The sequence below is a fragment of the Lemur catta genome, chromosome 1 (assembly GCF_020740605.2).
Source record: "Lemur catta isolate mLemCat1 chromosome 1, mLemCat1.pri, whole genome shotgun sequence".
Taxonomy (NCBI): Eukaryota; Metazoa; Chordata; class Mammalia; order Primates; family Lemuridae; genus Lemur; species Lemur catta.
In genome coordinates, this window is record NC_059128.1 from 241,301,920 (window position 1) to 241,446,098 (window position 144,179).

The following is a 144,179-nucleotide window of genomic DNA, read 5'->3' on the forward strand; positions in this document are numbered from 1 at the left end:
TACATGAAGATGACAAACCCAGGTCCTATAACAATGCACATGACCACTGAATTGGAAGGCTCTGCTTGTCACTACAGTGACCCAGACTCTGAGCCTAGGATGTCTACTGATTCTGGCTGCTCTTAAACTCTGAGAAGCCTATCTTCACAATACTTTCCTTACCCAACTCTGTCCCAAACTAGTGAAGTTTCATATCAAAGGCAGACTTATTTTTTTCTTATTTTGCCAGAGTGGGTCAACTGGGAAAAGTGCTCTTTTGCCTTGCCTTTTGCCCCAGAACCTCCCAAATCAATGTAGTGAAATGGTATAGACAAACTGAAGTGAAGAAAGCAAGCCCCCCGAGCCTGTCCCAGCTAGGCTTTAGCCACATCCTCTTAGGTATCTATCTCACCTCTGTCACACTAGAATGTTGTGGGATTCAACCACATGGCTTGGAATATGAGAGAATTTTTCATTATAAAACTCCCAGGCTGAATAATCGCTCTTTGCTGATGATATGATCCTACGTCTAGAAAACCCCAAAGATTCTGCCATGAGACTACTGGAGTTGATAAACAAATTCAGCAGAGTCTTGGGTTCTAAAATCAATGTACACAAATCAGTAGCATTCCTATGCACCAACAGCCTAACTGAGAACTAAACCAAATACTCGATACCCTTCACAATAGCAACAAAGAAAATAAAATACCTAGGAATATATTTAACTAAGGAGGGGAAAGACCTCTACAGGAAAAACTATGAAATACTGAGCAAAGAAATAGCAGAGGACATAAACAGGTGGAAAACCATATCATGCTCGTGGATTGGCAGAATCAACATTGTTTAAATGTCTATACTACCCACAGTGATCTACAGATTCAATGCAATCCCTATTAAAATACCAATATCATTTTTCACAGACCTAGAAAAAATAATTCTATGCTTTGTATGGAACCAGAGAAGACCCCATATAGCAAAAGCAATGTTAAACAAAAAGAATAAATTGGGAGGTATCAATTTACCAGACTTCAAGCCATCCTACAAGGCTATAGTAACCAAAACAGCATGGTACTGGCACAAGAACAGAGACGTAGACCAATGGAACAGAACTGAGAACCCAGATATAAAACCATCCTCATATAGCCATCTCATCTTTGACAAAGCAGACAAAAACATATACTGGGAAAAACAATCCCTATTCAATAAAGGGTGCTTGGAAAATTGGATAGCCCCGTGTAGAAGACTGAAGCAGGATCCACACCTCTCACCTGTCACAAAAATCAGCTCACAGTGGATAACAGACTTTTAAACCTAAGGCATAAAACTATAAGAACTCTAGAAGAAAGTGTTGGAAAAACTCTTATAGATACCAGCTGAGGCAAAGAATTTATGAATAAGACCCCAAAGGCAATCACAGCAACAACAAAAATAAATAAATGAGACCTGATCAAACTAAAAAGCTTATGCACAGCCAAGGAAACTAGAGCAAATAGACAACCTACAGAATGGGAGAAAATATATACATGCTACACATCTGATAAAGAGCCGATAACTAGTATCTATCTAGAACTCAGGAAAATTGCAAGAAAAAATCAAACAACCCCATTAAAAAGTGGCCAAAGGATATGAACCGGAACTTTTCAAAAGAAGACAGACTAATGGCCAAAAACATATGAAAAAATGTTCAACATCTCTAATGATTAGGGAAATGCAAATCAAAACCACAATGAGATATCACTTAACTCTAGTGAGAATGGCTTTTACCAAAAAGTCACAAAACAATAAATGTTGGCATGGATGCGGAGAGCTAGGAACACTCATATATTGCTGGTGGGACTGCAACTAGTACCATCTCTATGGAAAGTAGTATGAAGATACCTCAAAGAGCTAAAAGTAGAACTACTATTTGATCCAGCAATCCCATTATTGGGCATCTACCCAAAGGAAAAAAAAGACATTCTATAAAATAAACATCTGCACTCAAATGTTTATAGCAGCACAATTCACAATTGCAAAGATGTGGAAACAACCCAAGTGCCCATCAATACATGAGTGGATTAATAAAATGTGGTATATGTATACCATGGAGTTCTGTTCAGCCACAAAAACAATGGTGATCTAGCACCTCTTGTATTATCCTGGATAGAGCTGGAGCCCATTCTACTATGTGAAGTATCACAAGAATGGAAAAAACAAGCACCACATGTACTCACCATCAAATTGGTATTAATTGATTGACACTTATGTGCACATATAGTAGTAACATTCACGGGCTGTTGGGCAGGTGGGAGTGGGGAGGAAGGGATGGGTATATTCACATCTAACATGTGCAGTGCAAATCATCTGGGGGATGGACACACTTGAAGCTCTGACTTGGATGGAGCAAAGGCAATATATGTAACCTAAACATTTGTACCCCTGTAATATGCGAAAATAAAAAACGAAGAAATAAATAAAAATTTAAAAAAAATAAAACTCCCAATCTGGCCATAAACCACCTTTAAAACTGGAGGTAAGAGGAGATAGCATGTATCACTGCTATGGTTTGGGAGATGATTTCCTGTGAGACCCTTATGCTCCGCGTCCTTCAAGCCAGTTGCATGGGCTTTGTGTGTATTGTGTATTCAGATCCCCTGGTGTGAGGGGGTGGAAAGTGGAGGCAGCATCTCCAAGTGAGTCAGGAGCAGCAGTGACATGACACTCCAGCAGAAGCTGTGTCAAGTCCTCACAGAAAAGGGAAACAAGCTAGGACCCCCGCCCCCAGATTTCTCCTCTCTCTTAAAACAGGGGTTTGTGATCTTACAAATGTACAGAGCTCCTACCTTCCTTTCCCAGGAACAAAACACTGGGTGCCTCTTGTAACAGTCCACTCATCTGTCCTATTGCACTGTCAGATCTGAAGGGGAAAAACGGAATAGGGTGTTTCGGGAACTGGCAAGGGCAGACCCGCAGCAGAGGCCACAGCACATCACAAAGGACGGAAGGGGCTGAGGCGGGGGCAATGTTGGGCAGAACCATGTTACACATCAGCCCTCCAGCCCTGATGGGCCTCCACTGCTTCTGGTACCACCAGCAGGAGTTCACAGTTCTCTCCACGCAAATGTTTTAGAAATTTCCCGAGCTCACTCTCGCCTCCAATCCACTCGGGCATCTTGGGTTTGGAGTCGAGGTTGTCGTAAGCCCCTCCCACCTCTCGGAGCAGATCCAGTGCTGCATTTGAGAGGCAACTTCAGCGGCCCCCAGCACAGGCTGAGGGCAGATTCATGATGAAGCTCCTGACGTTAACGAGCAATGACACTGACGTCCCTGCGCTTGTCCCACCAACCAGCTTGGTAGCCTTTGGTTTGAAGTGCTGCTGTAATGGCATTTACCTCGTAGTTTCTATTTCCCAGCATGCTCTTCTTGAGAGGTGTCACCATGGTGTTTGGAGACAACCTCTGCAAAATCTCGTGAAGTGTTTCCTGGTAAGGGCATTGCTGTCCTGGAAGACGTTATGGAGGGCGTGGCGGGCACAAAGCTCCCTGCGCTGTTTCTCCTGGTAGAGTCACAGGGAGGCTGCCTGGGGCCGCTCCAAGGATTCAGATTTGGCCTTATCTCCCTTCCATGGCACACAACTCATGTTTTTTGTTTTAGGTTCCAGAGAGGGCTAAAAACACCCCACTCTTCCCTCCTGAGGAAGAATGTAAGCTTCTCAGTCTTTCCAAAATTCCTGAGGTCCACCTTATTTTCTGGTGTCCATAATTTAAGCTTTGTCACTGGGAGAAAATGTTGGAATCAAAAGAGGGAACAACCCACCTCTTCTCTCCTCTCAGTAGAAAAATAACTTTTAGTTTGGCTTATTTCACCCTGACAAAGTGCAGAGTTTTTAAAAAAAAATCATAAAATGTTAGAATTTGTTTCCCTTTTCCCACCCTTCCCTCCCCCCCAAAAAACCCCACGATTTTCCTGCTGTATTTTCCTCTTTGCAAATGCCAACCAGGCCTCTACGCAGGGGGACGGAACGGAATCGGTCACATCGTTCCTTTGTACTTTTTCTTCCATTTCTTTGAAACCACATCGCCACGGACTCAGGAAACAAGGCCCAGGACGGTAGTGGACACAATGCACAGCCCGAGCAGGGCCGGCCAGCGTGGGATCGCGTGCTGTGGGGGGCCGAGGGGGCAGCCCTCCATCCGCTCGGGTGCGGGGCTGGGGAGGGCTCCACAGGGCTCCAGCCAAATCGGGCACCGTTCCCTGGAAGGTGCGGACTCTCGCCCTCTCTCCACAGCCCGCGGCCAGCCCCCACCTGGAGCTGTGGGCCGCCACCTGGGCCACGCAAGGGCCGTCCGCCGTGCCGTTGACACTGAACTGCAGCATCAACTCTTGCCAGCCTGCTGCCCTAACCCTGCGGATTTTGGACTTGCCAGCCTCCACAATCATGTGTGCCAATTCCTTAATATCTCCTCCATATGTATATATACTTACATTGATATATGATAAATATATATATTTGTGAGTGTTTATGTATTAATATGTAAGTATGTATATTTCTTGTTGCTTCTGTTTCTCTGGAGAACCAATATAGTGGCCATTTTGCAACAAGCACTGTGCATTTTATAGGGTAGGGAGGCCCATAATCCCCCAAAAGCTTAACAATAATAGTGTATGATATTTGAGGATGCTCAGGGAGTTTGTGATCTAGAGAAGAGGTACATAAAACATTAGAGGACGCCAAAGATAACAATGCAGAAGTCACTAGTTGATAAATGATTTACTGTACAAGTGTAAACACTATCTACCAGAGGAACGTTAGAATGATCAAAAGACTAGTGAAAGAAACTTGCCAATCTAGTGGAGCTGTAAAACAGTATAAATGTATAACCAAGGCAGATCGTCAGCAAGTTCCCCAAGAAAAATAACACATTTTATGGTTGGTAATAAAACATGGGAGAGATAATATCTTCATCCCTGGCATTTGCCATATTGCTTTCAGCATGCCATTTGCAAGCTCAAATATGTGCCTTATTCTGAAGTCTAAAACATTATGTTTAAAACTAAAGTTAAAGTAATGGGACTGTATGGGTTTGCTAAGGCTGCTATAACAAAGTGCCACAAGCTGAGCGGTTGAAAAAAAAGAAATTTATTGCCTCACAGTTCTGGAGGCCAGAAATTCAAGATCAAGGTACTGGCAGAGCCTCCCTATGAAGGTGCTGGGGAAGGCTCTCATGCTTCTCTCCTGGCTTCTGATGGTTTCCTGCCAATCTTTGGTGTTCCTTGACTTGCAAATGCATCATCCTGATCGCTGCCTTTATGTTGATATAGTGATTTGCCTGTTTATATGTCTGTGTCCAAATTTCCAAGATATATCATATTAAATTGTGACCTACCCTCCTCCAGTACGGCCTCATCTTAACTAATTACATCTGGAACAATCCTATTTCCAAGTAAATTCACATTCATATGAATTTGGTGGGGAGAGGTACACAATTCGACCCATAACAATGGATTACAATAGTAGTACATTAAAAGCTGAGGTATTTGTTAAATAACCCAAACTCTACCTGTAACTATTTTTGTGGTCTCACTTGCTGTTTGCATTAATGAAAATTCTGTTGCAACATGAATCTGGTCTGTTTGCTTGTGAGTTGCGATTCTACGCTCTGCCACTAGAGAGCAGCAGCATCATTATTGTCTTTTCTGCTGGTAGGCCTGTTCTACAGGAGCTTCAGTCCTCAGCCAATCAGCCCTAATGAGGCACATCAGATATGGAATACATTTTAGGCGGGTGTAGGGAAGCTGACAGGTGGAGGGAAGAGGGGTGGGAAGTGGAGAAGGTATCATATTCTGGGAAAACTCATGTGTCTTTGCCATCTCAGTCCCAGCAAGCCATTCCTGTCCTGAATCTCTGATCAGAATCAAATCATCAGACTGATTTGAACAGGAGCTGGCACCGTTTCCTCTGAATGGGGCATGGCAGATGGGGGTGGGAGGTTGGAAATGGATGGTCTTTAGAGTAAGGCGGGCCCATCTCAGACGGCACTGAGTCATTCGCCATGCAGTAGTGTAAGCTCTGAAGTGGAAAGAGCCCTCACTTCTGTGTCTGGAGACTTACATCTCATCGTGGGCTCAACCACTAACTGACTGCATGATCTTCGACAAGTCACTAACTTTCTGGTCTCAGTGTCTTCACCTACAGACCTCTTAGCACCTATTTTCTCTAAACAATATCTTCCCTAGATTTTCACTTTTCTTTCTGCATCCATAGCTCACTATCCAATGCTACAGGTTGAGAAAGATTGCTTAGGTGCTACAATACAGACAAAAGATATATGGTCTTCTTTAGGGAATCGGAATATAGTGAGAAGGAAGAACTTAAGTATAGTGATAATTAGAAGACTGAACAGCATAAGATCCAATGCAACTGTAGCCTCTGTGCTATAGGAATTTATAGACAGAAGAGAGCAGTATGAAACAGTAAGAGGGAAAGGTTTGGAACTTGGTCTTAAGGAATCTTTGGAATTAAGCTGACAAGTGGAGGGAAGAGTGGTTAATACAACATAGATATGGAAATGAAAACACAATGTTTTGGAGAACAGAGAACAAGTCAGTCTGATTGGCGGTACAGTGGGTGTATTGAAAGCCCAATATGACAGCAGAACTATGCATTGAATTATATTAAACTGAAGCAACTTGATTTGCTTTGATACTCAAAGAATGTAAGCATTGAGTATAGTGTTAATCAATTTAGACTTGATCCAGAGGCAAAGGAAACCTTGGTCAGTTTCTAAGCAGATGAGACAGGGTTGTTTCATCCTAAATTGCTAAGCCCCTTGATTACTTGGGTAAGCTTATTCCTGTGTTTTAAAGGCTATATGTAGTTGGACTTCAAGCACAAATGAGCAAGTGGGGGGTTATTTGGGCTACACTTCCAGATTTTCACTTAAAATCTTTAATTCTCCCTTCAGCACATTTGAAAACAGGCAGAACGACCCAAGACCATGAGAGGACCCAGAGAAGAGGCACTTTCTCTCCTTCATTTTAACATTTCCTTAATCATAGTCATTCCTCCCACAACTCATGCATGCACTCAATAAATATATGTGGTCCCTGCTTTAAGGCATTAAAGGTTAAGAAATACTGACGCCCTAACTCAGAGCTGGGGGTTGAATTACCTTTAAAAGAGCATGACCTAGAATTCATTAGGCTATCACATTAATATCTGTAAAAATTAAATAGTCCTATCAGATAGGAAACGTGGAAAAATTACAAGATTACATCAAGTTCACAAGTCTTTACATGTATGAGGAAATCTATTTAAATTTCTTAAGACCTAGAGAGTAAAGAAATCTCATCAAGTGACATGACATCCCAGGTGGGAGTTGCAGATTTTCACCAGTAGGCATAAAAGACAAGCAATTATGACTCAAGAAGGTGCACTCCCTGTGCATGGAAGCCTGGCACCCAACCCGTGTGTAGGGTTTGATATGTGACTATAAATAGGATTCAGGTGTGTCATTAGAGTCACTGTGAAGAATTCTGTCCCATTTGACATCCCTGGGTTTCATACCTCATCAGCTGAGTAGGTATTCACTAACATTGCCTGCCAGAAATAAATCACTTCCTTTATAACAAGCCTATTTTAACACGAAAAGGTTAAGAATTAAGTACAGAATCATTTAAGAGATTCAAGATCACAATACTAATATTTTGTGTTAGGGAATTGTGCGTGTTTGGTATTTTAAGTATTTATAATTTTCAAAATTATTTTGTCTTTTCTTGTAAGCCTAATTTATAAATGTGCAATTGAGTAACAAATCTAGGCTTATGATTTAATTTTATTTTCACTAAATTTATACACGGTATTGGAATATGTAAGAAAACTTAAGTTGCACCACATTGATAAGTTTAATAAATTAATGTATTTATAAGTTTAATAAATAAGATTTGTAAGAATAACTTAAGAACTTGGGAATTAATTAACTTCAGCTAATTTGAGTACTTATGGAGGATATTAAAAATATTTAACTCATAAATACAATTTAACACATTAACTGCTGTGAGAGTTGCATTTAACTCACTCTAGTTTTCACCCCAGGGCTGCGTGAAGCATATATAAAATCTTACTTGTTGGTGTTCATATTGTTATAATTAATATTGACAATTTAATTCTAAAAATGTGGATTAAATGAATAGAAGTCAATAAATTTTGTTTTTCTATTTATGTTTACCTTTAAATTGCACTCAAAGTTTTTATTCTATTTTTGTAATAAAACACTCTGGCCCCATAGAAAAGTTTCTGGTTTTTCTGTGTGGTAGCCAATGTGTTAAAATGTTTAAAGGGAAATCTACTTGCGTAAATTTAAGATTGTGCCCAAACACTAAATACTCCTTAAAATTGGGTGTTTATATGTATTCTGTAATAACTGGGAACTAATCTATGGGCACACATGGGCACAGAGAGATACGACGCTCAGTGGAAATCAAGAAGAGGGTGTGATGGAGGGGAGGGGTAAAAACCTACCTATGGAGTACAATGAACACTATTCAGGTGATGGGCACACCAAAGACCCTGATTTAAGCATTATACAAAAAACTTTTGGACCCCCTTAATATTTTGAAATTTTTTAAAAAATTGGGTGTTAAAATTTGCTAGACTTAAAAATAGGATAAAATATTCATAAATTGAATTTAAAAGTATAATAAAGAACTAAGTTCTTAAATTTTTACTGACCTAGTCCAGAAATCCAATCACTTTCTCCACTGCATATCTCTTGAAAGTCCCCCTCCAAGCTTAAAGCAAAAATCCCCCTTCATTGCCATTTATTTAGGGAACTTCTTTTATATTATTTCGTGCCTGTCCTCTCTTCTATCAATTTTCTTTCTCTGGCATTCACATGAGACCGAATATAAAATTTCTGGATATATTCTTCATGTGTATTAACTTTTCCTTCATACTTATTTAAAAATTTTTTTTGTAGAGATGGGGTCTTGCTATTACCCGGGCTGGTCTGGAACTCCTGGCCTCAAGCGATCCTCCTGCCTACGCCTCCCAAAGTGCTAGGATTGCAGGCATGAGCCATTGCACCTGGACTTTCATAAGTTTTATTTATTGTTTCCTTGTGTTTTGGAAGAATTCCCCACTTCTCAGCTTTTATTTTCATTGTTCTCCTAGCACCTAGTGACTCCTACTTCACCTTATTAATCCACATCCAAGATACAATCAATACAGCCTCGGTTAATGAGCTCCTATAGTGAAGAAATCATGAGAAAGGGTACACCAATGTGGTCATGGCCTAGCCTCGCATTTCAACAATGTGCTGGGAATTTGTGCAATCAGAGATTGCAGTTTCCCAAGCAAAGGAGATTGGAGATTATAGAAATCACTGAGGAATTGGTATCACAGCAACACCCACGGTTGATATTGCTTAATAATCAGCCCCCACCCCTCATGTTCCTATGTACGTGACCACGGAGCCTTTCCATCCACAGGCTTTGTCTTTTGTAAAACGTCACTCAGTCCTGCCTACACTGACAACTGCACTAGAAATCATGCACTGACTTATTTAAAGGGTTTCTCCACTTCGGCTGTGACAAATGAAGCATGGGGTACTCACAAAGAAAGTTTGGCAAAGTTCAAGAATTGAAACCCTATGTTTTTGGATCACTTGAGACAAAATCAAATATAAAGAAAGGGAGTAAACACCCATCCCCATTCCTTCTTTATTTTTTTTTTTAATTTTATTTCAGAGCACTATGGGGGTACAAACATTATGGTTTCATAAATTGCTTCAGTACAGCTTGAGTCAAAGTTATAAGTATGCTCATCATCCAGGTAGTGTGCATTGTACCTGTGAGGTGTGAATTTACTCAAGCCCTTCCTCCCCTTCCCACCTGCTTGACTTACAATGAGTTTTATTTCGATATGTGCACATAAGTGTTGTTTGATGAGTTCCAATTTAATGGTAGGTACACGTGGTGTCTGCTTTTCCATCCTTGTGATACTTCTTTAATAAAAGTTTCTTCTTCAGAGCTAAAGGCTTTAGAAACAAGTAAACACTGTAATTTCAAATAATGAGAGAAAGGGTTGGGCAGTGGGGCTGTTTTCCCAAGGTGGTCAGAGAAGCACCTCCAGGAAAGAACCACCCTAGGAAAAGCGGCCCTACCCCACCCCACTGTTCTTTATTCTCCTTCCCAGCTTTGTTTTTCTTCGTATCACCTATTACTGCCTCAAATCATAGAACTTACCTGTTGACTTTGTTACTGTCTGTTTCTCCAGTGGGAATGTGAGTGTGATGAGGACAAACTTTGCCTTGGGTAACACTGTATTCCCAGGCACATGGTAACTTCTGAATCAACAGTCATTAAATGAAACATTCCATTGATTCCGACAGATTGACAACCATAGCCTGGGACTAGTTTTCCTCACCCTATGTTCTAGACTTGAAATCTTTTTATATTTTTGTTATAAAATATATTTCATGGCTTAAGAAAATTTAATGAGATATAATTCTTTATAAATCAAAACACTTGAAAATTCAACTTACCTCCTTAAGATTTCCCAGTACAATGTAAAGAAAATACAAGACTCCCCCATTTTGGCTCAAGCTCACAATTTGCTAATTTTTATGTCATTTCATAAAAATGGTAGTCATCAAACATAAATCCAAAAACATAACCATAAAGTTACAATAATGATGTTCAAATTTATTGCTCATTTCAGGAACTAGAGGCAGTTAGCTCCAGACTGTGGACTTAGACCTGAACCAAACGGTCCTCCTCTGAGAACTCACCAGGTTGCATCTCACTTGCAGAAGCAGAGACTAGAAGAGTGGACACTTCTTCTCTCTCATAAACAGTGTAGAATATTTGTACTTATCAGTTTTCAAAATTCCAGGCTTAATCCAGTTCATGCTAATTATCTGATGCTATGAGTCCCTGCTCAGGCCTACATACCAGTAATGCCAGTTTCAAGTAACAGCAGCTGACCACTTGCTCACACCTTTGAAACCCAAACTTGCCGAAGTCATAGAATCTTGCAGGTTTAGAAAACAGCCCTGAGAAATGGGACACACATAGGACAGAATGCCATGATGCCCTGAGGACTGTGGCATGTGGGCTTTTTCATATGCTAGGAATGTTCAAAGTTAATTGCCTTATTCAAGACAAACCTTTAGGCACCCCCATCTGCTCTTTTCATATTTCTGTAACAAGATCAATGTGTCTAGTTCTGGGGCCTGAAGAATCCACTCACCTGACTCTTCAGTGTCACTGTGACATGCATCAGAGTGGGCATCTTCTGGACTTGTCAGTGCTTCGGGAATGCCAGGAGCCTCCAGGATGTGGTTGTCCGTGTCTCAGCTCCAGCTGCCCATGAGGCTGCCTCCTTTCCTCCATATCTGGGTCATCCCTCAAGGATTCCTGCAGTCCTCCTTCCTTTTCTCTCGCAGCAGAGACTGGCCTTTCTGACTAGCATTGTACTGCATTAGCTGTCCACATGCTTCCATTTCTAGGTTCATGTACTATGACAGCCAACAGGGACCCATGATTCATTCAATTCAATTCCTTTACTTTAGAGAGAAGGACATGGCGAATACCAGAGACCTAAGGCTGGTTAATGGTAGAGCCAGAATTAGAAACAAGAGTTTTTAACTCTCCACTAGGGGCTGCCTAGCCCACAGACTAGGTAAGGGTCCTGAATTCTTACCCAGCTACTCCATAAAAGGCTTTTCCTCATTTTACCCCTTGACCTGTTTTAACAGAGTGGATGGCATGGTGGCCATGTTATGGTGAGTGGTGACTTTTTACTCTTACAGGTAACACTACAACTCTCCTTTCCAGGCCTCAAATGGCTTTGCAGCCACATGTCCTGGGGATCATCCTTTTATCTTCTCTGAAAGATCACACACCTTAGGAGGACTCCCCTGGCCTACTTTTCCCAGGGAGCACTCAGGTGCTACAGAGAGAAATGTCTCACAAAGAGGATTTTCTGTGTCCTGCAGCTTTTTCTGCATGATGTAAGGGTGGGGTGTAGTTAAATAACAAAAACAAAGATTTGAGGTGTCTGCACCAAAGTGCATGTATTCATTTATTTCTCATTGTAGCAACAAGACAAACAAGTGTAACTCCGTGTTCAAAACAAGTTACAGAAGGTAGCAAGCCCAGGAACCTCAAGAACATCTACCTATAGGGCAAATAAAACAAATATTTTCTATAGTGTGGGCATCAAACTGTAGATGACCTGGAAAAAGTCACATTAGGCCCTAATACTATGATGTGCATCATGTGCAAAATGAACTTATTACCCAAAGTATTTTCAGAACTAAAAATAAAACATTTAAATTCAAATACTCAATAAAATTGGAAATACAAACAGTACACTGAGAGTCATCCTTAGCCAGTTCTCCAAACAAAAGGTCAAGAAACAAAACCATGAACAACAATGCAAAAAAGAAGAGGTTTATCTAGGAAGACTGGAAACCTGTCCAAATCACATCTCTTCTTCTGATTCTTGTTCTCGTTCAACATTTTTCAGGAGTCCAGCTTCTGAGGGGCAGAGCCTCTTAAGTCTAGATTTAACCAACCTGAGGAAAAAGAAAAGCATCCCTTTAGATGGTGTTTAAAATAGAAACCCAGAGCAATATGCATCTGTAATACAACAAACTCCAGATTACTCAGATTATTTGGGCAAATGAGGCGGGCAACTCTAAAAGGAAAATCACTTGTATTTGGCTTTGGAGCCACCTGAAATTTTTTGTAGATGAAAGCAGGGTATAAGTAAACAGATACATGGTGGCTTTTGCATACACTGCATGATTGTTTAGTTAGGCATCAGAAGATAACTGCAATCATTTCTAAAACAAAACCAGGTCCAGATGAAACCAAGCTCAGTTGACCTTCTCCATCAAAGCCACACCTGGCTGTGTATTGCAAAAAGGTGCCCTTGCCGGTAAAGGAAGTACATGAAGTCCTCTCCTTCCCCTAGGGTTGGGAGTCTAAGTCAAGCCCCAGGTCAAGTCTGGGCTAAACTTCAGCCCCCTACTGGCCTCTTCAAAGGGGAGCTCTTATACAGAGCCCAGGATGTCCCGCTGCATGTGATTGGCCCTGTCCCTGATAAACTAAGTGCAAAGAGGTGACCTCCATCCTTGTGACTTTTCATAGCTTAAAAGAATGTGTAGGTTTGGGAAAAGCAGCAATTATAATTTTTGAAATTGGAAGGTGTGATGTTCTTAGTAACAGACGCTCAGCTGGCGCTCCACTTCTCTGATGTGAGAAAAAGAGTGTGTCATAAGAACTGGGCAAAGATTTTCTTATAAATGAAGACATTATATTATAAAGACATTATTATTATTAGACATTATTATAAAGACATTATACTGTGATCATGTCAAGAAAACATAGTTAACTTCCAGAAATACATAGGAATCTGCAAACAAACTTGATAAACCAAATCACCAATATCACATTCCTCTTATGAAAAACTTCATCAGCCACCTGCATCTTCACCCTTATTTCTAACATACTCCTTCTGATGAAGGACTAGCCTGTAACAATCAATATGTAATGCCTTTACTTGTGCTCTGGATCTCACTAGAATATAAACTTTATAAGTCTCACTAGAATATAAGCTTTATAAGTTTATATTCTATATAAGCAGGGACCTCACCTTATTAACTGCCCTGACCCTAGCCAGAGTGTGGAACAATGTCTGGAAATAACAGTAGGTCAATACACATTTGATAAATAAATGACCTCTGGAGCAATCTGCCAGGAGTTCACATCACTCACCTATTCATAGAGGCTAATTCTTCAGTCACTTCCAACTCAGCATTAAATCCTCCAGTAAACAACAACAACTGAGCAGTATCAGTAACATCTGTTGACTTGAGAGCCAAGGAAAACTACCGGGAATCATTTGCCTTGATTATCTTAGTTGACTCTTGGTGTTGTTCCCAATGTCCTCAACCCTGCCAGTCACTGTTCTTGAGAAAGACTAATACTCTTAAGCAAGTTAAAGGCCAGACAGTGTTTGTGTCATTTTTTTAAAACCACACATTATTTCCACATTGCACAACTTCAATACATGCTCAATGAAATGGGCTAATTGATTGATCAGTTTCATTCCTCATGACTTTTGTGGAAAATAAAACAAAGACATGGCTGCTTACTACAAATTAATTTTTAACATCTACGCTAGTCACGACTCCTGATCCTCATTTCTCCTCTCTGGGTTGTGTGTGTTGTTGCTACAAGCCACCAAGCTTGGACATGTTCAGACACCTTAACCAGGCTCTATCTGCCACCTGTAGCTATAGGTATGTACACATGCAGAAATGACCACATGGGGCAGATGGACCAATGCGGTCATTAAGAAGATGCGCAAATAATTGCCAGTTACTGGAATGGCACAAATCCAGGAAACTAGTGTCAGAGTATGCCTATGCTTTTACTCCCATATGTTCTCTTCAATCTATATGGGAAAATGCATAACTGAGATAATAGGTGTACTTCCATGAAATTATCACGTCTTAAATTTGGGCACCTCTGTTTTGTTTTTCAAAACGACTCACATGAATCATTGCTTGGAAAACCAACCTGCAGTTGGGTAATATTTCCCTACTCATAGAGAGAGGTTTTTGAAATAGTTCTGCGCAACAGTGGGGTTTACATGAGAGATATAGTAAAATATACAATAAGATTTCCAAACAGATAGTTCTCACCTATCAGCTATCATAATCAAGGCTGCAGGCATGGAATTGGATGCGGCAATCTTTAAATCATTATTCTGGAAAGTTGGGAAGTACAGCTTCATTTTTCAGAGTTATTAGGTCATTAAATGTGAAATGTCCTATTTCAAATCAAAAGTTTAGTTTATTATATCTGAAACAAGAATCAGTAGAATTAATCAAAGTGTGTACCTAAACTATCGACTCAGTTTTGCCATCTTAATGGTAGCTTGTTTATGCCAGCAGCAAAGAAGCCTGGCGAGCAATTGGTGATGAAATCGCAAAAGGTGTTTTCCAAAGCTTGTTGAAAATTGAATATTTTTCCTCGCAAGAAGTGGGTCAAAGCCTGGAAGAAGTGTTAGTCAGTTGGCACAAGGTCTGGTGAATATGGTAGATGACACAAAGTTTCAAAGTCCAGCCTCTGTAGTTGGAGCATTGTTGTTTTTTTGCAACATGTTGTCTTGCAAGAGGATTAGCCTGTCTCTATTGACCAGTCTCAGCTGTTTAATCACAAGCATCTCAGCATTTCATCCAACTGGTTGCAGTAGACACCTGCTGTAATCAACCAACCAGGTTTCATGAAGCTGTGGTAGATAATACGAGCACTGGACCACCAAATAGAAACCATTAGCTATTTTTGATAAAATTTTGGTTTTGGACTGTGTTTTGGCACATCATCTTTATCCAGCCATTGTGCTGAATGCTTACAATTGTCAAAAAGAATCTATTTTTCATCGCAGTAGCAATACAGTGTAGAAATGGTTCGCCTTTATGTTGTGACAGCAAAGAAAGGCAAGCTTCGAGACGATTTCTCTTCTGGATGCTCATTTAATTCATGTGGTACCCATCTTTCCTTGGCTACCACATGTCCAAGCTCCTTTACCTTGCCAATGTGTTTCCAATGGTCCAATATTGTTAGAACAGTAATGTCAAACCTTGCTGCTAATTCACGCATAGGTTGAGATAGATTCACTTCAACTATAGCTTTCAGCTCATCATTATCCACCTTGGTCTCAGGTCACCCACATGGCTCATTTTGAAACTTGAAATCCCCAGAACGAAACTTCTCAAACCATCAATGTACTATACATTCATTAGCCACATCCTTCTCAAACACTTCAATGATATTTCAAGCTGTTTGCACTGCATTGGTTCCATGATGGAACTCACATTCAAAAATAACACAAATTTTTGACTTATCCATGGGTTCATAAAAATCACTCTAAGAAATGTGAAAGATAATCACAAGCCAAAATGTGTGTTTGAAAGACTGAGGATGTACCTTCACAATAGGGGGGCAAAAAAAACCCAAGAAGTGTCAAAGTGAAATGTCAGAGATATAAACTGTCAAACTTTGCACTTAAGGAAATCAGACAATTCATACTTAATGACCTCATACTTAACCCAGTTGTGCTTCCAGGGTGATCTCTGTGCTATGTCCGGCAAATTATGATACAATGTTCTGACAATACATCCCTTGTGGATAAGTTGCAAATCATTCTGCAGTAAAATCCTGACCAACACATTCTTGAAGGCTCCTTATGATTACAGGACTGGATTAGCCTGCCATGTGACCTCATCGAAACGCAGTATTGAATCTCCATGATATTTTTAGGATTTTCCTTAACTTTATATTAAAATATGTCAGAAAAATTGAACTCTTGGTCTTATCTTTCTAATAGCAATATGAGAACAAAACAGAAAAGCATGTAAAACATGATTTCCAAACAAATGAAGCCTATATTATGTAGGCTACATAGGTCTTTTAAAACAGCAAACAAGAGTTTATTTATTGAGAACCTACTATATGTTTGGCAATGTTCCAAAAGGTGTGGGACATATGAAAAGAGTCTTTGTCTCAAGGAGACACAATCTAGCCACCAAATAAGACTAAGACACATGAACTAATAGTAAATACCACGAAAGAGATCACAATTGTTAAAATGTATGGTGGAGACTAAGTGCTGTAAAACTCTCGAAGGGAAATGAGCAAGAGCTACAGGAATCACAGAAGGTTTCATAGAAATGTGCATTTAATGTTGATATGTCATGTAGAGGGGACTACATGGTCAAAAATATTAGAATAACACATGGGGGGTGGGGAGGATGAAAAATAAAAATGGAGCTTCCAGTCTCTAGAGAACTATAAGTGGATAAGAGGTTCATTAGGGGTCGGAAGGTTTTTGGAATAGGAAGAGACAGTAGTCTTCTTTGGGCCCTAGAGGGGAGCTGACATGAAGGAGACCATTTCCTTGAATGCTGGCTCTGTTCTCAGAGGCTGCCCAGCCCATAAGGAGATAACGCTGAGATGTCAACCTAGAACAACATGGGAAGAAGCCAAGTTTCACACAATGGCAGAGCCAGGCTTGACAATGAGCTCATGCACATGCTTTCAGGGAATGGAATAGGACTAACAGAAATCTGTCAATGAGAAGGTAGAATTTCCTAGCACCCAAAGCATTTGTACCTCTAGAAGGAAGCAACTACAAATCAAAGTGGGCTGACACGAACCAAACAGAGACAAGAAAGCAGTTTCTTCACTCGGAGCCTTACCACCAGAGTTGCTTTAGCAGGTAAGCACAAAGAAGCACAGGCAGGAGGAGTGACCTGGGACCCATGTCTGGAGAGAAGAGTGAACAGTTAGTTCCCACAGAGGCTGAGACCCCACTGGGCCTGGAAGCAGCTACTGCACTTTAAGAATATGAAGAACCTGCTAGGTGGGTAGTGTCCAATACGGTATCCACTATTCACATATGGATATTTAAATTAATTAAAATTGAGGAAAACCCATCAGACTAACTACAGACTTCTCTACTGAGACCTTACAAGGCAGAAGGGACTGGGCCCCCCTTTCTCAGTTTTCCCAAACAGAATAAGGCCCAACCTAGAATTTTGTATCCTGCAAAACTAAGTTTCTTACCCAAAGGATAAATAAATACTTCTCAGGCAAGCAAACACTGAGAGAATTCATCAAGATAAGGCTGCCCTCCAGGAAGTACTCAGAACAGTGTTGCACAAGGAACAGCACAATAGACACTCACCAGTGTAAAATCATCGAAAAGCTAAAGGTCCAAGGCCAGATACCACAATGGCTCAAGAGAGAAAACAAAGCAACAAAGTTCTACTCAATAAGATGAGCAGAAATCTGCCCCACTTATCAATTTTTTCAATAAATGTGAATGGCTTTGATGTGATCTGCCCACTGAAGAGACATAGGCTGGCCAAATGCATAAATATACACAGGCCAGTTACCTGCTGCCTTCAGGAAACACATCTAACCCACAAGGGTGCATTCAGACTCAACATGAAGAGATGGAAAACAATATTCCATGCAAAAGGAAAACCAAAGAAAGCTGGTATAGCAGTTCTGATTTCAGATAATTTGGTCTTCAAATCAACAACAGTAATGACAGACAAATATGGTCACTATATAATGGTAAAGACATAAATTCAACAAGAAGATAATAATTAAATACTTATGCACCTAACTCAGGTGCACCCAGATTCCTACAGCAAATCCTACTTGATCTAAACAAAATGATAAACAGCACCACCATAATAGCCAGGGACTTCAACACCCCTCCGGCAGAACAGGATAGATCCTCCAAACATAAAATAAACAAAGGAAAAATGGACTGAAACAGAAGTCTAGAAAAAACAGGTCTGACAGACATTTACAGAACATTATATCCTGAATGACTGAATATACATTCTTCTCATCAGCTCATGGGACATTCTCTAAGATTGACCATATCCTAGGCCACGAAACATGTCTCAGTGAAATTTAAAAAAATAGAAATTATATAATGCATCTTAGACCAGTGCAATCAAATTAGAAATCAACTCCAACAGAAATACTCACTCTACACAAACTCATGGAAACTAAAAAAACTACTGCTGGACAATTACTGGGTCAAGGATGAAATTAAGATGGAAATCAAAAGATTCTTTGAACTAAATGATACAGAAGACACAAGTTATCAAAATCTGTGGGACACAGCTAAAGCAGTCCTGACAGGAAAATTTATAGGCATAAATGCCTACATGCAAAAGACAGAAAGATCACAATTCAGGAATCTAATGAATTGACTCAAAAAACTGGAAAAGGGGCTGGGCATGGTGGCTCACGCCTGTAATCCTAGCCCTCTGGGAGGCCGAGGCGGGTGGATCACTCAAGGTCAGGAGTTCGAGACCAGCCTGAGCAAGACCCCGTCTCTACTAAAAATAGAAAGAAATTATCTGGCCAACTAAAAATATATATAGAAAAAAATGAGCTGGGCATGGTGGTGTGTGCCTGTAGTCCCAGCTATTCAGGAGGCTGAGGCAGTAGGATAGCTTGAGCCCAGGAGTTTGAGGTTGCTGTGAGCTAGGCTGATGCCACGGCACTCACTTTAGCCCAGGCAACAAAGTGAGACTCTGTCTCAAAAAAAAAAAAAAAAAAAAAACTGGAAAAGGAAGAGCAAACCAATCCCAAAGAGATAAGAAGATAAGATAAGAAATAACCAAGATCAGATCAGAATTAAAGGAAATCTAAACAAAAAACTATACAGAAGACTAATAAAACAAAAAGTTGGTTCTTTGAAAAGATAAACAACATTGACATGCCTCTTACTAGATTAACCAGAAGCAGAAAAGAATGGACTCTAATAAGCTCCATCAGGAATGAAAAATGGGAAATTATAACTGATACCACTGAAATACAAAAAATCATCTATGAATACCATAAAAATATCTGCACGCATAAACTTGAAAATGTGGAGGAAATAGACAAATTCTTAGAAACACAGCCTCCCTAGGCTCCATCAGGAAGAAATAGAATTCCTGAACAGACCAATATATCAAGTACCAAAATCAAAGCAGCAATAAAAAACCTTACTAAAAAAAAAAAAAAAAAAAAAAAAACAAGAAGTCCCAGACCAGATGGTTTCACACCTGAATTTTACCAGACCTACAAAGAAGAACTGGTGTCTATACTGCAGGAATTATTCCACAACATCGAGAAGGTAGGAATCTTCCCCAACACGTTTTACAAAGTCAACATCACCCAATACCAAAGCGAGGAAAGGACTCAACAAAAAAAGAAAACTGTAGACACCAATATCCCTTATGAATATAGATGCAAAAATTCTCACCAAAATCTTAGCAAACCTCATTCATGTGCTTATAAAAAAAATAATTCATCATGACCAAATGGGCTTCATCCCAGAGATGCAGGGATGGTTCAACATATGCAGATCTATAAGTGTAATTTACCACATATGGAAGTAAAAGCAAAAACTATATGGTCTCCTCAATAAACAAAGAAAAATCATTTTAAAAAAATCCACACACTTTTATAATAAGAACACTTAACAAAATAGGCATAGAGAGGATTTATCTCTAAATGATAAAAGCTATATATGACAAACCCACATTCATCACCATTCTGAACAGGGAAAAATTGAAAACATTCCCACTAAGAACTGGAACCAGAAGGTGTTGCCCTCTATCACCACTTCTATTAAACATAGTGCTAGAAGTCCTAGCCAGAGCAATCAGACAAGAGAAGGAAATCAAGAGCATCCAAATAGGGGCAGAAGAGGTTAAACTATTGCTCCTTGCTGATGATATGATCTTATACCTAGAAAACCCCAAAGAGTCTGCCATGAGACTGCTAGAATTCATAAACAAATTCAGCAAAGTCTTAGGTCACAAATTCAATGTACACAAATCAGTAGCATTCATATTCACCAATGACAGTCAAACTGAGAACCAAATCAAAGACAGAACACCTTTTACAATACCAACAAACAAAATAAAATACCTAGGAATATATTTAACTAAGCAGGTAAAGACATCTACAGAGAGACCTACAAAACATTGAGAAAGCAAATAGCAGAGGACATAAACAGATGGAAAACCATACCATGATTATAAATTGGCAGAATCAACATTGTTAAAATGTCTATATTACCCAAAGTGATCTACAGATTCAATGCAATCCCTATTAAAATACCAACATCATTTTTCACAGATCTAGAAAAAATAATTCTACAACTCATATGGAACCAGAGAAGACCCCATATAGCAAAAGCAATCTTAAGCAAAAAGAACAAATTCAGAGGCATCAATTTACCAGACTTCAAGCTATTCTACAAGGCTAGAGTAACCAAAACAGCATGGTACTGGCCCAAGAACAAAGACATAGACCAAGAGAACAGGACAGAGAATCTAGAAATAAAATTATTTTCAGATAGCCATCTGATCTTTGACAAAGGAAACAAAAACACACTGGGGAAAAGAATCCGTATTTGATAAATGGTGCTAGGAAAATTGGATACCCACATGTAGAAGACTGAAACAGGATCACACTTCTCACCAATCACAAAAATCAATTCACGATGGATAACAGACTTAAACCTAAGGCATGAAACTATAAGAATTCTAGAAGAAAATGTTGAAAAAAACTCTTATAGACATCGGCATAGGCAAAGAATTTATGAAGAAGACCCCATAGGCAATCACAGCAACAGCAAAAATAAATAAATGAGATATGATCAAATGAACACATTTCTGCGTAGCCAAGGAAACTATCATCAGAGCAAATAGACAACCTACAGAATGGGAAAATATTTGCATGCTACACATTCGATAAAGGACACATAACTAGAATCTATATAGAGCTCAGGAAAATCAGAAAGAAAAATTAAACAACCCCATTAAAAAGTGGGCAAAGGACATGAGCAGAAACTTTTCAAAAGAAGATGGACTAAGAATGGCCAACAAACATATTAAAAAATGTGCAACATCTCTAATCATCACAGAAACGTGAATCAACACCACAATGATATATCACCTAACTCCAGTAAGAATGGCTTTTATCAAAAAGTCCCAAAACAACAAATGCTGGCGAGGATGCGGAGAAATAGGAAAACTCATACACTGCTGGTGGGACTACAAACTAGTACAAGCTCTAGGAAAGTTATATGGCGATACCTCAAATAGCTAAAAGTAGAACTACCATTTGATCCAGGAATCCCATTACTGGGCACTACCCAAAGGTAAAAAAGACATTCTATAATAAAGATATCTACACTTGAGTGTTTATAGCAGCACAATTCACAATTGCAAAGATGTGGAAACAACCCAAGTGTCCATCAATACATGAGTGGATTAATACAATGTGGCATATGTATACCATGGACTTCTACTCAGCCACAAAAAACAATGGTGATCTAGTACTTCTTGTATTATCCTGGATGGAGCTGGAGCCCATTCTACTATGTGAAGTATTACAAGAATGGAAAAAACAAGCACCACATGTACTCACCATCAAATTGGTACTAACTATTTAACACTTATGTGCACATATAGTAGTAACATTCATCAGGTGTCGGGCAGGTGGGATGGAGAGGAGGGGATGGGTATATTCATACCTAATGGGTGTGGTGTGCACTGTCTGGGTGATGGGCATGCTTGTAGCTCTGACTCAGGCAGGGCAAAGGCAATATATGTAACCTAAATGTTTGTACTCCTGTAATATTCTGAATTTTTTTAAAAAAACAAGAAAATAAAAAAATTAAAAATTAATTAAAATTATTATAGCACTAGCCATATTTTCATTGTCCACTGCCTGGTGGCTACCATATTGAACACTGTAGATAGAGAACACTGCAGAAGTCTGAGGGATTAGGCGCTAAAGCCTTTCTGCCTTGTAAGTGGGATCAGCCAAGCCCATTGTGGTTTGGCATTAACCTCCTTAGAGAGGAACTGTGGCCACCCCTTACTATTCCTGCTCATTCTTCAAAATGCAGCTTCATTCTCAGTTGTGGAAATGCCTTCCCTGAGCTTCAATAGTGGTTTATTCTTCTATTATTTCCATTTATTTCACTATATTTTGATTGCCTATCTCTATAATTTAGTCCTAATTACAGGACTAAAAATTTCTCATGGGCAGGGTCTATACTTCATTCATTTTTTGATACTGCAAAGGAAGAAGAGGAAGAGAAGAATAAGAACAAGAACAAAAGCAAAAAAAACAACAAGAAGACAATAACATTTAGGGAGCTCCCATTAGGTCCTAAGCAGTTTAAATACTTGATCTCCTTTACATACTATTATTACCTTCATTAGCAAAAACAAAACTGAGATTTAACATGGTTAAATAACTAACCCAAAGTCATACAGATGATAGACAGAGGAGCTAAGAATATGTGTTCTTATCAATCTATTATATTGCTCCTCACCCACTCATGAAACATTATATTATGGTCCTTGCAAAAAATGTATTATTCAACTGAATCTTATTTTTAGACATATTACAGTAAATGTCAAATTAATCAGGCACTTGAATTTAATGAGACACACACAAGTTGGTCAAAAACTGACTCCAAGCTTAAGAACTGCTATAATTGAAGTGTGCACACCTGGGTAACTGGAGGCCTCACTGCAGGTGGTGGGTGGAGAGACCATTCAGAAGAGCAAGTAGCACATACAAAGACAGCCAGGCATAGAACACTGCATTGATGGGTAATGCAGAGATCAGAGGCACAGCATAGATACTGTTGAGCTATTCCAACATTAAACCAGCATTTATTCTTTTTACTGCGAATTTCTGTTTACAGATAATTTTCTGCTATGTTACCTGTCTGGTGGGATGTTAAGGAATGAAATCCCCTTTTGAATTTTAAATTCAACATTATTGAGTCTTGATGATCATATACCAAGGAACAGAACTTCCATCAACAGAAGTAACTAACTTACCTGGTGACAAAAGCATAATTCACTCCAATGATGATAAAGCTTAATGCATAATGCCAGCAAAAGCATATGGTGAGAAACATAGTGTTGTCATGATCCATCAGATTCCATGCAGGAGCCCCACTTGGGGGATACAGGACAAAACCAATCTGTAATTTAAAACAAAAAGCCCATATTAAAATAACCAATCACATTCCCAAAAATGGTACCTTTCAAAATGCTTCATTCCAAGCTAAAAATTTGTAATAACTAAGATAAATCCCATTATCCAAAATGTAACATGAAACATCAGATTTTGCTGCCTGTTTTAGAAATAAGAACAGTAACAACTAGGTTATACTTTAAAAAAATTTAAGGGACATTTAACAATCAATTTGCAAAATATGAACAGTGACCATCTGTGAGAATGGATGGACTTTCAGAGAATGTCCTAGGTGTCTACCTGTGCAGCTTAACTTCTTATTTCAAATTTAGAGTACAAAAAGATTTTAAAATAAATAAATGCCCACATAAACATTATGTTCAATATTGAAAGCTTTCCTCCTAAGGAAGAAGACACGGATGTCTGCTTTCACCACTTCTATTCAACATTATACTGGAAATATTAGCTATAGCAATTAAGCTAGAAAAATAAATAAAAGGCAACCATATTGAAAAGAAAGAAGTAAAACTACCTATATTCACAGATGACCTGATATTATATGTAGAATTTCCTAAAGAATCCACCAAAAAAACTATTACAGCTAATAAATGAGTTCAGCAAAGTTGAAGGACACAAAATTAACACACAAATATCAGTTGTATTTCTAAAAGCAAGCAATTAACAACCCCCTAAAATTAAGAAAACAACTCGACTTACAATAGCATTGATAAGAATAAAATCTTAGGAATAAATTTAATCAAGAGGATTCAAGACTTTGATACCAAAATCTGCACATTATTGTTGAAAGACATTGAAGAAAACCTCAAAACATAGAAAGCAATCTCATTTTCATAGGCTGGAAGGCTTAACATTGTTGTGATGGCAATACCACCCAAAGCAATCTACAAATTCAATGCAATTCCTATCAAAATCCCAATGTCCTTTTTTGCAGAAATGAAAAAAGCTGATTATAAAATTCACATGGAATTGCAAGGGATACAGAATAACCAAAATAAACTTGAAAAAGAAAAACAAAGTTAGAGGACTCAGACCTCCTGATCGAAATATTTACTACAAAACTATAGGAACCAAATAAGTGTGATATTGGCATAATGACAAACATATAGATCAATGAAATAAAACTGAGAGTCCAAAAATAAACTCATATATCTATGGTCAACTGGTTTTTGACAAGGATGCCAAAGCTATTCAACAGGAATAAGAGTAGTCTCTCCAACAAATGGTGCTGGCAGTTTCTTAGACATGTGTTTACTGACTACTGACTGTGTCTTTGGTTATCCTGTTAAAAGAAATGGAAAAATAAAGCATGACAAAAAATTGTTTAAAAAAAACACAAATGGTGCTGGGATAACTGGATATTCACGTGTGAAAAAATGAATTTAGACCCCTACCTCATGTTCTATGTAAAACTAACTCAAAATGGATCAAAGACCTAATATGAAAGCTAAAATCATAAAATTCCTAGAAGAAAACATAGGGAGAAAGCTTCATGACCTGGGATTTGGTGATGGTTTCTTAATAGATAAACTGGACTTCATCAAAAGTAAAACCTTTGATGTTTCAAAGTACAATATCAAGAAAATAATAAGACAAGTCATAGCAAGAGAGAAAAATATTTGCAAATCATATATCTCATAAGGGATTAATATCTAGAATATTTATAAACAATTCCTAAAATTCAACAAAAAAATTCTTTAAATGGGAAAAGGACTTCAAAAAGTATGCAAATGGTCAATAAGCACCTGAAAAGATGATCAACATCATTAGCCATTAGGGAAATGCAAATCAAAACCACAATGAGATATCACCTAACCCCAGTAAGATTGGCCCTTATCAAAAAGTCCCAAAGCAACAAATGCTGGCAAGGATGTGGAGAGATAAGAACACTCTTACACTGCTGGTGGGACTGCAAATCAGTGCAACCTCTGTGGAGAAGAATTTGGAGATACCTCAAAGAACTAAAAATAGAAATACCATTTGATCCAGCAATAGCACTATTAGACATCTACCCAAAGGAACAAAAGTCATCTATAATAAAGACATCTGCACTTGAATGTTTCTTGCAGCACAAGTCACTATTGCAAGGTTGTGGAAAAAACCCAAGTGCCTGTCAATCCATGAGTGGATTAATAAAATATGGTATATGTATACAATCGAATACTAGTCAACTATAAAAAACAACGGTGATCTAGCACCTCCTGTATTTTCCTGGATACAGCTTTAGCCCATTCTCCAAAGTGAGGTATCACGAGAATGGAAGAATAGTCACCAATGTACTTGCCATCAAATTGGCACTAACTTATCAACACTAAGGCGCTCACACAGTAGTAATATTCTTTGGGGGTTGAGGGTTGGAAGTAGGTAAACTCACAACTAATGGACCTGGTGAGCATTGTAGGGGAAAAAGTGCACTCATCAAATCATGACTTTTGTGTGGAAAAGTTATAACATGTAACCAAAATGTTTGTACCCCCATAATATCCTGAAATAAAAAAAAAAACGCAATGATACTACTTTGCATCCACTAGTATAGCAATAATAATAACAAAAAATAGCAAATGTTGGCAAGGATATGGAGAAATTGGACTCCTTATACATTGCTGATGGTGTAAAATGGTGCAGCCACTGTAGAAAACAATTTGGCAAGTCCTAAGAAAGTGAAATATAGAATTACCATATGACCTGCCAATTCCACTCCTAGATATACACCCAAAAGAAGTGAAAATAGGCATTCAAACAAAAACTGGTACACAAATGTTTGTAGCACCATTATTCTCAACAGCCAAAAGATGAAAACAACCCAAATATCCATCAGGAGATGACAGATCAGCAAAACGTGGCATATCCATACAATGGAATATCATTCAACCATGAAAAGGAATGAAGTCCCAGGTGCATGCTATGACATGTATGAAATTTGAAAATATACTAAGTGCAAGAAGACAGACACAAAAGTTCACATATGGTATGACTCTGTTTACATAAAATATTCAGAATAAGTAAATATTCAGAGACAGAAAACAGATTAGTGGTTGCCAGGGGCTGGGAAGACAGATGAAAGGCGAGTGACTGCTTAATGAGTCCAAGGTTTACCTTTGTGGGTGATGAAAGTATTCTGGAACTAGACAGAGGTGTTGGGTGCACAACACTGTGAATATACTAAATACCACTAAATTGTATGCTTTAAAATGGTTAATTTTACATTATGTAAATGCTACCCCAATAAAAAATAATTAAATTATATATAGATAGATAAATGTATTTATTTCAGGTCTCTAGAACTAAATGAGATTTAAAACCAAGATTTTATTATGGATAATTGTACCAATATCTACCATATATTGGTTGACTATGGCAGTTACAGTGCTTAGAAGTTTCCTAACAAAGGCCCATCAGGGATGTATTGTTACCCTCATTTTAATGTATTATTATCCTCATTATCCAGATAAGAAAATTGGGTACTTTAGTGACTTGTCCATGATCACACATCTAATGAATGAAATCTTACAGGAAATAAAACACTTAGTCTATAGTATTGAATGAAACATTAATTCCATTTCTGTTTTGAAATTTCAAATCTGAAAAAATCAGGGAAAACTAAGTAAGATTTGTGCCTTAATTATGTGTTCCCATGTCTGGATTCCCTTTAGTTGGAAAGAGAATTACCATCTGCACAATCTGACAGATGTAGCACCATGTGTCAGGCACTTTATCCTTACTCGTGCACATAGACTTCACAATAATCCTTAGTCCTCAAAGCAACCTCAGGAAGAAGACATCATTATCCCTTATTACAGAGGGAAAGATTGGAACTCAGAGACTTCAGTAACTTCCCCAATATTACAAAATGTCAAGATGAATAAAGTCGGATTCTAAACCAGGAGTGTCTGGCTCCAAAAACTTTTTGTTCTTTCTTCTACAGTCTCTTTCACCATACAGCCTTTCCATATGGGGCACTGTGAAGACAGTGTCCCGGATAACAAGGTCGGTTTGAGTCATCTCAGCAGCTCTGATGTGGTTTGAACAATCTGTTACTGAGATAGAAGTTGTTCCCATGAAGACAGGGTCCTATGTTACCCTCGAAACACACATCACAGACTGGCAGCCCCTGAGCCACCTCTAATTCGCAGACATATCTTGTCTGGCCTGCACATCTTTTTTTTTTTTTTTTGAGACAGAGTCTCACTCTGTTGCCTGGGCTAGAGTGAGTGCCATGGCGTCAGCCTAGCTCACAGCAACCTCAGACTCCTGGGCTTAAGCAATCCTACTGCCTCAGCCTCCCGAGTAGCTAGGACTACAGGCATGTGCCACCATGCCCGGCTAATTTTTTCTATATATATTTTAGTTGGCCAGATAATTTCATTCTAATTTTAGTAGAGACGGGGTCTCGCTCTTGCTCAGGCTGGTCTCGAACTCCTGAGCTCAAGCGATCCACCCGCCTCGGCCTCCCAGAGTGCTAGGATTACAGGCGTGAGCCACCACGCCCGGCCTGGCCTGCACATTTTTAAGAATAACTTAAATTAGTTGCCAACACTTAAAAAATTAAGGAATGTCACACAACAGTTTTCATTCTCGACTTTTTTGTAAAAATAGAACTATCTAGCAAGAGTAGGCCTGTATTCCCAGGTGGCAGACATGAGTGGAAGCATGCACTCTACATTGATTCTCCATTCACGTTACCTTCCTGACCAAGTGGAGCAATGTAAACCAAGGCTTTCTACTTTTGTGCTGGCCCTGTGCATTTTATTCGTCAACCAATGCCAGAATCATAATTTTCCCTAAAATATCATATTAGTTGAACTAATATGGTACTTTATAATAAATTCTTCCTGCCCTTCTCTACTTCCCCAAGAGACAGAATGCATTTGTTGTCTATGGTAGAGATAGGAAAATTAAATAATGCATGGCCCTGTCCCTCCATCCCCAAACACTTGCAAAGATGTTTGCATAACTGCTGCTGTGCCTCACCCACCAAGGGCTGGGGCCTCTGCCTTAGAACAGGGCTACATTCTAAAGGGATGAGGTGTCAACACCTCTGGCAGAAGACACATCTGTCATTAAGTTAAAGAGTCTGCTCAGAAACTGCAGGTAGAGAATGCCACCCAGCTGGTTTGCCTGCTGCTTTGGATATGTAAGTGTTTTGCAATATGCCTTTGTATACTGCTAGGAAAGCTCACTGTGGAGGCCAAAGTGGTCAGAGCTCAGGTCCCTGAAGCCTCTGGAAGGCAGTAAAAATTTCTAGGTCCTCTGCATTCACTGTTTGGAAAGACAAGAAGGAAACTCCAGTCATATAGTCAACTTCCAGTTGAAGGGCCTAGCTGTTTCAGCTGGGGTGTCAGGACCACCAGAATGTTCTTCTCACATCCTTCTCTCACAGCAAATTCATGGAAGTTTACAGAAAAATTCTGTGTCAAGAAAGGGCCCCAGCCACCGCTGCTTGGGAAGTGATGTGCTCCAGTTGCCAGAGGTAGGAGTTAGCAGTTGTAGGGGGGGTAAACTGGGTCCTCCCACATGTTGCAGTCCTAACCCTCAGTACCTCTAAATGTGACCTTATTGGAAATAGGGTCTTTGCAGATGTGATCAAGTGAAGGTGAGGTCCTACTGGGTTAGAGCTGGCTTTAAATCCAATGAGTAGTGTCCTTACAGGAAGGCCATGTGAAGACAAAGGAGCACAAAGACACACAGGGAGAACATCATGTGATAGCAGAGGCTGAGACTGCACTTAGCTGCCACAGCAGGAATGCCCAGGATTGCCGGCAACCATGTAGGAGAGCAGCGTGGGACAGATTCTCCCTCTGGACCCCTGAGAAGAAGTCAACACTGCCAACACCTTGATTTTGGATTTTTGTCCTTCAGAAGAGTAAAAGAATAAATTTCTGTTGTTTAAGTCATCCAATTTGTTATTACAGCCCAAGAAACTAATATAACGGTCAAGACCAAAATTAGCAAAAGAATATCACTCACCCTAAACCTCAAGCCTGGACACATCCCACAGGGGTGGGGAACCTTCAGCCTTCTGATATCAAGATTGTTCTTTTTTAAGCACCAAAGAGGCAAGAAAAGTTCATCTTTCTCTGCTGCATCTGTTTCATTGAAAGGATTTGTTGTGTAAAATTTGGATTCAGTCCAAAGGCCTCACTTAAGGACCTAGAAGTCCACATGTGACCGTAAGGCTACAGGTTCCCCACTCATCTTTCAAATCCCAACTTGACTTCACCTTTTCCTAGAAGATTTCCTTGCCCTCTTTCTCTGGATTTACCAGCCAGCTCCTCAGGGCAGCATGTGCTTTCAAATTATAATGTCTAATTCTCCCAATAATCCCATGTGATATTATTTCTGTTTTCCTAACAGCACAGAATATTTTGTCTACCATGATTCATGTGACTAATATGGTAAAACTAGCATTCAGATCCAGGTCGGCCTGACCTGTATGCTGAGGGACTTGTCACTAAATGCCATATTCGCAATGGCTTTTTGGAGCTTCCAAAATAAAATCTCTTTCATATCACCTCCATTGGTCATCATCAATTCTATCAGTCAAACTTTGCACTGTTTTATATCAGGAGACAAAGACTTTGAGTACCTCTTGCTGCCAATCTCATTGGGACCTTCAGTGCCTGATATTGAAAGCTAAAGATTTGACTGAAGTCTCCCTGAAGCCTCTGAACAGTGTTAGCTGGTGTGACTACACTGCAAGCCACAGAAACATTCCATAGGCATTTTAGGCTAAAAGTAAATAAATTAGGAAAACTGAAACCCCAAACTTAGGGCCAGAAACTGCCACAACTCATTAAATCCTCCTTTAAATACAAAGACCAGCCACTGCTGGTCCTAATTTGCTTCCTATCATAAAAAGACCTGCAAATGAAATTATTTTCTTGCTAATATCTTGTATGCCGCTCCTGAACATCTGTTTTGGACTAGTTTCAGCTTCATTAGCATCACATTTCAAATGTAAATAATTATCTTCTCTAATGGGCAACCAGCCTGGCATCCATTTCCTATAATTTAGAATCTGAATTTCCTATTGTTTTATATCTGGATCACCCAATCATTTATTTCAACACCATAAGCCTAAGCAGGTGTTTGATCTATCATTTCAGATCTCAGACCACTACTACCTAATAGGGACTTTTTGTCATTTTAGGATGAACTTTTGTCCTTCTTAAAGGTAAGACAAGGCTGAGTTTTAGCGTAGGCTCAGAATCTGGCAGTCCTAGGAGGAGTGCCTGGGAGGATTCAGTGAGCTGGGAAATGCCGTGGAAGCAACTGTGCTAAGTAACGAGAAACAAGACGTCAGGAGCATCTTCTTCATCCTGGGACTATCCCTGTGCCTGGGCTCTAACAGTGATGGGAGGGAGCTTAGTGAGAAAGGGCAAAGAGAGCTTTTGCAATACTTTCCCACATAGTCACAAGGAAAACATGATTCATGGAATAAAGGGACATGAAGGATTTTTGCTTCTTTTTTAAATTGCACAATGTGGCTAGGTTATTGAGAAAACATTTTTGACTGTAATGTGGATCAGGAAATAAACTATTTTTTTTTTACTATTGTTTTTTAATTTCAGAATACTACGGGAGTACAAACGTTTAGGTTGCATATATTGCCTTTTCAACCACCCAAGTCAGAGCTATTGATACAAGTGCACCATCCCCCAGACAGTGCGCTTCGCACCCATTAGGTGTGAATGGATCCATCCCCTCCCACCCCCTCCCACCTGCCCAACACCTGATAAATGTTACTTCCATAGGTGCACATAAAAGTGTTGATCATTTAGTAGCAATTTGATGGTGAGTACATGTGGTGCTTGTTTTTCCATTCTTGTGATACTTCACTTAGTAGAATGGGCTCCAGCTCCATCAAAGATAATACAAGAGGTGCTAGATCACCATTGTTTTTTGTGGCTGAGTAGAACTCCATGGTATACATACACCACATTTTATTAATCCACTCATGTATTGATGGGCACTTGGGTTGTTTCCACATCTTTGCAATTGAAACTATTTTTTAATAGGTTGGGAGGGAAATTCCCCCTCTGTTTGCATATTAACCAATCATTTATATACCACTTATTAAAAAGTGGCTAATCTCAGCATTTGCTTCATTCAGTTCACATCTCCATACATATGGTTCCAAAAGTCTAGGTGGTTGCTTTCTCCATTTGTCTATACATAGTTTTTGGACTAGTATTAACCATATATGAACAAGTAGTAAGAGAAAAAATATGGTGAAAAACAAATCATGATGTAATTTTGTTAGCTTAAGACAGTTTGGGCCATAAGCATTCGCATGCCACACACATCAACAAAACATGGAAGCGTAATAGATTCACCTAAGTTCTAGACATTTTTGTTTCAGAGGAATGCAAGAGTGAGAGAGTTGCTATGGCTAAACCTTCATTTCCTGCCAGTGTGTATGTTTGCATTGGTATGAAATGTTCATTTTAATTTAAGGCTGCAGACATTATGTAGACTGGTCACCAGGTAAAAAAGGAAACTAGTCTAGACATACCGGTAGATGAAAAAATTTCTAAATAATCACAGATTTTTGCCCAAAGATTTTAACCTCTTCCTTAGAAAAACATTTGGGGAAATATGAAAACACTATTTCAAAAAGGGCAACATTAAGACAACCTATCCCCAGTAAGATATAGCCCACAGCTTCCTCCTTCAAATCCTAAATGTTAACTAATCATTAATTATTGACTGAATGCTAATAACTTTCATTAATTCTGCTCTTATCTTTATAATTCCTTTCGTCAACTCTCGTTGGGTTTCCCCTCTTGTTGTTACTGTCCAACTTTCTTTATCTGAATATTTAGCTCTGTAACAAACTTGATTTAGTAAATATTTGTAAAATCCTGAACCAACAAAGAAAGGATATACTTTCTTTCCAAATCCACGAAACATTTACAATCACTAACATTGGGCTATGTCCAGGGAAGTTTCAATACATTTTAAAGAGAACACATTCTGTGACTATAAAGCAATTAAATTAGTTATAAATAACAATAAAAGGAATATTTTTGGAAACTTAAAAGTGTACTCCTAAATAACTCATAAATTAAAGAGAAAAGCACAAGGAAATGGCAACATTCAAAACTGCTCAACAGTGAAAATCACTATGTATTAAATCTTATGGGAGGCAGCTATAGTAGTGTGTAGAGATATGTATTTATTTAAATATACTTATTTTAAAACAAGAGAGATTGAAAATAAATGAGAGCAGCATCCAACTCAAAAAAACTAGAAAAAGAGAGGCAGATTATAATTTGCTTATAATGAAGCAAAAACTGAAAATAAGGAGAAATTGACAAATTCATAACTATAATATAAACTTTAAAAGACTTCTATTAGAAAGTGAGAGATCAATCAGATGAAAACCAATTAGGAATACAGAATATATTCTTTAAAACACACACACACACATACACACTTAAAGGGTTCCAAGTTGACATTTTGGTATCATTCATCGGACCATCCATATCAAATGTTCTCATTCAGACATTACCCAGCATCATGGTTTATAAACAGAAACTCTGGTCCTTATGTCTAGTGGCACTAAACATAAAGGACTATAACGTCCTTTATGCCATGATACTGCTGCAGTATTAAGAGAGTATTTTGTGGGAAATTGGGATAGTCTCCACGACCACAACTAAATAAAGGACAAGTAATTTGCCTTGTGAGTTCTGAAAAGGTTATTGCACTTTTTAACAATCTTCCCCCACCACCATCACCAGGGACTTCCTATCAGTATGAAAAGCAGAACTCAAATGGTTTATTCTACATAGATTCACATTAACCAACATAATATTTCAGGTTCCTTAGAGAGTTAGTCTGAGTTCCTAAGTCAACCTCTACTTCTGTTACATCTCCCTTGCATATGAATGTAAAAGCTGAGTATAATGGCCGACATATAGTTGTTTCTCAATAAATAATAATTTCCTGTCTTCCCCGCCTTCCATGTATTTCTCCAACTTATCACCCATTAGTCTGTAAGCTGCTTTAGCAACAGGAACTGCTTCTAACTAAAAGCATCAGCTCAGAGTTCCTACGTAATGGCTATTCAGGTGTGAGATGAAGATGTGCACCTTCCACTTCCTTCCCAGCTGCTCTGACAATGCTCCCACTAGGGCCACCAGGCTACTCTACGAAACATCACCTCTCAGAGGCCCATGTTCTCATGACAGGCAGCACGTTGGAGGGAAGTCTCTGGTGTCCAGAGCAAAATGCCCCATCAGATAAAGAGCAATTACAGGCAGAGACACGAGATACATTTACTGGAGGATCCAACTCACCTGCCAGAACCAGCTCCCCTGAAGCAGGATGAGGCTTGAACGCAGAAGTTCCAGAAGTACATTGTTCCGTAAGAGGAACTCCATGAAGGTGACCAGGCCTGTCAAAAAGACGACCAAAACCAGCAGCCGGTGCACAAAGATGTCCAGCATTTCCCGGCCATGAGTGTGGTTGTAGAAGATAAAAGCTGATAGAGGGGGAAAAAAGTTTGTCTTTTTCAATGAAACAAAGGCCACCCACTGTTTCTCTCTCTCCCTCTCTCTTCCCACAGAATTGTACACACACAAAGCACAGGTGTCGCTGATTCCCACAGACTGCAACTCTGCCTCGTTTCTGAAGTCATCACTGCCTCTTTGATGGAATCGTTGAAATATAACCCTTCTTTTCCCTTCCCCAACCTTTATTCTCTCCTCTAACACATCTTGACATTTTCAACTAACTATTTTGCAAAGCATCTTCTATGCAAGATGAGGAATGATAAGCACAAAGAAGCAGGGGAGCAAGAATTAAGATGATACACAGATCGATAAGCTAAAGCCTCGCCTTAAGGAATTCAGTCCACTCATAAATCATAAGGGTGGACTTTGACAGTATGCCAAGACGTTCTGAGAAACTCCCAAGAAGTAGAAACTAACTACATTTTTTCCTTCCATAGACGATTCCACCTTCATCTTAATCCTTTTCATTTGTATAAAGAAAAAAGGATGTTCATTCAAAATATAGCAACACCCTGAGATAACAAGAATCAGGCTATTAGTTGTTGGCACCCATCTTTTATCTAGCCCTTATTCCCAAAGAGGAATGGGCAACAGTTCTTATTTTCCAGATGCCAGAAGGAACGTGAGTCGGGAATGACTCCCTCTGATTAATTTGGGCCTCTGTTAGTTTCATGATCAATCTATTTCTTATGCATGTAATAAATGAAAACAAATCATTAAACATTTATTTTCTTTCACGCCCCCTACAGTAACTGGGAGACCAATTGAACTAAAAGTATTCTTTTTTTTTTTTTCTTTTTTTTTTTTTTGAGACAGAGTGTCACTTTGTTGCCCTGGCTAGAGTGAGTGCCGTGGCGTCAGCCTAGCTCACAGCAACCTCAAACTCCTGGGCTTAAGCGATCCTACTGCCTCAGCCTCCCGAGTAGCTGGGACTACAGGCATGTGCCACCATGCCCGGCTAATTTTTTCTATATATATTTTAGTTGGCCAGATAATTTCTTTCTATTTTTAGTAGAGATGGAGTCGGGGTCTTGCTCTTGCTCAGGCTGGTCTCGAGCTCCTGACCTCGAGCAATCCACCCACCTCGGCCTCCCAGAGTGCTAGGATTACAGGCGGGAGCCACCGCACCCGGCCTAAAAGTATTCTTTTAATTAACCTCTCAAAATTAGGACCTTATATTTTTATGTGGCTGAATTTTTTGAACCCTACTTATTACATACTGACAGGGTTTTGCTATATCAATATGAAAAGGGCTAGTTAGTAGATGGTGGAAGCTGTTCTGTTGTGGGTGGTTGCCTCATTTCAGGATATTCATGCTTCATTAACTGAGTTCAGTTTTCATTTGTTGAAAGTGGAAAGAATGATAATCTTCAGGACAACATAGACATAAGTAACTATCGAAAATGGGTCTGTAATACAAATGTGAAGTATGAATAAAGCACTTTGAATGAGTGTGCTTGCCCAGTTCTACTAAATGAGTCAGTAAGCAGGGAAGAACTTTGTCATCCTGCCTAGGACACCCATTATGGCCCAGAAAAATGGCGCTATCAATCAAGACTGCACTAAGACAACAAAGGTATGTTATAAACGCCTACACAAATGCCCACTAATAAAGAAAGGTACAGGAAAATACTCATTCATACTTACCCTCCACCAATAAGGCATTTGAAAACATTAACTTGGGTAATGAGGAGGGAAGTGAACGGATGGTGAAACATAAGATGTCTGCCACGCCCACCAGCCCAAAGAAGAAATACATAGTGGAATGATGCCAGCTCATCAGTTCGTTCCACTGGCCCTCCTTATATAAGGTCAGGTGGGGCCCTCCAGGAATAAACTGCTCCCCAGCCATGCCTGTAGAAGAACATGTCACAGTATTAGCAACCCTTTCCATAACTTTACCTAGAATGCAAGAAGATGCAGGAAGATCAGTTCATTACTCATTTCAATCTACTGTCATCTTGGGACATCAATTCCTCTATCTAGGCTGCTCCCCAACAGCTGAGCACTGGTGCTTTAGGGTTGTTTTAGAGGTTTAGATGCTGGTTCAAATAACCAGTTTTAGTCAAAGGTAACCAATTGAGACAAACAGCTCTTTCAGATCTTCAATACTGATGATCTTAGTTCCACTAAGTTCCACTGACTAGTCCAACCTAATGACTAAGATAATTCCTGAATAATTTGGGGGCATGGATTTGCGAGATTAGTCCTATGGAGGCTGCTTACTTCCTTCGTAGATACTATTATGCGTGTCTGGGTAGCTGCCATGAAGTAGGGGGTTGCGCTTGGTCCCAGACAAAAACGCTAAAGAGTTCAGCTTTTCCTCAGTTAAGGATAACTGAGAAAGCCCAGACGGATAAGCATATGATCTAGTCAGTTATGCAAACAGTTACACTTTCTTAGTGATGCTGCTTTCTTTGTTACTCTACAGAATTTGGCAAGGAAATTTCTCTCTTTGGAAACACTACTCTGTAATTTGATGATTATAGCAAAAACATATTGCCATGAATAAAGCACAAAGAAATCTAATGGGAAAATGGGAAGTTTTACCTTTTATAAAGGAGAGGCTGCAGTGGAACTCTTAAAAACAAAGCACATTTTCATGGAATCGTCATAGTCAGTGGAAAGGCCTTAGTAAGTCATGTGGCCTAACCTCTTTCTCCAATTTAGGAACCAAGGAAGGATGAATACAGGAGTCAAGATCTTCTATAGCCTATCAGCAATGATTTCTTATTGAAGCTTTTCCATAATCACTTCATTATTTTGCTGTTGTTTACAAAATGATTTTTGATCTTGAATGGGGTTGTTGTTTCAGGGATCACAACAATAGATATAAAATAATTTCAGAAGCTCCAACTAATTCTATAAAAGAAATTTACCTTAACTGCATAAGCAAGTTAAGTACTATGACTAATTCATAAATAGGCCTTTGTATAAACATGAGTATCACCTTCCTAACAAATTATTAATATATCAGAGAGAAATTGCAATTAGAATGTGTTACGAGATTTTTTTATTAAAAAATCCATTTTAGCAATTTCTTGACTTTATATTGGATCTTTTCTTTATATGTGAAAATACCCAAAAGGAGAAAAATGGTCCACTCACCAGTTAAAGCCATGCCAACCATTACAGATCCTTCCAAAATTTCTAGTCGACGGAATAATGCTTTGGAACCAAGGTAGCAGGTCCGCTTTTGGTTTTTGCAGACATATTTCAGAATACTCTTTATACTCCACCAAAGACCCATAACAAAAAAGAAGGTTCCAGGGAGGGCATGACCTTTGAAACTTCCCATGATCTAGAAAAATAAGAACATACAGAAGTTAAAAACATTTTATTTCTGGAACCTGAACAAAACATCACTTGTCCCCATAAACTATCTTCCAATGATTATGGATATATCACTAATTCAGAAGACCCTATATTGCTGCAAACTGTAGTAGATCCCACTACAATATCAAAAATACCAATAAAAAGAAAATAAAAATTCACATTTGATAAACACTTAACCATGCTCTGGTCACTATGTGAAGTGTTTTACATACGATCTCCAACCTAATTTTTGCAACATACCCATGAATGAGGGATTATTATGCGATTTTCTATAGGCATACAGCTTTTAAAAAGTTAAATGCTTACCCAAATCTCACAACTATTAAGCAAAATTCTGTTGTTTTTAACACAGAGATCAAAAGGATTTCTTTAAATGACAGTATGCACTTCACTATACAGTTGCCTTTCAAGCATATTTAAAGGAAAGTAACAAGAAAGTATTACCTTTATGTTTAAAACTTGAAATGATGTGAAATGGCCTACAAAATTTTTAAAGTAGATAATTTCAGAGTATCAAGCATCAAGTGCATTAGTGTTCATCCAATATCTGTGAGCTGCTCCCCACTTTTCCCAGCCTCTCCTCCAGTTGGATTGGAACCATGTTTTAATTCTGGCTAACGGACTGTGAGCAGAATTGGCACGTGTCACTTCCAGGGTAGGTCAGTTAAGAGTCTACATGACTCCTTTGTCTCTCTCTCCCCCTGCCTGGGCAACTGTGGCATGGCATACCTATAACACAGAGGATAACCAACCAGCTTCCTTCCCATTTTGCAAGAAAGAACATTTATTGCGCTACCCCACTGAAACTTTGTGGTTTGTTGAGAACACAACTTAGCCCCACCATGCCAGATACCAAGCCAAATCAAACTGCAAATTTTGTCTACACTATTGCTATATGGTGGAGTCACCTCTGGCTTATAAACAGAAATACTCTCCATTTTTGGTCAGTGCTATAAAAAATTAGTCTTGAATTACATGAATTTTTAATAATGTGAGCAGCCTGTTGTTCAAATATTTCATACCATCAACAGAATAATGAAGAGAGAATCTAGATCATCCTTGTGGATCTGACACCAGGCCAGATCTAAGAAAACTCGTAAGAGGGGATTTCAGAGTTGCTCCTGGCCCAGCAGACGTCTTTATCTCTGTGGGTGAATACAGGGCTTCTCAGTTCAGGACAGACCCCTTTGGATTACTTCCCTACCCCTCTGACACAAACTGTGAAGCTTAGGGGGAAACAGTGAAGCTGACCCAAACACTAAAAGTCTCTTAAACCTCCATTGAAGATCCCAGATGGACATTTCAGGACACCCTTGAATCATCCAAATTGTCTAAGTGATTCAGACTCAATATATCACATAGTGCTAAGCTCAGGTTCTTGTCCTAACTGACTTCAGTGTTGTAGTTTGAGGCATGTCCCCTAAGCTCTCTAACCTTAGTTCTTAATTAATAAAAGGAGGAGTTGGGCCTAGATGGTACCTGGAGTTCCTTCCTCCTCTGACAGCCTCTGATTTATTATTCTAACCACCACCTGACCAGTGTTATTGAGTTCTCTTGTTTGTTTTGGTTTAGGCAACCATTTAGGATTGTAAAACACTTCTACATGGGATTAAAAGATACATCCAAACTGTAAAATTTTTTAACTTTCATGGAAAAGAATTTTAACAATTTAAAGAGTCTTAAATATTTTTTATTTCTTAGTACAGGAAGCCTACTTGCAGGATTTATCCTGAAGACACAACTGGAAATACAGGTATCAGGGGAATGATTAAATAAATTATGCAACCCCTATATATAAGATTTCCAAATAACTTAAATGATGGGGGATATATTTAGTGACAAAAATTAGGTTAACAAAATGAGAGGAAGTATCTTTATCATTATCATTTATCATTTATATGACTCTAGGAAAGTTATTTAACCTCTCAGTGCCACAGTTTCCTCTTCTGTAAAATGGGACAAATAACAGTCCCTACCCTAACAAAATTATTAATAAAATTGTTACTCTAAAGCAAATACCAATAATTCACAGTGCTATTAAATAAGCTCATGCCATCCTCAACCCACCTCAAACTACCAGAGTAAAACAAGTAAAACCAAAAGAACAATCCTACTTGGACAGTAACTACAGAAAAGCAAGACACATCTATACAATTCATTTGGCAATCGTCCCTGTACTGCCTATAACATTTCTCTTGCTGTTGTCTGGAGGGTTAATGGGATCTTCTGTGGTCATCAATAGCTTGACTCCAATTAGACAATAAACTTGAAATGAGGAGCCATAAAATCTGTTCTTCTTTCTATTCCCTATTGGGCCTGGGTAGTGCCTTATATACCATGAGGTTCTAAATTGACAAGAGTAACTAAGCATTTCTTATAATACAAGATCATATATTTACAAAACATCTCTACTCTGATGTCTCAAAGGCCATTCATACTCAACATGCCCCCAAATCAAATTCATCATCTTATCTACCCACCCACTGTTAGAAAATACATTTTCCCAGTTACCTATTTTGGTTGACAACACTGCCATTCACCACTTGCACAACCTTAAAATATGAAAATCATCCTAGAGTTTGGCTACTTCCCTAACAAATAGTTGGTTATTAAGAAATATCATGTCTGCTGCCTAACATCAACCCTGCCCGACCCCCTTGTCCCCTAGGAGAAGGGGCTGATCTCCGCAGCCCCTTCAATTTCACCTGCTTGGGAGGGCCCTGTTACACCTTCTCAAGGCACTCAGTCCTCACTTATTGAATTCTTCATGTTTTTAATTCTTGAGGTCTGTCCTCCTCGTTAGCCTCCATGACCATTACTGTGTTGTGAGAGCCTTTGTAGCAGGCAGTTGAGGCCTCACAGAGATTAGGGGCCTGGGCTCTTTCCATTTTTTTTTTCCCCCGAAGATCCTGGTATATTAAAAAAAAGGGAGAAAATGCCAAAATAGAGTATGCAAAAATTGTGTTTGCTTTTAAATGTTTAGAATTGCCTAATAAATACTTTTACTATACATGTCAACATATTGCCTACGTTGTAGACAACATGAAATTTTAAAATCTGGGCCCTCCCTGAACGTTCAGGTCTGGGCCAAATAGTCTTTCTGCCCCAACCCCATGACCAGCAAAGAGGCTCCTGCTGCCCCAAAAGCTGAAAGGATCAGTATCTCTCTGCACTGGGATGTAATAAGGTGGCAACAGGGAGTAGTTCAAGAAGGATATCAGTTGATCAGAGTTGGGGAAGAAATGAGTCCTTCCTCCTTCAGTTATTGAACTTCTGTGTCTTCAACCTTTTAATCAGAAACAATCTTATCGTTCCAATCTTTCTGTGTTTAAAGATCCAAACAACACAAAGTCAAAGCAGGCTTGCTATATTTGCCTGTGTAAGGGAGCAAACAGACCCGGTTATCCCTGGTAATGAAAATGGCAGTCATTTTACCTCACTTTCATTGCCAGAGAAAAAAACTGCCCACTTCCTCAAACATCACTTCACTCTTGTCTCCTAGAGCCATTATCCATACATCTACCCTCATTTCCCTGCTTTACTATTGCCTGCAGAGGCAGCTCACTGCTTAGAAAAGACAAGGACAGTAGCACAGAGTTTGATTAGAGCTAAACCCAAAGAGCAGACACATTCTCCTCTGAGGGAGAACACAGGGCTTTTCTCACCCACAAAGTAGAACGTACTTGTGGGCAGTCCATGGAAACCCCAGGGAAAGCCCGGGTCACGAAACAAGAAGGCCCTTCCTGAGCACCCTCCCTGCCTGATGCACCACTTGAAACTTCCTGAGGAAAGTGGCTCACCCAGACCTAACATGATTGACTACAAGATTGAATCACTGGCTTCTGGATGTGGTTCATCCTAAAAATTCTTACTCCGACCCCATCCAAAGAATCCCTCCACTCATAATGACACCACACATTATCCTCTGGAGTGAAGACAAGAAAACATACACTCATTTACCACCCAAAAGGGAAATATTTTAAAACTCTAGGTATTAGAGATAATATTGGGCAAAGCTCAAGATCTAACACAGATGCTAGGTATCAATTCCCAAGCGTTACAGCCATGCAAACTAGAGATCAGGTCTATACACAGAAAGTGGAGAGAATTCAAAGCACCCCAGATAGAGGGTTTCAACAATTTTCTTGGTTGAATCTCAACCAAATACCTAACTTCAATATAAAATTAACAACACTATTATAAAAAAAATCTAAACTAAAATTTCATCTAGAGCCACCACCAAAATAAAATAGTCATAAGTCTTATTTAGTGACACATATTTTAAGACATGTGTGCAAATTCTAATACACTAACCAAATTTGAAATATTTCTTGAGCTTCACTTTACAATTTGCCTTAGCACTCAAAGCATAGCTACACAAGCATATATATGTAGCCTTCATATTTCTTGGTTCCCCATCATTCTGTACCAGCACTTTCTCTCCCCAAATTCAACTGTTTTGAATGGGTTTTCTTAGTTAAACTATCCTTACCTTCACACTTCCCTCAATGTGAAGTCCAATTCAATTGTCTTCTCTCAATAATTTATAATGTTCCAGACTCCAGAGGGAAAAGCAGATGCTGAATAGCCCTAGATCTAAAACTTCCTACTCTTCCTCCTTTCAGACTAAAACACTGAGTCCATCTTTCCAGCATGAGCAGATAAACCTTCAGACTATGTCACAATGCATTTAACTCGAGGGCATATACCCTTTTAACCTCCTGCCTCCCTGTCAAAACATTGCATCACAGAGTAGTTCCAGGTAAGACTCACCTTGCCATCCCACCTACCAGGCGACCAGCCTCAGTCATGTGCCACCTGCTTTGAGACCCAAAGCCAGAGAAGCACATTACCTCTTCTGTCCATCAGCACAGAAGATGAAGGGAATGATTACAGCAGCACTAACATAATAGATCATGGTCTCTAAGTCTTAAGAAGATAAGCCATTTTCTAACATGCTGTGTCTCGAGCAAGAGATTGCTAAAGGTGCTGGGGTTGAAGGCATGGCCAAAGCCAAAGTCATAGGAATAAGAAAAGATGGTGAAAAAACACTGCTGTAGGTCTGCAATGCAGCGCAAAGAATCTGGAAGGCCAGCCTCGTCTAGTGCATTGCGTGCATTGCGCAACAGCCCTCAGGTGCCTGAGGCACCCATTGCAGAATAAATACAGCCCTTGCTTACAACAGAAAGCTTAAAATTGATTGAAGAAACCCAAAAAATGGAAATCTATACTAGGTCCCTAACTAACTAGTTACAATTCTACGAGAGTTGTTAAGATGACTGGCATGCCTAAGAATGGGAGGGGGCACCATCTGAGAAGGGTGCATGGTGGAGGGGTCATTCTAAAGCAGTGTAGTGGACGAGGGCCCACTGTGACCAGGGGCAGTGGGAAGGAAGCATCTCAACAGCAGAGAGTGGCTTAAGTGGAAGCAAGAAAGCAGAAATGAGAGCTTTGGTCTGCCAGAGGGTTTCTCGTTCACTCTCAGCCCGGCCAGCCCAGCCCTCCAACAATAAGAGGATGAGTGTTCCTTCTTTTTGTAGACAATACTTCCAAGATGCAAGAATCCTATCTGAATGGGTATGTAGAGACAAGTAGAGTGGTGCAAGGACCCTGAGATTTAAATATGATTTCCCTAACTCCAGACCCCAGAGGCCATTTCTCCTCTTGTCAATGTAATAATCCTTGATGTGATTGATCACTTATGCTGGACCCACTATGTGGGCAGAGAGGGATAGATTAGCAACTGCTGCTGCCAAGGCCAGCATGACCATCTGGCTCTGTCAGAAGAAAAGAACCACTCTAGAGTGCTGTGACTCTACATATTAATGTTTTATTTTATCTTCTTTTGATCTAGTCCACACCTCTGCCTCTTGTTCCCAGCAGCAACCCCTCTCAATCTTTAAATAGCTAAAACCATCCATGGCACATAGGCCATTCTTAACCCAACATCTAAAATGACAAACACAACTCTAAACTTGAAAATATAAGACAGGATGAGGCAATCCAAAGACTTATATCTTTAAGAATAAAACTGACAAAAAGTAAGAACAAAATGTGTGTTGCATCACCTGCCTGTAAGGAGCTTTTCAAAATAAGTAGAATTCTCAACTGTTTCTGTTAGTAGTGATCCTAACGTGGGAAGGAAGGCATTCATTGAATACTTACTGTGTGCTAATAACTTTTCAGATATCTGTTTATTTTGTCATTGAGACAACTCAAGAAAGTAAAGCTGACCCTTGAACAATATGGGTTCAAACTGCATGGGTCCACTTATACACAAACTTTCTTCCACCTCTGCCACCCCTGAGACAGCAAAACCAACAACTTCTCTCCTTCCTCCTCCTCAGCCTGCTCAACATGATGATTTTCTTAGTAACATTTTCTTTTCTGTAGCTTACTTTATTGTAAGAATACAGTATATAACGTACAAAATATATGTTAATCAACTGTTTATGTTACAGGTAAGCCTTCCAGTCAACATATAGTAGTTCAGTTTGGGGGAAGTCAAAAGTTATTGGATTTTCAACTGCATGACAGGGTCAGCACCCCAACTCTCCCATTTTCAAGAGTCAGCTGTATTATTGTCTCCACCATAACTATGAGGAAACTGAGGCCCCAAGAGATTTAATGACCTACTCTAAGTCCAAGTTAATAAAGACCAGAGCCGGGATTCCAGACTCCAAATCCCACACTGTTCCCCTAGATAAGCGCAAAGACTAGAAAAGGTTTCCCAGTGGTCCTATTGAACAGTCTCAATCAAGTATCTTTGAGTAGGTTAAACACCATAGGGAAAAGGCATCTCTTTCTAGTCCTTTCTACCCTTGAGCTGTCAGCACATATGTAAAATAGGTGAAGTTTTGCACATCACCAAGACTATTTATTAATATAATGCAGTCAAAGTTGTAGTACACATGGCTGCCAACAACAAGGAAGGCTGGGCTGAGTAGCTACAATGACTTCATTTGCTGCAGATTGACAAATGTCTAGATGTTAGTGATGAGCATCAGATTGAATATGAGTGACCTGGTAGAAACTTAAAGATGTCGTTCCATAGGTCCAAGCTTCATGCTGTTTCACAATACAAGTCAATGAACAATGACTGAGTACCATAGTGACCAAATACATGGGTGTTCTATTGCTACTGTAACAAATTACTGCAAAGTGAGTACATTAAAACAACACAAATTTATTCTCTTGCAGTTCTGTAGGTTCTCCAATTGTAAGGACCCATGTGATTAGATGGGGCCTGCCCGGATATTCCAGGATGATCTCTTTATCTGGAGGCTGTTGATTTAATCACATCTGCAAAGGCTCTTTTACCTTGTAAGCTAATATATTCACAAGGGCTTACAGTCTGACAGAACAAAGAAGACAGACACAGTAGTGACTATGATCCCAAAAAGATGAGTTAAGGTTCACAGTAAAGGAATAAAATGCTATAAGTGCACTGAACCTCTTCATTTAATTCAAGAGAGGGATAGGGGTATACGATAGGATCCTGGACGATTTTAAAGACCATTTGAGCTGGACTTTGACAAATGAGTAGGATTTTGAAAGGTGGAACTAAAAGGGAGAACAAATTAACAATCCATGGAAAAAACAATAGTGTTACTACAATTGAGTTTCTATGCATGAATAAAAATTAAATGAGATTCCCTATTCAAAAATAAATTCCAGGTGGATTAAAGATCTAATTGTGAAAATCCAATTTTAAAACATTTTAGAAGAAAATATTTGAAAATGCCCTTATGACCTTGAGATAAGAAATATTTAAACAAGATACAAAATGCAAAATAATGAAGACTGAGAAATTTGACCACATCAAAACTTAAAACTTACATATACAAATGGCAAATAATCATGTGAAAAGATGCTTAATATCATTAGTCATTTAGGAACTAGTAAGTAAAATAATAAATACCAATACATACTCACTAGAATGGCTAAATTTAAAAGGCTGACAATACCAAGTATCAGTAAGGATGTGGACCAACTAGAACTCTTATACACTGCATGTGGGAACACAAAATGGTACAGCCCTGTTGTAAAGCAACTTGTCATTTTTCATACATTAAACATACACTCACCATTTGACCTAGTAACTTCACTCCTAAGTATCTACCCAAGAGAAATGAAAACTATGTCCACACAAAGATTTGTACATGGATACTCACAGTAGCTTTTATTCATAATAACCCAAACCTGGAAGTAACCCAAACACCCATCAACTGGCGAATGAATGAACAAACTGTGTGATACATCTCTGCAATAAAAAGGAACAAACTACCCATACATGCAAAAATCTGGAAGAATCTGAAAGGCATTATGCTAAGTGAAACAAACCAGTACATATCGCATAGTTCCACGTATATTAAATCCTAGAAAAGACAAAACTGTAGTAACAGAAAGCAGATCAGTGGTTGCCTGAGAGTAAAGGGAAGGGATTGACTGCAAAGGTTATTAGGTGATGGGAATACTCTATATATTGATTGTGACAAAAATTACACATCAAATTAGACAGTTAAAAGGGGTAAGTTTTATTGCACGTAAATTACACTTCAATAAACCTGATCTAAAAAGAAGGGAACAGAGTTAAGCGGACCCCAGAGAGCCCTGTGCGGCCCCACCGCCGCCGCCGGCCTAGTTACCATCACACATCGGGACGAGCCGCAGCTGCCGCAGCCGGCCCCGGTCACCACCGCCGCCACCGCGGGCTAAGGCTCCGGCCGCGCTGCACGCGGAGCCCCCGGGGGCGGCGGCCACGGCATCCCAACCTCCTGCGCAGGGAGAAGCGATGGAGGGAGGGGCTGACAACCAGGGTGCAGGAGAGCACGGTAGGCCACCAGTAAGACAGAGTATGTGCCGGGGTTATAGCCCACGATTCTGCAGGGGCCCTCCTCGCCAAAGGCAGCCCAGAGAGGACGGCAATGAAGAGGATACAGAGAATCAAGGAGACGAGACCCAAGGTCAGCAGCCGCCTCAACGTCGGTACCGCAGCAACTTCAATGACCGACGCAGACGCCCAGAAAACCATAAACCACAAGACGGCAAAGAGACAAAGGCAGCCGATCCACCGGCTGAGAGTTCCTCGGCCGGAGGCTGAGCAGGGCGGTGCTGAGTAAACGCCGGCTACCATCTCCACCATCGTCCGGTTCAGTCAATCCAACAAGAAGAAACGAATATGAAATTCCAGCAATAAGAAATGAACAAGATTGGAGCTGAAGACCTTAAGTGCTTGCTTTTTGCCCGTTGACTAGATAACTAGAACTATCTGCATTGTCTATGCAGCATGGGGTTTTTATTATTTTTACCTAAAGACGTCTTTTTTGGTAATAACAGACCGTGTTTTTTTTAAAAAAGCCTGGTTTTTCTCAATACACCTTTAAAGGTTTTTAAATTATTTCATATCTGGTCAAGTTGAGATTTTTAAGAACTTCATTTTTAATTTGGAATAAAAGTTTACAACTTGATTTTTTCAAAAAAGTCAACAAACTGCAAGCACCTGTTAATAAAGGTCTTAAATAATTTAAAAAAATAATAATAAAAAGAAGGGAACAGACACTACTTCTGCCCTTCCTTCTCTCCTGAAGCCTGGAACGTGGTTGTGATGGTTAATGCTTTGGCAACTATCTCAGATTACAAGGATAAGGCCCATATCCAAGGGATAGGAGCAGTGAACTTGAAAGAGGCTTATTTCTGAAGACTTTGCAGATCCACCATTCAAACCCTGAATATCTCATTTCATGTGAGATGGAATCAAAATATTATCATGTATGAAAGCAAAAACTATTCAAATCTACCTTGAATAACAGCCAAAAAAAACCCCTTAAAACTTCTATATGTCAAAATATTATCTAGCTTTCTGTGTACCACTCTTCACCCATGTAACTTTCTGCATTTTAACTCATTTAGTCCTCACAACAAACCTCTGAAATAGATACTGTTATCTCCCCTATTTTACAGATGAAGAGACTGAGATGCAATCAGAGATTAAGTAATATATTCAAGGTCATCCTCGTGATAAATATTGGAACTGGGCTTCATACCCATTCTTGAGCCTATACCTCTCCCACAGTGGTACCATAGAGTTAAAAAACACATGATAGACAGAAATGGTATTTGAAATAAATATAACTGACAAAGGATGAGTGGCCAGAATGTAACTTTTTAATTAGGAATCAGTTTAGAAAAGAACAACTAGGATTAGGATCACGATGGCCAACCAGATGCAAGTAGCGTGTGCCTCCTTCACAGACAGGACACAGAATAGTAAGCAGACTCTCAAATTTCAAACCGATTGTCGAGGAGACGATGCTAGGATTCACCAGGGAAGTAATGGGAAGCACCAAAAGTGGGCAAGGAGAGGGATCAGGGCAACTTGCCCAGCTGGGAGAAGCTCCTGGATGCTGTGAAATAGTAAGAGAGGAGCCACCAGGACTCCACTTTCCGACAGGAGCTTTTACAGTCTTGGCTACAAGAGAACCCCTGACACACACAGGTCTTGGACTTACACAGGGAGATGCCTGGAGATTATACAGAGACACTGTTCCCTAAAGGGAAGTCACGAGGAACTCCACAGGCATCTGAACCTAGAGCAGCTTGAGCCAGGTGCCGTTCTGAGACCTAGACACCAGGGAACCAGGGGCATGCCTGTAGCCACTGCAAGCCTCTGAGGAGGGATAGAGGAGCCCAGGTGCTCCCACACACCCCTGGGAAGGTCTCCACTGCCCCACTGTGGGCTGCAGTCAAGACAGACATGAGTGGGCAGCATTCTCCACAGTTTCTCACCCATTCTGCCTGTCTGGGTGCGGCCTCAGCCGTTCTGGTTGCAGGTCCAAGGTGCCATTTTGTGAGTTTGACACTGGACAGTGTCGTGCCCTTGGGCTGAGTTTGGGCTTGACACAGCTGCAGCCCCGGCCTGCTTGGGGAGAGTCAGGGAGACGAACCTTTCCAGCACACATCTTGCTGTTGTCTGCCCAGCCTTGAACAGACAACATAGTTTCCTGTCCAAACAGCCTGCCTGAGAAGGGACCCACCCTCTCTGGCCACAGGGTGCCATTTCAGGAGTTTGAAGCCAGACAGCAACCTGCCCTTGACCTAAATTCAGGCTGACACAGCCCTGCCCAGCTGAGAAGGGACAACGGAGGCCAAGCTCTCCTACCCATACCTAGAACAATTCCCACCGCCCTGCTACAGCTGCAATAAGATCAAGACACAAGTGGATAGTATGCCCCTAGCATCTCGCCCGCACTGTTTACCTGGAAGTGGCCTTACCCACTCTGGTCACAGACCTAAGGAGCCAGTTTGGGAGTTTAAAGCTGGGCAACACCTCACCCTCAGGCTGAGTTCAGGCTGATGCAATGCAGCCTTTCCCAGCTGAAGAGGAACAGGGGAGCCCAAGCTCTCCTACCTATTCTTAGGACAATTGCCACCACCCTGCTACAAGCTGCAGTGAGACTGAGATGCAAGCAGACGGCACTCCCTGTGTATTGTTTGCCTGGAGGAGGCTCTACTCTCTCCGGTCACAGGCCTAAGGTGCAATTTTGGGAGCTTAAAGCTGGTTATCCCACGGGGGACCTGGGAACAGGGACCTCTCCATCTCAAACCACCCAGTGCTGCAGACATAGCCACCTCTACTACCAAGCTATAAGCTACTGGCACCAGTATGTTGCAGGATGGCCAGATCTAGGTTTGCATGGGGGTACACTTCCACTAGTACTATGATCACTGTGCCCTGCCTCTAACACAACACCTGTTACACCCAGGATTCCATGGAGCTTGAGGTGCACTCCCTTCCCTCTAAAAAGCCATAGCGATCACTTTGGCATTCCCCAAAGACTAAAGCTACCAGCTCCCCTGAGGGAGGTCAGGGCTAGCAGTCCTCTCTCCAAGCTGCCTGTCTCTTCCGGAAGGAGCCTACCCTCCCTGGAGGCAAGTCCCTGCCACAACCACACCTCCCCTGCAGGAGCATTTCAGCTACAGCCCACAGCTAGTCTGGTAGCTTTGCACACAGTGGATTGAGCTGCCCCGACCACCTCTGCTGTAGCTGGGTCAGGGTGGGTACTGGGAATCTGGACACTTTTGTGCCTCTGAAGGATAGAGACCACTATCATGGCTGACAGAGGGAGATGTGAACAGCATGTGCACCACAGCTGCCTGCTTTTACTAATCTCATCATGAGGGGCCCCTCCTGTTGTAGGCTCACAGTGTATACACCCTTCTCCTGCCCAAACATTCTTTCAGAGCAGGAAGTCACCCCACCCATCACTACCACAGTCAGCCACTGATCTCAGGGAAGCCTGAGGGCAAGTTTTCCAGCTTGGTTTCCATCTGGTCCCCTCCAGGACACAAGGCAATCCAGGGGCCTGGGATCTGGGGATTACCTAACACAGTCCACCAACGCTGGCACCTGAACACCCTCCCAGGGTTCTGAGGTCCAAATGACCGAAATCACCTACACAAGCTGAAAGGCAGTGTACCTACCTCTCCCTCTCTACATTGATCAGCAGAGTTCCCAGCAGAGAAGAACAGGTGAACCACAACACTATCTGTTTTGAGCTGAGGGAAGAGGTTTCAGATGATAAGGAATCAGCATAAGATCTCTAGCAATATGAAAAAATCAGGCTCTCTCGACACCCCCAAAGGATCACACTAACTCTCTAGCTATAGACTTCAATGAAAAGGAAATTTTGAAATGTCAGATATGGAATTCAAAATATGTATCACAAGTAAGCTCAATGGGGTTCAATTAAAATATGGATCACAAGTAAGTCAATGGGATCAAGCTTGGTTGAAAACCAAGACAAACAAAAAATAATTCAGGATATGAATGAAAAATTCACTAAAAAGATAGATAATTTAAAATATTAAGAATCAAATCAAGAACTCAATCCTATTTATAATAGCTGCAAAAAAAATGAAATATTCTGGAATATACTTAACTAATGAGGGAAAAGATCTCTAACAACAGAACTAGAAAATACTGATTAAAGAAATTGTAGATTGTTGCCTCATAGACATTTTGCAGGGACTGTCCCTTGGGCTAATAATTAGTTTTAGCCACAGGTGTCTCTCTGTCAGGTGGGCACTCTGATCAGCTCTCATCCTGTGGCTCCATGCAAGCTTGCTTTGTCTTACAAAGCAGGCAAAAGCCACAGGTTTGAGATTGCAGCATCACCTTGGAAAGCAGCTGCCACTGACCTTTGAGATGCCCTCCTGAGGCGAGGCAGCTTTTGATATGGGAACTAACACATTCACATATCCCTTCAGGGCAAAGCTCTTGCAAAACTCCTGAAATCATTTCTGTCCCTATATAGCAATATCTCTATGGAGCAATATTTCTATGGGGCAACATCTATATCTCAATATTAATCTATGGATCAACATATCTGTGGGGCAAAAGCAGATGACAGAAACAAATGGAAAAGCATTCCATGTTCATGGATTGGAAGAATCAATATTGTTAAAATGTCCATACTGTCCAAAGTAATCTACAGATTCAATGCAATTCCTATCAAAATAGCAATGTCATTTTTCACAGATTTAGAAAAAACAACCCTAAAATTCATATGGAACCAAAAAAGAGCATGAATAGGCAAAGCAATCCTGAGCAAAAAGAACAAATCTAGAGGCGTAAGATTATGTGACTTCAAATTATACTACAAGGTTACAGTAACTAAAACAGCACAGTACTAGTGTAAAAGTAGACACACAGACCAATGGAATAGAGATAAAGCCAAATACCTAAACTGACAAAAGTATACACTGGGGAAAGTACACCCTATTCAGTAAATGGTGCTGAGAGAATAGCATAGCCTCATGCAGAAGAATGAAACTGGATCCCTATCTCTCACTATATACTAAAATTAAGTCAAGACGGATTAAAGACTTCAATGTAAGACCTGAAACTATAAAAATATTAGAAGAAAATTTAGGAAACACTATCCTTGGCATTGGCCTAGCTAAAGAATTTATGACTAATACCATGAAAGCAAGTACAACAAAAACAAAAATAAATAAATGGGGCTTAATTACAAAAAGCTTCTGCACAGCATAAGAAATAATAAACAGGGTAAACAGATAACCTACAGATTGGTAGGAAATATTCACAAGCTATACATTGGACAAAGGCCTAATATCCAGAATCTATAAGGAACTTAAACAAATCAGCAAGGAAAAAATAAATAACCCCATTAAAAAGTGGGAAAAGAAATGAACAGACATTTTTCAAAAGAAGAGAAACAAATGGCCAAGAAACATATGAAAAAATGCTGAACCTCACTAATCATTAGGGGAATGCAAATTAAAACCACCATGAGAAATCACGTTACCCCTGTCAGAATGGCCATTATATAAAAGTCAAAAAACAATAGATGCTGGCCTGGATGCTGCGAAAAGTGAACACTAATACACTGTTGGTGGGAATGTAAATTAGTACAACGTCTACGGAAAACAGTATGTAGATTTCTCAAAGAACTAAAAGTAGATCTACTATTCAATCAAGCAAGCCCACTATTAGAAATCTACCCAAAGGAAAAGAAGTCATTTTATAAAAAAGACACTTGCACCCATATGTTTATCGTAGCAGAATTCACAATTGCAAAGATATGGAACGAGCATAAGTGCCCACCCACTGAGGAGTGGATAAAGGCAATGCGGTATATATATATATATATATATATATATATATATATATATATATATATATACACCATGGACTACTACTAAGCCATCAAAAAGGATGAAATAATGTCTTTTGCAGCAAGGTGGATAGAATTGGAGGCCATTATTCTAAGTGAAGTATCCCAGGCACAAAAAACAAAATACCACATGTTCTCACTTAGAAGTGGGAGCTAAGCAATGGGTATGCGTGGTCATACAGAGTGATTTAGTGGACACTGGAGACTCAGAGGTTAGGAGGGGGTGCAGGATGAAAAATTACCTATTGGGTAGAATGTACGCTATTCAGGTGACGGGTATATTAAATGCATAGATTTCTCCACTATGCAATTCAGCCATGTAACAAAAAAACCACTTGTACTCCCTAAATCTATTTAAATAAAAAGAAAAAGAAAAAATAAAAATTGCTCCACCTAGTAATAGGGAGAGTATAATACAAAACTCAACACAAGGCAAAACCCTATGAAAAGATGCTAAATTCACTAGAAATCAAAGAAAACTAAATTAAAAACAGATAATTGTCATTTTCCTCTCGGAAGCACAGGAGACAGAAGAGCATAGCGTTGTCCGGTTCTCAAGCCTGGCTGCACATCAGAATCCCTCCAAGAGCCCATGACAACTACCAGGGTCTGGGCCTGACCCCTCCAGATCCTGCTGCAATTAGTATGGGTGGGCCAGGTATCATTTTTAAATTACTCCTAGGGGATTGTTAAGAGCCCAGATTCTAGAATCAGACAACTCGAATACAAAGACCATTATGGGTTTGACCTGGGGCATTTTATTTAACTTTGCCTCAGTTTCTTCTAAAAATGGGAATGATGGCATTATTAATAATAAAACTACCTTATAGAGCTAAAGAAAGCAGACATAATACAAGGTTCTTGCCACATAGTAGGCATTGCCTAATGTCACAGATTGTCTTTGCTTCACATGCCACAAAGGTCCCCAGAGAGGTGTCTTATTCGTCCCCAGGCAGGACCCAAAGGAGCCCTGTGTCCAGGGCGTGAGGGAGGGAGGAGCCCCACTGAGCTCGGCCTCCCCACCCCGCCCTGCTGCGAGGGCTCCGAGGTGCTCCCTGCAACATGCCAGGAGAAGGGGAGCAGTCGGGTCAGAGTCGCACGTCTCCTCGCGCTGGGGTGTACAGACAGGGCAGGGTGTGAGAGGAAATGATCAGAAAGGCTGGAGCTGGAGCTGGAGCTGGAGCTGGGGGTGGAAAAGGTGTGGTGTGCGATGCGGACGTGAGGAATGCTAAGAGCCATCTGATAGTGATCAAGCCTTCCCTGTCTCTAGAGCAGCGATTCTCAGCCGGGCTGCCTATGTGAAACACCTGGGGAAGCATGAAATACAACCGCGCTGTCTGCTCCCCAGACCTATCAAATCGGAATCTCTGGGTGTGAGGCCTGGGAATATTTCTGTGTCTCTCGTAAGCCCTCCGGGTGATTCTAGTCAACTGGAACTGAAAGCTCTGGGCCCGATCTCGCAGCTGGTGCCTGAGCTTGGCTGGCCTTGCCAACTGCCCCAGTAAGTGAAGGGAGGGAGGGGAGAGAGAGCCCATAATGACCTGGTTCCTAGTATGTGCCAAGACATTTTACGTGCACCAATTAATTTCATCCTCATAATTATTATCCCCATTTCAAATACAATAATAAAGAGCTGCATTTCACAGGGATTATAATGAGACTCACGATAGTGGTGTGACAGAACCAAGACTCAACCCTAAGTCTACATCCAAAAGGGACAAAGGAAGAAAAATGACATTTATTGAGCACCCAGTTCTCGAAGAGCTGTCTAGAATGCTCTCAATTCCATGAGGAGTGTTTTTCTCCCCATTTTACATTGAAAGGATCCAGAGACTTAGAAAGGTTAAAAACCTTGCCCAGGTCAAATAGCTTATAATTGGCAAAGCTGGGTCTGAACTCAGGCCTGTCCGTCTCCAAAGCTCCGTCTTCTTTCTTGTCATTTCCACCCTTACCCATGCCCCAAAAACTAACAGTAAGAACCCTAACAAGAACAATGAACAATACCAAATGTGGACTCTGTATCAAACACTGTACTGACAGTTTTCTATGCATTATCCAAGGAAAAATCAAGAAAAAGGATTGTGGCTAAAGACAAAACAGTGAGTTGTTTAGACACAGGTTACTCAGCGTATGGTGTCCGGGTCAGCAGCTTCACCTGGGAGGGTTAGATCTCAGAATCTGTATTTTAAAAGATTCCAGGTAACTCCTAAGCACCCTAAAGTTGGAGAAGCCTGCTGTAGGTGATGTTTGGTTTGCTTTTTATCTTTCCAAAGAGTTGTTTTGGTAATGTGTAGGGATGGCCTAAGAGTCTCCACTTACCAGACCTTACAAGGCACCAGTAAAAGATACACAAGGAGGCAGCTGCCTCTGTTCTGTCGTTTGAGATGATGTCAGGGAGGGGAGGAGGCCCCCAAATACCCTTTCATGAATACTTTTTTTCTTTGAGTGTTCCAGGGTGTTGGTTTCTAGGCACAAGTTTTAGACTCTAAATACACTGAGTGGGAGTCACTCCTTAGTAAGACAAATTATGCTGAAAACAAGCATGAGATAAGCAATATTTCCCAAATTCGAGCAACATGCAGAACTTTTAAAGAGCAAAAAAGAATTCTTTCAGAGCCAGTATGTTGACTTAAATTGCTTCTGTTATAAACTTTCTTTTTTATATATATTTTTTAATCAGAATCAGACATTTAATGGCATAAAAACATTCCACATATGGCTTTGCTGCTCCGAAATTCATGAACTTAAACCCAAATATGACACACGCAGTGTTAAGAGTTGTTTGGCCAGCCTCCCCACTCCCCAAAGAGATTAAAAAGTAATAATGCAAAAAAGTTAAGGTCAAGGTGTTTTAAAATCACATCGCAGCAATGACTAACCATTTGTTTACTGGTGACTTCTACTCCACCCTGAAAGCTGCTGAGCTTAACTTGCTGTTGAACAAGTGGTTATTAGTTCCCTGGGTGATTGCCCCTGAAGTTAAGCCATACTCTGGGGACACATTAGGCACTTTAAGGGGGGTAGTTGCCTTTTACAGGTTGGGTCCCAAGTTTGGCTCTCAATGCAAGGTAAAGAGTTTCTAGCGGAGCAGAACGCTCTGTGGAACGAAGCCCTGGGCTCTCAGAGCATTCTCACGAACCTCCTACCAGGTGTTCTGGAGAGCTTTGAGGGCTGGCAAGCAGGTTGCTTAATTTCTGCATTTGCCGTGGACGTGGGCACAGTGGCTCATTCAGATTTTTATTCTAGCGTCCCGAATGACAGCCCATCCACACACAGTGATGCTCGCAATATTTAGCAAGCGGTGTGGCACAGGTACCGACGATTGGAACAGATGCGATGTAAACATTGGTAAGGCCGCACGGTGCGCGCTGGCGCAATCGCCAGCTCTGCGTCTAGGGAGCAAACGCGTCTCCGCGCCCAGCGTGACACCAGAGCACCTGCTGCGCAGACCCCTTCCCTACTCCGCCTCGTCCCCGTCTCCTGCAGTAGCGGCCTCTAAAGCCGCGAGGGCTTCTGCCACCGCTGCATCCTCGTCCACGGCCTCGGCATCCTCGTCTCTGTCGGAGAGGGGGGCGTCCTCCTGCCTGTTCCCTGAGTCACCCACAGGCATGGCACGAGCAGGACCCGCCTGTTTTTGGAACTTCTGTTGCCACGGCCTCGTCTAATGAATCCCAGCTTCTCTTTAGCGAGAAGGGCATATTCCAACCGCGCTCCTCCGCCCCAGGGGGAGTTCCCTGCAGGGGCGCATCCTCCGCGTGGGTCTGGAAAAGGTGATCCTTTTCTTCACGAACAACACTGTCTACAGCCGGCCCCCAAAGCCGAGGGTAATCTGGGGCTGGTATCTGGAGGACTTGGTCCTGTGCTTCCGAGGCAGGACTCTGTGCCCTGGAAGGAGCTCTGGAGTCTCCGCCGCACGTGACCTGGGTCTCCTCCCGGGCCGGCAGCGCGCAGTCCTGTGTCCCGGCGCCGCCTCCTTCCGGGAGGGGCTGAGTCGGGTGGATGCCGCCTGCAGCGCTGGCCCAGGAACCGCTGTCATCCTGGGGGGCCGGGAGTCCCGCGGGGCTGTGCAGCCGAGGCCGGGCCGACGCCACTGACAGCGCCGTCGCACGGTGTCCCCCTCCAGAGTCCGCCTGCGGGAGCCACCCCAGGTGGGACCGGCTGGACTCCTGCGGACCCGTCCCTCTGCCTCTGCCCTGCGTGCTCTCAAGCCCTCCCGCGGGGGTCATTTTTCTGTACTAGGAATTCGCTGCTCTGTTTGCCTTTTAATTTAACAGTGTCGTCTTCATCTAACTTGCAGCTGTTCACGTCGTTGACGTAGCCAGGGGAGGGCGCTCGCTCCGGATCAAAGAGACAGCTTTGTATCATTTTACAGCACCTGCACCGCATCTGGATTATTTTTTGCTAACATCTGTTACAGAGATTGTCCCTTAGGTTTCTCTAGAAGTTTAATTTCTCTTCCCGCGGCCGCCGGCGGCGTCGCGGCGCCCATGGCTTCGCCAGCCTCGGCGGCCGCGCCCATAAACTTTCTTAAACAGTAAAAACATTTATTTAGACAACTATAAAAATGAAACAAATTTACAAATTTATTATAAGCAAAACTATAAACCAACACAAATCAAATAAACTAATGCAAATCAAATATAATATTAATAGATGATTTTTGCTAAAATAAATTGCCTTTCACAGCATGACTATGGCACTGAAGGCTACAGTGTATTTTCTGTTTGTCCAAAATATGTATATTGTTGTGTGACTCAAATTGATTAAATTCTCTGTTCAAACTAAAATCCACTAAAAGGTCGTTTGGCATATTAAGACTATATTTATTAACCCTTGATAATTATTAATAAAGCAATGCTACTGGCCACCATCATGATCCTAAATACAGATGCAAACTCCAGCCCTGAGATCATTGGTTGAACCTTGATATAAGATGCTCATCTAGATGATCCAGATATGCTTATAATATTTCTCAATCATTGTTGAGGTAAATTCAGAATTAGACTATTAGAAAGCTTACAGACCTCTCTCTTTCTTTCACATACACACACACACACACACACACACACACACACAACCATGTCAGCAGACTCCCGGGAGTTTATCAACCCCAATTTGGGAAAAACTAGGATAATGAACAAGGAAGAACTGTACCCAAATGATTGACAGGGGGAAATTCCTCTTTATACATATATTCCAACTAATAAATGCAAGAAGAAATGACAGAATTTAGAATTTTACAAAATGAATTAATAAAGTCAGGCAATGTTAATCAAGGACTGCTAACATCCCAAAAAGAGACAACCCACCAAGATATGCCCAAAGTTTTCTTGCAGAAAAAAAATTGAACCTGGATGTGATCTAATCTATCTATGTAATTACCAATTTATGGTAAATACAGGTGAACATGTTAAATGACATCATGAGGATGTAATCAGTAAAATTCATATGATGCAAAGTTCTAAAGGACAAAATAGTTTCTGCAACAGACAAATTGTGAGAAAAACAAAAAGGAGATAAAGAAAGAACCTATGGATCCCAAAAGACTTCAGAGTGATATCTATAATTGCAAGGTATAGGCCTTATCTGGATCCTAATTCCAACAAAAATAATTCAGGATTTTTAAAATTTCATTAAGGTGATGGTAATACTGTGCTTCAGTTTTTAAAAAGAATTTCTGCTTTGTAGAGATACATACTAAAATATTAGGGATCAAATAATGTGATGACTTTGATTAGCTTCAAAATTGTGACCATTTATTTTATGTGTCAACTTGGCTAAATCATGACCCAGTTTTTTCTCAAAGACCAGATTAGATGTTACCATGAAGGTATTTTTTAGATGTGATTCACATTTAAATCAGTAGATTTTGAGTGAGGCAGACCACCCTCCATACAGGCAGATGGAGGTGGAAGGAGCAAGAATCACTGAATCAGTTGAAGGCCTTGAGAGAAAAGACTGAGGTCTCCTCAAGGAGGAAAGAATCCTCCCTCTACTCTGCCTGCACACTTGAGATTGCAACAACTCCTCCCTGGGTCAACATGCCAGCCTGCAGATTCCAGACTTGCCAGCCCCCAGTATCACATGAGCTAATTCCTTATCTCTCTCTCTCTCTCTCTCTATATATATATATATATATATATATACATATATATACACACACACAAACACACACAAACACACACACGCACAATCATTTGTGTGTGTGTGTGTGTGAGAAAAAGAAAACGACACTGAGACAGGCATCTAAACTCCAGTCTCCTTTAAATTCAAATTCAGATAAGAAAAGGTGGAGAGTTTTATAGCCCACCATGCTCCATGGAAAATGCTCTGACTCCTGTACCGGAAAATGAGGGGTCTAAGTGAATTACAGTCTCCTTCCCTTCTGCCTCTCCCATGTCCCATGATTTGACCCTTCAAGTCATTACTTCAGCCAATGAAATCCACCCTTTTGATTCTGCCCCCACTTCACAGAAGGTCAGGTATACAAGTTCATGACAAAACTTCAAGGTAAATGAAAATGAACAAAGGGAATAAATGAGTAACTGCCTCTGGGCTGCCACTGCCCAAGTTGGGTTGCACACCCATGAAAAAGACCAAGACTCCTGGAGAAAACCAAACACCCAGCCTTACAGCCTTAAACAGAGATCTGAAAGGTCCCGAGAAAAACATGTCAGTAATCTGTGTAAACAGCTGTGTAGAACTGTCACCTATGTTTTCAGTTCCTATCCTTTAGCACTAGGCACCAGCATGGACATCTAAAGGTACAGTGTACACAGTTAGGCAATAACAACGAAAGTTCAGAACACTTCAGTAAAACTTAAATTTCACATAAGCAACTAGTAAATTTTTAGCATCAAGGTACAGTGTGCACAGTTAGGCAATAACAACAAAAGTTCAGAACACACAGTGGAACTTAAATTTCACATAAGCAACTAGTAAATTTTTAGCATCAAGGTACAGTGTGCACAGTTAGACAATAACAACAAAAGTTCAGAACACTCAGTGGAACTTAAATTTCACATAAGCAACTAGTAAATTTTTAGCATCAATATGTTCCACATATTGCACAGGTTGTTTATTTGAGATTTAAATTTCACTAAGCATTCTGTATTTTATCTGGCAATCTGTGAAGGGATTTCCATGGGATAATGAACATTGCAACAGCTCAGGGTGGAGATTTCTCAAGCAGTTCCCAGTGTCTCTAACTCAGTGTCATGAGTTGACTTGGTTGTGACTTCTGAATATTTTCAAATCTCTATTTGAACATCCTCTGCTTTTCTGAATTATACCCAGGCTATTTTTTAACCAAAAGTGTTCCTATGCCTTATTTATACAATTAAAAATTTGGTCTAATATGCTGGTGGTTCCATCAGCTGAGCTGAGGATTTTTGGGCAAGGTTCGATTGCAAGAGGCCACATGAGTCGGTATGGGTATATCTTTTTTCTCAGTCAACAAATACTAAAAGTACAGCCACAATCAAATTGCAGGATGAGATGGACAGGGATCCTAGAAATCTTCTGATACTAAATATGAGTCTACTTCATATTTGATAAGCTTGGAACCATTGCTCAAGGATGATTTCCAATGCTTCTTCCAACTCCATCATAATTCCCAGCATTCTGACACTACACCAGAGCTACTGAATCATCAGTTCTTTTTTTATTTATTTCAAAGTATTAAGGGGGTACAAATGTTTTGGTTACGTGGATCACTTTTGTAATGCTTGAGTCATGGCTATAAGCGTGTCCATCACCTAAATAGTGTTCGTTTTACCCATTAAGTAGGTTTCTGCCCCTCCCCTCTCCCACCTCCCCCTGCTTGATTTCCACTAAGTTTTACATTCTTCTGTGCACATGTGTGCTCATCGGTTAGTTTCAGTTTAATAGCAATTACATGTGATGTTTGTTTTCCCATTCTTGTGATACTTCACTTAGGATAATGGTCTCCAGCTCCATCCAAATTGTTGCAAAAGGCATTAATTCATCCTTTATTATGGCTGAGTAGTACTCCATGGTATACATATACCACATTTTGTTAATCCACTCATGACTTGATGGGCACTTGGGTTGATTCCACATCTTTGCAATTGTGAATTGTGCTGCAATAAATATTTGAGCACAGGTGTCCTTTTGATAAAATGACTTCTTTTCTTTTGGGTAGATATCCACTAGTGGGATTGCTGGATCTAATGGTATGTCTACTTTCAGATCTTCAAGGAATCTCCATACTGTTTTCCATATAGGTTGTACTAATTTGCAGTCCCACTGACAGTGTAGAAGTGTTCCTTTCTCTCTGCATCAATACCACTATCTATTGTTTTTGGACTTCTTAAAAGCAATTCTAACAGGGGTAAGCTGATATCTCATTGTGGTTTTAATGTGCATTTCCCTGATGATTAGGGATGTTGAGCATTTTTTCATATGTTTATTGGCCATTTGTCTATCTTCTTTTGGAATCTACTGTTCATGCTTTTGCCCACTTTTTAATGGGGTTGTTTTGTTTTTTTCTTGCTGATTTGTTTGGGTGCTTTGTAGATTCTGGATATTACAACCCTTTATCAGATATGTAGCTTGTGAATATTTGTGAATATTTCTTGTTGCTTTGATTGCCATTGGGGTCATAGTCATAAATTCTTGGCCTAGGCCAATATTTATAAGAGCTTTTTACTGGTTATGAGCAAATGTAATAAGAGACCAAAGTCTTGGGGCCCAGAGTAAGAAGGACTGTCATAAGGGTGGTCAAAAGCGATGGCACTATATTAACATTGTTCCTTTCAACAGATTTTTAAAATATAGATTGAGGACCTAGTATACAAGATACCTTCTGAATTCCTGTTTGTGTTTTGTTTCTTTTCCGATCATCAAATACTACAGTAATTTATAGACATTTCTGTCTCCCTAAAGGAGTTGTCAAAACATTACTTTTTTATTGACATTCATTTACCCTCACTTTATAAATGCCTCTTGTGCACTAACTCAGAACCAGGTATTATATTCTTGTCTTGTCAACTAACTGCTGTCGTCCCCAGAGATAAATGGAAGGAAAGATGCCCTCTTGCTCTTGATTCCTGATTTAGATGGTGCCCCCAAAAGCATATATATCATGGTTTTAAATTATATTTATGTATTTTAAATACCTATTTTAAAATACTTACATAAATAGATGATGTAAGATTTATATGTCTTGGTTTTAAGAAAATGTAGAAAAATTATTATGGCCACATTAACTCACTTTCTGCCTGTGACTGCAAATATAAAAGTTAACCTTGAACAAAAGCCTTGCTTCCACTTAATGCTTCTCAGTTTGAAAAAGACCTTGCTTAATTACTTAGGGAACTCTGAAACACAGTCTGTTCTTTGTAGCTTAATTTTTTGGAGTTGTGACTAGTCTGTTGCAATCCAAAACTAATGGACTTCTTATTTTTGAAAAACAAAATAAAAATCTAGAATTTTTGGCAGATGGTTTCTTTATTTTTTTCCATTGAAAATAACAGAGTTCTTGATGGCTAACTTGCCTTAAGTCTACCAGCAGGACTGTCTAAAAGACTGTTCCCTATGAGAAGAGCTCCTTATTCTAACAAATCTTAGCAAAACACTGAGGAGAAACTGGCTAATAATAGCACCTTAAACCTGTGTGAGATTTTTAACACTTGAAGTCCATGACCTGTTTAGTCTTATGAGGTGTGATTAGGAAGGAACATGGGAAGAGAAGCTAAGGCATGACTAGATCCCCAGTCTCCTGTATCCCTGGCTTCAAGACTTTTTCACTGTTTCTCACAGATAGAAGTAAAGCAAAAAACACATTTAATTAAGAGTGGTAAAAGCAAGTGATAAACCAGCAATAATATGACTTTGGAGTGGGAAGCAGGGAGCTAACTAGGGACTGCCGTGCAGGAAAAATAACAGATTCCACATGGGTCCACAGGGGCTTTTCAACTAACTCTTTTGGATCTCCTTTGGATCCTCCAAGGGCCCTCAGCATCCTACACTGGATGGTCTCTTGAGGTCCCATCCAGCTCTGTGATACCACAATTCAGTACCCCTGTCCAGTGTTTCCAGCCAGCATCACCACTACACAAAAGTCAGACCACAGCCCTTTACCAGATATAAGAAGTTGCTAATTGATACTAGGAATGCAAAAAGAAAGCAGGGCCAGAGGTCCCTGGAGGCAACTCTGTTAATCAATACACTAGGGCTTACCATCATTTGAACAATGGCCATGGATTAAGGACTTCATGGCCCTTTGGGTGAGTCCCTAGTACACAGCACTTATGATTTATGGCCTAGGCACTTATTAAATGCTTTATATAGAGTGTATTATCTTATCCACCCTACCCCAAGGGGTACAAATTATGATTAGCATCCTGGTATTAAATAATTGGGAAACTAAGTTTAGAAAAGATAAATAACTTATGGAATAGGTTCCCACAGCTAGTTTAATGGCAGAGCTTGGATTGAAGCTGCCAGAATGACTCCAGAATTTATGCTCCTGCTAATGTGCTCTCACTCTTCCCTGGGAAACGGTGCCCTTCAGCATTTGAAGGACAATAGAACTCGAGCATGCCTGGCCCACAGGACAATGCAGGAAAGGAGTAGAAATATGGGAAGATGGCTGGAGATGAGGCTTTAGAGCATCCTCAGTCTCAGCAAAAGAGGTTGGCTGTAGGCCATGCTCCTTTGCAAACTGCCTCATTACCTGTAGAAGGAAAAGGTGAGGGGGAAAAATAAGAGAGGCGCAGCAGCTCCCAGCAAACTGCTCCTCTGCCAGGAGCAGGGTGCTAATAAAAGCTTTGAGGTAAGTAAGTTACCATGGGCTAAATGGTATTTCAGAAAGATCAATTTGGCAACCATGCACAGAATATATGAAAGGGAGAAAGAGGCTGGGGGCAAGGAAACTAGTTAAGAGGTTATTGCAGACACTCTTTTCTGAGATGATGAGTGTGAGTCAGAGCAGGGTGCTGGAAACAGGGAATAAAGGGAAAAGTGTGAGTGTTACTCACTACCCACCATGAAGGAACAACAGATCTTCCCTGGGGACCTGCATGGTCAAGGCTGTGGTCAATGATGGTTCTAAGACAGGAAGAAGAAAGGAGAAAGGCACTTCTGGATCCAGCACTTGTCACATCCCTGCACCTTCAGGTCTTGCTTATCTTGCCTGTCCCCCTACACCACAACCTCCAAGAAGTTAGGGACCCTTCTTGGGTGTGTCATACCCACAGTTTTCCCCAGTTTTCCAGAGCATGGAACTTGTGTTTGGAAGACTCAATAAATATTCACCAGCAGGCTGTTTTCTTTGCCTAGAATGCTATGTCCCCACCTTTGGCTGGAAAATTGTGTAGGAAGAGCCTCCCTCAGGGATCAGCACAAATGTCCCTTCTTTGGAGAGGCCTTTCTTGGCCAGCTGATCTAATTAGGCTGTCCTATTGTCCTCTGCATAGCAACTTGTCTTCACAATATATATTAGATTGTGTAATTTTATATTTGTTGTTTTTAAATTTACTTTTTAAATTTCCTTCTGTTGTTGCTGTTTTTCTATCTTCCCCCACTTCCACAAAGTGCTGCCTAACAAAAATAGAAGGCAAACCATCTATTTAATCTTAAATGTACAGTAGTCACAGTTTTGAAAGTTAAGAAGAAAAAAATAAAATTAACCTTAATAATATGTTTTTTAACCAAATATATACTCAAACTATTATTTAAACATGGGCTCAATGGCAAAAAATTATTAATGAAATAATTTGGGTTCTCTGTCTTTTTTTTCATTTGGTTCTGAATCAACATTTCCAAACTTCTATGGAAAATAAAAGAAAACAGACTAGGAATTTCAAAGCAAGACTTCATCATTTACAAGACATTGCAGGAAGGGAGGGGAGCTCACTAGTCAGCAACTGAAGACCACCTCAGAAACCCATCAAAGACTGCCTTTCTATAAGAAAATCCTTCACAGACTCAAATAGCCTCTAATCTCCTACCTCATGCCCTGGAAGTAATGGTGTGGGGAAAAGGCAGAGTGTTAACTACCCCAACTTCTGTGTGTATTTTACACTCATAACACAACTCAGTTAGAACTAGCCACATTTCAAGTGTTCAATGGCCACAAGTGGTTGGTGGCTACCATATTGGATAAAGTAGATCTTTCAGGATACCTGACATATATCACTTACCTAATAAAAAGCTGATGAAAGAAAAAAGAATGGGGGAAGGGACAAAAGAAGGAAAAGGGAAAGAGAAAAAAGACGGATGGGGAGGAAAGACTAATATCTGCTGAGTACTTACTATGTTAGACTCTTCAATCTATCAATATATTATGTAATTGAATTCTCATATCCACCCAGGGGAGGTAGGTATTATTGGAACCACCTTTATAAATGAGGACACTGGTTTGAAGATGTCACGTCAGTTGCCCAAGATCACACTGATTTCCAAATGCAAAACATAGGATTCAGGATGCGATCTCCTCCACCATCCTCCTGCACTCACAAAAGGTATACATAACAAGCTTAGTCAAGCCAGACTGCCATTGAGATTTCGCTCACCTCCAGGTAAACTCTCCAGGGCTCCTATAATATATTGTTTTGAATCCCACAGACACTCTCCTCGCAAAAGTATGCTCTGACCATTATATGCTATTGTGAAAGTCTCCTCTTCTCCGGTGATCCTCATCTCATCTGCTTCTGCTGCCTAATAGGGCTCTGCTATGACCAAACTAAATGGAAGCAGTTGAAGTTCCCCTAACATCCCAAGCTTTCTAACATGCCTCCCTAACTCTGTACAGTTTTCCTACTGCCTGGAACCCTTCTGTCATTCATTCAATTAATACACATCACAGATAACTCAGTTTAAAAAAAAAAGAATCGTTATCATACTGGCCAAAATAAACACAAAAGAGGCCCCCCTATGAGCCATAAGGCAAAAGCTGCAGGTAACCTCCACAGGAAAACTCATCAGACTAGCTGCAGACTTCTCAACTGAGATCTTACAAGCCAGAAGGCACTGGGGCCCCATTCTCAGTCTTTTGAAACAGAATAATACCCAGCCTAGAATTTTGTATCCTGAAAAACTAAGTTTCTTCTATCAAGGAGAAATAAAGATCTTCTCAGAGAAGCAAACACTGAGGGAATTCCTCAAGACAAAACCTGCCTTCTAGGAAGTACTCAGAACAGCATTACACACACATAAGCACAATAGACACTCACCAGTGTAAAGTCATCCAAAAGCTAAAGGTCAAAGGCCAAATACCATAACAGCTCAAGAGAGAAAACAAGGCAACAAACTTCAGCCCCACAAGATGAACAGAAATCCACCCCACTTATCTATTCCTTAAATAAATATGAATGGCTTGAACTGCCAATTGAAGAGACGTAAGCTGGCTGAATGCATAAATATACACAAGCCAAGTATCTGCTGTCTTTAAGAAACACATCAAACCCACAAAGATTCATTCAGACTCAAGATGTAGGAATGGAGGATAATTTTCTACACAAAAGGAAACCAAAAGAAAGCTGGTGTAGCAGTTCTCATTTGAGATAACATAGACAGCAAATAACCAAAAGTAATAAAAGACAAAGATGGTCATTATATATTGGTAAAGGGAACAATTCAACAAGAAGACATAAAAATTCTAAATATTTATACACCTAACTCAGGTGCACCCAGATTCATAAAGCAAAGTCTACTTGATCTAAACAAAATAATAAACAGCACCACCGTAATAGCCAGAAATTTTAACCCCTCTCTGACAGAACAGAACAGATCCTTCAATCAGAAAATAAACAAAGAAACAATGGACATAAACAGAACTCTAGAACAAATGAGCCTGACTGACATTTATAGAACATTATGCCCCAAAACCATTGAATATATGTTTTCCTCATCAGCTCATGGGACAGTCTCTAAGATTGAACATACCAAAGGCCACAAAAACATATCTCAAAAAATTTTAAAAAATAGAAATTATACAACACATCTTCTCAGCCCACAGTATAATAAAATTAGAAATCAACTCCAACAGAAACACTCATCTCTACACAAAGCCATGGATACTACACAAGGTACTGCTGAGCGATTATTGGGTCAAGGAGAAAATTAAGATGGAAATCACAAGTTTCTTTGAGCTAAATGATAAAGAGGACACAAGTTATCAGAATCTGTGGGACACAGCTAAAGCAGTCCTGAGAGGAAAATATAGCCATAAAAGCCTACATCCAAAAGACAGAGACATCACAAATCAACAATCTAATGAATTGTCTCAAAGAACTGGAAAAAGATGAGCAAATCAAGTCCAAACTCAGCAGAAGAAAAGAAATAACCAAGATCAAAACAGAACTAAATGAAATCAATAACAAAAAAATATATACGGAGAAACAAAAATGGCAGAGTAAAGGTAACTCCCTGGATTCCTGATCTCGGTCTGCTACACATGAGTGGATCGCTCCCCCACAAGAACAGCGAAGTGAATCGGCAGAGAATCAGCATGGGACACACAAAACAGGAAAAAAGAAAAAATGGTGAACAGGAGGTAGGATTCCGAAATCTAGAGAGTGCGAGACAAACAATAGAGAATAGAGCGTGGGACACTTGCACCCACCTGGCCAGCGAGTGAAGTGGGATCAGACCCACAGGAGAACGTCTTGCTTCGCCACAGACCTCCACACTCACGCAGACAGGGACCTGCCTGAAGTCGGTGCAAAATTGTGGCAGGAGTCGTGGGGCTCTGTGGAGAGGAGACAATAGTGGGAAGCACCTTGAACTCCCCCAAGCTCTGTGCCAGGACTGCACTGGGCGGGGGAGGGACTGGTCTGAGCTACCACTGGAGGTAGTTAGGAGACAGGTAACTTGCCTCTGGCACTCAGCAGGTCCAGATCAACAGAGATGAACACTAAGTAGCGGACTCTAACCTGGAAACCACCGCGGGTGAATAGGCCCGCTCAGGGTGAGTCAGAAAGAGCAAGAGCTCCTGTTGGACAGGTGTGAGATTGTGGGAGGGCGACATAAAAGAGACAACAGGGCATCCTGATGACTCAGCTCCCTGATCCAGCACCTGCCACCTCCTGAGCAGTCGCCCCCAGTGCTAGCGCTCTGTGGGCAGGCAGTCGCCAATTTTGGGGGTTCACAACCCAGCCACTGCAGAGTGATACAGTGTTGGGCAACTCCCTTCCTCCAGCCCGGGAACTCTCACGATAAGCTCTGCCCTTACATAACCTATAGTCAACTAGCCAGGCCCTGTTTTGATGGATGAATTCTGAATACTTCCCTAGTAATGGGAGGCTAACGTCTGCGGGACTTACAGGCACTGTGGCCCTGGGCAGACTGGGGCGCCACCCTCTCCCCCTAGCCAACATATTTTGCACTGAAAGTGGTAGGCTCCACCCCTAGAGGTAGGGTGAGACAAGAAAAGCCACTTTCCCTCTGCAACTAGTGTGAATCCGCAGGTCCTTGGCGTAGATCAATAGTTGACAGCCCAGTGACTTTGCTTGTCAGTCTGATTTAGGTCATCCAGTAGGATCATGACTCTGGGGCTGGATTTCTGCCTCTGGTCAGCCACCAACAGTGGGGTCTGTGGTCAGGGAACAAAAATCCTGGCAAGAGGCCAAAACAGGCTCCCCAAGTAACCCCTCCCATCAGAAGCAGCCTCCCAACTGTGGTAGAAGAACCCTGAACAACATATTAGCAACTCCCCCTAGTGGCAGATCAACCATAGAAGTGCACATATGCTGCTAGGCAGCAGCTGTGATCTGCCTTGCTCCTACAGCATCTACTGGAACAGAGCCTACACAGGGCGTGTTACTTTCCAAACGAAACCTGAAAGGTAGGAAGCAACGCTGGTCCAGATGGGAAGGACTCTAGAAGTATGAAGAATCAAGCAGAAAGCACACCCTCAAAGATGAACACCAGCTCTCTAGCAATGGACATTAACCAAATTCAGAACACTAAAATGACAGAAGAAGAATTTAAAACACAGATTATAAGAAAACTCGGATTACAAGAAAAAATGGATAAGCAACACAAAGAAACCACAAAAAAAATCCAGGGCTTAGAAAAAAATTCACTAAAGAAATTGAAATATTAAAGAAAAATCAAACCGAATTCCTGGAAATGAAGAATTTATTCAGGGAACTAAAAAACACAGTGGAAAGCCTCAAGAACAGGGTAGATCAAACAGAAGAAAGGATCTTAGGGATTGAAGATAACACCTTCCAATTAAATAAGTCAGTCACAGAGATAGAGCAGAGAAATAAGAGAAAAGAGCAAAGCCTACAAGAAATGTGGGATTATGTGAAGAAGTCTAACGTGAGAGTTATAGGCATCCCTGAGGGTGAAGAAGAAAATACGCAAGGGTTTGAGAAGCTATTTGAAGATATAATAGAGGAAAATTTCCCAGACCTTGCTAAAAATCTAGATATCCAGGTACAAGAAGCTCAAAGGACCTCTGGGAGATTCATTGCAAACAGGAAGACACCATGACATACAGTCATCAGACTGAGCAAAATATCCATTAAAGAGGCCCTTCTATGAGCTGTAAGGCAAAAGAAACAAGTAACATACAAAGGAAAGTCCATCTGAATAATGCCAGACTTTTCAACTGAAACCTTACAAGCAAGAAGAGACTAGGGCCCCATTCTCACTCTTCTGAAACAAAATAATGCCCAGCCTAGAATCTCGTACCCTGCAAAACTAAGGTTTGTATACAAAGGAGAAAAAAAGACATTCTCAGAGAAGCAAAGACTGAGGGAATTCACCAAGACAAGACCAGCCCTCCAAGAAGTACTCAAAACAGAGTTACACACGGATCAGCACCATAAACACTCACAAATGTAAAACCACTCAAAAGCAAAAGATCAAAGGCCAGATATCACAATGGCTCAAGAGAGAAAACAAAGCAACAAAGTTCAAGCCAACAGGATGAACAGAAATTTGCCCCACCTATCAGTTCTCTCAATAAATGAGAATGGCTTGAACTCCCCACTCAAGAGACACCCTGGCCCAATGGATAAAAAAAATACAATCCAAGTATCTTCTGTCTTCAGTAAACATATCTAACCTGCAAGTATGCATTTAGACTCAAGGTAAAGGGGTGGAAAACAATATTTCAAGCAAACGGAAGCCAACAGAAGGATGGCATGGCATTTTTGATTTCCGATAACTTAGTCTTTAAATCAGCAAAAGTAATGAAAGACAAAAGATGGTCACTATATAATGGTAAAGGGTAAAGTTCAACAGGAAGACACAACAATTCTAAATATGTATGCACCCAACTTAGGTGCACCCAGATTCATAAAGCAAACCCTACCTGAGCTAAGCAAATAGATAAATAGCAACAACATAATAACTGGAAACTTCAACACCCCACTGACAGCACACGATAGATCCTTCAAACAGAAAATTAACAAAGAAATAATGGACTTAAACAGAACTCTAGAACAAATGGGCCTGACTGACATTTACAGGACATTCTACCCAAAAACCACTGAATATACGTTCTTATCATCTCATGGGACATTCTCTAAGATTGACCATATCCTAGGACACAAAGCATGTCTCAAAAAATTTTAAAAAATAGAAATTATACCATGTATCTTCTCAGATTACAGTGGAATAAAAGTAGAAATCAACCCTAACAGAAACTCTCATTTCTACAAAAAAGTTGTGGAAAATAAACCTTCTACTGAATGATTACTTCATAAATGAGGAAATCACAAGATGGAAATCAAAAGATTCCTTGAACTAAATGACAAAGGAGACACAAGTTATCTAAATCTGTGGGACACAGCTAAAGCAGTCCTGAGAGGAAAGTTTATTTCCATAAATGCCTATATCCAAAAGACAGAAAGATCACAAACAGATAACCTAAAGAATTGACTCCAAGAGCTAGAAAAAGAAGAACAGACCAACCCCAAACCCAGCAGAGGAAGTGAAATTAATAAGATCAGAACTAAATGAAATGGACAACAAGAAAACTATACAGAAGATTAATAAAATAAAAAGTTGGTTCTTTGAAAAAATAAACAAAATTGGCACAGCTTTGGCTAGATAAATGAAAAGCAGAACAGAAATAACTCTAATAATCTCCATCAGGAATGAAAAAGGAGAAATTACAACTGATGCCATGGAGATACAAAATATCATCTATGAATACTACAAAACCCTTTATGCACACAAACTGGAAAATGTGGAGGAAATGGACAAATTTTTAGAAACACACAGTCTCCCTAGGCTCAACCAGGAAGAAATAGAATTCCTGAACAGACCAATATCAAGTACTGAAATTGAAACAGCAATGAAAAACCTTCCTAAAAACAAAAGTCCCAGACCAGATGGTTTCACACCCGAATTTTACCACACCTACAAAGAAGAATTGATGCCTGTCCTGCAGAAATTGTTCCACAACATCAAGATGGACAGAATCCTCCCCAACACATTTTATGAAGTCAACATAACCTTGATACCAAAAGCAGGAAAGGACACAACAAAAAAAGAAAACTACAGACCAATATCCCTTATGAATATAGATGCAAAAATTCTAAACAAACTCCTAGCAAACTGAATCCAGGTGCTTATCAAGAAAATAATCCATCACCACCAAGTGGGCTTCATCCCAGAGATGCAAGGATGGTTCAACATACACAAATCTATAAATGTAATTCCCCACAAAAACAGAAGCAAAAACAAAGACCATAAGATCCTCTCAATAGACGCAGAAAAAGCATTTGACAAAATTCAACACCCTTTTATGATAAGAATGCTTAACAAAATAGGCATGGTTGGGGCATACCTAAAAATGATACAAGCCATATACGACAAACCTACAGCCAACATTATACTGAATGGGAAAAATTGAAAGCATTCCCACTTAGAACTGGAACCAGACAAGGTTGCCCACTATCTCCACTTCTATTCAACATAGCGCTGGAAGTCCTTGCTAGAGCAATTAGACAAGAGACCAGAATTAAGGGCATCCAAATGGGAACAGAAGAGATCAAACTCTCACTCTTTGCTGATGATATGATATTATATCTAGAAAACCCCAAGGATTCAACCAAGAGACTCCTGGAATTGATAAATGAATTCAGTAAAGTCTCAGGATACAAAATCAATACACACAAATCAGAGGCATTCATATATGCCAATAACAGTCAAACTGAGAACCAAATCAAAGACTCAATATCCTTCACAATAGCAACAAATAAAATAAAGTACCTAGGAATATATTTAACTAAGGAGGTAAAAGACCTCTATAGGGGGAACTATGAAACACAGAGGAAGGAAATAGCAGAGGACATAAACAGGTGGAAACCTATACCATCCTCATGCGTCAGCAGAATCAACATGATCTCTGTGTGCACTGAAGATAAATTACTCTAAATGATATGGGGAAGATAAATTTTAGGGGCATATAAATAAATTGAGGGAGATGAATTAGAAGGCAATATTGTAAAATAAAGGCAAAGCATGCTTGAAATGAAGGATTTTTCCAGAAATATTTTGGATATAAAATATCAGTACCCAGTATACAATGAATTTTTATGCCACAAATAAATGTATAAATTGGGATTTTATAATTTAAATTTTTCAATTTTCATTTACAATATAGTAAATATGTATGGACACAGAACACTTAAAAAAAAGTCTTTAAATCTCCAATCATTTTTACTTACATTTGTTTATTTTTATTAGTTAAATGCAGTAAATTCATTTGATGGAATAGTATAAAGAACAGGCAGAGGTCCCTGTGGGCTGGGCAGGGCAGGGCTAGAGATGTTATGCAAAAAAGCTCTGGAGGTAGAAGCCCAATGTGTAAGGCCACACAGCTAACAGAGCAGAAGGTATCACTCTCCCGAACCCAGTAGGGGCAGCAAAGTGGGGGCCCACCAATATATCCTTCATCTGGCATCTACTAGCATATTAACACAGTCCTAAAGGAAAACCCTTAAGGTCGTATTCTGTGCCCCCCAAAATTTATTGTTTTCATGAACCAAAAATGCTGAGGCCTCAGTGAATAAACATGAGGGAGGACAAGGGGGCAACAGGCACTGCTGGTTGGTAGTAACAAGAAGACACTGTTTGCCACTTGTGTTCAGAATACTTCAGGGGAGCTCGTTCTCAATGAGACTTTCTCTCATCACCTATTTAAAACTGCCTCAATACCCCACCCCCTTTTCCTGATTCATTTTTCCCTATATCTTCTTTTAATATACTACATGCTTTACTGACTTATTTTGTTTATTGCACTTCCTCCTTTCACTAGAATGAAAGCTCCATAAATGCAGGAATTTTTTTTTCTATTTTTCTTCACTGCTTAAGCCCTAGCTCTTAGAACTGTACGCTGTATATAGTGAGTGGTTTAGTATCTAAGTGATGGATGAATAAGTGGATGGATGGATGGATGGATGAACAGATGGATGGATGGATGGATGGATGGAAAGGATGGATAGAAAGAGTCGATGGCAGGCCTCATGCTTTAGTTTCCATATTTCTGAAGGTCCCAGAGGGGGAAAATGCTACAGAAATCAAGTAAAGCTTTTAGGACACATACCTTCAACATCTACTCTGCCTATCCAACCACAATGCTAGATCCTAACACAAAATGAAATGAAATTTCCACAGAATCATTAGAATTAGGCTAGGCTTGGCTTTGCCCCAATCAGTTACAACCCACAGTAAGTTACTTGCACAATGTCACAAATACACAATAGAGGTCTGTACGAACTTAGGTCTGTATGAACCAAAAGTTCTTGTAATGTTGTTCCACATTATCATATCAAAGGTTACTTCAGAAATGGGTAAACTACTCTTTGGCTGTTTCAGTCCAATTCTTCCTTCTGAGTCATCATCATCCTTGGTCTCAGTAGATCAAGCACCTTCGAATTGTGGCAGAAGGGATAAGAAAGAAGCAGCCAAAATTGGGTCTTTGTTTCTTAGGTAATGCTGAAAAAATTCTAGAATAAAAAAATCAGTAGGCTGAAACTTGACACCTTACAGTCAGTTTTACACACACATACACACACACACACCTATGCATGTCAAAATCAACTAGTAAGAAAACACAGTATGAAACTTACCACACTTTTACTTTTGCCCAAGTCCCCCAAGGATCATGAGTACTGAAAAGCTAACAATCGCAGCAGACGCTGCTTAACGCTAGAGGAAGACAAGTATATTTCGCCAGTATCAACCTTGCAACAGCTCCAAAGAAATCTCTTTTCTTCCTCCCACTCACATGCTTCCCCCTGGGCGTTGTACTCACTGCCAGTGGCCTCCACCTCCACCCAACTTACAGAAACCTGGCCCTTAGTACCCTGCAATTAATGACATCAGACAAGCGAGTGTCTTCTCTCTCCTTCCATGCCTCAGAGGCTTCCTGTCACTGCCCTGCTGAATTCCAGTGGTGTCTCTTGGACACTCTATTCAGGCTGTGATTATCTACTCACCACTGTTTGGGTCCTTCTCTGCAGAGGAGGTGAGTGCTGGGCACCTCTAGTCAACCATCTCGAAGCCCCGTCCGATGCTCTCTCAATGCCTCCTGTATATCTCTCTCTTGTTGGAAAACACAGAGAGGAACAGAACCTTCTAACCCATGCTAATTTGAAGGAAACTAAAGTGATAAACTTATTCCATCTACTATCTAGTGTTGTTGTTTTGATTATTAATACTGTAAGTGAATTGTTCTGGCCGTGAAGACCACCTTGGTGACCACAAGAATGCTGACTAACATCCATCCTACATCCCTGCATCCCTGTATCCCAGTTGTAGTTACTCAGTCCACAATATAGTCACCAGTGGGAATGGAAGTAAAGTGTCCCAAGACCACTGATCCAAAACCTTGTTTCTAGGTGAAAAAGTGATTTGAAGACCTCCTCCTTTAAAAGGCAAACTGACTTCCAATTTTCCCAAAGACTGATCCCCATCCCATCTCCCAAAGAAGTAAAATTTCTGTCAAATAATGGCAGTGATGTCATCAACATCTTTAAGTAGAAGCTTTCCTACAAGTTAATCTGGGCTACAATATTTCAAGAAACTGACTGTTTTCCAGAAGCCAAGAGATTTATAAGTTGTATGAAGAAAAGCCACATTTCTGGTCCAGCAGAGTGGAGAAGGAATTCCAAGGTGCTAAGAAGAAAACGTGTTAGTTCTGGCAGCCAAGTGTCTAGCTATTAATAGAAACACCCAGAAGACAGCGTGTCAGGCTGGATTTGGGTGGTGGGGGTGGGGGCTGGATCAGAGAAACAGCCCTGGCAACCACATTTAAAACTATTCAAATCTCAGAGAGAGAATACACAGCCCAGATTCAAAGTGTGGAGCTCAGTTATGGACCTCCAGAGCAATAAGCCCACGCATGATTCCGGCATACCCCTCTCTGACCTGGCCTCCAACTTCTGGTATGGACAAGCCCTGACTCTTCAGCCTTACCTACAGCACTGACAGACTTCATTCACCTCACTCCCTTACGTTCTTGTTGGGTTTCGAAGGCTTCTGGTTCTGGGCCTTGGCTTAGCCAGCCCCCTTAGACCGGTCAGAGATCTCAGCCTACCTGGTTTGGCCCTTACTACTCTCTAATGCCTTTGAATCTGAGTCATCCATTGGCCTCAGAAAATTAGTCCCACCTTACCCACCCACCCCTGTCACCCCCTACTCCTAGCTCCAGTCCCTTAGGAGACATGATGTACTTGGCCAATATCTTAGCTGAATTCACCTTGCCACAATCCAGTGGGGAGGTTGGGGGTATCAAACACAGGAAAAATATTTTTAAAAACAATAATAGACATCAAAGAGGAGCTGCTGTCTCAGAAGCCAAGATAAACATCAACACAGACCATGGTTTGGCAGTCTCTGGCTTGTTATGTATAAAATGTTACCCTGAAGGCCTTGGCATAAAAATGTCCTCCAGGACAGTCAGGGAGAGTGTGTTTCCATCTTAAACAGAACTGATTTACTATTTTGGAGTGCCAGAGACCTTGTTGGGCACTGGATATTTTTTTATTCCTGTAAATATTTCTCGGCTCTGTTCTGGGATAAGGTTAAGTGACCTAGATGCAGTTTAACACTTTCGGGAATTGCTTTTTTATGATTTGTTAGGCACATTTGGAGCAGTGCCCAGTCTAGGGCTAATTATTCCCCACTACTGAGGCAAGACCTTCCTGACTGTTCTACCCAATACCCTGTGAATTGTGGGTTTTCCAGTCTGGCTGGAAGGAACTGGCAATATTCTCAGCCCTCCGTGATCACGGGACTCTGCTCTCGTCTCCCCACAAGCCCAGCCCCCGTCTCCAGTAGTTTCCTCACACGCACGTGCTGATCAATAGGGTGCTGAACCCTCAAGGGGCCCACTGCAGCTATCTAGGGTCCTCTTTCTCTGGGCAACTTTCTCATTTCTGGTACTCTGTACTATGAAATCTAACCACCTTGGATTCCTCCAGGCTCTTCACAACATCTCCTCAACTCAGGGAATCCAAATTCCACCCAAGTTCCCCTTCTAGCATCTCAGCCTGGAAACTCTCTACAGGCAGAAAGCTGCAGCATCTCCTTTTCTCTAAGAAATCAGAGACACTGATGGTCAGTGTTTCAAAAACCATTGTCTCATATATTTTATCTTATCTTTTTGGTGGTTTCAGGCAAAAGGGTAAATCTGGTCCTGTTAAACCATCTTGGGTAGAAACAGAATTTGTTTAAAACTCAGTTTACTTTGTACCCAATATCAGTATTACACAGAAAAGATGCCACTTTAATTGATGTTTAATCGACGTTGTTCAAAGTAAGGTCCTTGAACCACTCACCTTGGAATTACCTAGGATGCTTGACAAAAATGCATGTTACTACATCACATTCCCAGATCTATCTTTTTTTTTTTTAAGAGGCAGGGTTTTGTCTTGCTCCGTCACCCAACCTGGAGTACAGCAACTTGATCATAGCTCACTGCAGCCTTGAACTCCTGGGCAATCCTCCTGCCTCAGCTTCCCTAGTAGCTGGGACTAGGGACACACACCACCACACTTGGCTAATTTTTTTATTTCTTGTACAGACTAGGTCTTGCCATGTTGCCCAGGCTGGTCTGAAACTCTTTGCCTCAAGTGATCATCCCACCTCAGCCTCCCAAATTGCTGGGATTACAGGTGTAAGCCACAGTACCCCGGCCCCCAGATCTATTAAATATAAATTTCTTGTTATTTACTGCTGCCATTGCCATGACAGTTAACAAAAGACAATAAAATCCTCTTCGGAAAGTCCAAAAATCATTGAAATAGGCAATAGATTAAAAAGTCAAGGAGAGGGGTAAGTTAAGGACAAGGAGAGTACTGAGAGATCAGCTTCCCAGAAACCACGGCTCTCCCTCGCTGAATGAAGGATATTGATATGGCTACTTCCTTCTCATTCATGGCCGCAGCAGTGCACGAGGGTGAGACGGGGAGAGAATCCCCACTGCCTCCGTACAAGAGGCTCTCTGGGCAGCAGTCACCAAAGGCCAAAGCCAAACCTGCCAGGAAATTGTTTTGCCAGGATGTATGTTTCCCCCTCAGTTCATTAAATAATTAACCCAGCAATCGTAGCCACGCTCCGTACCAACAAATCCTCAGCGATGGTGACAACACGCTGCCAACCTTTAATCCCCCAATCTCAGGAGCATTTGGAATCACCCCTCAACCATCTAGGCTCACAACAGACACATTTTCTGGGGAAGGAAGCAAACAGCCTAAAAAGCAGGTATGAGACGTGGGCAGAATACAGGCACCTTCAGGCTGAGCTCGTCAGAGGGGCAACAGGCTTCACTGCACAGAGTTGCCCACAGAGCTCTTGTGGGACTTGGTTTTGGTCATCTTGCTCATTCTTGCACTAGTGGAAAGGCTCTCACTGCAAGAGAGAAAGTGATAAAGACACTTATCCATGCTCGATCTAGTAGACGAAAGGATAAAACAAGGCATATCTCACATCCCAAATCGTCACGTGATTTCATTGCTGATTGCACTTCACTGTCACCAAGGAAAGCCGCCAGCAAGGGAGGAGACGGAAGTGGGTGAATGTAGGCAGGGCCAGATGGCCTACGGCCTTTTCGGCTGTTGGCAAATATCCGGAATTTATTTTAAATGCAATGAGAAGCCATTGGAGGGTTTAAGCAGGGGAGTGATGTGACTTTTATTTGTATTTTTCAAAAATTGCTCTGGCTGCCTTGTGGTGCATGATTTATCGGGGGCAAGTGCGAAAGGAGGTCCTGGGGCAGCGCCACCTAAACTCTGATCTGTGGACCAATGTCCCTCTGCAAACTGTTATCATCTACAAGGACAGAAATGGAGAGGAAAAGCTTAGAAGCTTTTACACATTTTGAAGCAATTTAACATCATGGCAACATCCAACCAGGATTTTTATTTTTATTTTTTTACAAAAATATAAGGCTGCAATGGACTGGGGGAAAGAAAGGCCTGGTCCTTTACTACAGATAACTCTAGACACCACTGCAGTAATTCAGGCAAGGGGTGATGGTTGCTTCAATGAGGTGGATCAGGCACAGAGGAGACATAGTGTTTCACTCTCCCAGGATCACAAAGGACAGTAAGAGAAGCTGTGAGGTCAGAATAAGAAGGCTGGGGCACCCAGTGACACCTCTGCCTCTGCTGGCCTGCATTGGATCTGTGTACATACCAACTCTCTGTAAAGCGGCAGCCAGCAACACCTGTTTCATTCCTGAGGAGAACGTTACAGATAGCATAAATGTTAAGAGTTCAGACGCTGCTGTAAAGCTACCCCATGTATAAATCCTGATTTCAGCACTGTGTGACCCTGGATGAGGTACTTAACCTCTCTGGGCCTCAGTTACCTCATCAATAAAATGGGAATAATAATAGCCTCTACACCATAAGGTGTCCATGAGGGTAAAATGAGAAGAACCCTGAGAAGAGGCTGACACCTGATAACAGGCACTCACTTAGCCATTAGTTGTTCATGCATCTTTCTGTGAAGAAAAAACTTCATGGCATGATTGTAGTCACATAATCGCTAACCTCTGCGAGGTACATTACATTTGACAAAGCCCCATCACAGACATTACTTCATTAATCCTCCTGCACTGATACTTACAAGTAGGAAGGGAAAGGTCCAATTTTCTTGATGAGGAAAATGAAGCTCAATGTCCATAGAGAGGTTCTCAAACCTGCCCCAGGTGGATGAGGTATTGATTCATTTGTCTGCTCCCCCACTGGAAACAACCAGCCCGAGAAGGCATACGAGCAGTAAGGAGAAAACAAGGTCACCCTGCTCTTCGGCAGTGCATCTTTATGCCTGGAATGCACACGAACTGAGGCCAGCACAGGAGGAGGAAGAGCAACACCAGGGATGGAGAAGCTGGGGGCCAGTTCTCCTTAGTCCATGCTTAAAAGGAGGATGCCTCGGACCAGGTGCGTAGCTCTCTCCTATAATCCCAGCACTTTGGGAGGCCAAGGTGGGAGGGTCGCTCAAGGCCAGGAGTTTGAGACTAGACTGGGCAACAGAGTGAGACCCCCTCTCTATAAAAAAATAGAAAAATTATCTGGGCATAGTGGCATGTGCCTGTAGTCCCAGCTACTAGGGAGTCTGAGGTAGAAGGATCGCTTGAGCCCAGTCGTTTGAGGTTACAGTGAGCTATGATCATGCCACTACACTTCAGCCTGGGCAACAGAGTGAGACCTTGTCTCAAAAAAAAAAAAAAAAAACCCCAAAGGTAAGATGCCTGGAAGGACTCTGACCCAATTTCCCCCCATTCTCCCTCAACACAGCTTTTCTTTCTCCCTCTTCACCCTGTCTTCCTCTGGCCTTTATCGCCAAAGTTCAGCTATGATATGATTTTGGTATGAACATTTTATATAATTATTTTTTTCCTCACTAACATTTTTAATATTATTAAATTTTATTATTTATTAAATATAAGGATTCCCAAAGCTGTCCTTAAGGTACTCCTTACCACCATACATGTCTCTATTTTGTTTTGTTTTGTTTTTTAATCTGCCTTTAACAATTTGCCGTACTCATCAATCTGAATGAAGCCTGGCTTGTAGGGAGAGAGGAAGAAAGAATTAAATAATTGGAGAAAAAAATCCCTGAACTGAAGAAGTATTTGGGTCTTCAAGCTGAAAGGTCATATCAAGAGAATAGATGTTTAAAAAAACCAAACAAAAGATACATACCTAGACATATCAAAGTGAAAATGAAACTTAATTCTTTTTTTAGTGAGAGCAGTAATTTAAAATGTAGGTTTGGCTGGGCGCGGTGGTTCACGCCTGTAATCCTAGCACTCTGGGAGGCCGAGGCGGGTGGATCGCTCGAGGTCAGGAGTTCGAGACCAGCCTGAGCAAGAGCAAGACCCCGTCTCTACTAAACAATAGAAACAAATTATCTGGCCAACTAAAAATATATATAGAACGAATTAGCCGGGCATGGTGGCGCATGCCTGTAGTCCCAGCTATTCGGGAGGCTGAAGCAGTAGGATCGCTTCAGCTCAGGAGTTTGAGGTTGCTGTGAGCTAGGCTGATGCCACGGCACTCTATCCTGGGCAACAGAGTGAGAGTCTGTCTCAAAAAAATAAAAAAATAAAAAAGAAAGATAAAATGTAGGTTTATTTGGATGTGAGAGATGTCCTCTGAATTTAATCAGAGTAGGTAATAATCCCAATATTTGATATTTCAATCTGTTGCTTTAATTTTAGAGGAATCTTTTAGGAACTGTTAAACAACATATCTCATTTTAAAGAAAAATATATCTGAAGGTCAAAAATTCCTTACATTTCACTTTGGCTTTTTTTTTCTTCTATTAAATTTAAGATAAATTAAATGTAATTGTTTTTACTGAAAATGTAATTGGTGGTAGACTCTGGGCCAGAGACAGACACCGTCTCCGTACACAAGGAACCAGGTCTATTTGACAACCCTAGTTGTTGACTCAAGTCAGGAAAAGGACGAATTATATTTTCAGGTTATTAAGAGGGAATTCAGATGCACCCTAAATACCTAAGTTACTGCCAGAAAACAACTACAGAACTGAGGGAACTTTGGCTCTGAAAAAGGTGAAGTTAATGGGCGTTCTGCATAACTTGGTAAGAAAGAGTCCACCTTTTAACTTAGAGAAATAAGTTTTCGTGGGAATGAGACAGCAGGATAAAAAGCTAATCTCTATAAACATCCCAAGAAGGAGTTACCATCCAATTTATTTGCTTTTTAATTAGGACCTTAGGTAGAGCTTTCGTCCAACTAGGACTGCCTGAGGCTAGTTCTAAGCGTTGGGAAGGAAGGGCACCAGCCTACCTGAGGATTCTGACCTTTGGCTGGGAAACTCCTCCCACTGGACCAGTGGTTCTCAACCCAGGCCAACCATCAGATGCCCTGGCCTCATTCCACACCCTCTGAAAGAGAATCTCCGGGGGCAGGACAAGCATGGGTATTTTTTTTTTTAATACTCCACAAATTATTCCACTGCATAGAGATGAAGTTCCATGGGATGAAACTATGGAATTCTAAAGGACAGTGGCTATCTTTTGGAGGCATCAGGGATGTTTAAAAAGCAAAAGCAGAACAATGTTTATAATAGGGTCCCATTTATATTTTTAAATTATATTTATATTTTATATTTATATTTATAATTAAATCTATATTTGTGAATGGACTCTTGGAGAAGATCTGGAAGGATCCAGAATATACTATTTACAAAGGTAACCTTCCAAGGAGAACAGTAGAATGGGAAGAAAGCAAGTGAATAAAGGGGAAACCATTACTTTTGACTCCATTTCAATTTTTTCAACATATTTTTATTCTAAATATCCCCAAAACGTAAAGATGCCTTCAAAAAAAAAAAAGATAGTTATTAGCAGCCAATGCCTTTCACCACAGGAAATATTAAAAGCTATAAAGAGCAGAAATTTTGAGTATTCTATGGGAAAAAATCAGTATTTTAGATACAATTAGGAAAATGTCAGGGCTGAGTAAATTCACATACAATAGTCACAATGCACACGGTCTGGGTGATGGACACACTTAGAACTTTGACTCATTGACTCAAAGTGTACAAAAGCAATCCATGTGATCGAAATTTATACCCCCATAATATTTTGAAATAAAAAAAAGAAACATGTCAAGAATTAATCAACATTTTTATACTATGACTATATCTATGCCAGTGGTGTCTATGTAAAGATGAACATTATAATGGTAGATAAAAATTACTAATCAATTGTTTAAATATCCATATGCAAAAGAATAGAGTTGGATCCTTGCCTTATGCCATTTACAAAAATTAACTCAAAATAAATCAAAGACAAATGAGCTAAAACTATAAAATTTTCAGCAGAAAACATATGAGAAAAGCTTCAGAACATTGGATTCGACACCAAAAGTATGAGCAACAAAAGAAAACTAAATAAGTTAGCCTACAACAAAATTTAAAACTTTTATGCATCAAAAGACACTACAAACTAAGCGAAAAAGTAACCCCAAAAATGGAAGAAAATATTTGCAAATCATTTACCTACTAAGGAATTAATACCCAGAATATTTGAAGAACTCCTACAATACAACAACAAAAAAAATCTAATTTTAAAATGGGCAAAAGATTTACAAATAGTCAATAAGCACATGAAATGATGCTCAACATCACCAATCATTAGGAAAACACAAATTAAAACCATAATAAAATACCACTTCACACCCATTAGGATGTCTATTATTAAAAATTAAAAACAAAAAGTAGAAAATTACAAGTGTTGGTGAGGATGTGGAAAAATCGGGACCTTTGTGAATTGCTGGTGGGAATGTACAATAAAACAGCGTAGCTGCTGTGGAAAACAGTAGGGCGGTTCCTCAAAAAATTACCATATGATCCAGCAATTCCATATGATCCAGTAATTCCACTGCTGGGTATATACTCAAAAGAATTGAAAGCATGGATTTGAACAGATATTTGTACACCAGTGTTCATAGCAGCATTACTCAGCAATAGCTAAAAGGTGTTGTATTTGTCAGTGGTCAGAGTTCCCCAGAGAAACAGGACCAATAGGATATGCATAGAGAGAGAGAGAGAGAGAGATTAAATCTACAGGGTACGTTGGCAGGCTGGAGGCCCACGGAAGACTTGGTGTAGTCTCAAGTCCAAAGGCAGGGTGGAAGCAGAATTCTCTCTTCTTCAGTGGAAGTAAGTCGGTCTTTTCTTATTGAGGCCTTCAACCAAATGGAGGTTGGCCCATCCACATTATGAAAGGCATATCAAAGTCTACTGATTTAAATGTTAACCTCATCTAAAAAGTACTTCCACAGAAACATGTAGAATAATGTTTAGCCAAATATCTGGGTACTAGGTGTGGCCTAGCCAAATTGACACATAAAATTAGCCATCCCAGATGAAAACAACCTAAATCACTCTAACAACAAATGAATGGATAAACAAAAGGTGGTACATACATGCAATGGATTATTATTCAGCCTTAAAAAGGAAGGAAATTCTGACACATGCTACAACATGGATGATACTTGAAGATATTTTGCTAAATGAAATAAGCCCAAACATAAAAGAACAAATACATAATTCCACTTATGTGAGGTATTAGAATAGTCAAATTTATAAAGACAGAAAGTAGACTGATGGTTGCCAGAGGCAGCGTGGGTACCATATGGGGAGTTATTGTTTAATAGGTAAGGAGTTTCAGCTTGGGAAGATGAAAAGGTTCTGGGGACGGATGGTGGTGATATTTGCACAACAATGTAAATATACTTAATGCCATTGAAAGTATACATAAAAATTGTTAAAACAGTAAATTTTATATCTATTTTACCACAATAAAAGAATGAACAGGCTTTACTAAGAGCCAAACAATATGCTAAATGCTTTACATGGATATTCTCATGTAATGTCTATTAGTGTCCCTATTTTATAGCTAATAAAGTCTCCTAGAAAGAGTAACTTGCTCAAAGTCACACTGGTAAGAGTCAGATCTGGGATTCAAACTCTCATGGTCTGACTCCAAAGCCTGTGTGCTTAGTCACTATGCTACATTGAAAACAGTGACTACATTAAGGTAATGAAATAAAGAGCAAATTAAAATATTTTTCAAGTAATATATTTTTTTCAAGACGGGATCTACTGCCCAGGCTAGAATGCAGTGGTTTCATCATAGCTCACTGTAGCCTCAAACTCCTGGGCTCAAGCAATCCTCCTGCCTCAGCCTCCCAAGTAGGTGGAACTACAGGTGTGCACCACCACACCTGGCTAATTTTTTTTTTCTTTTTTTTTTGTAGAGACGGGGTCTAGGACTATGTTGCTCAGGCTGGTTTCCAACTCCCGGTCTCAAGTGATCCTCCTTCCTTAGCCTCCCAAAGTATTAGTATTACAGGCGTGAGCCCCTGTGCCCAGACTCAAATAATATTTTAAAGTTGATTCAATACTTAAAAAATTTAAGGAATGAATTTCCAAAAAAATGTCAAATCCAGACTGGGTGTAATTATTAACTGTACACCTAAAATAGCCCTACATCAACCTTCACCATGCAAAGTCCTTATCCCCAAACCACAGCATCTCCAGAAATAAGATGAGAAACCAGAATGCCCAAGAAGCAGGAGTAGATTGTTTACCTGGCATCTTCCCCTTTTCTCCACAAGTCTTGGGACATTTCATAGTTTCTCTATTTTTAAAAAATAAAAATACTGTGGTCACAATTTCCTTTTTCCAAGAGACAGTCATCAACTGACATTTATTGAATGTCTACTAGAAGACCAGGTGGGTTTTGTTCAAACAAATTGAAAAGACAGAGTGCTTGCCTGCAATGAGATCCATCAAATAAGTAAATGGTTCCTGTGTCCACATGGACCACACCCCATAGACAAGATTTATGTTGATATTCTGGGCCAGGCACAGTGGCTCAGGCCTGTAATCCTAGCAGTCTGGGAGGCTGAGGTGGGAGGATTGCTTGAGGTCAGGCATTCAAGATCAGCCTGAGCAAGAGCAAGACCCGTCTCTTCTAAAAATAGAAAAAATTAGCCAGGCATGGTAGCAGGCACCTGTAGTCCCAGTTACTCAGGAGGCTGAGGCAGGAGAATCGCTTGAACCCAGGAGTTTGAGGTTGCTGTGAGCTAGGCTGATTACCACCACCACAAACAAGAAGAGCAGTCTTAGATTTATTACCTCTAAAGAGGTGGTTAAGGTTGGTGGTTAAGGGTTGGGCTCTGGAATTAAACCGTCTGGGTCTGCACCTGCCATTTGTTCACTATGGAATCTTGGGCAAGCTTTGTAACCTGCCTGTGCCTCTGTCTCCTCAAATATTAATATAAAAACAGGACACAAATAGGTACCAACTCTCACATGCTTGCTGAGGATGGCATGCACTAAAACATGTAAAGCACTCAGAATAATGTCTGCCTTATGTTACGTGTTCAGAAAAAATTAGTCAAAGATGTAGGAAACAGCTATCTGTGAGTAACAGATTGTTCCAGGGATGAGGGGAGAAAATGGATGATCATCCAAGGGAAAAAAGACTTTAGAGATCATTTCACAGACGATGGCACAGAGGGCCATATGGGCTTAATGTCTTGCCTGAGGTCACACAGGTGGTCAACAGCAGTGTCGGGGCATAGCTCCCTGCCACAGAATAATACCCTCAAGGAAGAGAAAGCAAGAGAACTCCAAATTGACCCTCCACTTAGGTGCATATTACCAGTCTTAACTACTTCAATAATTGTAAATTATAAAGTTATATGTATTAAAATGGGAATAGCCGATGCTATCAGCAGGATGAGAAAGAGCTACTCTGCACACAGTGTGTGGGGTGGAGTTTGGGGGTAACAATAATATCCATGTCAAAGACTTTAGGGCATGGCCTGTTAACCAAAAGTCACCTGTGTAACAGCCCAGAGCACCAGACCACTTAAACAGAGGTCCAAGACAACCACCAGAGAACTGAGTCCAAAACACAGGGCCCAGCCACTGCCCAGCCCTGTCTGCCCAATCTGCAGGCCCTGAATGGAGGTTACACAAGAGGTGGAGCAGATGGTGAGGGTATGGTGGGCAAGAGGGGAGACTGGACTCCAGAGATGGATCATTCCAGAAACACCTACACTGTGTAACTGCTGCCAGTTCAGCTCGCCGTCCCCCCACCGGATCCACTTCCCAAGGCTCTCCTTCCCCATCAGGTGACTCATGCAATCCCCTCCTACTTCTCCACCCTTCCAACCTTGCCTCCCACTAACTCCCCAGTGGCCCAGAGTCCCTAGGGTAGCGCCACACTTTCCAGCCACAGTGCCTTTGCCTCTGCTTCCCCTTCTTCCTAAAATGCTGCTGCCGTTCTACAATCCCATCCTTCCCTCCCATCCCCAAACCAAAACTGTTTGGTAAAATCCTTTCGCAGAAATGTCAACCCTTCCATGAAGCCATGCTCTAATCAGATGGTCTTTTCTCATCCCCTGCACTCCAAGAACCTTCTAGATATTTCTAAGACATTTGATCAATTCTACCACACTCCCCATTCAAGACTCTCTTCCTTTATGTCCTCACACAGCACCTGGCTAGCAAGCGGTCAGCACTCAGTAAATACCAGTTGCTAAAACAGAGGCCAGAATGGAAGCTGGGGAAGCGGAGGTTCTGTAGGGCAAGCTGGGAAGGAGGGAGATGAAGAGTGAGTACAATAGCAAAGACTTATTGTGTGCCAAAACTATTTTAAGTGTTTCACATGTGTTAACTCACTTTAGTCCTCAAGACAGCCCTACAGTAGGTTCTATTATTATTAGCACATTACAGAGGAGGAAACTGAGTTACAGAGGAGGAAACTCTCCACGTTACAGAAAAGGAAACTGAGGCACAGACAGGTTGAGTAACTTGCCCAAGGTCACACCGTGGGGATGTGAACTGAGCCATCCAGTTGGCTCTTTATATTGCTACTCTGCAACATCGTTCCTTTTAACCCTGCATCCCTGAAAACCACTTCAGCTATTCCACCCACTTGTGTGCATGACCTCTCCGAATCAAAAACACACTCTGCAACTTAAAATTATCGCACCCAATTCCCAACTCTGCTTTCTGAACCAGAAATTAGAGAAGAATTCTGGCCAGATTTCCCATGACAGTAAATAACATATGACGAAAGTCTCAAATCCAAAACATTGCTTAAACAGAGGGAATTATAGGTGTTCCAGATGAAATGGGCCTCAGGGCTACTCACTTAGCTCAATATTTTTCATCCTTCTATTTCTAAATCCTGAAATATACACCAGAACAATCTGTGAGCATGTACATATAACAATCACTCAATATTATTTTGATAGAATTACGGATTTAGGGAGGAGAGACAGGAGGGTGTAAAAAAAAAGAATTATGGATTTAATACACAATTGTAAGGTTATAGATACACAGTGTTGTCTGTCATATGTTTAACGTGGGTTTTTTTAAACAATCATAAAGGAATTTGGGTCTCCCACTATGGATAAGGGAATATAGAAAAGACATATATTTAGATTACGACTACATCCAAGTTTAAGTGAAAATTCCAGCAATTACCTGCATCATTCAGGTTTTTAATAATTCATACTAAACATACTAGTAACAGAAGTAAAAGTTGTGTTAATTCTAAATAAGCCAGATAATTTCCTCAATCTTCCGTCAAAATAGTCAGGGAACGGGGGATGGGTAAAGATTTTCGCTTTACAAATGTACACAGTGTTTTCACAAAAAGAAAATAGAAAAATAAATTTATCGGTGAAGTCAACTTTGGAGTTAGGAGAGGCTTACAACAGGATACCAAGTAAATTTCTGTTCCCAGGAAATTTTATAATAGCATGCCAAAAAAATTTTTTAATAGCAAACCAAAAAATTAAATGAAATTAAGATGTCAGCAAAGCACAAGAGAAGAAAGCCGAGGGTCCAGTTTGTGGCAGCAAGTGATATTTTCCTCCCCTTGATGAAAAGAAGGCTGATGAGAACAGCAAAAAGACACAGGATAGAGATCACAGCAAGAGAGATATCCAGCACGTATCCAAAACTTACCCAACGTGATCTGTTTACTCAACACTTTATTTTTTCCCACTTTGCCAGTTTAAAATCAAACAGCGGCTGGGCTTTTGTTGCTGCTCTGTCTGTTCTTTTGATCCCAGAGCCCCATGAAAGTTAAACTGTGTGTTGGATGGGATCTGGCCCCGTCTCTCATTAGAGGGAAAAAAAGTTTTAAACTTGGGTCCCTGGTTGCTTCTTTGGGAAAGTGAATAAATAAATGGCTAGCAGGAGGGGACGTGGGGGACGTGCGCAGCGGACGTCGGGCCCGCGAAGGGGCCGCACAGTTCCTCAGCACAGCTGTCCAGATGTGCTTCATCTGGTTCCCCCCGCGAGGCACGAGCCTTGCCTGCCGCGGCTGGCAGACGCCCCAGCTCATTGGTGGCCGCGGCGTCTCGCTTGCCACCGATTGGCCAGGCGGCCCGCCACTCCCGCGGACTTCGAGCCCGCCCCCACCCGCCGGGCCAGCTCGCTGCATCCCCGAAAGGAACATGGAAGTGGCGCCGTCGCTGATGTGGCACTCGGCGGCGGCGGCGGCGGCGATCGGCCCGGGAGGGGACGGGGCGGAGAGGAGGGTTGCCCCTGCCCGAGCCCCTATTATTCCCCTCCTTTTAGGCAGGTTAGGCTGGTTCGTTTTAATAGGATCATTCCTATCCGTTTGGGGGCTGAAATTAAGGCGCGCCGGGCGTTCGCTTAAGCCCCCTGCAGTTCCGAGTGGGAGCGGCTGGGGCTCCGGCTGCCCACGCCCCCAGAGGGCGTTCAGGCCGCGCCCTGGAGCTTATCTCTCCCCACTTTCTCCTGGGAGTAAATGTAATAATAAGGTTCAAGTGCTTGCTCCTTGGGGACAGTATGCTTTTGTTGGAGGGAAAACTTTAATGAACCCTCATTGAAGTCCTTATTAGCCAAAAATGTGGTTTCTGCGAAGAAGCCCAGGGGTGGGTACAGGAATGGTTTAGCAGATGTAGTTGGTTTGCGTTTTTTGTTGAGTGATGGTGGTTATAGGAAAAGAAATATTGCTTTGTTCTGTGAGAATTGAGAAAGGACTATACTAAATAATGCTTTGATCCTAGAAAAAATGGTTGAAGGGTAAGTGGTTGGCTGATTAGTTGGTTGGAGGGGGAGGAGGGGAGAAGAGATCTGCAAATCAATTGGCATCATAATTTGTGTGTGTTTTAAGAAACATGGCCTCACTGAAATTTATTAAAGTGGCAAGAGCCACACTCACGGGGCTGCACACCATGGAAGGTGCCAGGCCCTGTACTAAACAGCTGTTACCTGCACTATCATATTTAATTCTTACAACCACTTTATAAAGTAGATGTTAGAATTATCTCCATTTTCAGATGAGGACATCAAGACCCAGAGCGTATTCCAGCATGCCACAGATGTCTCCAAACATATGTGCATAGTACTCCATCATGGGCACATAATCTCACCTGCCATTTGCCACCAGTGTGAGGGTCAGAATTTATTGTGAGTGCCTTTACCTTCTGATGTCCAAAGCTTTCCCTACAAAGATGATGTTTGTTGGTGCATTCATTATCTATTGCTGTGCAACAAATTGCCACAAACTTAGTGACTGAATCAACACACATAATATTATCGCACACTTTCTGAAGGTCAGAAGTCCAGGTTTGGCTTAACTGGATCCTCTGCTCAGGGTCTCACAAGGTATCAGCCAGGCTGTGTTCTCATCTGCAGTCTCTACTGGAGAAGAATCTGCATCCACACTTTCTCAGGTCATTGGCAGAATTCATTTCTTTGCAGCTATAGGACTGAGCCCTCAGTTTCTTTCTAGAGGTCAGCTAGAGGCTGCCCTTAGCTCCTAGACTAGAGTCTGCTCTCACACTCCCAGTGGCCACCCACATTTCCTAAAAGCCAGGAGGTGGAGATCACCGGGAGCCATGTTAGAGTCTCTCTGCCACATTTGAGTATTCAGACAACTCAGTTTTGATGGACCTAACTGCAATGTTCTCATAACTCCACAAACCCCTGGAAAAATTCAAGGGCCTGATTACTAAGTAAAGTAGGACTACATGAATGGAATTACAAAACTCTGATCCCTCTCGTAGTCAAGGTAACCCAAAAAGGAGCATCCTTTGAATGTGGCTCTTGAAAAGTAATCTGTATTAATGTCTCCAGTTTTCTGATTGATTTGTAATATCACAGTGGTGCACTCTTAATCACAGAAGCTATTTAACAGTGGACTGATAGTCAAGATATTGAGCAACCTTACACACATATTACTATCAACAGGCATCTGGTATTATTGACTATTGGAAAATCTACCAAAATAAGAGATTCCTTCTGCTTGCAGGAAGATGGAGTAGACAAAAGTTTTCCATTTCTCCTGCTAGGCACAACTAAAAATCCTGGGCTTTATATATTAACTAACATAAAAAGACTCTGAAAAGCTGAGAGAAGAAAGCAGACCAGCGAGAAATCTAGGAACTCAAGGAATAACACGATGCTGAGTTCCCTAGGTTTTCTTTGTTTTATTGTCCCAGTCTTGGAGCTAAAGAAGCCAATAACCAAAAAATGCTAATAGGCACAGACAAAAAAAAAAAAAAAAAGGAAGTCTCAACACAGCCTGTTCTTTCTAGTCAAGGGTAAAGAAAGGGGCAGCCTAGAAAGATTAAAAAAAAAATTCTAGACAGTAATGGCTCTACTTCAGCCGAACTGGCCCCACTCACATTCACCCTCACACCATAAAGACCAAGTGGGAATCCTAGACTTCCACAACTTCCAGGCTATAACAAGGTGAAGGTGCAAAAATCCTTAACAAAGTATTAGCAGACAGAATTCAGCAATGTATAAAAATAATTACATACCATGACCAAGTGGGTTTTTTTCCCAGGGATTCAAGGCTTGTTCAATATTCAAAAATCAATCAATGTAATCCACGATAAAAACACTCTAATGAAGAAAAATCACATCAACATATCAACTGATGTAGAACAAACACTTGACAAAATTTAGTGCCATAAAAATGCTGATAAAAATAGGAATATAGGGGAATTTCCACACTTTGATAAAGAACACCTACAAAAAACCTACACCTAACATTGTTTCATGTGAAAGACTGGATGTTTTCCATATGTACTTTGTGATTCTGTTTATGTAATATCCCTGAAATGACAAAATTATACAAATGGAGAACAGATTAGTGGTTGCCAGGGGTTAAGGAGAGGATGGGGTGGAAGGAGAGTGGATGTGGCTGGCAAAGGGCAACTTGAGGAATCTTGTGGCAATGAAAATGTTTTGTAGCTTGACTGTATCTGTGGAATACTGTTGGAATATTGTACTATAATTCAGCAGAATGTTACCATTGAAGGAAACTGGGTAATGAGTGCACAAGATTTCTCTGTATTATTTCTTACAACTGCATGCGCATCTATAATTAAAGAATAAAAAGTTTAATTAAAAAAAATTTCTGACCCTATCTCCCTCACCTCCTTTGGGTCCACACAACTTATTGAGGGAGTTTGGTCACTAAATGCAGCTCTCCCCAGAAAGGGATCATTTCTTCTCAGCTACTTCCTGGGTATGTTCTGGATGAAAGGGGTGGAGGATTATACCAAAGTTTTTTGAAAATTTGGGACTCTGCCCTGACCATTCTTGGGCATGATGTTTCACTCTTTTTCTTAATGACACAGTATTAGGCCAGCGGTGTTGGTACACTTTCCAGGTGGCAGCCTGACCACCTGCAATCTCTTGTTGGATTGACATGGTCCTAGATCATAAGGGTAATGAACACTTAATCGTTGAGTACCCTACTCACCGAGTCCTCCCACAGTACTGGCTCAAGGAAGGGGACATAAGGGATCTCTGTAAACTTTATTAAAATGTGCTGTCCCTCTGGCATTTGGCCCTCTGGACAAAAGGGCTTGGTGGGATAGGGAATAGGGGATGATTGGAAGAAAGGTGAGGTTGTAGCTTTTGAAATGGACACACTGATTCTGTAGAAGTAAAAGGAAAGCAAAAACACTGGCACCTGAGGAGGGAACACCTTAGACCCTGGGATATGTGGAGGAGAGAGGGACATTAATGATCCTTTGACTTTCAGAACTGCCCTTGGAGCCTGTCTGACCAAGGAAAACATCTTGATGCCTCTCTCCCAAACTGTTGCAAGCACCTTGAATTTAGCTGACTGTAGTTCTGCCATCCCCTGTCAGATAGCTCTATCCACAGTTTGGTAGCCATTCTCCTTAACCTTACCAAGAAGTCTGTTGGAAACATCAAAGGACAGCCCCAGCTCTGATGCTTCCCACTCAAAATACCTGTTGACGCCTGTGAATGTGTTTCTCACTCCCACTCTCAGTCACTTTGTGGGGTGAACATACGCCACTCAGCTAGTGGCATGGACAAACAGGAGAGATTGGACTGGCTACCTTCAGACAGTATTTCCAAAAACAAGGACAACTTGAATTATTCTAACTTTAACTGGGAACCCTCAGACTTACCAACCAGCCAGGAGTCCACATTGGAAGTACTGTCATTTGTATCCCTTCCCCACTCCCCGCTGATATAGGTTCCACTAAGAGCCGCCCCCAACAATTGTCAATGACCCTGGTCTTTCTCGGAGAACCATGTGCATCCCCAAGATTGTACTTCTTGAATGGAAGACAGGCATTAACTTGCCACCATCCCAAAAACATAGTGAGTTACATCTTAGAAGTGGTCATAAGAGACTGGCTAGTGTTCGAGTGAACGCTACTAGTGGATCATGTAACTCTCAGACAACTGAGGAGATCTCTTTAAAAAATGAGACTACCCTTGGTTACTTGGAAACGCTTCCCAGAGGGTAACTTATTACTTATGTTCATCCATCTGGCAGTTTTTCCTACAATGAGAGTCATCTAATTAGAAAAGATGGTGCAAGATTTATACCTTACTTTAAATGATGTCGTCAATGACACTACTTTGGTCCTCAAAGGTGTTCCATCTCAACTCACTAGCCAGGGTTGTTATAGATAATAGACTTTCTCCTTACAGACCAAGGCAGAGTCTGTACAACCACTAATACGTCCTGCTAAATCTAGATTATTGCCTTGGGCCATGTGGAAAGGTCAACACAGAAACCTAAGGTGAAAGCCACTTGCTTTCAAAGGTAGATTCTGATGGCTTATGACATTTGTTCAGCTGATTTAATCCAGGAACCTGGGCAGGAAGGAAGGTGGGTTTGAAGTCAATATCACAAGACTCCCATTATTTGGAGTCCTGTTGATGGTACCCTTAATTAAATGCTGTGTGATACAAATTAAGGAGATTTGATCCTGGCCCCTGTTGGTCTGATTAATTAGATTAACTGATGGAGTGACATACTCTTGGGAAAATTTGCCCCAAGTGAAGGTGGTATAGAAACAAGGAGTGGGCCGGGCGCAGCAGCTCACACCTGTAATCCTAGCACTCTGGGTGGCCGAGGCGGGTGGATTTTTTGAGCTCAGGAGTTCGAGACCAGCCTAAGCAAGAGCGAGACCCCCCATCTCTACTAAAAAACAGAAAGAAATTATATGGACAGCTAAATATATATAGAGAAAAATTAGCTGGGCATGATGGCACATGCCTGCAGTCCCAGCTACTTGTGAGGCTGAGGCAGGAGGATTGGTTGAGCCCAGGAGTTTGAGGTTGCTGTGAGCTAGGCTGACGCCACCGCACTCTAGTCCGGGCAACAGAGTGAAACTCCGTCTCAAAAAAAAAAAAGAAAGAAAGAAAGAAAGAAGAAGTGAATATTGTTAGGAGACAATTGTCCACTGATGGCTCAGGTTTCTGCACATCTTATCAACAGAGGCACTGATAGTCTTTGTTTCAGACTATCATCTCAAGAATGTAGACCAAACAGTTTTGGAAAATAAAGATAATGTCTCCTTTCAGAGGATAAGGCATTTTTAATAAAAAAGATAATGTCTCCTTCCAGGGCAGAGGTTAGAAAGATTTGCTCGTAATCATTATAAAATATTGGAGTTTTCTAAGCTCAGGAACCCACTACGTCTTCAGGCATCAACTAGCCCTTATCATGGCATCCTGTAGGATTCAGAGTTCTGGAAACCAGTTCAAATGCTGGTACTCTGGCTACGACTATGACTGTGAAGAATAAACCATCCTTTGTCTCTGATTCAAGTGTCTCATGGCCTTTGTCATCATCCATGACACTGTGGCAGACTAATATGTTAGCTTAGATGTAGGATAAAATCTCAGAACCTTTACAGTTCTTGACTGAACACCATGGTCTATTACCCATCAGCACGGATCCCTGCCAGTCAATGAACTATGGCTGCTCCTCTGACCCTGTTTCTCATTACAATAATTAAGTTCACCTTGTCCCCACCTGCACTCTCCTATTCTGAAATCTTATCATTGCTTTTAGGGAGCCCAGTACTATGGCAGTATCTCCTACCATCAACACTAGCCTACAACAGATGGTCACCAATGCTCAAAACACCAAGTACCCTACCCCTTACTAGTGAGTTCCTTATTACTGTGATGAATGGAGTGTCCTCTGGATCCTCTTGGGCAACATGACCAAGGGATAAATTCTCTAGTCTCATATAATAAATCCACTCTAACATTAACACCTTCCTGAGTCCTCTCATTCCTCCCTCAGCACTCTGCACCAAGGCAGTTCTGGCATTTCCACCTCTTATATTATAAATACTAACCATGCCCAAGAAGCTTCAAGAAGTCATTCCAGCAGGATACTAATACACACTCCAAGTGTCTTTTCCATGTTGTTAAATTCTGTGTCACAGGAGAGTGCTACCATGTTCATAAACTCCTCCCTATCTGGTGTTATATTTCACCCCATGTACTCCAATGTTCACATATATTCTCCTGGTTCCTGCTGGTTCATATTAGCTGGGTCCTGCAATTCTTTTGGAAAGCAAGATATTTCATCTTGATGAAGGAACTATATTTCTCCTCTTAAACTATAGGTTTAGAGGCAGTGAGGTATAGCGTGAGCTAATCTCGAGAAGGGTAAACATTGCCCTATGAAGCAGCCACCTTGGGAGTCTTTCATGGTTACCAAGCGAAGTGAGACTCTCCTCCAGAAAAGGAGAGGCAACTGCTTCTGCCAACCTTGCAGGTTTAGGGAAATCTGGGAGCTCAAGATTCTCTGGTACATCCACCCAAATATCTCCATTACAGATGTGAGTCCCACTTCTTAGGGCTCTAACTTTAGCAGAAAATATACATCAAGACTACTTTATTTAGTCTCCCTTACAGCTCTGCTGTTTTCAGTTAAATCTCGGGCTTGATGTTTGTCACCATCTGCTGATCCCTAAAAGGAATAAGTCTCCTTAAACACTGCCATTGAGGACTTCTGGCTTTCATAGCCCGGACTGAGTTTATAGATGGCTGAACTGAACCTGTCATTCTCTTCTTCAAGGCTTTCAAGGCAATTAACAAAAGCCCATTGTCTTAGTCTGTTTTCTGCTGCTATAACAGAATACCACAGAATGAGTAATTTATAAAGAATGGAAATTGATTTGGCTCACTGTTCTAAAAGCTGGGAAATCCAAGAGTATGGTGTCCACATCTGGTGAGGATCATCCCATAGTGGAAGGCAAAAGGCAGAAGCAAGTTCTCAAGACAGGGAGTCAAGATTGGGGCCAAACTTAATCCTTTATCAAGAGCCCACTGCCAGGATAACCAACCCACCTCTGCAATAAAGGCATCAATCCATTTATGAGGTCAAAGCCCTTATGTCCTAATCACTTCTTAAAGGCCCCACCTCTTAATACTGTTACAATGGCAGTTAACTTTGGGAGACATATTCAAACCACAGCATTCTGCCTCTAGCCCTCAAAATTCCTGTTCTTCTCACAATTCAAAATACATTCATTTCACCCCAATAGTTCTGAAAATCTTAACTTGTTCCAGCATCGGTTCAAAAGTCCAAAGTCCAGAGTCTCATCTAAATCAGATACATAATGGGTAAGACTCAAAGTACAATTTATCTTGAGGCAAATTTCTTTAGCTGTTAGCCTATGAAATTAAAACAAGTTATTTATTTCCAAAATACAATGGTGAGTCAGATATTAGACATTCCCATTCCAAAAGGCAGAAATAGGCAAGAAGAAAGGGGTAACTGGCCCCACGTATGTCCAAAACCCAACAGGGGAAACATTAACTCTTAAAGCTGGATAATGATCTCCTTTGACTACATATCCCACAACCTGGGCACACTAGGGAAGTTGAGCCTCCAAAGGCTCCCACCCCTATGGCTTTGTTAGGCTCAGCCTATGCTTTGGCTCTCTCAGGTTGGAATTGCATGCTGTTGGCCCTACATTTCTGGGGTCTCAGGGCTTGTCCCACTCCCTTGGCCTGATGGGGACTCTCCATGGCACCTCCAACCCCACATTTCCAATTCAGCACTGCCCTAATAGGGGCTCTCTGCAGTGGTTCTATTCCCTTGGCTATCCAGGACATTCACTGAAATCTAGGTGGAGGATGACATGTCTCCATTGGCTATTGCATTCTTCATGACTGCGGAGTTATGATTACACCACATGGACACCACCAAGGGTCACCCCTTGTACCTTCAGAATTGGGTCTAGCAGCATCTGAGCCTGCTTGAGGCATGGCTAGGGTGGCTAAGGGGCACTTTACTAGAATTCAGGAAGCAGAGTCCTGGGAAGCTCTGGGCAACGAGCTTGTGGAAGGTGCTTCCAGCCCATCTCCCAAAACTGTTCTGCCCTCCTAGACCTCTGGCTTGTCATAGGAGAGGCAGCCTCAAAAGTCTCCGAAATGCCTTCAGGGTCTTTTTCTCATTGTCTTGATGAATAGGACTTGACTTCCTTCTATCCATATTAATTTCTTTAACAAATGGACACTTGACTACACCCTTAGCATTCTCTCCTGAACATGCTTTTCACTCTTTACATGACCAGGCTGTAAATTTTCCAAATCTTCTGGCTCTGCTCTCCCTTTAATTATAAATTCCATCTTTAAGTTATATTTTTCCTCTCACATCTCACTATATGCAGTTATAAGTAACCATACAATAGCCTGATATTTCTTCCACGAGATATTCTAGTTCATCCCTCTTAAGTTCTGTATCCACAACGTCTTAGGACACAGATACAATTCTGCCAAGTTCTTTGCAATTGTATAATGAGGGTGACCTTTACTCCAATTTCCAATACCTTATTTCTCATTTCCAGCTGAGACCTCATCAGAATGGACTTTACTATTCTTATTTCTATAAACAAGTAATCTCTAAGAAGATTCAGACTTTCTCTACAGCTCTTCTCTTCTTCTGATCCTTTGCCAGAATTTTCCATAATGTGCCATTCGTGGAAATCTAGGTTTTTTCTTGCCTGTTCCTCCAAATTCTTCCAGCCTCTACCCATTACCTAGTTCCAAAGCCACTTCCACATTTTCAGGTATTTTGTTATAGTATTAATAATAACCCCACTTGTCAGTATCAATTTTCTGTCTTAGGTCATTTTCTGCTGCTGTAACGAAATACCTGAGACTGGGTAATTTATGAAGAACAGAGATTTAGTTGGCTCATGATTCTGGAGGCTGAGAAGTCCGAGTGCATGACATCAGGACCTGCAAGGGTTATCCCATGATGGAAGGTGAAAGGCAGAAGCAAGTGCACAAAAGTCAAGATGGGAGCCGAATTTATCCTTTTATTAGGAGCCTACTTTCACAACAACTAATCCATTCCTGCAATAATGGCATTAATCCATTTGTGAGGGCAGAGCCTTTATGACCTACGCATCTCTTAAGGCCCCCACCTCTTAATACTGTCACAATGGCAATTAAGTTTCCAACACATCAACTTTGGGGGACATATTCAAACCATAGCACTCATCAACTCTGTAATTATTATAATTTACTCCCCTAGTACTGTTCAGATGCTGACCCAGTTGCACAATCCAGTGCTTTCTGTTCCACTTATACCTCATCCTAATCTATGGAAGGTGCGAGTCTGAGCAATTGGGATGCTAAAGCAGGCCAGGTATTATCCTCATCCCTTTTCCACAGCAATGGGGTCTTTGTGGTCATCTGAACAGTAAGTGATCTAATTCCAGAGGCCCATCCTGATTATCAGCTTTCCAGTAATATATCTTAGTTTGGGTTTCACCCCCCTGCCCAAAGAAAAAACAAAGTCTTGGGTATGAGCTTGAATGCAGATTGTTCACCTATAAGGTGATCTCAGAAAGCAACAATGAAGAAGCAGAGAAAGCAATACAAGGAAGGAACAAAAGCCAATAATCATGAAGTATGTTACCAAGGTCACTACTGTGAGCAATAGGGACTTGCACAGGGACCACTTGAGAAAGCCACCAATAATTGTCCTCCTGAAGAAGGCAAGGCTGGAGCATTTATTCACTAGCTCCCCTCCCCCACTGCTTGAGGGTTGCCCCTGAGGGCATGAATTTCCCTGCTCTTTGGGACTGCATTTGCTCCCTTTTGGCATCAGAGAAGTCCCTGGGGCTAAAAGTGAAAAATACACATTGAGTGCTTGAGGTGAGATGCTGTTCACTTGAGGTAAACCTGTGCTCATAAGGATCTGTCTACTGGAGTTGCAGCAGAAATCTGAAGTGGGATAAGAAGTGATACAATGCACCAGAGGTGTCAGCTAGAAATACCAAGCTAATCAAAGAGGGAAATGGAATAGGAGAAAATACTAAATTCAAAATCAGTCAATAAAGGAGAGAAAGGGGAACACAATAGGCAAAGCAAATAGAAAGCACATAGTGATATGGTAAATTTAAGCACCAATGTATCAGTAATTACACTAAATGTCAATAAACAAAACACTTCAAAAATGACAGATTATCAGAGTAGACAAAACACACACATCCACACAAATGCACATGCAACTATATGGTATTTATAAGAAAAGCACCTAAAATATAAGGAAAAGGAAAGATTGTGTGTAAAAGAATAAAAAATAAATATGAATCACATGAACACTAAAGAAAGCTCACATAGTTAAATTAATACTAAACAAAATAGACTTTAATTTCAAAAATATTAGTAGAAATAGGATATTTCATAGTGATAACAGGTTCAATGCACCAGGAAGATATAACAATTCTAAGTAATATACACCTAATAACAGAGCCTCAAACTATACAAATCAAAAATTTGCAGAAATACAAGGACAGATAGACAGACAAATCTACAATCATAGTGACACATTTTAATAACCTCTCTCAGTTGCAGATAAAATAAATAGGCAAAACAAAATTGTAAAAGTGTAGAAAATGTAAATGTGCAATTAACAAGTGACCCAATAGGCATTATAGAACATATAGAACATAGGACTATACCAAACAACTGGAGAATACATTTTTTTCAAATATACATGAAGCATTTTCAAAAGTTGACCAAATGCTAGGCCGTGAAATAAGTTTCAACAAATTACAAAGGATTTGAAATTATACAGAATATGTTTTCTGACCACAATGGAATAAATCCAGAAATTGATAACTAAAACTAAACAGAGTATCTACAGATGTTCTGTTTCCATTGATACTTCAGTGTGTATTTCCTAAAAACAAATAGTCTTTTGCATAGTCGCAATAAAGCCATCAAGATCAGAAAATTAACATGACAATATTACCATATAATCCAAATATGCCATTCAAATTTCACTGATTGTTCCAATAATAAATTTTATAAGTCAGGATCCAATACAAGGTTATGTGTGCATTTGTCGTGTTTCTTTACTCTTCGTCAATCTGAAACAGTTCTTCAGACTTTCCTTGTCTTCCATGACCTAGATTTTTTTTTGAAGAGTCCATGCCAGTCACTTTGTAGAACATCCCTCAGCTGGGGTTTGCCTGATATTTCCTTGTGCCTTGTGTGTTTTGGACAGCAATACTACAGAAGTGATGCTGTGCTCTTCTCAGGGCATCATATCAGGAGGCATACGACGTTGATTTGTCCCATTACTGTTGATGCTAATTTTTATTCCTTGGTAAGATGAGGTCTGGCAGGTTTTCTACTGTAAAGTTAATTATAAATGTTTCATACTTCTTAAGTAATTAATAAGTATTTTGTGGGAAAATACTTTGAAACTATGTCTACTTTTTTTAATTGGCTTTTTACTACAGGATAATATTTTCTTCCTCCTTCTTAATTTATTTGTTATCTGTATGGATTCCTGGATTCCTATTTAATAACAAGTAACATTTTAAAATTATTTATTTTGATTCTCAAATTGTCCCAAACTTGGCAAATAGGAGTCCCTTCAACTGGACTCATGTGTCCTTTTGACATGTATCCATCATTCTTTGGGCATCTTCCTCACTTTCTGTTACAAGAAGATGTTCCAGGCTAAATGATACTTCTCCTGCCTTATCCCTGGAGTCAGACATTCCTCCAAGTATCCCTGGTTCCTTTTAGTAGAAAATAGTATTTAGAAACTAAGATGTAGAAGCTAGGTGTGTTCATTGTTATTGAGATGCCATGGCTTCTAGGCCCTCTTAGTAGACAGAGTGTATATAATATTTAATCAGTGTTAATTTCCTTATCTTGATTGTTATATTATGGTTAAGTAGGAAAAGTGTCATATTTTTTAGGAAATGCACACTCAAGTATCAAGGTGTGGTAGGGCATTATGTCTGCAACTTACTCTCAAATAGCTCAAAAACATAGCAATATGCAAATTATATAGAGATTATATATAAAAAGAAACTTTTATATATGTATACACATATATGCATTAGTTATATCTATTTGCATATATTTAAATTTTTCAAAATCAAAGGGCGTATTCAACATCCTTTCTCTCTCACACATACACACACACACACACACACACACACACACACACACACACGCTTTCCATATATATAACTGCTTTCCCTGACAGTGAGAAACCTGGCTCTCGTTAACCTCAATATATTTACTTACTGACTCAATCCCCCTGAATATTACCATTCTTCCAGCTGCACTCATTTGGATCCTTAGCCTTAAGACATGCAGACCAGTGCACACACACACACACACACACACACACCCCTACACACACCTATGCACGCATACAAAACAACTACAACTGGTCTAACCTTCAGTCCTGAGGAAAGGAGGAAGAAGGGAAGAGGAAGAAAAGGAAAAGGAAGAGAAAAGGAGAAATGTGAAGAGAGGAGGAGAAATGTTATCTAATGAATATTTGACTGAATTATTACCCATTATGAAAGGAGGGAAGGAAGGAAGGAAGGGGAGGAGGAAGATTGGAGATATGATAGATTACTATACAATTTCTTAAGGGATTTATGACTGCTTCCAAAAATAAATATGAAAAAGATACCTAGAAAAGAAAGACTGGAAAAATATTTCCAAAATATTGACCACACTTGTGTCTGGGTAGTTGGATTTTGGTTGGTTTTTGCCTTCTTCTTGTTTGTCTTCCCAGATTTTGAATAATCAACATGTTCTATATTCTACTTTTTGGAGGGAAATGATGTTTCAAAATAAAATAATGGAATATATCAATGGAACAGAATAGAAAGTACAGAAATAAATTCACATGCATATATGCTCAATAGATCTTCAACAAAAGTGCAAAGAACATTCAATGGAGAAAGGATACAGTATTGAACAAGTTGTTGGAACAACTGAATATCCATGTGACAAAAAAAAAAATTTTTTTAACTGCACTTTTATCCATGCTTTCAAACACATACAAAAAATTAACTCAAAATTGATCATAGATCTAAATGTAAAACCTAAAACTACAAAACTTCTGGAATACAAGGAAAAAATCTTTTGTAACCTTGAGTTAGGTAAAGATTTCTTAAATACTCCAAAATAACAATCTATAAATTTAAAAAATTAATAAGTTGATGTTATGGTTTAAATGTCACTTCTAAAACTCATGTTAAAACTTAATCCCTAATGTGGCAGTATTGAGAGGTGACTGGATTATGAGGGCTCTGCCCTCGTGAACGGATAAATACATTCATGCATTAATGGATTATCATGGGAGGGAGACTGGTGGCTTTATAAGAAGAGGAAGAAAGACCTGAGCTAACACACTAGCACACTCAATCTCCTCACCATGTGATACCCTGTACCAACTCAGCATTCTGCACAGAGTCCCCACCAGCAAGAAACCCTCACCAGAGCAGACTTTTGACCTTGGACTTCTCAGTTTCCACAACTGTAAGAAATAAATTTCTTTTCTTTATCAATTACCCAGTTTCAGGTATTCTGTTATAAGAAACAGAAAACAGACTAAGGCAGTTGGACTTCACCAAAATTAAGAACTGCTCTTCAAAAAGCACCATTAAAAGAATGAAGGCTAGATGCAGTGGCTCATGCCTGCAATCCCAGTACTTTGGGAGGCTGAGGCAGGAGGATCACTTGAGGCCAGGAATTTGAGACCAGCCTGGGCAACATAGCGAGACCACATTTCTTAAAAAAAAATTGTTTAAAAATTAGCCAGGTGTGGTGACACGTGCCTATAGTCCTAGCTACTCAGGAATCTGAGGTGAGAGGATCCTTGGACTTGGAGGCTGTAGCAGTGAACTCTGATCATGTCACTACACTCTACCCTGGGCCAGAGCAAGACTCTGTCTCAAAAAAAAAAAAAAATGAATGAAAATACAGGACATATACTGGGATAAAATATTTGCACATCACGTATCTGAGAAGGACTTGTTTTCGGAATATATAACTGATATATTGATGTATATGTACATTTATGTATACACACACATATATGTTAGAACTCTCAAAAATCAATAATATTTTTTTAAAAAACAAACTATTAAATACCTAGCTTTTTTAATAGATAAAATATTTGAACAGAGAATTCATGAACAAAGATGTACTGATAGAAAATAAGCACCAGAAAAGATGTCAGATATAATTAGTCATTTGGGAAATAAGGAATTAAAATCAGAGACCACTACATATCTAAGTAGAATGGCTAAAATTTAAAAGTCTGACCACACCAAGTGTTGGTGAGGATGTAGAAACTAGGATTCTCATACACGACTGGTGGGAATGTAAAATAGTACAACCACTTTGGAAAACAGTTTGAAAGTTTCTTAGAAAGTTAAACATAAAACAAACACCCTATGACCTAGACTTTCTATTCCTAAAAAAAAAAAAAAAAAAGCTTAAGTCCACATAAAGACTGGTACACAGATGTACATAGCAACTTTATTTGTAACAGCCGAAACCTGAAAACAGCCCAAGCAGTCATTAACAGGTGAATAGATAAACAGACTGTGGTACAAGCATGCAGTGGAATATTCCTCAGCAATAATCAACTTGGATTAATATCAAAATAACCGGGCAGAGTAAAAGAAGTCAGACCAAAACCAAATACATTCTGTATGATTCCATTTATTTACATTTCTAGAAAATGCAAGTTAATCTACAGTGACAGAGAGTAGGTCAGTGGTTGTCTGGAGCAGGGTGGGAGGGAGGAGAAAAAGGGAGGGTTTGCAAAGGGGCACTAGCATATACATATGTCAAAATTTACCAAGTTGGTACAGTTTATGTATATTTAAACAAAATTTAAAAAGAAAATTATTTTATTGCACACTTTAAATATGTGCAGTTTCTTTTATGTCAATTGTACCTTAATAAAGCCATTTTAAAAGTGTCTCTAAATAAAATAATGCTGTAAAAACCATCATTACACAAAAATCTTTGATCTCACAACTATTATTTCTTAAGGATGAATTCCTATAAAGAAATTTATTGGGTCAAATAATAACGATTTTTTCTTTATTTTTGAGACAGAGTCTCACTCTGTTGCCCGGGCTAGAGTGCTGTGGCATCAGCCTAGCTCACAGCAACCTCAAACTCCTGGGCTCAAGAATTCTTCTGCATCAGCCTCCCGAGTAGCTGGGACTACAGGCATGTGCCACCATGTCCGGCTAATTTTTTTCTATATATATTTTTAGCTGTCCAAATCATTTCTTTCTATTTTTAGTAGAGACGGGGTCTCGCTCTTGCTCAGGCTGGTCTCGAACTCCTGACCTTGAGCAATCCTCCCGCCTCAGCCTCCCAGAGTGCTAGGATTACAGGCATGAGCCACTGCACCCGGCCAGTAACAATATTTTTAATGCTCTTGAAACACAAATTACTTTCAAGAAAGGTTGAACAAATTTGTTCGTTTAATATCTCATCTCACTCTCTCAAGCTCTGAGAATTAATTTTTTAAAACATTTGCCAATTTGATCATTTAAAAAATCTCTTATTTTTATTTACATTTTTATTACTATGGATACGTACTTTAAAGAGAATATTGACAAGCTAGAAAGATTCAAAGGAAGCCATTTAGGGCAACGAAGTTTGTGGAATTCAGGTTTTGTGAAGAATGATGGATGGCACAGGATGTTCACCTGAAGAGACCTCGTGGACCAGAGAGGCAGAGATGGGCATGAAAGCTCTCTTCTAGGAACTGTAGACATCACTCAGGAGAGGAATTAGACCTTTGCTTCGGAGTATCAAAGGGAAATAAATAGATCAAGTTCTATGTGGATGGAACTTTTCTAAGAGGAAGATTTCATCTCAGGATGAGAAAGGAAGGCATGGGGGAAGTGGGCAAGATAGCAACAATGTCAATACAGTGAAATAAATATTATTAATTACTATACAGTGAAGACTAGACTGTTTCCTACCGCTTAAAGTAATCAAGAAAAATCTGGCACATACCTGGCAGATGTATTGCAGGGGAAGTTCCTGCCCCAAGTAGCAGTTTGGACTAGACAATCTTGAATCAAATGATCTTTGAAAATCCTCTGATCTGTTTCTCTCATTCCCTCTCCTTCATATTCTTTTCTTCTATTTGCTCTTGTACTTCTCTGGGAGTTATAACTCTTCATCATCTCACTATGTCTGCAAATCAAAGGGTGAGAAATACAGCCACTTGTTTATAAGAATGTAGTAAGCAGAGTTTAAACACACATTAATCACAGGTGACAGGAGTATTTCAGATATGACAGGAGAGATTCCTGGGAAAGTACTTGGTTGGTTCCTTAAGCATGTTAAAAATGGTTCATGATCAGTGCAACAATGTTATTACCCCTTTAATGAATGGCTAGCCAGTGCCCGTCCCAACTGGAGAGCCTAAATAAAGAGCCACAACAGTCATTATGAAGATTTCATTTGTTTGCACTTATTCCTCCACCAAAACACTAGAAGGCAATTTACACAATAGCAATGAAAGCATGTGCTATGAGGAAAGATACTGTAAACACTACACAAAACAGTGAGAAGGGAGGTAGACCTGGAAGAAAGAAGAGTTTGAAACAATGTCTTCTTCACTAAGGTTTGAAAACCAGCTACATGGGGTGTTTGATACCATGCTAAAAGGTTTTTATTTAATTGTATAAACAATGAGGAGCCCGCCAAAGTCTTCAAGCTAGCTGGCAATGCAATCTTTTTTTTTTTGTAATGGGTTATCTCTGAGGAAGGGATGTGTAGGGTGAAATGGAGTAGAAAAAGCTAAAGGTGGGAAGACAAGCTAAAAGGCTGTTGAAATAGTTGAGACAAGAGATAATATTAACTCATCTGGTGGCTGTGACAATTGCCAAAGTACTTTGAAACTGCAAGCTTAAATCATTTCACAATTGTTAGTGTAGGCCCCTAATCTTCCCTTAGAACCTTTCCTTCCCACATCATCCTGGCCCACACTTTTCTCATTTAAGGTTAAGTAGCATTTACCAGAATTTCTCTTGGAAGGTAAAATATCATAGGAATTTGAAGGAAATGCTTTAATAAGCCACTGGATATTGAGAGTAAGATCCCAAAAGTGTAACAATAGGAAGTCACCAAATTCCTTCTCTTCACTCATTCATTCTACAACTAAAGATTCACTGATTGCTGGGTGCCAGACATTGGGGGTACAAACATGGATAAGAAATACAAAGTTTCTAATTTACATCCCTAATTTACCTTAAAATAAATTAGAACAGCCATTATGGAAAACAGTATGGAAGTTCCTCAAAAAATTAAAATTAAAACTGCCATATGATCTAGCAATCCCACTGCTGTATATTTATCTGAAGGAAATGAAATCAGAATTATCAAAGAGATATCTGCATCCTCATGTTTATTGCATCACTAGTCACAATAGCCAAGATATGGAATCACCCTAAGTTGATTCATTAACAGATGAATGGATAAAGAAGATGTGATACATATACACAATGGAATACTAAAAAGGTGGGAAATCCTGTCATTTATGACAAATGGACAAACCTGGAGGACATTGTGTTAAGTGCAATAAACCAGGCACAGAAAGACAAGCACCACATGATCTCACTTATATCTGGACCATAAAAAAATTGACCTCATAGAAGCAGAGAGAAAATGGTGGTTACCAGGAGCTTGGGGAAGAGGGGAGGTGCAGGGTTGAGGGCTTGGGGAGATACTGGTCCAAGGATACAAAATTTTAGTTAGATAGGAGGAATAAGTTCAAGAGATCTATTGTGTAGTGACTATAGTTATTATAATAACAATGTATTGTATTCTTGAAAATTGTTAAAAGAGTAGATTTTAAGGGTTTTAAGTATAGTTTGCTTAAGGGGATGTGATTTAAACTCTCTTTTCTGTCTCCTCCATAAATTCTTCTGTAAGAGCTCATTGTTCACTAGTGTTTTGATGCATAAGTGAAATAGAAGACATGTAGAATTCTACAGCTAGGTTAGCACTGAGGAAAGCAAGACACTGTACATAGAGACATAGCTACATACAGTCCTGTTGGCAGAGGATGTGGTGACATCTGACCTTGTGGTATTACATCCATGACAGTGGTGATCTTCCATTTGGCCCTTATGTACTGCTATGTAGCAGCCTTCTTTTCCCTCTGTTTTTCCCTTTACTATCAATTTAATTTAATATCATTCATTGAAATTCATCTAATTAAGAGATCTTGGATTGTGTTCCTCAATGGAAAAAAAAAAGCATTTTATCAAATTTTCCTTGCTCTCTTTCTTTCGCTTTCCTTCCTCCCTACTTTTATGTGTCAGTAGAAATCTCCCTTCATAGACAATAGTCTTTCTGATTTCCATTCCAAAACTCCTAATTTTTAAAAAATAAATTGTATTGTGTATATTTAAGGTATATAACATGATGTTTTGAGATACTTATAGATAGTGAAACAGTTACTACAGTGAAGCAAATTAACATATCCATCATCTCACATAGCTATCCAATTTATTTTTGTTTTGTTTTTGTGGCAAAAGCAATTAAAGTCTACTCATTCGGCAGGAATCCCAAACGCAGTACAATTTTGTGACCTGTAGTCCTCAGGTTGTACGTTAGGTCTCTGGACTTGCTCATGCTACATATCTGCTGTTTTGAATTCTCTGATCTACATGTCCCTATTTCCTCCCCCTACCTGCACTCCTGGTAACCACTGTTTTATTCTCAATCTTTGTATACAGTATTTGACCTTTTTGTTTTGTTTTGAGTTTCCACATTTAAGTGAGATCATGCAATATTTTTCTTTCTGTGTCTGGCTCACTTTGCTTAGTATAATGTCCTTCAGGTTCATCCATGTTATGGCAAATGGCAAGATTTCCTTCCTTTTTAAGGCTAAATAGTATTCCTGTGTGTGTGTGTGTGTGTGTGTGTGTGTGTGTGTAGTCATTTTCATATCTTGGCTGTTGTGAATAATGCTGCAATGAACACAGGAGTGTAGATACCTTTACAAGAGCTGATTTCATTTCCTTTGGGTAAACACCCAGGAGAGGGATTGATGGATCATATGGTATAATAGTTTTATTTTAAATTTCTTTAGGAACCTCCATACTGTTTTCCACAATGGTTGCACCAGTCTATTAATACATTCCTACCAACAGTGTACAGGGTTCCATTTTCTTCATACCCTCCCCAACATTTGTTATCTTTTGATTTTTTGATAATAGCCATCCTAATGGGTGTGAGATTATACCTCATAGTGCTTTGCATTTTCCTGATGATTAATGGTGTTGAGCACTTTTTCATATACCTGTTGGTCATTTTTATGTCTTTTTTTGGAGAAATATCTACTCTTTGCTTATTCTTTTAATTGGGTTATTTGTTTTTCTACTGTTGAGTTGTATGACTTCCTTATAAATTTTGAATATTAACCCCTTTCTTTAAGTTTTAATCCACACACATTTATTAGCTCATAATTTCTGTGGGTCAGGAATCCTGGCTTGCCTTAGCTGGGTCTGCTGCTTCAGTGTCTCTTACAAGGCTACAATCAAATTGTCATTCATGGCTGAGGTCTCATCTGAAGCTTGATTGGGAAAGGAGCTATTTCAAAGTTCACATGGCTGTTGGCAGGCTTTAGTTCTTTGTAGGTGTTTGGAATGAGAGCCTCAGTTCCTTGATGACTGTTGGCAAGAGGTCACCCTCAATTCCTTCCCCATGGGCTTCTCCATAGGGCAGCTTAGTTATTCCCATATCAGATACATGGTTTGCAAACATTTTTTTCCCAGTCTGTAGGCTGCTGTTTCATTTTGTTGATTGTTTCCTTTGCTGTGCAGATGCCTTTCAGTTTGATGTAGTCCCATTTATTTATTTTTGCTTTTATAGCCTGAGCTTTTGGTATGATATCCAAAAACTTTCCCAAGACCAATGTCCAGGAGCTTTTTCCCTCTGTTCTTTTCCAGGAGTTTTATAGTTTCAGTTCTTACATTGAGGTCTTTTATCTATTTTCCAAAACTCCTAATTTTGGTATGCGGTACCTATTACCATCAGTCAGTCCTCTGTATCCATAGTTGCCACAAATATGGATTGAACCAACTACAATTGAAAATATTTGAAAAAAACGGATAGTTGTGTCTGTACTGAATGTGTACAAACTTTTCTTTGTCATTATTTCCTAAACAATACAGTATAATAACTATTTACATAGCATTTACATTGTATTGTATTAGGTACCATAAGTAATCTAGAGATGATTTATAGTACAGTTGTCCCTTGGCATGTGGTTCTAGGACCCCTGTGTATACCAAAAGCCATGCATGCTCAAGTCCCTTAGTCTGCCCTGTGGAACCCACACAGATGAAAAGTTGGTCCTCCATATACTCAGGTTTCACATTCCTCCACTCTGTATTTTCCATCCATGTTTAGTCGGAAAAAAATCCATTTATAAGTACACTCGTACAGTTCAAGCCCACATTGTTCAAGGGTCAACTGTATACATAAGTATGTGCATAGGTTATATGCAAATATTATGCCATTTTATATAAAGAACTTGAGCATCCGTGGATTTTGGTATCCACACGGGGTCCTGGAATCAATCCCCCATGGATACTGAGAGACAACTGCGTATCTTGGTGCCTTGGTCAAAATGTCAATTTAAGCATTTTATTTTGTGTATATGTCTATTTTCCAACTAAAATTGAAGTTCCTTGAGGGCAAGGGCTGTGTCTCACCCATCCTGGTGTCCCCTATAACACCTATTACACTGCAGTACATGTAGCCATTAGTAAATACCCATGGATTAGTGAAGTAGATAGAAAACTATGTTTCAAGGTGTTTATAATAATAATACTTAAGAAATGGTTTCACTGATCATCAGTGCCCACTGATGAGGCATGTGGGCTTCATGTAGAGTCAATGCATTCTATTTTCCACTTACCAGTTATTGATTCATTCATCCATTCTTTCAACAAGCCTATTCATGCACTGTGCTGTTTGCTAAAAGGAAATTCTCAACTTGGAAGGAGAGTGCCTTCAGCTTTTTCCCACTTCAAGAAACTCTTCTTTAGCTCCCAGCCACAGAGCTAACAGTGACTAAAAAATGAAATTTTGGAAAAGCAGAATAGTAACGTACCTGAAGTTGTCCCTGTGATGCCTCCTTCCACAAAATTAAGTCAGACCACAAGATTAAGTCTCCTGCTCAAAACCTTTGATAGCTTCCCATGCAACTTGGAATAACAGCCACGTAGGCCATGGATTATCTGGTCTTGGCACTCTCCAGTCTCATTTCTCACTGCACCCCTGTCATGCACTCCTTTCCAGGAACACTTTGCTATTTGTAAATGAAGCCAAGCAGGCTGTCACCTCACTGCGGTTGTGCTGCTGCACCTCTGTCTGGGACCCTTTTCCTTCATATCATTCATACCTCAGCTCAAACGCCTCCTCATCAGACAGGCTTTTCTTGAAACCCTATCTAAAAATACCATTCCCAACATCTCTATCCTCCTAGCTGGTTTTTATTCTTCATGACATTATGCTACATGTTCCTTGAATTTTTGTTTACTATCTATCTTCACCAGTGGAATGTGAGTTCCTTAAAGACAAGGGCTTTTGTCTGTTTTGCTCATTGTTGTATCCCTAGCATATTGCAAGCAGTCAAAAAAAATCTTGTTGATTAAACAAATGAATTCTGGCTGTCAGTAAGCAAGAGAAAGATTCAGAGTTCACAGGCCAAGGCAGATTCTATTTCAGCAAGGTGTGGGAAGGTGCTGGGCTCTAAGCCCCTCAAGAGCTGCTGGGCACACATATATGCACAGGCTGGGGAACAGAGAGGAGTTTCACAATCCACTACCAGGTTTTTCCCCTCACATCTCCAAACATACATGCAGATGAGGTAGAATTGTGTTCAACCAATTAATGAGGTAACTGCCTCCAAAGCCACAGCAGAAATTCAGCCAAAACAGAATTACATAATCCAAGGTTAGAATAGGATATTTAAAACTCCAGACACAGAAAATTAGAATTTATTCTTTACTTTGCCAGTCTAAAATTTCCCACTGTACCAAACGTAAATCATCTGCACAGTATTTTAAGCCCTCTTTGTTTTTTTGTGCCCCCATGGAGATAACCAGCTTGTCATCTTCCATCATGTGTACCCTTAAATACATGAACAAGTCATAAAAATTACCCAACATTTAATTTGTTTAGTCCAGCCTCTGAGGGTTTTGATAGGAAATGCTGCAGTTCTCTCCTTTCTACTTGAAAGTAATGATAGTGATTTTGTCATTGGCCAAACACGGAGGCTTGTGTCCAGCATTACATCCAAATGTTGTTCAAGTCTGCCCTCTAGAGTAGAGTAACCAGAGTGCTTTGACAGAAATGCTGAAGTTCATAATTCTGACACTTGCCTTTTCTGGGGGACTGTCACATTCTCTTTTACATGCTTCTACATTGTTTGAAAGTGTGTCAAATACTACTGCAAAAAAGTTTCCATTTTAGGAGGGAAAATATTAACTATGAATACAATTTTTCATTTTGAGATAGTAATAGATGACAATGTCTGGACTAAAATAGGCAGAATTACTTCAAGTTTTAGGGCCCTCTTTGTTTAGAGTCACAGCCAGCCTCAAACTATCTACAGTGGTCCCTCAGTATCCACTCGGTATCCACGGAAGATTGCTTCCAGGACCCCCACAGATATCAAAGTCCAACGATGCTCAAGTCCCTTACATAAAATGGCACAATATTTGTATATAACCTATCCAGATCCTCCTGTGTACTTTAAAATCATCTCTAGATTACTTATAATAGCTAATACAATGTAAATGCTATGTAAAATCGTGGTGATACTGTGTTTTTAATTTGTATTTTAATTTTGTAATTTTTTTTTTGGGTTTTTTTTATTTATTTTTTTTTATTTTTATTTTTTTTTATTTCAGCTCATCATGGGGGTACATAAGTTCAAGAGCGTCCGCTCCCACTCTCCAGACAGTGCACCTGGCACTCGCCATGTATTCATACCTCGATCCCCTCCCCCCCCACCTCCCCGGGTCTGCACCCTCAAGCATGCCCATTCCCCAGAGGGTGCGCAATGCACTCATCATGTAGGCAAACAACCATCCCCTCCCCCCACCCCCCCCATCCCAGTCTGATATCCAATTGGTATCCTTCCCTGATGTACATTTAGGTGATGATCAGGGAAACCAGTTTTCTGGTGAGTACATGTGATGCTTGTTTTTCCATTCTTTGGATACTTCACTTAGTATAATGGGTTCCAGCTCTCTCCAGGAGAACCAAAGAGATGTCGTATCATCGTTATTTCTTATAGCTGAGTAGTACTCCATGGTATACATATACCACAGTTTACTAATCCATTCGTGGATTGATGGGCACTTGGGTTGTTTCCACATCTTTGCGATTGTGAATTGTGCTGCTATAAACATTCGGGTACAGGTGTCTTTGTTAAAGAATGACTTTTGTTCTTCTGGGTATATGCCCAATAATGGAATTGCTGGATCAAATGGTAGGTCTACTTGAATCTGTTTAAGGTATCTCCATATTGCTTTCCATAGGGGTTGCACTAGTTTGCATTCCCACCAGCAGTGTATGAGTGTTCCTGTCTCTCCGCATCCACGCCAACACGTGTTGTTTTGGGATTTTTTGATAAAGGCCATTCTCACCGGAGTTAAGTGGTATCTCATTGTGGTTTTGATTTGCATTTCCCTGATGATTAGGGATGTTGAGCATTTTTTGATACGTTTTTTGGCCATTCTTATGTCTTCTTTTGAAAAATTTCTATTCATGTCCTTTGCCCATTTTTTGATAGGATTGTTTGATTTTTGCTTGCTGATTTTCCTGAGTTCTAAATAGATTCTTGTTATCAGTCTTTTATCTGATGTGTAGTATGCGAAAATGTTTTCCCATTCTGTAGGCTGTCTGTTTATTTTCGTGACTGTTTCTTTGGCTGTGCAGAAGCTTTTTAATTTAATCAGGTCCCATTCGTTTATTTTTGTTGTTGCTGCAATTGCCTTAGGGGTTTTCTTCATAAATTCTTTGCCTAGACCAACGTCTGTGAGAGTCTTTCCTGCATTTTCTTCTAGAATTCTAATCGTTTCCCATTTAAGGTTTAAATCTGTTATCCACCGTGATTTGATTTTTGTGAGAGGTGAAATCTGTGGGTCCTGTTTCAGTCTTCTACATGTGGCTATCCAGTTTTCCCAGCACCATTTATTGAATAGGGACTCTTGTCCCCAGAGTATGTTTTTGTCTATTTTGTCAAAGATTAGATGATTATATGAGGATGGTTTTATATTTGGGTTTTCTGTTCTGTTCCACTGGTCTGTGTCCCTGCCCTTGTGCCAATACCAAGCAGTTTTAAGCACCACAGCTTTGTAGTATAGTTTGAAGTCTGGCAAATCAATACCTCCCATTTTGTTTTTATTGCTTAAGATTGCTTTTGCTATACGGGGTCTTCTCTGTTTCCATACAAAGTGTATAATTATTTTTTCTAAATCTGTGAAAAATGATGTTGGTAATTTAATAGGAATTGCATTGAATCTATAGATTACTTTGGGTAGTATAGACATTTTAACGATGTTAATTCTTCCAATCCATGAGCATGGTATGGATTTCCACTTATTTACGTGTTCTGCAATTTCCTTCCTTAGCGTTTCATAGTTCTCTTTATAGAGGTCCTTTACCTCTTTAGTTAAATATATTCCTAGATACTTTATTTTCTTTGTTGCTATTTTGAAAGGTATTGAGTCCTTAATTTGGTTCTCCAATTGAATGGTATTGGCATATATGAATGCCTCTGATTTGTGTGTATTGACTTTGTAACCTGAGACATTACTGAATTCGTTAATTAATTCCAGGAGTCTCTTGGTTGAGTCCTTGGGGTCTTCCAGATACAACATCATATCATCAACGAAGAGTGAGAGTTTGATCTCTTCTGTCCCTATTTGGACACCTTTGATTCTGCTCTCTTGTCTGATAGCTCTCGCAAGGACTTCCAATACAATGTTGAAAAGTAATGGGGACAGTGGGCAGCCTTGTCTGGTTCCAGTTCTGAGTGGGAATGCTTTCAATTTTTCCCCATTCAGTATGATGTTGGCTGTGGGTTTGTCATATATGGCTTGTATTATTTTTAGGTAGGTCCCATTTATGCCTATGTTGTTAAGTGTTTTTATCATAAAAGGGTGTTGAATTTTGTCAAATGCTTTTTCTGCATCTATTGAGAGGATCATATGGTCTTTATTTTTGCTTCTATTTATGTGGTTAATTACATTTATAGATTTTCGTATGTTGAACCACCCCTGCATCTCTGGGATGAAGCCTACTTGGTCGTGATGAATTATTGTTTTAATCAGCACTTGGATACGATTTGCTAGGATTTTATTGAGAATTTTTGCATCTACGTTCATGAGAGAAATTGGTCTGTAGTTTTCTTTTTTTGTTGCATCCTTTCCTGGTTTTGGTATCAATGTTATATTGGCTTGGTAGAATGTGTTGGGGAGAATTCCATCCTTCTCAATATTGAAGAATAGTTTATGTAGGATGGGCACCAGTTCATCTTTGTATGTATGGTAAAATTCAGGTGTGAACCCATCTGGACCAGGGCTTTTCTTTTTGGGAAGTTTTTTTATTGCTGTTTCAATTTCAGTTCTTGATATTGGTCTATTCAGGAATTCTATTTCTTCCTGATTGAGCTTGGGAAGGCTGTGTGTTTCTAAAAATTTGTCCATTTCCTCCTCATTTTCCAATTTGTGTGCATAAAGATTTTTGTAATATTCATAGATAATGTCATGTATCTCTGTGGCTTCGGTTGTGATTTCTCCTTTCATGTTCCTGATGGAAGTTATTAAAGATTTTTCTTTTCTGCTCTTGGTTAGTCTAGCCAGTGGTGTGTCTATTTTATTTATCTTTTCAAAGAACCAACTTTTTGTTTTATTAATTTCCCTTATAGTATTTTTGTTGTCTTTTTCATTTAATTCTGATTTGATCTTAACAATTTCTCGTCTTCTGCTGGGTTTGGGGTCAGTCTGTTCTTCTTTCTCCAGCTCTTTGAGTCTATTCATTAAGTTGTCTATTTGTAAGTTGTCTGTCTTTTTGAAATAGGCATTTATGGAAATGAATTTTCCTCTCAGGACTGCTTTAGCTGCATCCCATAGATTTTGATAAGTTGTGTCACCTTTGTCGTTTAATTCAAAGAATGTTTTGATTTCTGACTTAATTTCTTCCTTTACAAAATTGTTATTCAGAAGAAGGTTGTTTAGCTTCCATGACCTTGAGTAGGAATGAGAGTTCCTGTTAGGGTTCATTATTACTTTTATTCCATTGTGATCTGAGAAGATGCAGGGTATGATTTCTATTTTTTTAATTTTTTTAAGACTTGCTTTATGGCCTAGGATATGGTCAATCTTAGAGAATGTTCCATGAGCCGATGAGAAGAATGTATATTCAGTGGATTTAGGGTAGAATGTCCTGTAGATGTCAGTCAGGCCCATTTGTTCTAGCCTTCTGTTTAAGTCTACTATGTCTTTGCTTATTTTCTGCTTGGAGGATCTGTCCTGTGCTGTCAGTGGGGTGTTAAAGTCTCCAACTATTAAAGTGTTGTTGTCTATCATTTGGTTTAGATCGAGTAGGATTTGCTTTATGAATCTGGGTGCACCTAGATTGGGTGTATATATATTAAGTATGGTTATGTCTTCTTGTTGAATTGTGCCTTTCACCAGTATGTAGTAACCATCTTTGTCTTTTATTACTTTTGTTGGTTTAAAGACTAAGTTATTGGAAATTAAAACTGCCACACCAGCTTTCTTTTGGCTACCATTTGCTTGAAATATCAAGTTCCATCCTTTTATTTTCAGTCTAAATGCATCTTTGCCGGTTAAGTGTGTTTCCTGAAGGCAGCAGATACTTGGTTTGTGTTTTTTTATCCATTGGCCCAGTCTATGTCTCTTGAGTGGGGAATTCAGGCCATTGACATTTAGTGAGAGAACTGATAATTGGGACAGATTTCTGTTTATCTTATTGGGTAGAACTTCTTTTCTATGTTTTCTCTCTTGAGCCATTGTGGTGGCTAGAATTTGATCTTTAGTTCTTGGGTGGTTTTACATTCGTGGGCCTTTGTTGTGATGATCCGTGTGTAACTCTCTTTTGAGTACTTCTTGGAGGGGTGGTCTTGTCTTGGTGAATTCCCTCAGTCCTTGTTTATCTGAGAATGTCTTAATTTCTCCTTCATATAGAAAGCTTAGCTTAGCTGGGTACAAGATTCTAGGCTGGGCATTATTCTGTTTCAGAAGAGTGAGAATGGGGCCCCAACTTCTTCTTGCTTGTAAAGTTTCATTTGAGAAATCTGGCGTAATTCTAATGGGTCTCCCTTTGTATGTTACTTGTTTCTTTCTCCTTACAGCTCGAAGAAGGGTCTCTTTAGTGGATGTTTTTGATCCATGGTTGGTTGAATCCACAGATGTGGATGGAACCCATGGATGTGGAGGACCAACCAGACATTGAGCCACTGCTGTGTGATAGGCACCTTTTGGGTTTTGGGAATGCAAAGATGATTAAGATATGATTTCTGCCACTATGTGTTCACAGTCTAGAGGGGAAGACAAACATGTAAGGAAATCATTACCTTACATGATAAAAACTGCCTGAGGAATGCTATAGCACAGGAGAAAATATGAACAGACAAGGACATTTTTACTTACAGAGAAAAAGATGGAAATAAGGAAGATAGAGAAAAAAAGAGGAAGGAAGGAAGACAGATTCAGGTATAATAAACTTTACTTACAATGTTGTAACTAGTATTAGGTCAATTAACCCTAAATAACATCTTGGACTAATTAAATTCCAATACATTTTAAGCTCCATAAAAGTGAATAAAAATAAAATTCAAATAACACAAAAGAGGCTTGACAGAGTATAGATCAGTGCTGTCTAACAGAAATATAATGTGAGGCACATTTTTGATTTTCTAATAGCCACATTTTAAAAAGGAAAAGTGGTGAAGTCAATTTTAATAATATATTTGATTTAACCAAATACCTCTAAAATACTATCATTTCTTTTGTCAAAAACAAGATGAGATAATACAGGGCCTAGAATCAGGTTGTGGCAATGAGAATGGAGGAAATTGGGTAGCTCCAAGTGTTATTTAGAGGTAAAATAGGCAGAAGTTTATGATTAATTGGATGGAAAATGAGAGAAGAGGAATGCTGGTGTCTTCAAACCCATGCAGGTTCTTGCTTGAGCAACTGGTAAATGATACAACCGTTCACTGAGTCAGGGAACATAGGAGGAGGGGCCGATGGAAAGCAGCCAGGGCAAGAAAGAATAGTTTACTTTTAAAAGGTGAGTTTGAGATGCCTGTAAACCTTCAACGTGTGTACGTCCAAGGGACAGTTGTATGTATGTGTCTGGTGCCTGGGAGAGAATGTGCACCACGGGGACAGATTTGGGAGCCCTCGGCACAGAGGTGGCTGACACCATGGGTGTGTCTGACATTGCCCAGAGACAACAAGGTGACCGAGACAAGTGCTTGGGCAGAGCCCAGAGAAAAACCAATATTAAAGTGTAAGGATCTCTCACCAAAGACCAGCCAGGAGCCATCAGAGGGGTACAAGGAAACCCAGGAGAATGTAAGTCTCAACAAAGAAGGATAGGGATCAGCACTGTCAGGTGCTGCCAGGAAGTCACACAAAATAACAAGCAGCTGTCCCCAACCTTTTTGGCACCAGGGACCGGTTTCGTGGAAGACAATTTTTCCATGGACTGGAGTGGTGGAGATGGTTTCAGGATGATTCAAGTGCATTACATTTACTGTGCAGTCAACCCTCTCTGCTAATAATAATCTGTATTTGCAGCCGCTCCCCAGTGCTAGCATCACCACCTCAGCTCCACCTTAAATCATCAGGCATTAGATTCTCATAAGGAGCCCACATAACCTAGATCCTTCCCATGTGCAGTTTACAGTAGGGTTCATGCTGCTATGAGAATCTAATGCCCCGGCTGATCTGACAGGAGGCAGAGCTTATGCAGTGATGCAAGTGCTGGGGAGTGGCTGTAAATGCAGCTGAAGCTTCGCTGGCTCACCTCCTGCTCACCTCCTGCTGTGCAGCCTGGCTCCTAACCGGCCACACACTGGTACTGGTCCACAGCCCAGGGGTTGAGGACTGCAGGTAATGAGAGCAATGTCTTTACAGGATTTGACAGTAGGGAGGTCATGTATGACTTTGAAGAGAACAGTTCCTATGTAGGGTAAGGACAGAAGTCACATTGCAGTAGGCTGAGTTGAGGGGGAAACATAGATAACTCTTCAAGAAGATTTCTGTGAAAGGAAAGATAGCTAAGTGGTAACTATTGAATATCAAGGATGATATCTATTGATATATTATAAGGGAAGGTTTTCATGGATGGAAGACAAGCTATTGGAAATGAACCATTAAAACTGTACAATTGACTATTTTGTTGATCTGAAAAAGGTTAACGATATATTGCTAACTGAAATGAGATCATGACTGGAAAAAGTGTTTTATGTATGCATATATTTATGTGCACATGTACACATGGATAACATTCTGGAAGGTATTAACCATATTTATCTCTGAGTAGATAGACTAGGACATTTTTATTTTTTATTCTTTTTCTAAATCTGAATTTTTTATTATAAAACATATGGTTTTGTGACACAGTCAATGCAATAAACTAAAGACTTCATTTTCAGAGAGTCCCCCTGTCTCTACTATGGTCTTGAAAGTATGTTGACAATAGACTTCATTCCAGTTTGATGAACTATATTATAAAATTTGCAATCATGATTTTTTTTCTCATACTGTCATCCTTGAGTCTAGGGAGAGGAAGAAACCTCACAGATATCATGGCTGGAGTAGGAGGCAACTACTGACTCAGCCAGCCATCCACCGGGTAACGAAAATCCACCCTGGTTTATTTCCTTCCTCATGAGTGGGCCACTTCTCCCCAGACCTTTCTATAGAAGCCAGAGTAGGTGAATGAACCATCTCCAAATCTGACACTTGGTTGGCAAGACTAAAATGTAGCCAAAGTGAGGGCAAGGAAACAACTGTCCTACCCGTGACTACAATACAAAGCAGGCATGTACAAAGCAGACTGCAGTACATAGCAGGTCCCCTCCTCCCCCTCAGTGGCGGCAATTAACAGGCAAAAGTCACTGTGTGATAGCTCAAAAGCATACTACAGTGTTAGAAAGGCCATGTGTCAATCCAGAATGGATGAAAGTAGTGGTTGTTTCAAAGTTGAAAGAATGCCAGTCAAGATCATGGACATTTTACTTTTCTTGCACTGTTTTTCTCTTATTTTTTTCATTCTCCTTTTTCTTCTTCTTTCTACTGTCTATGTCCAAGTTAGTGTCTTGCATAAGCAACAAATTACAGTATTAGTTATAAGTAGTAGTTTTGGGAGATTTTCTTCTTTACAAAATGGAGATTCTAGCTGCCTTTGGGCATCTGAAGATCCAAGGCAGAGATGAAAAATAAACAAGGAGAGCATTAGAGAATCACAGTATCTTTTCTTTGAGGGAAAAAAATTAGTGATATAATGTGGTCTCATAAAGTTAAACTCAGAATATAAAGCTGAGCTCAGAGAATCAGTCTCCCCCCATGTAACCAAAATTTTAACCTGCCCCACGCCTGCTGTTCTCACTCACTCCCGCTCATTCACATGCATGTCACACAGATGCTAAGTTGGGAACTGCTTCTGGAGGGAAATAAAGGTTCTGCCTCACGCTAGGAGCATGAGCTCTGGTGTCAGAATGAACTGGGCTCTAGCCCTAACTCTGCCACCACCCCAGCAAGCTACACAACTTTTCTAAATGTCAGTTTCCTCAACCAGAAAGTGAAGAGAAGAATAGGTCTGTGATGACTAATGTTAGATGTCAGCTTGACTCAATTAAAGTATACCCAGATAGCTGGTAAAGCATTATTTCTCGGTGTATCTGTGCAGGCATTTCTGCAAGAGGTTGGCATTTGAATCTGTGGACTAAGGAAGATCCTCCCACACCCAATACGAATGGGTGCCACCCAATAGGCCCAGGTAGAACAAAAAGGCAGAGGAAAGGTGAATTAGCTCACTAGCTCCCTTCTGGAGCTGGAACACCCTTCCTTTCTTGCCCTGGGACACCTGAACTCAAGGTTCTCTGGCCTTTAAATTCAGGGACTTATACCAGTGCCACCTCCCCAACCTCCAGGTTCTTGGGCTTTCAGCCTCAGACTGAGAGTTAGACCATCGGCTTCCCTGGTTTTGAGGCCTTCGGACTTGGACTGAGCCACACCTGTCAGCTCCCTTGCTTCTCCAGCTGGCAGACAGCCTCCTGGGGACTTCTCAGCCTCCATAATCTTGTGAGCCAATTCCCCTCCTAAATCTCCTCTCATATATCTATACCTGTATATACGAGGGCTGTCCAGAAAGTATCCAGCCCTTGTTAATATAATAAATATCTCTATTTTTCATATTACATGGCTGGATACTTTCCAGACAGCCCTGGTGTCTCTTATTGGTTCTGTCTCTCTGGAGAACGCTGACTAATTCAAGGTCCCTCACCTCAGAGCGGTGAGGATTATTTTAAGTAATGCATTAAAGCATTCAACATAGTACTTGGCATGTTAATTAGCAGTTCTCCTGAAATGATGGCCATTAGACATACTTACATAATTACTTCTAAGAAGAAAGCAAACGTAGTCACACCAATGACTTTTATTATATTTAAGATGATTTGTGAGGTTGACGTGGAAGAAGGGTTAGTGAAGATATGTGGGTGGCTCTTTAAATACCTTTTTTACATTTTAAAAATTTTCTTTATTCTATTAAAATACCTTTTCTTCTCTTTATTCCCATAAAAGGCCAACAACACAGACGATACTCTCAACTAAGAAGCCAGCAGCAGTGGGGTATGACGCAAGTCGTCTTGTGGAGCAGCCTCATACTCGTCCCACTTCAGTCACTCAGCGTCTGCAGACGCTCTTCACAGCTGTCCCCTCCTCCCCACCAACGTCCTGAAATGGTGTGCTAGGGCTCACAAAAACCGAGTAGCATTTGATGCCATGATGTGGAAGCAAAGTATTATTCAGGCCCCTTTTCAAACAGGGGAGCCATGCACGCTTCTCTGGGTTCTTCTTTCCTAGAGCTCCTTCCTTCCTCTGCTTTCTTTTGGGATCGTATCTCCATCCTCAGGCGTTCTCTTTCATTTCTCTCCTTCCTGCTCTCAGGTCCCTGAAACAGAAGGATCAGACAAGGGCAGAAATGCACCAGCTGCTGACCACACTTCACATTCCTTTTAACAATAAGACATGAAGAAAGCCCTGATCCTTTAGCGGACTTCCACATCTTCGGTTCTAGAAATAAATTAGCATAAACCTAAAAGTGTTGCCAACGGTTTTAGTCACAAGGAAAAGGAATAGAGGGCTTGAGCATCAGCAGACAATCTGGGAAGCTCAACCTGCACATGACTGCGATGCTTTGCCCCTGACGTACTGAGGGATGTGATTTCCCAGCATGAAATTAATAGTCTCCTGGTGCTTTTGGAAAAGGAAAGTGGCACGTGAGACCACACAGGGAATGGTTCCAACCCCCTGTGTTCACTCCATAAAATTATGTTAATAGTAGGGTTTGCACTGGATTTTAATGTGAGGATTGTGTGAAGAATGAAGTGTTGAGGAGTGACATTCAACCAGATGAACCTTCCAAAACAGGTTGCCCTGGGGGGTCCACATTTCTTCCCTGATTTATTGAATGCATATTGTTCTAGGATCGGGAGAGATGACACTAAATAGACCCTATTTCCTAAATAAGCCTAAAAGGAAATGAGAAAATAAGTAATAGCAGTAAGTGCAACGATAACTATAAACTGGGTGATATGATAAGGGACTATGGCAGTCACGTGAGCAAGGTCAGCACTCCGCCAGGCAAGTTGAGAGTTACAGAGATGTCTGGTCACTATAGCGGTGTCAGCTACTCTACAATGTTAAGTTGTTTTTATGCCTGGATTGTTTCATTTCTATTATTAGTAGTTCATGGATTAAAGTCAGAAAGCAAAACAAACAATGAAGCAGAGATACAAGTTAAGAGGAACTTAAAATTTGTACTAGCTCTGCAAGCATGTCTCCAGATGATTTCCATTAGATTCGTCACTGGCACACGTCTGATCAAAATTCATATTTTGCAGTCATGTATGTCTCTATCACTTAACAGAACAGTACAAAAAGGAGAAAATGTTGTGATGATCATTTCCAATTTGGCTTTTTTCCTTACTGAGAAGAAAGACTATCTGAGAAATGCTCATAAATAATGATCTAAAATATATTTTGTTACCACATCACTTAGAAACAAAATGTGAAAATTTTCAAAATAAGCCAGTTGAGTTTTTCAATATCAAAATGAAAGAATTTATTGTTGTTGGTCATTATCAGGCCACAAAAGCAGTTTCTGGCTCTTTTTGATGCCAAAATATGTAAAATTTAAGTCTAGATATTAGTATACATTTGGTCCCCAAACAAAAGATAATATATATCATTTTTTAAACTTGCTGACAAATCACACCTTTTAATGTAGTTAACTTTAGAAAAATATGTAGACTATAAAAAGTTTAAAAGTATCTGTATATGTTCTGAATTTTTAATTTTGCTTTAAGATAAATTTGACAATGTCTCTTTAAAAACTGATATAAAATATTTAACTTTAAATCAGTTATTATATAATATACAAACTTTTAAATGATTTTATAAATTCCTAACAGGTTTCTTAATATTACATACAATTGGGGAAAGAGTTGTTGGGTCAAAAAAGTTGAAAAACCTCCCTTGATTATCTTGGACCTCAAAAGGAAGAACTTAGAAAATAAATGAAACAAACATAATTTATATTTTAGAGATAATATGATGAATATGTCTTTAATTAAGCAAACTGACTTTATGTTTACATACTTTTAGGGCTTATAATATTAGCAAATGGATTTCAAATAAGCAATTATATGAGTATGAGTTGTTATATAAAATTTTTTCTGAAGCCATCACAATCAATAAAGAACAGCTCAGATTAAAATTTTTTTCAAAAAAAAAAATTTTTTTTCAAGAGATATTTATGCCCTACCTTGTTTCAGGAAGGATTTAAAGCAGGTACATGTCCTGAATTGATATACACTTTAACATGTCGATTTTAAAACAGGAATTCTTTCCCTTCCATTTTATTCCTGCTACACATTCATAATCTGAATCTCATCATGAGGAAATATCCCAAATTAAAAGTCATCCTAAAAAATAACTGGCCTGTAGTCTTCAGAAAATGCCAATGTTGTGAAAGACAAGGTAGACTAAGAAACTGCTCCAGAATACAATAGATTTTAGGGACATGAAAATTGGTCAGAACACATGATCTAGATTTTCACTATAAAAAATGTTATTGGGACAACTGACAAAAAATATAAATAAGGTTTATAGATTAGATTTCATAATATTGTATTAACATCCTGAGTTCAATTATTGTATTGTGTTTACGTAAGAGAATGTTCTTGTGCCTTTAGAGATGGGAAGGAAAGAAAGGGTGTAGGCAAATATAATAACATGTTAACATTTGAAGGGAATCTAGGTGAAGGGTATATGGGAATTCTTTGTCCTATTCTTGCAACATTTCTATAAGTCTGAAACCTTATCAAAACAAACAATAGAAGGAAAAGACAAAGTAGGAATTCTTAATAATAAGGTTTGGATACAGTAAATGACAGCTGTTCACTATTCTGCCTTCCTTATTCCTCTTATGATCAAGTAGAGAGAGAAGCCTACCAAAAGGGAATCACAGATATGTAAGGTCACTCTGCAAGGCAACAAACGATGCACAGGGACAGTCCCAACAGCCAGGCTGCTAGGTAGACAGCACTCACTGTGCTCGGATGGACAAAGAAGTAGGAAGCACCCAACTGTTTTCACTTGTGCATTCAGAGTCTGGCTCAAGAACCAGGAGTCAATACTCTTAGGTTTAATTATTTGCTTTGCCAACTACATGGCAGCAACCTATTATTATTCCTGTTTTGCAACATACAACAAAAAACCAAAGACCCATAACAAGGAAGGAGTTTTCTTAAGGCCATTCAGTGAGCATGTTGCAGAGTTGAAACCGCCCCCAAATTAATTGATCTCTAGTATATTACTTTATGCATCAAGTTTGGCAATATCCATGGAGTTTCTTATCGTTTGCCCATTTCAAGTCCATCTCTCTCCTCTGTGCTTTTCTTAGACTCCCAGGAGGTCATTGTGAGCACCGGACACTCCTACTCTTGGATACTTGCTAGACTGTCCAGAGAGTTCCTTCTGTGTGTGATTTTTTAAAAGGACAAGGGAAACCAACGCCATCATAGACTATTTGCTAGTGAATTAAATTTGAAAAAAAAGAAGTCTTAGAAGTTTTTCTCTTCTTCAAATAATAAAAGGAGAATGAGTCACAATTACTTATAATTAGATTGATGAAAGCAGGCTCAAAGAATTAGAGGACCTTGGAATTCTTCCTACACCAGATGTCTTGAATAAAAATAATAATTACAAAATTTTGTTCCTCTGAGCTATCTTAAACTGTCATTTTTCAAAGATCTCATCACTATGCTGTAAATGAAGGAGAAGTTAGATTTGCTCTCCTCAAACTTGAGGAGGACAAACTCTTTGGGTTTCGATTTCTAAAGTGGCTTAAATATTCAGTAGCTCTGTTACATACCAAAGATGCAGAACGTTTGGTTCTAAAGCACAGTTGCTGTTCAAAGGAATCCGAAAATTCCTGAACTCTGGAATCCGATCTTCCTTTTGATGCCAGTGGCTCCTTGAATGACCCATCCCCTGAGTATTTTCTGTAATCCCGCATGCGGGTACAGCCTCGGAATTCCTGGTCCTCATGAGAATGCCTTCTGGGATGGTGGTCAGATGATGTAATTCTGGAAAGCATATTCTGGGAATACAGAATAAAAAATTTTACAATATGAAGAGACTATACAATGTCAGCATAGAGGCAGAATGTCTATAAACGAAACAAATTTCATGTTGAAATGAAATGTTATCTTCTTGATCAATAAGATCTTTCTCCTATAAAGAGGCAGCAAAGTAAACTGGTTGAAAGATAAGTAGAATATCCCAAGACTAGCTTTGTTGCTTGCTATTCCACCATTAGGACACTAAAATGAAGCACTCCAAACCTTAAATTGATATATAAAAGTAAATTCCAAAATGCTTTTTTAAAAATCTTCTAATGAAGCCATTAATGTTTAAGAAATAATATAAAGGTGAATATTTATGTAATTTCTATATGGAGAGGGACTCTCTAAGCAAAAGAGCAATGGAAGAAGTCATAAGGGAAAAATTAATTTAACTATATAAAAATAAAGCCAATGTGTATCCAAAGCAACATAAACAAAATTAAACCATAGATGAAAAAACTAAAAAAAGTGCTACATATTATTAACGTTTAATATATATCCATCTCACACACACATATAAAGAAGCCATATAATACAATGACATCAATGTTAAAACTTCAGTTAGAAAATGAGCAAATGACAGTCTAGAGAAGCCAAACTTCTTGAAAGAATTATGACACTTGCTGTCTCAATTTCTCTCACTCTCCAACCCACTCCAATATAGCTTTTGCACCCACAGCTAATTTTGGTAAGGATATTAGTCTCCATATTGCCAGATTCTGTGCACTTTTTGGTCTTTTTTCTTAATCATTCAGTAGCATTCAACTCGAGTGCCCACAGGACCTTTCTGGAAACACTTTTTCGTTATCTTCTGCCACTGCAACCTCTTGCTTCCCTTTGATCTTTCTGCCACTGTGATTTAAACATTTGTGTTTACTTTTCCTTCTATTGGCTCATAACTGTTGGAGGGTTCTAGACTAGTCTTCTTTCCCTACCTTTCCTTTCTCACTTTGCTCTGTCTTCCTAAATACTCGTCCCTAGGCTTCAATTGCTAGCTATAATTTGATTTCCTAATTTATATCATTAACCCAGGCTTCTCCTATGAGCTTCTGCTTATTTAATGTCTCCTTTTGGTGTCCCATAGGCACCCAACTCAGCTTGTCCAGATCTGAACTCATCATCTCTCCTCCCCAAACCTGCTCCTCCAGTGTCCCCTAACTCAGGAAATGGCACCACCATTCACCTGGTTACTCGGGGCGGTAACTCAGGAGCCATCCTCCACACCCAACTGCTGCATCAGCAGATTCCACCTCTCAAGGGTCTCTCAAAACTATATGCTTCTTTCCAGCACCACTATTCCTGTCCTAGTCCAAGTCATCATGTTTTACCCAGATTACAGCAATCGCCTCCTAATGGTGGATATTGTGTATCCACTCCCACTCCCTTTATTTCATTGTGCCCACAGCAGCCAGAATGGTTAAAAGAGCAGCAAACTCACACCTGCTCACGTTTTAACTTTGTACCTCATCTTGCACCACCGCATCTCTTCAGTGACACAGCCTTGCTGGTCTTTGGTCAGTTCCTCCAGTTCACCCGCTCCTGCACAGCACAGGCAGAGGGATAGGCAGTCCTCCCTGCCCTTGACCTCATCTACCACAGCCCCTTCACCTCCCTAATCACTGAACATCCTTCTCAGGCACAGCAAAAACTGCATTTCCCCAGAAAGCCTTTCCTACCACTCTAATTGGTTCAAGACTCTGTTAGATGTTCTCCTGGGACCTCAGATTTCTCCTTTGATATGTTTATCACAACTATGATCAGTAATTTGGGTAATTTTGTTCAATGTCTCTCTTCTCCATTAGACTGAATGCTCCATCACATCAAGGGCTATGTTTTACTCTCTGCTGGTACCAGGCATCTTGCCTTGTTCATGGCATGAGTTCATTCAATATATACTGAATGAATGAATGTACAGAATAAATGAAAGAAAAGGAAACATCAAATGGTAAGAAATGTGTATCGTATTAGTAGTCAAAGACTATGTAAAATGAAATAACATAAAATTTTACCTTTCACTATTTTTTAGTGATACCAACACTGCCAAGAGTACATGGAAAGAGGACATATCATCCCTTCCTGATGGGATTATAAACGTGCATAGCCTTCCTAGAAAGCCGTTGGCAATATGTGTCAAAGAGCTTAAAATATCCCCTTCCTTAGATGCAGCCATTGCCCATTGTTATGGGCTGATTATGCACCCCCCAAAATTCATACATTGAAGCCTTAACCCCTAGTAGCTCAGAATGTGACTGCATTGTGCAATAGGGACTTTAAAAAGCTGATTAATTAAAATGAGATCATTAGCGTAAGCCTCAATCCAATCTGACTGGTGTCTTACAAGAAGAGGAAATTTGGACACACAGAGTGACACCAGAAGTGCTCGCTCGCAGAGGAAAGACCATATGGGGACAGGGTGAGAAGGTGGCCATCTGAAATCAAAAGACAGAGGTCTCAGAAGAAATCTTGATCTTGGACTTTGGGCTTCCAGAACTGTAAAAAAATAAATTCCTATTGTTTAAGCCACCCAGTCTGTGGTATTTTGATATGGGAGCCCGAGCAAATGAATACATGTGTCTAGAAACTTACTCTCAAAATATAATCAGAAATATGGTTAAAGATTTGTAAAGCTGCTAAGATACCTAAGATAAATATGTGTGTTTCAGTCCATTTACTGCAGGTTAGTCATGGGACTAGGTGCTGTGGATAAGGGGGAGAGCAAAGCAGGCAGAGCGTCCCCTCTTGGAGCTTGCATCTGCGTGGGGGATAGACGTTGAACACCGAGGGCGTATGCCTACATCCTTAGCTAAATGCTATAAAGGGAACGTTCAAGGTGCAATGAGAGGTTAGAACAGGGTCAAACTATGTATATTTGGGTGGGTGTTGAGGGGCCGGGGGTGGGGGATCAGAGGACTTCTGTGAATGCATCAGGATTGAGCTACAGCCTGAAGGAGGAGCAAGGGTTAATCAGGAGACAGGGACTGCTTTTCAGCAGGAAGATGAGCACCACAAGGCAGAGGCAGGGCCACGGGACCAGCTTGCTGGCATGAAAGGAAGCCCTTGGTGGGGACGGGGAGTGCGGAGGCCTGAGGGCAGCCTGGAGGGCTGCAATGAGGAGTCACTGAGGGATTCGAGGAGGGCAGTTTCACAGGCTGGCAATGTTCAGATATACCAGACTGCTATCAGAGGTTTTCTCAGGGATGTGGTCTTGTTTTTTTCTTTCTCTTTTTTAGTATTTTCATAGTTATCTCTAGTGATTATGTATCATAGATCAGGAAAAAATAATAATTATGCCTTAAAAATTTGCGAGTGGGAGTGAAATGTGATTTTGTACAAATGTCCTTTTCCATTCAAGAGCCTAAAAAGAATCGCAAGAGTTTTGATCACAACAAAAACGAAGTGTATGTGTATTCAAAACTCCTTCTGTCAGATAGGTTTTCCAGTTTGTCTCTTTGCTTTGGTGTGTGTGACTTTGTGCGGGATGTGCTTAAAAGAGAATTCTAATTGTTTACAGGGAGAGGCTCCCCCATTTAAAAATGTTTACTTGCCAAGCAAACTCTATTTTTGGAATTTTACATGCCCTTCTAATGTAATTTCCCTCAAAAAGACTTGAAACAATGTCCTAAATAGCTTAAAATCAGCTTACCCATCAATCTCCCACACTGTGAACTGGGATCTTCTCCCACTGAGCTCGCCTGGCTCCTGGGCTCCAGTGTGCAGCAGGCACTGCCCGTGGGTGCAGTGACACCCTGGTGCACCGGCCCTCACCAAAAGAGAGTGCTCTGGACAGCACAGCTGGCTCCACTACGGTCCCAGAACAACAATCTCTGTCAAAGAAAAATCCTATGCACTCCCTGACCCCAACTCATAAGTCCTTATTTAAAAAGAAAGTGGGTTTTATGGCAGTGAAACTATTGTGTAAGCTGCTATAATGGTGGATACATGCCATTATACACTTGTCCAAACCTCTAAAACATACAATACCAGGAGTGAGCCCTAATGTACACTGTGGACTCTGGGTGATGATGGGTCAAGGTAGGTTGATCAATTGTAACAAATGCACCACTCTAGGGGGAATGTTAATGATGGGGGAGGCTGTGCATGTGTGGGAGTATGGGGGACATGGGAAATCTCTGTACCTTCTGCTCAGGATTGCTTTGTACTTAAAATGCTCTAAAAAAAGAAATTTTCTTTTCTAAAAGTGCCAATGAACTTAAAAGGAAAGGGGCAGGGGGAGTTGGTTATGTAATGTCTTCACTTCAACAGCTTAACTACTTGATGTTATTTAGTCTGGTTTTAATTGCAATCGCCCTTCAGTTGCATCCCTCTTGCCCTGGAGCAAATGGTTAACAGCAAGATGAGACACAATAAGGAGAAAGATCCAGGTGCTGGGATAATAAAACCCATATCGAGTCTTCATGCACAGTATGCACCAGGCGCTCTGGGGTACCAGGCGCTCTGGGGTACCAGGTACTCTGCAGCCCATGTCCTTGATTGCTAACCTCAGAATAAATACTATAGGGAAATGATTCTGCCCCCTTTTACAGATAAGGAAAATGAATTCTAGCGAGGCTAAGCCTTGCCTAAGACTCACGTGACTAGTGACTTTATTGGAGAGTCTAAGTATGAGACACCTGGCTCCCAGACTTGCAATCCTACAGCCTTTGTCTTCAACAGCAGCAACAGCTTCATTCTACTTCTATGTGAAACAGCCTGTAAATGTGACTTGTAACAATGTGCCAATTTTCATAGAATTCTGTTACAAAAGTAATAATAGTCTAAAGGTCTTTAGGAATTAGTCTAAAAGAATTTTGTGAGGAGTATTTTTATGTTAGTCTATGGCTGGGCATGGTGGCTCACGCCTATAATCCTAGCACTTTGGGAAGCAAAGGCGGGAGGATTGCTTGAGGCCAAGAGTTCAAGACCAGCCTGAGCAAGAACAAGACGCAGTCTCTACAAAAACTAGAAAAAGAAAATTATCCAGGCTTGGTCGTGTGTGCCTGTAGTCCCAGCTACTTGGGAGGCTGAGGCAGGACAATCGCTTGAGCCCAGGAGTTTGGTATGGCTGTGAGCTAGGCTGACATCACAGCACTCTGTGGCATAAGTTCTGTCATGGACTGAATGTTTGTGTTCTCCCCTTCCCAAGTTCATATGTTGAAGCCCTAATCTCCAATATGATGGTATTTGGAGATGGGGCCTTTGGGAGATAGTTAGGGTTAAATGAGGTCATGAGGGTGGGGTTCTGGTGTGATAGGATTAATACCCTTACAAGGACAGACACCAGGCTGGGTGAGATGGCTCACACCTGTAATCCTAGCCCTCTGGGAGGCTGAGGTGGGAGGGCCTGGGCAACAGAATGAGACTTGGTCTCAAAAAAGAAAAAAAAGAAATTTATTTTTCACAGTTTTAAAGGCTGGCAAGTCCAAGATCAAGGTTCAAGGTTCTTGCTAATTAGGCTCCTGGTGAGGAATCTCTTCCTGGCAAGCAGATGGCTGCCTTCTCCCCCTATCCTCACATGATCTCTTCTTTGTGCTCATGTCGGGAGAAAGAAAAAAAGCAAGCTCTCTTGTGTCTCCTTTATTTTATTTTATCTTTTATTTATTTACTTATTTATATATATTTTTGGAGACAGAGTCTCACTCCATTGCCTCCAGCTGGAGTGCAGTGGCATCATCGTAGCTCACTGCAATCTCAAACTCCTGTGCTCAAGTGATCCTCCTGCCTCAGCCTCCCGAATAGCTGGTACAGATGGGGTCTCGCTCTTGCTCAGGCTGGTCTCGAACTCCTGCCCTCCAATGATCCTCCCACCTCGGCCTCCAGAGGGCTAGGGTTACATGTGTGAGCCATCTCGCCCAGCTTGGTGTCTGTCCTTGTAAGAGTATTAATCCTATCACACCAGGACCCCACCCTCATGACCTCATTTAACCCTAACTGTCTCCCAAAGGCCCCATCTCCAAATACCGTCATATTGGAGATTAGGGCTTCAACATATGAATTGGGGATGGGGGAACACAAACGTTCAGTCCATAACAGAATTTATGCCATCTGCCAATCTTCAATATGAAATTACCAACTCTTTTCCCATTGTAATATAAAAGAAACATTAAAGACAATGAAGGAAAGGGAAAATGAAAATCTCTAGAACTTTTTACAGAAAATTAACTGAAGGCATCTGGAAAAAAATTCCAAGTTTCAAGACTGTGGACAAGGAAGAAGATGAAGGAAGAGGAGTAAAGAAGGAATTGGAGAAGAGGAAGAAGGAGGAGAAGAAGAGGAGGAGGAAGAGGGGGAGAAAGAAGAAGAAGGAGGAGGAGGAAGGGGAGGAGGAAGAAAAATTATTGTTGATACTAGGTAGCAGGCACTGTCCTAAGCACTATATATACATTACTCGTTGAATCTTCACAACCCCCTTATGAGGTGTTTACTATGATCATCTATCTCATTTACACATGGGGAATTTGAGGCAGGGAGAAGTTAAGCAGTTCGTTCAGAGTTATGCTGCTAGTAGGTGAAGGATGCAGGAGGCCAGCTCCAGACCCTCGCTCCTAACCACTTCACTCTGCTGCCTTTCTAGCAACTCCTCCACCTTAGCACCTAGTAGAAGAGAGAAAAGTCCATAGAACATTATGGTAAAAGCTCCCCTACAGAGTTCTCACTAGTGCCTAAAATTCTATCATTAGTTTCATTCCTTTGGGTTAAGGAATTGCCTATTAAAATTAAATACAAATGTAACCTGAAATATAAGAAGCCACTACCAATCATGAACTTGATGGCACCCCCTCTCCCCCCAGATTTGTGTGACATTCCCCAGGGGAGCCCTGTAGTGAGATACTGTAGGAAAGAATTCTCAATCTTAGAGTAGCCATCCTTAAGTTAATCAAGGATAAAAATTAAAATAAAAAATATCTTTCACGGCTTTAAATTGAGAATATGGAGAAAGAATAGAAAAATGGGAAAAGGTAATTTTGAAAAAGAAAAGATAAAATCTTGAAAAATTTGAGCACATTTTAGATAGGAAAGTTGAGAATCCAAGTACAGATTCACTTCACAAATATATAGCATTATGTGAATGGAGAATGAAGAATTAGACTTCCTAACTATTTTCCGGGATCCTGCCCATATCACCTCTGGGTCCTCTGATTTATGTTCTACACCTATATAGTCTTTCTACTCTCTTCAATCAGACTAATATTTTTAGGCTTTTTAAAATTATTATTTTACTTTTTTTTTTTTTTTTTTTAGAGATGGGGTCTCGCTATGTTGCCCATGCTGGCCTCAAACTCCTGGGCTCAAGTGATCTTTCCACCTCAGCCTCCCAGGTAGCTGGAACTACAGGCAGGATTCATTGCACCCAGCTCAAGATTGAAATTTTTATTCCATGTTTTCTCTCCTTGAATAAACACATGCTTTGTTTATGTTAGTCTGACAATCATGAAATTCATTATTGACTCAGAGAATCTAAACAGGTTAATTCTGGCAAATGCCCAAAGCAGGGATGAGCAGAAAAAGATGTCATAAAGTTACCATTGAGAATTTTATACAAAACACTTTCTGTGATTCCCCAACTGTTTAAGGCAAATAACATTGCAACCTAAAAGTGAATCCTCTAACTAGGATGGACTATCTCAGTTTTAAAAGCCTGACAGATGCTAAAGTTTATTCAAGAAACTATATTTTATAAACCATGTTTCTACCTTTGTTTTCATGTTTCCTGTGGCTCTAAGGGGCCATTGTAATAAATAGTAACTCAGTTTTTCTCTTTGTTTATGCCTCGTGCTCACATCTAGAAACTGGATACTAATCATACTCCTGGTTCACATAGTATGAATACCTTACTTAATGTGGAACATAAGATTAAATGTGGAACATAAGATTAAAATGAGAAGTGATAAGCTGGTATTTATTTTCTAACAGAACATGAAAGTTAGAGCGAGAAGGGTTCTTGGAGATCACCCAGCCCAACACCCCTTCTTTTTCAATTAAGGAATCTGAAGCTCAAAGAGGTGTTGAAAGTTGCCCTTTGTCCCTGAGTATCCAGTTGGCAAGAGATCTATTTTGAAATATTTGTGTCACAGAGAACTCGCATTCCTCAAACTTGCTGATCACCAGGAGTAAAAGAGGTTGCCTTATACACTTTCATATACCTCATAGACATTATGCATGTGGGAGGCCTGGAGCTAAAAACAAAATAACATTGCCCTAAAACTTATTTGGTTCTGGGGTTGGTAGAAGCAGGGGATTGGGGAAGTATTCTCTGGTAGCTGGAATTTTCCATGATTTATGAAAAAAAACAGCTGTATTATTGCCGAGTGACTGTGAAGCAGAAGACATATGTGTCCACTGTGCAATCTTCTAGCACCGCAGTTGAGCCATGAAAACTGCTGCCTGTGCTCACTGCCAAGTCCACACCTGGTCAGGCCCCTCTTGAGACCTTTCCTGGAGCTTCTTGCTCCCCAGACACTGAATGCTCTGCCTAGCCGGAGGAAAACAGGGCTGAGAGCAGGAGAATTTTGGCTCCCTCTCCCATCAGAAAACCAAATGGGTTCCCCGAAGAACAAGTATACCAAATTTTCAAAGGTAATGGTTTGTCATATGGAATCCCCAGTTCCTTAGCAATTTTCAGGGTTTCAAATGGAAATCACACATTGATCCACAATGCTACACAGACTGAGTATGGCATCAGGTTTCTTCCCTTTGGCTTGAATTCTGTCACTCAGTGGAATTATCTCAGGTTTACCAGGAGCTCTAAATAGCAGTTAAAGATGTCTTAGATAACTAAAAATGAAGAAATCACTACCTGTTAGATGAAAATCAGGTCCCTTAAAAGATAGGGTAAAATAATAAAAGAGATTTTTGTGGGTAAAAAAAAAAAGTTTGGAAGTACTGGTTTTAAACCAAGGAATACTTTATACCAAAAGACTCCTCAAATAATTCTCTAAGGAAAACCCCCTCCCCTATTCCAACTCTCCCCTGTTTCCATGACAATAACTCACTGGGCAGGGCAGAGAGGTTTTCCTGTGAACGGTGGCTTGTGGTCGGTGGTGGCGTTCCCGGAGTCCCCTCTCATCCTCCTCTCTCCAGCTGTGACCCCAGAAGCTGCTCATCCACTTGGCAAAAGACACATCGTCGTCGTCATCATCTTTGTGCTCCATGTACAGGTGATTCAAAATATTGAAGGTCTGTCCCTAAATCTGACAGAGGGAAATATCACCCAACAAGGCTGACTTGATGAAAACCAGAATCTCCCCCAAAAGACAAAATGAAACTGATATTTTAAAATGGTCTCTGACAATGGCATCCTTGAAGAAAGATTTACTAAACAACCACTTCATCATCAGCATCAGGCAGCCTTAGGCAATGTCTATTTATAAATTGTGCAGCCCACATTCCCCTCCCCCTTGTCTTTTTAAATTGAGAGGCTTTCTAATCCTTCCATTGCCAGGGCTTGTGCCTCACAGCCTAAGGGTGGGAAGCACAGTCCACTGCCTGGTTTTCCCTGTGCTTTGGCGCCAAAGGCATGTGATGGCATCTCCAGCTGTCAATGATGATGGAGCATGACCCTCGCCATATGCCTGTCAGCTCCAGGCTAGCTCGGAAATGAGGCCACATACAAGGAACAGACTAACTGCACAGCTCCAAATATAAATAATGTACAAGTGCATGTAAAATTTACAAGTCTTAAGTGCACAGCTTGAGGAATGTTTACATATGTGTACCACTGCGCAGGTGCAGGCATAGGACATTTCCAGCACCCCTATAGGCTCACTCTAGCCCCCTTCCAATCCATGCTCCCTTCAAAAGGTTACCATTTCTGACCTCTGTCACTATAGATTAATTTTGCCTGTTTTTGGACTTTCTTTCAGTGGTGTTATACAGTATGTATTATCTTGTATCATTCAACTTTATGTCAGTGAGATACAGTCATGCTTTTGTAGTAACAATAGTTTATGATGTTGCATTACATTGCATTGTATGAATGTCCCATGATGTTTTTTAATTTAGTCTACTACTGACAGCCATTTTGTGCTGTCATTTGGGTTATTTCCAGTTGGGGCTATTGAAAAATAAAGCTTCTATGAACACTAGACTCTCTTTCTTCTACTGGGCATTTTTTTCAAGGTAAATAGAATATTATTACATTTATGGAGCCCATATTTTGCATCCCGTATGGAGCCAAGTATTTCACATATGCTAATTTCATTATAACTACCCTGTGACTGGGAGATTTGTATCCCAATTATGGTTGAGGAAATTGAGTTTCAAATAGATCAACGCTTGCCAAGGTGAAAATAATACTAAGCAGTAAAGCCAAGGAATAGAAAAACAACATCCAAAGTCTTTCTACCACTCTGCCAGTATCCCAAGAGACCTTTGGGAAATCTTGCATTTTTAAACAGGGATTCTTGGCCATTTGCCATATGAAATCCTTCCCTGAGCTACAAAAAGATAAGCTTGATAACTATGACCAATGTTTGTAGAGCATGGTATCACAACTACTATGTTACTAAGAAAAAGTAACGAAAGTATAAAATCGCTTGCAACATTTTCTTTTCTTGCTTTAAATAGTGAGAAATACATTCTTGCTACTTTGTAATATTTTTATTAAAGAATGGAGGAAACCTGGGTCTCAATGACGCAGATGAGAAAGGAAAAGTTAAAACTGTATGTCATCACTGTTCTCTTAGGGAAGCAAAGACCAAGTCTGCCCACAAAATGTGACTATGGATAAACCTCTTCTTTTCCATTCCTCCTAACACAGGAGTGTTCTTTCTTCCAATTTCTGAAGTAAAAATAAATAAATCTTATGAGGAGGGGATGGAGAAGCCTGAGCAGATAATACCTAATTATTACTTTAAAAGCACTTAGAGGAAAATTAGTGGGACTCTATTTTAGAATATCTTTCAATGATGTCCATCTCTTGGAGTTCTGAACCCTTTCCTTAATGTCTTATAGACAGAACTGACTAAGGTATTGGCAAATGTGCAGGGGGAAAAAAGCACATAGCATGCTTGAGGATGTTTATCTTTAGAATGACTTGCTTACAAGGTTGGCCCTTGGCTAGCATCTGGAAAATTGTCTGGTAAACAGTTTCCTACAATGATATAAAACTTCGACTATATGATAAAATTGGCTTTTATGCCTAGACTGTACACACAATGTAGATCATGCTGAGCACCTGTTTTCTGTCTGGGAGTCTATCTAGAATTTTGGTATGTGTTAGGCAGAGGATGTATCTTAGTCAATTCAGGCTGTTAAATAAAAATCTATAGACTATGTAGCTTAAATAATAAACATTCATTTCTCACAGTTCAGGAGGCTGGGAAGTGCAAGATCAAGGCACTGGCAGAACCGGTGATGGGTGAGGACCTGTTTCCTGGCTTCATAGACAGTCACCTTCTCACTGTATCTTCGCATGGCCAAGAGAGATTATCTCTTTCCTGTCTCTTCTTATAACGGCGCTGTATTAGTCAGGGTTCTCCATATATATATATATATATATATATATGATATAAGAGGAATTGACTCATGCAATTATGGAGGTTGAGAAATCCCACAATCTGCCATCTGCAAGCTGGAGAACCAGGAAAGCCAGTGGTATAATTCATTCTGAGTCTGAAGGCATGAAAACCAGGGATCCAGTGGTATAAATCCCAGCCTGAGGTCAAGAGAAGATGAGATGAGATGTCCCAGCTCAAGTAGTGAGGTAGGGGGAAAAAGGGCAAATTTCTCCTTCCTCCACCTTTTGTTCTATCCAGGACCCCAAACAGATTGAATGATGCCCACCACTCTGGGGAGAGCCATCTATTATACTTTACTGAGTTCACTGATCCAAATGCTAATGTCATCCAGAAATACCCACACAGAGACATCCAGAAATAATGTTTAATCTGGGCACTCTGTGGCCAGTTAAATTGACACATAAAATTAACCATCAGAGGCACTAATCCCATTCTTGAGGGCTCCACCCTCATGGCCTATTTATCTCACCAAAACCTCTACCTCTAAATACCAACACATTGGGGATAAGGCTTAAACATCTAAATTTTGGGGGACACAAATATTCGGTCCATAGCACACAGTACATACCCTATATGACCAGCATTCAATAAAAACTCTGGACACTAAGTCTCTAATGAACAGGTAGACAACACTTCCCACATGTTGTTACATGGAGTAATTAACGGAGGAATTAAGCACATCCTGTGGGACTTTACTGGAATAGGGCTTTTGGAAGCCTGTGCCTAGTTTCCTCCAGACTTCACCCCATATGCCTTTTCCATTTTCCTTTTCCAGTTCTGCTTTATATCCTTTCAGTGTAATAAATCTTATCCATGCGTACAACTATATGCTGAGTTCTAGCAAATCCCCACACTGGGATTAACAGTGTCAGAAGTGGGAATTGTTAAAACAATCCCAACTTATTAAAATATGGCTACAGTAGTGTTTGGGAAAAGGAACGATGAAGGGGACATGATGATGAACCTTCAATGCCCAATGGCTACCTAGTCATCCACGGTATGAACCAGCTGCAAGATGATGTCTGTTGTGAAAGGTAAAAGTTATCTATAAAATTTGAAAATGATGAATCCAACGCCAGGAGAATGGGTTCATTGGATTCTATGGCTGCCTTTGGCCATGGTAACTAAGGTGAGGGGATTAAAAAGTGCAGCCTGGATGATGCCTTTGGGTTTTGTTCTCTCCTCTAGGTGAGGGAAGAAAGGGCCCAAACCTTCCCCAAACACATTTTGGACACGCCAAAAATGTTAAATGTTTGTATGGCTTTCTCCTCCAAGTGGGAAGGAAAAAGATTAAGTCAGTTTCAAGGGCTGGAACAAGGCTTTAGATAAACCAGAAAGAAAGGGGGTGGGGGAAATAACACTCCATCCACTGGCAAAGGAGCCCCTTACATCTCAGCTGCTAAGAGTCTCTCAGCAGCTGGGATGTTAATCCTATAAATGCTGAAGTTACTACTAGGGGTTTGAGTAAAATGTGCAATGAAAAAAAGAAAGTTCTTTTTCTAATGGCTTTCATTTTGTGCTATTGCACTTGAATATATGATAAAAGCTGATGTAAAATATTATATGCTTATAATTTCATAAATACTAGAGGGATTATCCTAATTAGGGAAAGCTGCCCATTAAAATTGTTGGTAGAAAACATAACTTTCTCGGTTTTTGTTGCTGGTAGATGAGTTACAATTTAAACCCATTGAGCATTTGAATACTGAGATCTCCATAACCCATGATGTTTGCTATGCTTTTTGCCTGTTGGAGCCTATGAGAAAAGGTAGACAACTTAGAAAGAGAGAGAATCTCCACCAAAAAATATACTTTTTAAGCTTTAAAAAGCAATTTTCTGTTGGGTATATGCCTAGGAGTAGAATTGGTGGGTCATATGATAATTCTATGTTTAACTTTTTGAGGAACCAACAAATTGTTTTCCACAGTAGTTGTACCGTATTACCTCCTATTTTTGTTGTTATTATAGCCATGCTCATGGCTGTAAAATGTTATCTCATTGCGGTTTTGATTTGCATTTCCCTAATTACAAATGATGTTGAGCTTCTTTTCATGTCTTTATGGTCATTTGTTTATTTTCTTTAGAGAAATTTCTATTCAGGTCCTTTGTCCATTTTTAAATTCGGTTATTTATCTTTTTGTGGTTGAGTTTTGAGTTATTTATATAATAATAGACCCTTATCAGAATATGACTTGCAAATAACAATAAATAAAAAGCAGTTTTTAGTTTGCTAATAAGTTCTTATAAAATCAGATTTCTCACCCTTGGAGGATGATGATTTTCTAGCCTAATGTGCATGTTTTTAAGTAGGTCCATTTGGACTCTAAAGCTGACAATATAAAAAGGTCTTTTAAAAGCTGCGCTTATCACTTTGACTTAGCACACAGCTGTTGGCCCTGCAGCCTCTTGGCTTTGCTGCTGCTAAAGAAGAAAAGTTGATAGATTTTTTGGAATCCTGAATTCACAGATCCTAACTGCCTGCAACTGATGCTAAGCTAAAACCTGATACTATCTGTGATGGATGTTCCAACCTCCAAAAGTGGGCATAGGCTCAATGAACAGAATTCAGACTCTGGGACAATAAAGGTTAGTTTATGACATCCCTCTGTGGGGCCATAAACTACAAAAACATCATGGGTGCTGAATGACATGGGTCACTTGCATTGGGACCATTTTAATGCTAGCTGCCATTGGGACCAGTTGCACCAGAAGTGATTGATCACTAGAAACCTAACTGTCCACATTATGAGGAGTTGGACCCCCCCCCATCCACTCCTGACAGACGGGACTCTTGGCCCCTTCTCAGGGATGTCTCACTGCTATTAACTTGTGTTCAATTTGCAACAATGGACTGATAGTACTCTGCTTTGCTCACTTCTCTCCTTAGTTAGGTAGTTTGATTACTAAATGCAGCTGTCTCCAGACAGAGATTGAACTTTTCTGGGATGCTTTCTAAATAAATGATCAGGACAAAAACAATGGGGATTATGTAAACACATTCTGAAAATTTTTGAAAATTCAGGATTTTGTCCTAACCAATTTCTGAACATAATGTGTTTTTTTCTAGTCAAGTTACATAAAAAATTATTTCCTATGTAAGTTCTTTAGTCCCTCTAGCACCCAATCTTTCCTGATAAAAAATCTAGATGAGAATAAAAAATGACTGGGGAAAATGTAAAGTTATGATTTCTGAATGAGTCATACTGATTTTGTAATAACAGAGAAAAAAACAAAAACACAGCATCTGGGGAGATGAGGGGAAAGAGGGCATTAATGGTCTGCTTTTCAGAACTGCTCCCGAACACTAATGTTGCCTTTCCAAGATGCCGTGAGGTCTTGAATTCAAACTCACTGCTGAGCCTATGATCACGTCTGACAGCCCTAACTATGAGGAGGGGGTGGCCCAGCTCCTACACGTTCCAAGAACACCTCCACACTCGTGACGTTGTCCACACCCATGAGGCAAATGAACTGATGTCGTAGGCAAGCAAAACTGATGGAAACTGACAGCCTTTGGGCAGTCCTTCTAAAACTAGGACTCCCCTGAATTATTTGGACTGGAGAGGGAACTCGAGGGCAGGAGGCCGCACAGTGGGAAGCCACACTGGGAGCTCTATTAACCTGTATTACCTGCCTACTGTACATCCTCACTGGGGTGACTTAACAATCACAAACTCTTTGTTTCTAAGCGTACTCTCTGGGGTTGGACTTGTGTGTGTGCCTTGACTGTCATGGACTGCCTGAGCCCTGCAAGGCATGCAGGTTGGCTTTCACTTGCCAGCCAGAGTTGTGCTGTGCTTCAGTTGATGCCTCAGGCCAGGTTAAAAAATGGTTAACACAAATACTTACGGAGAAAGCCACCTGGCTTCCTAAGATTAACCTGTGGAGTTAATGGGATTTGTTTTAATTGGCTAAATCCCAGGAACCCAGGATTTCAAATAAAGTCAATACTGCAGGTTGGCTACACTCTGCAGCATAGGGCCCTACTGATATTAATTTTGTTATAAAATGCTTCGGTCAAGAGGACAGACTGCAAAAAGGATTAATATAGCAGGCCTGAAACTGCTTCTCCTACAAAAGTCCTGCTTATAAGCTGGCTTTGGCGGGCATCTGGGAACTCAGCTGGTAAACAGTTTCTGCAGTAATATAAAACTTTCCCTAAATTATAAGAGTGGCCTAAACTGTTTATACAATCAATGTAGTGTATACTGAACAACTGATTTTCTTCTGTGAGTTCAGAATTTAGCACATGCTAGCCAGAGTGTGCCTACCTAAACAGCACCCAATAAGAACCTTGAGTACTGAGTCTTTCTTGGTCCTTCCTCATAAACACTGCTTTGTGCGTATTGTCACAACTCATTTTGGAGGAACTAACATGCCCTGTGTGACTCCATTGGGAAAGGACTCTTGGAAACTTGAGTCAGGTTTCCTCTAGACTTGCCTATGCACCTTTTCTCTTTGCTGGTTTTGCTCTGTATCCTTTCACTGTAATAAATCTTAGCCATGAGTACAACTCTATGCTGAGCCCTGTGAGTCCTTTTATCGAGTCACCAAACCTAGGGGTGGTCTTAGGGAACCCCAGTACAGGAAGGAAAGAGAACTCTCCAAATCTTGGACCAAAATTCTCCCAAAGCAGCAAGATATAAATTTACCCTAGAAAGAAAAAGGATTTGGCCTACGTTACAGAAAATTAGACCTCTAACACCATTTTGTTTCCTAGTTAAGCCCATTTCTTTAAAAATATGAGGAAAAGATGGCTCCCTGCTCTGCCTGGGCAAAGATTCTTATAACAAACCCGGGGCAGCGAAAGAGCAGCGGTAGCAAGTATCAAGTCTCAGCACCGGAAGAACTGCTCTCCCGGCCTGGCCCAAGCGAAGGCCCCACCCCACTCTTGGAGCCCAGACACCTGCCTTCCCCAGCAGGGGCCCCGGACATCTGCCTTGAGGAGATGCTGCCAGGGACACCGGACCAAAGGGAGCTGGCCTTTTGACCCTGCACAAAGGCTCTGCTTTGTCAAGCCCACAGCATATACCCAAAAGCTGTCAAGAGGCTGAGATAGCTGCAGTTTTCTAGGGTTTGAGTGTGTTTTCTTATCATGCTTAATGTGAAAGGAAGACTTCCTTTTAGAGGATAGAAGCTTGTAGTGCATGTGCTCTCATAAAGCAGCCAGACATCATGGGTGCCCCAGTAATTAGTGAAAATGATCCGTGGGCTGCGTGAAAATGAAGTGGCTTTTCAGTGGCCCCTTCCACATTCATGGCTTCAGGAAACTATGCAATGACGGAAAGATTTTCCCTTTATCTAGTTCATTCTCTTAGCATCATGGCCCCTGTTGTTGCAGTACTTTATTTCTTCCTTCCATCTTATTTTCTTAACAGTTAAGGGAAAGAATCATTCCTCATACTGCTTTCAAGTTTGACTGAATCAGTAATATCGAGAGAGAAATGCTATGTCCAGAAGAAATAAGCTCCTACAGTTTTTAACAGTCAAAATACATCCATGTCGCATTACTGATAATGGGAATAAATAAATAAAATCAAATAATCAATGGTTTTTGGACAGTTTTTACTTGCCAGAAAGCAGTGCTTGTATATTTGAAACAGTGTGTGATGTTCTATTTGATGACCTGATTGTCAGAATGCTCTCTGGTAGACAATGCGTCATAATCACCCACTTCCATGTATGTTTTCAAGGTACGCTGTGAAGTTTGCCACCCTTTTGAGGTGGTCATCAAAGACACAGATTGCTTGTTGGTTAACTAAGTGTCGTAAAGCACGTCCCTGAGTGTTCATCACTATTATTTTTTATTCTAAAAAGCTATGAAACTTATTATGAAAACTATTTTTAAAATATACCACTGTTGGTGTAAAAAAGATGAAGGAAACAAAGATATGTTTTCAGATTTACCTAAAAAATATTGGTTATATAAATATCCATTTACCTTGACATTAAGCATCATTAAATTCTGCAGGATTTTGGCAAATAATGCGCTTCATAATAGTTAGAGTTGTTAGATGTTAGAACAGGTTTTTTTTTTTATTTTGTTTCCACTTATTATGGGGGTACAAAAGTTTAGGTTATGTATATTGCCCATAGAACAGGTTTTGAAGAGCTAATATATTATCTCTTCCACAGGAGACCTTCAAATATAGCAATGATTCTCATCTGCCAAAGATGCCATCTGTGCGGCTTTGTCTCCAGAAGTGTTATTAATTGGTTGGCGTCTCAAGATCTCTTCAATCCCTGGTCACCTATTACTCTAAAACAGATTGAACTACTACTGCTAAAAGTTACTACTATGTAAAAACTTCATCAGACCAGCCCACCAGTGTGCTATGCTTCAGAAAGGGCTTCCGACTGTTATTTACTGCAATGTGACAGAACATAAAGGTAATGTCTCAGCACTTTCTTTTGAGTCTACAAGCCTCTCCATGAGAAGTGCTTCAGAGAAGAACTAGGAGAATTAAGTCTCATGTGTCTCATATCTGAGAGGGACAAAACGTTACAATTTATAATAAGGAGTGGATTATCAAATGCCACAAAACACTTGACATTTAGAAAAAGAAATTGCAGATTAAAGTTTAAGAACAATGTTAAAACAAGAAAACATTAATGAAGCTCCGGAAAAATCTTTTCTGAGGATCAAATGCCATATACTATTAGTATGAATAAGGTCTTTCTGGAAAGAAATATGGCGAGATGTATTTAAAAGTTTTAAAACATATTCACACCCTTTGACCCAGAAATTTCTCTTCTAAGTATTTTTCATAAGTAGAAAAATACTACATACAAGTACAAAGGATGTTTGTTCATACAAAGGATGAACAAAGGATGTTTCTTTATCATAACATTATTTAAAAATAGCAAAAGTGTGAAAACATCTTAAAAGTACAATTAAAGATCAGGTTAATAAATTATGATACATTCATACAATAGAATTCTCTGTAATCATCAAAAATCATAGGATTTAATGACACAGAACTTCTCAAAATAAAATATTAAATGGCAAAAAATAAAACATGCAGGGTGATGGTTAATTTTATGTGTCAACTTGGCTGAACCATGGTGCCCATATATTTGGTCAAACATTATTTTGGATGTTTCTATGAAGGTGTTTTTGGTGATGTTTACATTTAAATTGGTAGACTTTGAGTAAAGCAGATTGCCCTCCATAATGTGTGTGGGCCTCATCCAATCTACTGAAAGCCTGAATAGAATAAAGACTGACCTCCCCCAGCAAGAGGGAAGTCTGCCAGCAGATGGCCTTCAAACTTCACCTGCAACATCAGCTCTTCCTGAGTCTCCAGCCTGCTGGCCCACCCTGTAGATTTTAGACTTGTCAGCCTCCGTAATTATGTGAGCCAATTCCTTAAAATAAATCTTTTTATATACATATATACATATTCTATTGGTCCTGTTACTCTGGAGAACCCTAAGACGTATAGTTTACTGGTATGATCCCAGATGTCAACTATGAATCGTGGAATTTCAGACAATTTTATTTTCTTCTTTATACATTTTCTATTTTCTAAATTCATAAATGATCATATATGGCCTTCATAATCATGAAAATATATCATTTTAAAATAACCAGTGTATGTCATACTTAATGGTGACAGACTGAAAGCTTTCCCCTTCAGAACAGCAACTAAGGCAAGAATGTCCACTCTCACCAATCCCATTCAACATGGTACCATAAGTTCTAGCCAGTGCAATAAGGTGTAAAAGCTGGAGGGAAAGGGGAGAACACATAAAGATTGTAAAGAGAGAAATAAAACTGTCTCTATGTGCAGATAATGATTGTCTATGTATAAATCCCCAAAGAATCTACAAAAATACTCCTAGAACCTATAAGTGAGTTCAGCAAGATCACAAGAAGATACAAGATCAATACACATATACCAACAATGAACATTTGGAAACCAATACTTAAAACACAATACCATTTATAATTTCTCCAAAGAAGTAAAACGCTTGGATATGAATCTTACAAAACATGTATAAGATCTGTATGCTGAAAGCGACAATGCTGATGAAAGAAATCAAAGATCCAGCAATCCCACTACTGGGTGTGTATCCAAAGGAAATGAAATCAGTATGTTGAAAAGATACCTGCACTCCCCCGTTCATTGCAGCATTATTCACAATAGCTAAGACATAAAATTAACCTAAGTGTCTAGCAACAGATGAATAAAGAAAATATGGTACACTTACACAATGGAATACTATTCAGCCATAAAAAAGAACAAAATTCTATCATTTTTGACAACACGGATGAGCCTGGAGAGCACTATGTTAAGTGAAACAAGCCAGGCACAGAAACACAAATACTGCATGATCTCACCCATATGTGAAATCTAAAAAAGCTGATCTCTAGAAGGACAGAGTAGAATGATGGCTTGGGTGGTTAGGGAAGGGGGAGATGGAGAGATGTAGGTCAAAGGATATATAGTTATAATTGGATAGGAAGGGGGTGGAAATTCCAGAATAGGCAAATATACAGAGACAGAAAGTAGATGAGTGCTTGCCTGAGGTTAGGGAGTTGTTGGGGAGAGGGTAGGTGAGGTGGAAAGTGAAATTGAGAATGACCGGTAATGTTTACAGAGTTTCTTGGGTGATGAAAATGCTCTATATTTGATTATGGTGATGGTTGCGCAACTCTATGAACCTACTAAAAACTGTTGGATTGCAAACTTTAAATGAGTGCATTGTATGATATGTGAATTATATCTCAATAAAGCTGTTTTTAAAAAAGAAAGCTAAATAATTGGAAAGCTTTTGTATTCATGGATTAGAACAGCCAAGAGAGTAAAGATGTCAATTCTCCCCATATTGATCTGTACGTTTAATATAGTTCTCACAAAGTTTGTAAACACAAACTTATTCAAAAATTTATTTGAAAATGCAAAGGACCCAAAATAGCTAAAAACAATCCTG

The 144,179-nt window shown here is 40.1% G+C and overlaps 3 protein-coding genes and 2 pseudogenes across 3 annotated transcripts; 1 reads left to right on the forward strand and 4 right to left on the reverse strand.

Annotated features, from left to right (window-relative positions):
- Nucleotides 1–2,998: 2,998 nt before the first annotated feature.
- LOC123630599 lies at nt 2,999–3,598 on the reverse strand (annotated as a pseudogene).
- Nucleotides 3,599–12,009: 8,411 nt separating this feature from the next.
- Nucleotides 12,010–87,458, reverse strand: LOC123630601 (transmembrane protein 45A-like). Its single transcript, XM_045540398.1, has 6 exons — nt 87,110–87,458; nt 37,209–37,401; nt 35,748–35,954; nt 33,885–34,069; nt 23,424–23,569; nt 12,010–12,539 (listed from the first exon to the last, which is right to left on the reverse strand). Exons 2-6 carry the CDS (start codon nt 37,396–37,398, stop codon nt 12,446–12,448), a joined length of 822 nt encoding a protein of 273 aa, XP_045396354.1. The 5' UTR covers nt 37,399–37,401; nt 87,110–87,458; the 3' UTR covers nt 12,010–12,445.
- Nucleotides 46,231–46,539, forward strand: LOC123630602 (Y-box-binding protein 1-like). The gene has a single exon (XM_045540399.1). It carries the CDS (start codon nt 46,231–46,233, stop codon nt 46,537–46,539), a length of 309 nt encoding a protein of 102 aa, XP_045396355.1.
- Nucleotides 55,593–56,645, reverse strand: LOC123630600 (annotated as a pseudogene).
- A 31,997-nt stretch (nt 87,459–119,455) lies between the features above and the next one.
- On the reverse strand, nt 119,456–133,070 carry LNP1 (leukemia NUP98 fusion partner 1). The gene is made up of 3 exons (XM_045540400.1): nt 132,716–133,070; nt 123,473–123,700; nt 119,456–119,986 (listed from the first exon to the last, which is right to left on the reverse strand). Exons 1-3 carry the CDS (start codon nt 132,872–132,874, stop codon nt 119,837–119,839), a joined length of 537 nt encoding a protein of 178 aa, XP_045396356.1. The 5' UTR covers nt 132,875–133,070; the 3' UTR covers nt 119,456–119,836.
- Nucleotides 133,071–144,179: the final 11,109 nt, after the last annotated feature.

Coding starts and splice junctions, on each gene's coding strand:
- LOC123630601 (XM_045540398.1), bottom strand. CDS start 37,398: ATGGGAAGTTTCAAAGGTCATGCCCTCCCTGGAACCTTCTTTTTTGTT. Junction 35,955..37,208: donor GGTTGGCATGGCTTTAACTG/GTGAGTGGACCA, acceptor GTTCTTCTACAG/GCATGGCTGGGGAGCAGTTT. Junction 34,070..35,747: donor AAATGCCTTATTGGTGGAGG/GTAAGTATGAAT, acceptor CCCCTCTATCAG/CTTTTATCTTCTACAACCAC.
- LOC123630602 (XM_045540399.1), top strand. CDS start 46,231: ATGGAGGGAGGGGCTGACAACCAGGGTGCAGGAGAGCACGGTAGGCCA.
- LNP1 (XM_045540400.1), bottom strand. CDS start 132,874: ATGGAGCACAAAGATGATGACGACGACGATGTGTCTTTTGCCAAGTGG. Junction 123,701..132,715: donor AAACCTCTCTGCCCTGCCCA/GTGAGTTATTGT, acceptor CTGTATTCCCAG/AATATGCTTTCCAGAATTAC. Junction 119,987..123,472: donor CCAAACGTTCTGCATCTTTG/GTATGTAACAGA, acceptor CTTCTGTTTCAG/GGACCTGAGAGCAGGAAGGA.